A 144179-nucleotide genomic window follows, 5' to 3' on the forward strand; every position below is an offset into this window, starting at 1 on the left:
TGGGGCCCAACGTTCCCCTGACCGTGAAACCTTACTTAGCTCACAGAGGTTTTGGTTTTTCTTTACTCTATTAAATATTATTATCAAAAGATTTTACTTACATTGCTGGTTTGTTTCTTTCTTATATTCTATACCACTATTTTAACTAAACCTATTTCAGCAGTATTGCACCCAAATATCCAGCATAGCATCTGTAATAGATGTTTTTTAGATGTAAGAATATACTGACCACAGTACCATGTGCACTTTCAAAACACTTTACAGTTTGCACGTATGTGGAAATATCCAAGTGCAGTCCTCACTTCATAAGGGTGGGGTCCTCACTGCCATTTACTAGTGGGGCGACTAAGATGCTGAGAAAGCTAGGGACTTGAATGAAGCCCCCCTCCCCAACACACACAAGTCAGGGCAGAGCTGCTGTTGGGTGTTTGAGTTCTAATTTAGTAATAAACTGACATTGGGGTGAAACACAGCATTTCATTCCCAGGTTGCACTGGAGATTGAATTCTAGCAGTTCAAGTTTTTAATATACACATAAAATGACAATCTTCTTAAGGAAAAACATAAAGAATATGGTATTTTTACTCTAAAAAATCACTGTCATTAATGGTGTTCTACGAATGCGACATGTCCTCCACTTGTGAGGGAGATGTTTTCAACCTGTAGAAGATACTTCTCAAAGATCGATTTGTGATCATATTAACCTTGGCACATAGAATGAAGCAATATATATGTTGTCAATCAACACACTAGGGTTTATCCCATGTCACTTATGAGGCTTCTCCAGCTGGGAGCTGAGCAGCACCTGGTACATCATGATGGTCCCTCATCATCTGCTGCCTCTCACCAAGTGGCCTCTAAGAGTTCATTAATTTACCATGGACATCTTCATAAGCCCCACAATGTCACCTACACCACATGCCATTGGGCAAAGGAAGTCACAAGGTCAGTCCACAGTATAAAAGTTTCCTTCCCTTTTAATGTGAGGGGTGGGCAGCTCTTGCATTCAGAGATGGGGGATTGTTGGGGGTGACTTAAAGTCATTGATTATAGAGTCCATTTTTATCACATTCAATAGCTATTGAAACATTATCCACACAACAAGTGCTTAACTAATATTAATTGACTAAATGGAAAAAATTCTACAAGACTTATTGTCCCTGGAAGGGCCCAGGGACCCTTCTGTGACCCCATGACAACTGTGCTTCAGGAGTGCAATGACCCAAATGTCTGTGTTCCCCCAAATCAATATGGTGAAATTCTAACCCCTGGTGTATTGGTGTCAGGAGGTGAGGCCTTAAAGAAGTGCTGTAGTCATGCGATGGAGCTTCATGAATAGTATTAGAGCCCTTGTAAGAAGAGGCAAAAGAGCTCTCTCACCCTCTCCCTGCCATGTGAGGACACTGAAGAAGACCCTTGGAAGGACACTGGACTTCAGCCTCCAGAACTGTCAGAAATAAATGCCTGTTGTTTATGAGCATCTTTCCCCCCAATCTGTGGAACTTAGTAATAGGGTCCTGCCTTGGGAGGGAAGTCCACAGGAAACCCTCTGATTTTATCACATTCTAGCATTCCAATATTTTCTGAGGCTGTGATGCTACATAGAATATGGATACTGAAGGAGGCATTTACAGGGTCCATTATTGGTCTACTAGAAGCCCAGCGTGCAAAATCGCCCGGCCCCGCCCACTTGCCCACTGCCCCAGCCACCAGCCTGAACCTCGAGCCCTGCCCTGCTGCTGCGATCAACTTGTGGGCCAGGGGTAGGGATTGAGAGGTGCTCCATGCACCTCCTGGTGACTGGTCTTTGGGCATTACGGCATTATGGTGTTATGGCCGCTTGCTTTTTATAATATAGATATTGAGCTTCACTTTGAAGTACATTTACTTGGAGGATAATCCAGATATCTCTCCATCTTAAAGTCAGCAAACTAGCAGCTTTAATTTCACCTACAACTTTCATTTTTCTGTGTCATGTAACCTAACATATTCACATTTTTAATAGGGGACAGGTATGTATTCTACCTACCACATATTGTTTATCACAAATTGCTGCTGCTTCTTGTTTGTATCTCTGCATAGACATACTATATGCAGTGCAGTAACCATCAGTGCAATACCCATTAGTCATTCAATTGAAATTAATTAAAATATAGTAAAAACAAAAATTCAGTTTCTCCATTGCACCAGGCAGATTCTTAGAGCTCAGTGGCCACCTGGTTGGCAGCCACCATATTGCACAGCATGGATAGAGAGTATTCACATTATCACATAAAGTTCTGTTGATGACCCTGGTGACTGTTTATCCCTGAGTACAAAGAAGTGTGTAGCTGGCTTGTGGATGCCTAATGCTCAACCTGTACCAGCATCAAACTGGCAACCAATCAATATTTACTAAATGAATGGATGACAATGAATAACACATGCAGTGCTAAAGCAGAAGGTAGTATATAAACTTTGGCCTCTCCTTTGACATTTGCAGCGACCTTAATACAATGACTAAGTGCATACAGAGAATTCATTTGTAAATTATTTTAACTTGGAGACAACTGACTTTAGCTACAGATTGAAAAAGGCAATTAACGATCCAAATGGCCAAAGCAGCCAGGAATAGGCAAAATTTGCCATTTGTCAGTTGCTAATGGGCTAAACGTGGACTTAATTATTTTCCTCAAAATTAGATTTTATTCTACATCTAATTAAGATTTTTTCCTCTCTTGTATTTTGGAAACTCTGCCATGCTTCTGCTTCATAGCACTTGGAGGCATGTGTGTGCCTTCTGTGTGTGTTGGTGGTGGTGGTGGTGGGGCGAGGGATGAGACAGATAAATTTAAGCCTAAAGGATTTAATTTAAGAAGTTCCACTCTTCCAGGCATAGTAAATGTGTCTGCCATAAAAATGAGTTTCATCATTGGAAACTTAACTTCATGCTAACGCACAGTATGTTGACAACTTCAGACAATCGGCACCTGCAGCCTCACTGATATTCCTTGACTACACAACCAGGCTATCCCCTGGCTTCAACAGCTTGTGAGGGAACAGAACACGGTGACAGGGAAAGTGAGGGGAGAAAGTGTGGACAGGAGGGCCATGGGCAATTGGTATATGGGGATTTCCTCCTGTTCATGGCACAGAACTCCTACAACCTTTATACATTTCTAAGTGATAAGAGCACTAGGAGCATCTTTTTCCCCCTAATGAGATGGCTCTGGGTGGACTCCTGGATGGGAGCTTGGCACCAGAAAGACAAATCTGACATTAGAAGGTTGCAATTTGAATCTCTGCACCCACTTCTCTAGAGGGGGTAGAAGGGCGGGAAATAGAGTTAATAATCGATCATGTCCATGTAAGAAAGCCTCCATAATATCACAGTAGTACGGGACTAGGGGAGCTTCCAGGTCAGTGAACACATCCACGGAGGAGGATGGTGCACCCCAACTCCACGGGGCAGAAGCTCCTGCGCTTGTGACCCTTCTGGACCCAGCTCTGTGTATCTCTTCAGCTGGCTGTTCATCTGTATCCTTTATCATATCTTTTAATAAACTTGCAAACATAAGTAAGTGTTTCCCTGAGTTCTGTGAGCCACTCTAGCAAATTAATTAAACCCAAGAAGGGGTTTGTGGGAACCTCTGTTTTGTAGCTGAATTGGACAGAAGATGTGGATAACTTGGGGGTCAGCTAGTTGCAGTTGGCATCTGAAGTAGGGTTCATTCTGGTGAGACTGAGCCACCTTTAACCTGTGGGATCTGATGCTATGAGTTAAATTGTAGAACACCCAGCTGGTGTTGCAGGATAGCTTGGTGTGGGGGGGAAACCCACAATCTGGTGTCAGCATGTCGTGAGTGAGATAGTGTGAGAGGAAGGAGGAAAGACTGGGTGTTTTTTCTGCACAATAATGTATAAAGCGTGTTACATTAACCATTCATGAGGAAAAATAGGATCTTTTAAAATGTTTTTTAATGCAAATATACCCCCCCCTTTGTTGTCCATCTTGGTGGTGATCAGAGAAGAAACAGAATAAGTTGGCCACTTTTTAAAATTCTAGCACATTCAGCCTTTTTATAGTTTTCAGAGAATGTGAATTATGGAAAATACCTTAGATGTCCAAAATATATAAACATTCATGCATCATTTTAACCATTATTTTCTCAGAACATGATATTTCGTTATAGTCTTCAGAAAGTGTTATATCCTTTTGTTGAAAAGTTTTCTTTGATCAACTTTGTGAGAAAAAAAAAAAAACCTCAAGTGCACACCAGCAGATTGGCCTCATTTGTCCAGGCAAAACAAACCACGTGTTTTCTCACCGACAAGGAAGGTCGTTTGGAGCTGCCTTAGCAAACACTACGGCCAAGAGAAACAAAGCAAGGTCTCATAGGGAATAAAATTAATTATCTCTGTTTGCTACATATACAATATTTTATGCATTAAGTACACCATTAATATATACAAACACTCAATGTTGTACAGTATTTTATTAAATTCACTTATCTTGCCCTTTCCCTTTATTATTACATTACAGAATAAAAAGCACTACTAACTTATCTTGTGTCAGATAATTGCATTTCTTTTCTTCATTTTTTTCTTCTTCATCTCAGAAATGTAGTACACTCACAGAATATAAAAAAATATAATTTATATTTATATTCAACTAAAATTAATCAAGTAGTTACCAGGTACCAGACACAGCATCAGGAGATTTCACATCCATTACCTCATTAATGGGAAAAATATTATAAAACTCCAGTTTTGCACCAAAGCACAGCAATGTGAGGCAGCTTCCCTTATATGACACCTCAGATAAAGACTGGAATCCATGTTCCAAAGAAATGCTAACTCCAAAATAAGGATGTTGTCTTATACCCAATGTATCGCCTTCAGAGTTGGGAATTTGAAAACAATAGAGAAAATATTATCATTTACAACTCAACAACAACTGATATAAACTTTAATAGATAAACTGTGTGATATTCAGGCAATGGAATATTATTCTGCACTATAAAGAAATGAGCTATCAGTCCATGAAAATACATGGGGGAACCTTAAATGCAAATTGCTAAGTGAAAGAAGCCAATCTGAAAAGGCTACCTAATGTGTAATTCCAACTCTATGACATCCTGGAGAAGGCAAAGCTGTGGAGAGAACAAAAATCAGTAGTTGCCAGGGGTTGAGGTGGAGAGAAATAAATAAGAGAAACACGGAGGATTTTAGGAAGTGAAACTACTCTGTATGGCACAATAATGATGGATACATTTTTCCAAACCCATAGGAAGTTTAACACCAAGAGTGAACCTTAATGTAAACTCTGGACTTTGGATGACCATGATTAGTCAACATAAGTTCATTGATGTGAGAAATGTACCGGCTGGTGGGGGATGCTGTTAGTGGGGGAGGCTGTGCATGTGAGGAAAGTCTGTACTTTCCACTTGATTTTGCTGTGAACATAAAACTGCCCTTTAAATAAATCAATAGAAGATTTGAATAGACAGTTTAGCAAAAAAAAGGCCAATAAGCCCATAAAAATGCTGAACATTAGTCATCATGAAAACATAAATTAAACCACAATGAGACACCACTATCCACCTATTCGGATGTCTAAAAAAAGTGGGAGAAAAATGGACAGTAGCAACTTCTAGCAAATACGAATCAACCAAGACTCTCGTAGACTCCTCGTGGGAATGTAAAATGATGTGATCAGCTTGGGAAGCAGGCAGGCAGTTTATTAAAAAGTTAAACATGCACTTACCACACGGCCCTAGGTATTTACCAAGAGAAGTGAACATACATGCGCACAAGCACTTGGACACAAATGTTTGTGACAGCATTATTCATAAGAGTCAAAATGTGGAAACAGCCCAACCCCAATGTCCATCAACTGGGGAATGGACAAACAGAGTTTGTTCTATGCATGCAAGTCATAGTACTCAGCTAGAATAAAATCAGGAGAGCTGCGGTTCTACATACAGACACACAGTGTGGTAAATCTCAAAAGCATGATGCTAAGTGAAAGAAACCAGACACAAAGGCTACCAAGGTGACATTTATGGAAAAGGCAAACCTGTGAAGAAAGAAATTGAATCAGTAGTTGCCAGGAGTTAGGGATGGGGGCAGGAATGCCTATATAGGACATGAGGGGGCATTTTGGGTTTGATGAAAATGTTTTGTGTTGTGATTATGGTAGTGATTACACAGCTGCCAACAGTGGTCAAAACTCAGGGAAAGTTACACTTCAAGAGGTGATTTTTACTGTATATAAATTATAATCCAATAAATCTGATTTAAAAGTACATATTTAATCCAGAGAAAAATTTTCCTAATTAGATTTAATTTTTTACCACTTCTCTCTGGCATTAGACAAAGTAACACTTGCTGTGCAGAGATAAGGGGAGAAGGGACAGCCACAGGCATTCCCTGATTAGAACACAGTGCGTGTGATCAGGTGAGGACTCAGTGATGTTCTCCAGTCCACAACAAGGCTCAGGCTATTGGTCTGAATGCCATCATGGGGGACTCACAGGGAAGTGGGAAGAGGAAATGAAAACTGAGCAGAGGGTACCTCTAAGAACATAAAACGAGAGACCTCACTGAGGGCATGGGCATTGGGTGGGTGCTGAGGAAGCTATTCAAATTGCCAACTAAATGCTGTTGTCCCCATCAGAGAACTGTTTGGGGTCAGCCTACAGGTGTGTGTAACATGGGAATGTTTCATTGTGTTCAAGTAAAAAGCCATCCTTTACCCATTTCAGTTCTTTCCATTGCCATGTGTGTGCCTTCCTTCATAAGTCGATTCATTCTTAAAAATTAGTTTCCATTTGGAATACTAAAAGCTATTAAATACACAAGGGTTAAGTGACTTTCAGTTCAATTTTCCTGTATAACTCCTTGACAAATGGCCCTTGACTTGTATTTGACTATTTTTGGATATAGTATGAGAAGAGATGGCAAAAGTATGTTTAATGTAATACTAAAATTTCAAATCGGCTGCATATTGCCTGTTATATTTTTAAAATTTTAAAACCTTAGATGAATTTCAGTACTTTCTCCCTGTGTGAGATGAAAAAGTCCACTCCAGTGTGAAATAGCGCCCGACGTATTTTAGTTGACGACGACTTTATTTTCTCCTCCTTGAAGCTCTTTCCGTCCCAGGCCCACATCGCCCACCATCTGTATGTGCGCGCGCGCACACCAAATTCTTTCTTATTGCACATATATTGTCTTTTTTTGATCCTCAAATTTCTAACCTACCGCCCATGGACCACGCAGGTTACTACTGAAGCCTGTTTAAGTAAGGAAAAGTCATACTCTGTTACCCATTATCAATCAATAAAATGAGTTTTGTGTTGCTCAAGCTTTGAAAATCACACGAAGGAAGAGAAAACCCTGGGCATTTGCCGCGGAGCCCATGCAGCGGCACCGCGCACCCCATCATGCATAAACGCAGAAATGGCATTTATGAGCCCACTCCCGTGAAGCTGAAGCAGGCAGATTCATGAAATTCACCGAGATTTGGATTAAATTTAAACCATTCTATACAGCTCTACTTTTGATTAAGGCTGTGTGTGCAGTGAAAACCTCACATTTGAATAGAGCCTAGGTCTTTAAGAACTTTGAATGTGCGCAAATCTAAATTGAGCTCTGAGCTTGATCTGGGAATGTACAGCGGGTCAATTTACATTTAGTATTAAAGGTGGGGGTGAGGGAGATAAAACTCCATCCTTTTAGAATTGTAGCTTTGGATCAGAGTTTATTAATATTGGGATCAACACAGAGACGACTCACTCCATTTGCACTTATTAAATTATGAGACTTAAAGTCCTTAAACTGAGACGCCAGCAAAACAACTGAAACCAGTGAAAGAGGGGAAAAGAGATTTTCATGTGCATACACTCACACACTCATCCCAGAAAAGGAAAAGCTTACCAGGTGACACAGAGTGGCCTTTCCGGGTCCCAGAAATGAATATTTCTCTTTTTTAAAAAAGAGTACCCAAGGACACATTTTATCATAATATTTTAATAAAAGCTATTTTTGATCTGACTATGCTAACCTAGTCTTTTCCCTTTAACATAAAATTCTACATTTCTGTCTGCCGCTGTTCTCTTTTTTTCTGATTATCAGCAGATGTGGAGGGAACATCCTAAGCCTCGGAGCTTATTTTAATATCTTCAAAAGATTCTCATCTTATTCTCCAGGAGTCAAAGGATGAGAGATGAAGTCATATGGTCCGTGGTGAGGTACAGACAGCATCCAGGTGCTGAGCAATTATGGGACAAAACGGTTCAAGCGGCTTGGTTGTCGGTCCCACTTGCTGACAAAGTGAGCATGCAAGCCTGCTGGCCAGGAAGCCCCACCGAGGACCTAGGCTGCCTGACATCCCAGGAAAAAGGCCTGGTTCCAGGTTGATAATTAAGTGGATGATGAGGATAGACAGGTAGACAGGGCATTTTGTTATCAAAAGTTGACAAAACATTCCAGTTTATAACCCTGTTCCATAAACACATGTTCAGTTAACCTCTAACAAGAGTCTGAGGTCGTGAGCCACTGTCAGGGGACCAGGGCACATCGTGTCTTTTTCTTTCTGAGTTTCTAAGGGTGAAGCCTTGACTCTTGTCTGACCCTCCCTTTACCTGTCTCCATGTGAGAAAACAGGAAATGCCCAGGTGCCACTGGATTAAATGTAGAACCAAGTGAGGATCCATGTAAATGTAGGCATTTGGAGAAGTAGAAATGCTAAACTCAGCATGTGTAATTCCCAAAATACAGTTAAAGTGCTAAGTGGAGTAGTCAGACAGAGAAAGACAAATACCATATATGTGGAATCAGAAAACCAAAATAAGTGAACAAACAAAACAGAAATATATATATATATGACAAATTGATGGTCATCAGATGAGGAGGGCATTGGGAAGATGGGTGAAAAGGGTGAAAGTGATTAAGAAGTACAAATTGCCAGTTACAAAAACAGTCACAGGATGTAAAGTACAGCATAAGGGATATAGTCAATAACATTGTAATGACTATGTATGGTGCCAGGTGTATACGAGACTTATCGGGAGATTGCTTCATGAGTTATGTAAATATCTAACAGCCATGTTGTACATCTGAAACTAATGTAATATTTAATGTCAACTGTAATTGAAAAATGAAATAAAAATGTAAAAATATGGTTAAAGCAAAGTAACTAATTTGTCAAAAAGAAATTATTTGGTAATAGAGTATTGCTTTATAAATGTGAATTGGAAAGTGCAGAATGATAGCAAGATGGCCCTTACAATTTTAATCATTAGTAGATAATTCTTTCAGGCTTATTATCTTATACATAACACACAACGTTGAACTTTGTAGAATGTTTTTCTTACCGTCTACAAAAATATATATTCACAACCCACTGGTGGTAATCATTCCATCTATAGATTTTGTGGAATGGCTTGAGGCAGAGATTCCATTGGTGCTCATACTGTGAGGAATGGAGTCATTGTAAGCAGTGATTTCTGCTAACACTTGAACCCCCATGGAAGGCTTATCTTTCTCCATTTTTAGATGCTGTTGTTAATGCTCAGAGAGATCCATGCACCCACTGCGTATCTGAGTTAGAAAACCATCAGCTCTTGGCCCTGTACATCAAGGGACAGTTACAGGAATACACGTAAATATAGCTTGACAGCATGTCACCTGCGAGTCAGCTCAGAACTCAGGAACCCAAAATGCTATCCAAGAGAAAACTGGAAATCAGATCCTAGGCCAGTCTATGAAATTCCCTGGAACCCACGTTGTAACTGGATTACATGAACTATTTCCAAAATTTACTAAAGGGAAGAAGAATTCATAAAGTACAAAGATTTATGAGCAGACAGTAGTTTGAAAAGCAGTGATATGATTGGTCTTCTGGTCTGAGAGCTGACTTCTTCAGCTAATTATGGGAAGTGATTATTATGTAAATTTGCACACATATCAGTTTCCCCATTTGACAATTGAGAAGGCTGTACTAAATAATTCCTAGCAACACCTTTGAAAGTTTGTTTTCCTGATAACTCACTATATTCCAACACTCAGCTCTCTGCTTGTGATGTGAACGTAACGTTTGTTGCAATTGTGATACCTCAGTTTCACGTCTCTGCTCATTAAGTGCTCTTCCATTTTCACAATAACGTCCACAGTCATGTAAAGACTTTAATTGCTTATTCATTTTTCACACATGGACAGTGGGCTTTCCAGAGGCCACAGGACAGGGATAGCCAGCTGATTCAATATGAAGCAGAGTAATAATCCAGCTGTCTTCTATTAGATCAAACAAAAAGATTTGCAAAAATGTAAAACTATATACTACCCTTCTCACTATTTTTCTTTTTTGCTTGGAAAATATATTTTCATGGAATATGCCATGGTTTCATTTTTAAATTAATGAATAGATAATACTTTTAATTTTTAAATTTATAATATGATAACAAGTAATAGATTAAATCCACATCAACAAAAGCTATTTGGGATTGTTAATAATTTTTAAGAATATAAAAGGGTTCTGAGACCAGAGAAGTGACCATACTTTGTCTCCTCATCCCCTGGGATTGAGGATGTGGGCAGTAAGGAATGTAATAGACCTGGCTGCTCTGGTTCCCCGGGGCCTGGCTGGTGGAGGGCACTCAGAACCTTAGGTGATTGTCAGGACTCAGAACCTTGGGTGTATTATTCAGGTCTCCATGGAGCTGCTGGTACTTCTATGTATCTTACCTGTTCAAGCTCTGCCTGTTCTACCTTGCAGAAACCAAGTAGCCACTCACCTGCCTGGACACCCTTCCATAATGGGAATGGCCTTCTTTGGTTTGCATGACCCCCAAGTGTGTGTGACACCAGCAGAGAGTGACAGAGAAGAGCTATGAAATGGGGAAGCTGAAAGAAATGGGATAGGGAATAATGAAGCTCTGTGGCACATCCTCCCCCCTCTCACCCCCTCACACACACACAGATTGTGCCAAATGTATGGGGGGATGTCCATGGAGAGGCAACATTGAAAATTGAAGGACTAAGAGGAATGGAGTGTTAGGAGGAAACTGGGAGAAAGAAAACAGATTAGGTCAAATGGACAGAGAAATGCCCCACAGAGAACAAGAGGCAGGCAGGTAGCTGGACATCCAGGAACCATCCTGGCTTGGGGCCAGAGCCTGGGTCTGGACCTCGCAAGGAGGCATCAAGAGTTTGTAGGTGCAGATAACACACAGACCATCAGCATCAGAACTTTGTGGGTACAAGTCAGGAGACACTGAAATGTAAATCTGGGCTTTGTACACACCATGTGGCTAACTACTTACAGATTGCAGCCGAAGGTTCTCTTTCATTTAAATAACTGGAGTCTCTGACTGATGATGATCCACCATTGAAGGTCCAGGGGGCTCAAAACATGGGGGGAAAGCATAAAGCCAGGCTGGGTGCCCAAATCTCAGGTGAATAGCTGCATCCCTGTAGACCTTTCTTGGGAACTGCATGGTGGGGATGGCAGGGGCCTTCTCACAAAGTTCATGGACAGTAGGCTTTCCAGAGGCCACAGGACATGGATAGCACTCTGATTCAATATGAAGCAGAATAATTATCAGAGTGTGAGTGTGTTTGAGTGTGAGCAAGCTACTGTGAATTCACGTGTGTGAGTGCATGGGTGTGGATTATGGGAGTGTGTTTGAGGAAGTGTATGTAAGCATGTGTGGGTGAGTGCAAATGAGCAGATTTTTATCCCCAGGTTAGCCCTATCTCTTTTCCACAACCTTCTCTTCACTGGACTTGAAGGAGCCTGATGTCAGTGGGCCACTATAATCACATACCTTGACTATTCCTCGTTAAGCTTTAAAGAACACTTGCTTGATTCAGGATATTTTCTTCTAAAATGGTTTCCTTAAGGCTCCAGATGGTCTCTGAACATTTAATTTATATGTATATATAAGCCTAAGCAACGGCCAACCATTCAACCGTTGGACTGTTCGACCGACTGTTCGACGGGTAGCTATAATGTGTACTGACCACCAGGGGGCAGACACTCAATGCACAGGCATGGAAACATGGAACAGACTGATGAATCTCAGAGGGAAGTGGGGAGGATGGAGGGTGGGAAGAGATTAACCAAAGATCTTATATGCATACTAGAGGCCCGGTACACTAATCAGCCTGCAGGGATCATGCACAGGTGGGGTCCCTTCTGTCTGGCCTGCAGAGATCAGGCCGAAACTGGCAGTCTGACATCCCCCAAGGGGCCCCAGATTGCAAGAGGGCGCAGGTCAGGCTGAGAGACCCCACTGATGTATGAATCCATGCGTCATACCTCTAGTTTATAATAACTAGACAATATCCCCATATTAAACATGGGCCATAGGAAGAGAGGGGAAATACCAAGCCCTGACCACTTCAGCTTATGACAGATGGGGCTGAGTGAGTGTGTCTGTGGTCAAGAAGCTGGTGGGTTGAGCACACAGCTAATGTACACTTGGAGTTGAGCACCCACATGGCACTTGGAGTCAGTGGTGACCCTGGGCTGGGGACCTACGGGCTTTAGCAGCTTGGAGGCTGTAGCTCAGCATGTGGCTGCCTCTGTGCACATCCCCATCCCTACTGGACCAACCAGTATAAAATAAATTGATGGCTTGTGACCAATACTCTCAATCTGGGTCAGTGTGGTTCCTCAAAATGTTGACCCAGTAGAGCACAAAACCACAGTGCAAAAAATCTTGTTTGTGGAGACCCAAGTGCAGCCCAGAAGCTGATGTTCTGTGTTGGGAGAGCTGGGGGGAGGGTGTTGCTAACCATCTGGTGGGAGCAATTTTATTGCCAAATATTAACATCTGTTTCTTGAGCATAAATATATAGTGGTTAGAAACGTAATAAGATTCATGGTTCTGTTTTAAGTAGATTAATTTTGTAATACTTGCTTTTCACCCCTTTGCATTTAATATTCAGATTTAAACTTGGGAATTTCCTTATGAAATAACTTATACAACTTCGCCTAATATTGCCATGTAACATGCTGCCAGGCCAGATACACATTATTAGCTGCATCCTGTGGTCACTCACTCCTGTGTAGAAGCATCATATCCCCACCTGGCCAGCCTTAAGGTTGAGGGTCATCCTCTAATATCTGCCTGTGGTCAGTATTCTCTGTGGGGACAAGCATCTGTTACTGTCGATTGTTGAATCAAGGTTTCTATCAAAATAGCTTTAAGGTAAAGTATAGGTAGCTGAAATTATCTGCTGGTAACTTAAAAAAAGGTAAAATAATTCACCCTCTGCTGGGGCAGCTACAACAAAATACTAGAGACTGGGTGTCTTAAACAGTAAGCAATTTATTTTTTCAAAGTTCCAGATGCTGGAAGTCTAAGATCAAGGTGTTGGCAGGGTTGGTTTCTCCTGAGGCCTCTCTCTTTGGCTTATAGATGGCGACCTTCTCTCTGTGATCTCACACAGTCTTTCTCTGTGCATGTTTGTGTCCTAATATCCTCTTCTTAAAAGGACATTGGTCATATTGGATTAAGGCCTACCCTAGTGACCTCATTTTACCTAAATCACTTCTTTATAAGTCATATCTCCAAACACAGTCACATTTGGGAGGTCTTATGAATTAGGATGTCAACATATGAATTCGGTGACACAATTCAGCCCATAACATATTCCTAGAAGAATAAAACAGAGATTCTAATCTCTGAAGGACAACCACTAATGTGTTCCTGGATACTTCTGGACTGAGTTCCTGGACTGAGTTTTAGTTCTACTGAAAGCCACCTGCTAGGCTTAGAGGAACAAAGCTGCACTGTCATATCACTTAATATGAATAAACTGATGAATAAAATAGAACCAGAGGCACGGAAACAAGAAACAGACACAAATCTCAGAGGAAAGGGGGGCAGGGAGGGCAGGAAGAGATTAACCAAAGAACATATATGCATATATGCATTACCCATGGGCACAGGCAATAGGGTGGTGAAGACCTGGGGCAGGTTGGGATTGGGAAGAGGTGGGAAATGTCGGGGGGAGGAGGGAGAGAAGGGACAGCTGTAGTACTCTCAACAACAAAGATATTAAACTAAATATATAAAGAGTTCAAAATCAAAGAACTCAACAAGGCATTACCTTAATAGCCTACTTTTTCAAAATTTGTAGTTAAAACATCTGAGTTGGGTAGCAAAGGTGTCCCTGACAACTTGTATATCCAAAACTACAACTTCAACTGACATCTGTCCAATAGGTCAGTCATACCAAGGGTGGGTCCATCAGAATGAGCATCCTAAAGGCTCCTATGTGGTCCTTCTTTACTAAAAGAACCATTTCACCCTAAGCTACTCAGGACTTTCAGTTCAGGGATTCTTAAAACGAAAGGTAGTTGTGTTCTGCCCTTAGTTTCTGTGGAGGAGAGATAGGTGGATAAGGAAAATCTCTGTTTCAAAGGGACAATTGGTCAAATTTCCATTTGAAACTTTAGATTTTATGGGTTCTCAGTAAAGAATGAGGTGACATGTGACATCTCACCATTAAGATTTCGGAGTTTTACAGGAAAATAAAATACTGTGTCTTTGCAGTCTGACGTCTGGAGACCCAATGGAAAGCCCCCAGCCTGGACTGCAGGTGCCCCAGCCAGGGCCGCTATCTTGGTTCACCCCCTCAAAATCTGTGCAAGAATGCTTATGATTCCAAATATTTTTTTATAATTGTTTCCACGTGACAAACACAAATAGTATAAATATTCTGATGTGAATACATTTGGCCTGGGTCTTCTTTTTATTTGTTTGGCCTGCAAACGAAAGGCTGCTCTTCTGTGAAATGGAAACAGCGCATTGCCTCAGGCGAGGCGTGCGTGTGGAGTACAGTTGGCTGGTGGCAAAACGTGGGAGAGGCATTTGCTTCCCCCAAACACACATGCTATCAGTCGAGCTTATAAATTAAACTACAAAGCTGAAATGTATTCAGTGCTGAAGGTGTGTTATAAATGAGGCCCATTTGTTACCGATTTTTGTCCCTTCTGCTCCTCCAATGTGTTTGGCTTTGTCTTCAGCGATTCCTGGAATTATACAACTCAGAGCCGAGGGTGGGAAGCTAATTGTTATCTTCTCACATCTCATCCCTATGTTCACCTTCACCCTCCCATCCTTAAATGCATGTAAATGGATTCTATATTTTTTCCAGAAAGGATGCTTGCTGTACAAATGAAAGGAAGTGAACAAGAAAAAAAAATACCCCTGTAGTAGTGGTTCAGGGTATTTATAGTTGGAGAGAAGGCTGCTTTCTGTCACCATCTGAATGTATAAACTTAACTTGATCACCTTTGAAGAATTTATGAATCATGCTTAATAATCCGCTTTAGGCACTTCTGAGGGAAGAATCACATTTTGAAGCTACAAAGGTCCCCTAAATAGCTCGTGGGAAATGACCCTGCATCCCATTAAATGAAAAAATTCACCACCGTAGGACTGGATGTCAGAGCTAAAGCACTTCAGCTCCACTCACTTCAAAATGTCAGGGAGCCCTTGACTTAAACACTCCATTAATCTGCAAGAACCAGACCAGACAGCTCCTTCTCAGGAAAGGAACAAATAATGTGTTTTTAAAAAACTTTTTCTTTGCACTTAAAAAATAAAGATTCTCCTTTTCCTCCTTTCCTTCATATCCATTATTTTTCTGTCTTTAAAAAGGCTTTTATCTGACTTTGATCTCTTCCATATGCCTGTGGCAAACACCAGCATCTCCTTTCCATTTTACAAATCGGCCCAGGTACAGGCTTTATCTGACTCACACCGGCTTACTATTTTCCTATTTAAATGGTTGATGCGGAATCAAAGTCAAATGTGAAGGTCAGGAAAATGGTTTTTGGAGCATCGTGATCTAAGACACAAATAGGACTTACTTGATGGAGGAAGCAGCAGTGTAGGGGGTCTGGGCAGAAAGCCCCCACCCAAACCCCATTACAAAAAGGATTCATACCTATTGTCAACATTTACAACCCAAGTTTGGAGTGATTTGACCATTTGTTCACTTTATTTTAAGTATGTAAATAGTAATACATAGCTATTCTATTTATTATACATTATGTAAAATTTTTATTGATAATACTATTAATTTATTTTCTTCTAATCATTACTAAGTTCTAATAATCATTCAGGTAATTTGAATTTTAAAATAAACCAGGTCCCATGGAGTCTACAAAGTAGGTATCTTATTTGGAAATCATTATAGAATCTTTGCAGTTCTTACAATTATAACTGTTATTTTACAATCATAATATTTCCACAGAAGACAGATTAGTTCCTGATTACTTGTTACTTTGTTCTGGGAATTCCATTGTTCAAAGTTATCTAGACACTTAGGTAAAATGAAAATGAAGCAAGTGCCAAAATGGTATTACTCAGTTAGGGTGCTTCTTCCACACTTACCAGTTACACATCTCAGAACTCATGAGCGTCAGGTGTATCTTTGATGCTAGGCTTGCATTTGACAATTTTCAGTGAATTTCTGAGTCTTTGTTGAACTTTTTTTCATGGGGAGTCCATGTCATCTTCCTCAGGTTTGGGTGGAGGTTTCACTGTATCTTGGGAACTTCTTATACCTTTACAGATGCTGGTCCTGTTTATAAAAAGTGCACTTCAAAATTTGCTAAGAGGGTAGATTTTATGGTAAGTATTTTTACCACACCACCACCATCACCACCACCACCACCACCACCATCACCACCACCACCACCACCACAACAACAACAACAATGAAAAAAACCTACAAAGGAGACTGGGGAAGGTGATGACTATGTCTATTCCCCATGGAGATGGTGTCCAGGTGTTTGCATGCATCCAGACTCATCAACTGATACACACGAAATGTGTGTACTTCTTTCTCTACCAATTACTCCTTAATAAGCTGGGTTTTTTTTAAAAAGAAAGAATAACCTTAAAAATCCATGGTACAGGCAGTCAGGGTTTATCATTGGGTGAGCAAAAAAATAGCACTCCAGAGACTCCTTGAGATCACTTGGCCCTTGTTTTGCATCCCGAGGATGAAATCCAACTGGATGAGTGAGAGATGTGTGGTGAGGACTCTGAGATGGGTGGGTGTGAGTGATTTTGCAAGCTCATCATCACACAACAGAAACTGGATCAAGTGCTTTCAGCAAAGGGCTTTGTCCAGCCAGCAGCCTCCCATCTCTCTCTCTACACATCTCTCTAAATATCCTTCCTTAGCAAACTAGCTAGACCTCCAGAAGTTGGCCATTTGTATGTCTTCTTGGGAGAAGTGCCTATTCAGGTCCTCTACCCACTTTTTTAAATTGGATTGTTTGTTTGGTATTGAGTTATATGAGTTCTCTATATATTTTGGATATTAACCCTTTGTCAGAGATGTTGTGTGCAAATATCTTCTTCCATTCAGTTGGGAGACTTTTTGTTTTGTTGGCGGTTTCTTGACAGCTCTAGATATATCATTCAAACAGAAAGCTAATAGAGAAATAACTACCTTAAATGACACATTAGACCATAATTGACATTTACAGAGTCCTTCATCCCAGATCATCAGATAATACATTCTTCTCCAGGGCACATGGAACATTCTTAAGAATAGACCATAGGTTGGGACACAAAACTGGCCTCAACAAATGTAAGAAGTTTAAAATCATACCAAGCATATTTCTGACCCAACGCTTATAAATTAGAAAACAATTGCAACAAAGAAGTAAAAACAAAAACAAACAAACAAAATCCTCTACAAATATGTGGAGATTAAACAACATATTACTAAAAATAACTGCGTCAAAGAAGAAATAAAAGATGAGATCAAAAGATATATAGGGACAAATGAGAATGACACTATGACATAGAACTTCTGGGATATAGCATTGGTTACATCCTGCTAAGATGTAAAGAGTTTGAGGGCATCTATTTGTGGTTATGTGATTTTATTAACATGAAAAGAGATAAATCATGGTGGTGTGTGATTTATGTGGAAGTGAATGTATTATTCTTTTCTTTGGAGATTAAACAGCCTATATAAACATTATAGGGGCACTTAGGTTACACTGTGTCATTTTCTAGCTTATTAGCAACAGAACAATTAATAGAGAGATTGAACTTTCCCTTGATAAGGCACTTTTTACTCGGTGAGCATTGAAAAGGCACAATTCCAGCTTTGTGAAGTTCTAGCTTCAGTGGGGAGCTGGGAGCTCTCCTTGCCCCTGCATTAAATGGAACAGAAATGTTACCTTCATCATAAACTAGCCCATCATTTTCTCATTAACATAAATCCCCAACCTGGTTGAATTGTAATAGTAGGCTGAAGTCCAGGAAATATATTAACATTTTTTTCAACCTCCATAGGGCCTCTTTCTGGGCCATGCTCATCTGCAATCCCACAGCCATTGTCTGCCCCGCCCACTGAATGCCACTCAGGGTCCCTGCAGCTTCATGCTGTCTCCCTGAGAGCTAGCAAATAGCACCATTCTAGCATGGGAAGGCCCCTAGAGAATGAATGTACAAAAGGACAATGCCCAGACCATGGTGAAAACTGAACTCTCACCCAAGACCTCTGCAGAACTGACCAGGAACCCAATCAGCACTAAAAGCTCATGACTAGCTCTGTGACTATAGCTTCCCTTATTTTTGTCTCCCACCCCCTCCATTTCTGACTCAGGACCAACCAGAAAAAGCTAAACAAGCTCCTCTAGTCTAAACAATCAATTAGGATGCTGGCTCCTATTTCCCCGCCTCCTGACTCACTGGACCCTTCTGAGCCTATCTTTCACCACTGTGAGGCTCCCCCACTCATCCACTAACAGCAGAGCAAGCTCTGAGTAAAAGGCCTCTGCTCAGGTGGATGGTCTGGGATGACTTCTGCAGCTACCTGAGAGGCCCATTCAGAGCATGTGCACTAAGTGTTGACCCATGCCGAGCACTGCTGTAGGCTCTGGCATGCCAGACACAAAACTCAGCATTTCTGACAATTGACTGGTCCTGCACCTCTGCTCTTGGGCTTCCAGACACAGGGATTTCAAGGGCCTTCTGTGTCCATGTGGCCAGAATGTCCAGGACTCTTGGGCTCTTGTCTGTGAGATGGGTTGTGTGACCTAGTCTGAATTGCCTACCTCAACCACAGCTAAATGCCTTTGCAGAAAGATGACTTCCAGCCTCTGCTCAGTGATGGACATCCCAGGACCATAACACCTTATTTTCAAAGTCTTCACTCACTGGTCAAAACAATGCCCCAAACCTTCCCTTTCCTTCCCTTGGCCTCTGGAGTGATTCAAGAAAAAGAATTCCTTCTTCCTTCCAGAAGTCACTGCTCCCTGGAGGAAGCTGGTCTTGGCCCTACAGGGTGTCTCAAGAGCCACATGCCTCACACCTACCCTGATAGCCAGTATTCCCAGAGCAATCTGCCACCTCCTGTCAACCCTTTTACCAGCCCGGGACATTAAGTGCCCCATTAATGTGACCCAAGCAACTAGAATCTTAATGCCCTGTGACCTCATCAGGTCAAGAACTGGTTCCTCTGGCAATTTGTCCAACACTATTAACTTTTTCTTTGTCACATTGCATTGTTGACCCAAGTTATGTGAGGGGAATCAAAATCAGCAGGTCTTTTTCCATAAAGTTCAAATCAAAGTCCTTGATTTATGAATCTTGATTTGAGCTTCCTTCCTTTTTTTTTTTTTGCTGCATGCCATTTTGTGTTGAGTTCAGCTCTTCATGCCAGCCTAGGAAGCTTCCCAGGAGGAGTGAAGGGTCAAGTGATCATTGCTCATAAGGAACAACACTTGTCTCAAGGCAAGCACTACTTCCGGTCCCAGGTCCTGAGCATCACCTTCATTGCACACTAGTGCACCCTACCAGTGAGCATCCCAAACAGAGGGTCATGGGTTGGAGACCCATGAGAGATAAAATTCTAAGAGATAAAATATAAGAAATAAAATGCTAAGATTTGCTGAGAGAGAAAAGTAATGCACTCATATAATACTCAATTCAAACCAGAGAGGACAGAAAAAGAGGGAGAGAGAGAAGCAAAGAACAAATGCAACAGATAAATACAATTAACAATTTGGTAGAAATTAATTTAACCATAGCAATTGACACTTTAAATGTGAATGACCTAAATAAATGAATAAAAAATAGAGTATAAAAATGAATTTAAAAAGAAGATAAAAACCCTTTTTTTTTTTGGTCGTTCTGGCCTGTGTGGCTCAGTTGGTTGGGCATCATCCCATGCATCAAAAGGTTACAGGTTTTATTCCTGGTAGGGCACATGCCTGAATATGCCTGGATTTACAGACTTGATCTTGGGGGCATTCCGGAGACTGCCAATCGATGTTTCATTCTCATGTCAATGTTTTTTTTCCTTTCTATCTCAGACCTTCCTCTCTCTCTCTCTCTCTCTCTCTCTCTCTCTCTCAAAGTCAATAATATTTTTTTAAAAACTATATTTTGTGTCTAAAATAAATCTTTTTAAAATATAAAAATACAGAAAACTGAAAAGTAGAAGCACGAAGAAAGATAAATTGGGCTAACACTAATTAAAAGAAAGTCAAAGCTTTATTAATTTCAGACAAAAGACTTCAGAACATGAGGTTCATTAGGCATAAAGGGGTGTATTACATAATGATAAAGGTATTTGTACCCCAATAAGGTGTAGCAATCCTAAATCTGTATGCACCTAGCAGCAGGATGTCAAAATATGGGAAGCAGAAGCTGATAGAACTAAAGGGAGAAAGAGCTGTAAGCACATTCACTTGAGATTTGTCACACCTTTCTGTCAGAAATAGATCAGAGTGTAGACCAGCAAGGATCCCTATGATCTAAACAGCATTATGAATCCACTTGTCCTAATTGACATTTATGCTTCTCCAACCACAGCAAGATACATATTTTTCTCAAGCTCACATGAGTGGGAGACCGCCTATTGTCTTCACTAGCAGAGGTGTGGACAAGGAACCCAGAAGGCTGGTGATCCTTGAAGCCCTTGCAAAGGTCAGGGCTGTGCACCCATTGTTAGTCCAGACAATGGTAGCTGAAGCAATTTCCCCATTTATTATTATGTAAATCCTTGCTGATGGGCTAGTCTGCCTGTTACTGGAAATTGCCTGCCTAAGGGCTATGGGTGTATCCCAAACCAATAAAAGGTTGGCATGGCCCGAGCACCAGTGGAAGTCCTTCTCCTTGAGTTGGACTTGCCCGCCTGGTCCCCCAATATTCCCAAGTTATCTCTTGTCTCTTCTCTTTCATTTGTGTGTGGCTCCTCTTCCAGATCCTGAACCCTGAACCATGCAGGACGTGGAGGGAAACATTTACGACACACATGGATCATTCACAATGACTAACTGCAGCGTGTGTCATAAGCACACTTTAACAAACTCAGAATACTATAAATCTCAGGTCCCATTTCATCAAACTAGAAATAAATAACAGAAGAATGGTTGGAAATCAAATTGGAAAATTAAGCAATACCTATCTAAATAGCCTATGGGTCATAGGAAAAGTCTAAGAAAATTTATAACTATCAAACAAATCCCAATAGTGTTGGGGTCCAGCCCCAGCGGGTCCAGGGATCCCCAAAGGTGTGGACGGAGTCGGTGAAGAAGGAATGACACGGAGACAGCCTTCAGTTGATCAGCAGCCTAGTCAGGACCTCTAGCCAGGATCTCCAGCCAAAGTTCTGGTCGGAGTTCTGGTTAGGAACTGATCAGGATCTGATGTTTATTGTCTTGTTACATCCGTATTTATACCAGCCGATTTTAATCCTGTCAATTTCTATTACAAAGGTTAGGGCGTTTCTTATCTCCATTCCAGGGAGTAAAGATTATGTAGCTTAACTACCCGCCTGGCACTTAATTAAGGGGTTGTATCCCCTCCCTAACCTCAGGGAAAAATCCCCACCTGGGGAAAAAAACCTTTCTCGGAGAGGTGACCTTGGTTAAAACACATGGCGCTAAAGAGAGCAAACATATTAAGAACAATATGCTATATACGCCAGGTCCCTTGAAACATATGCTGTGCAGATGTTTCTTTCCTGCAGCGACTGTGTCAAGCAGCAAGGATGGACCGGCTCCCGGCACAATAGGGGGACATTCTTCAAAATATCTACCAGTGCTCCTTAAAACTGTAAGGTCATCAAAACAAACAAACAAACAAACAAACAACGAGTCCAAAAATCTGTCCAAGACAAGAGGAGCCTAAAGAGACATGGTAACTAAATATAATGTGCACCCTGGATGGAATCCTGGAACATAAAAGGAATATTAGGGAAAAACTAAGGATATCTGTATAAACTATGGACTTTAGTTCATAATAATTTATCAGTATTGGTCCTTTAATTGTGGTAAATGTAGCATGCTAAGGTAAGATGTTAAATACAGTGGAATGTGACTGTAGATATATGGAGTGATCTAAACTATCTTTGCAATTTTTCTGCAAATTAAAAGTTTTCAAATAAAATGTGTATTTTAAAAAAATCTAACTGTCGAGTCAATCTTTCTATAAAAGTTAGTAAGAGCATCTTCCCTATGAAAACATGCAATGATCATAACCATGGTTGGAACTAAGGAAATAGATTGCCTTTCAGCCACCTCCCAGAAGCTTTAATTTCATAGGCACTCTTATTTGGTTAGGATTAGCACTTGCAAATTCACAGGGATTAATTTCACTTGATGCTGATAAAGTCTCTCTGACCCTTGGTAAATTGCTGGTGTTTATGATACTGTGTCTATGTAGCAACACCAAATAAAAATAAGTCGGAACTGGGCCTCAAGATAATAGCATTTATGAGTTTGGAGCAGAGTCATAACAGAAAAAGATAACTTAACAAGAACAGTCAACTAACAGCTGGAGTATCAGAGTCCCCAGGGCTAGCTTAAATGTTCTCAGAGGGGCTGTGCCCTTCCCAATTACATGAAGAACCCGTGTAAAATAGTAACTTGTGCCAACTGAACTGTTCACCTCCCAAACATCAGTTTATTTTAACTCAATTACTTATATGAGCAGGGCCAATGGTTTCTAAAAAAGGAGCCTCTTATGGACTGTGATAAGTGTTCTGCCAAAACTCAGCATGAATTTTGTTTTCTTTAAAAACTGCCATTTCCATATAATTGGATTAACCCAGCATGTGACTATGGCCAGATGTCAGAGCTTCCTAGATTGGGTAGATCTCTCATCTGACTTTTCTCAGGCTTCTCTCATAATATTCTGGGAGTTACAATTGAGCCATTGGCTAGATGCAACCTTTAAGTGTCCTTAAGAAGTTACAACTGTTGGTTAGAAGAAAAACTACCAAGGGCTCAATAGCCATGGCCAGAGACCAAGAAACAATTCGTTTATTAATTATTTGAGGCAACCTTTGCTAATACTAAGATGGATAGGAGAAAAAGAAATTCAAGTAACTATTAAATTTATAAAACATCTAGTTATTTTAGCTCTCAAATCTGCTTTCTAAAATAATTCTACTGCTAATAATCTAGCTTATGTTTCTCCAGCATTTTCCATCTGCCTCCTCCAAAGACTCAGAACTTCAACTAAGCAAAGATATGTCAAATCCTACTATGTGCTGTCAATGGGAGGGTTATGGAAGTGTCTGCCCTCAAGGAACACACTCCAGTTTAGAAGATGTGACAGCAGACAGAAAATATAATTTGCAGAGGACAGGAACAAATTTAGGTGGAAAGACAGGGAAGTATTACTTAAGTTGGGGCAGGGGGTTTCATGTATCATTTCATGGAACAAGTGACATTTAAATTAGATTAGACTTCCAAACCTTAGGAGATCTCTTTATTTTAGAAATGGTAGGTGCCTATGGCCTTATGGCATTGGTGAGTCTCTCTGTGGCTAAGTAATTTCAAGTCTCTTGGGACTTTGAGAACTAAACTACTCTCTGAATTTCTGTTGGAAGATGAGATTATCATATTCTTGGGATTTCTTTGGGGATATCACTTCCTAATGGAGAGAAACAAGGTTCACAGATGCAGCCTCATGGGGCATCTGTAAGATCACTCATCACCTTTTGTGAGAAAGTGGTAGCTTCTTTTCTTAAATGTTCAAAACATAGCTTTGCATCACAAAGCATTTGAAACTACTCACTGGCCCTTCAGGTGGACTGCCAACTTCGATGCCCCCCAACATCTGGAAGATCCTTTCTTCCAGGGAAGTCTTGGATGACTTATCCTCTGGAGGATAACTCTCAGGTGATTGAATTGTATCTCTAATGCTTAATTACATTTTATTTAAAGTGAAATTTTTAGAAGAGCTCAAGGACAATTGAGTTTGATCCATTTGGTCAGCGGCCCCTTTTCTTGAGGCCAACTTCAAACCTGTCAATTTAGAGATATCATTTTTGCAGTCAGAGGCGGGTCATCCCAGAATTCCTTGTTCCCTTCTCTAGTAACTGACCTCTTTTCATTATCTTTTTTTAAAAAAATGTTGTCTTCATGCTGTTGAGACCAGGCTTCTCTGCTTAGCCACTATGTGATCTTGAACAGCTTATTTTATTCTCTAACCCTCAATTTCTTCTTCTGTAACATGGATGCAATATTAGCTCCAAACTCACAGGACTACATTGGAAAATCAATATCACTCTATTTTGTAAATTGCACTTTTTAAAATATAAAATGTCCTGCTAGTCTTAGTTGCAACTACATGTATGTCCATGGTGGGCCACTGTGTTAATTTTGCAGGTGCTGTTCATAGCGAATTCAGGTGATTGCCTCTTCTCAAATTCGCCTCTAATCTCTGGAATTCTGGGTTTTTTTCATGGTCATATCTGACATTAGACTTATGCTTCAGTGCAAGTGTCTCTTTTCTGCATCTCTCTCCTGAAGTGAAAGTCAGTTTCTTTCCTGATTGGGGAAACACACACACACACACACACACACACACACATTCACACATTCAAAAATGTGTCATTGTAGTGGACATATATGGCATTAAGGAAGGTTACAGGGAAAAGCATAAAGTCTATCTGTTAATAACACTACAAGACTGGAAGTGGACTGGTAAGCCGTCCTTTGGGCAGCCCAATAGGATGAAGTCCCACTGATTTCAGCTTTTGGCCTTCCTCTGGCTTACACCATCTCCTCCTCCTTCTCTCATTTTTCCCCCATTTCTGCCTTTATCACCAACTCTGCTGTGGCCAAGGTACCCACTGACTCACACACCCTGACCACAGCACCTTCTTTCCCAAGAGGTTGTTCAAACATTTCCCCAAAGACTCTTCATTTGAGATGGGGCCAGTGATTTAAAATAACAATCTCACCTGCAACACATTTAAAACAACAAAAAAGAAAACAAACAAAAATCCTTACTGTTTTACTCTCCACATCAGAACACTCTGATACCAGATGTATGTTTTCTGCTTTTTGTTTTCTCATATCAAACACTTCAACTCTCCAGACACCAACTGCATCCTACAATTAAATTCTGACACTAATTGCCCAGAGTCAGCTGAGACCCCACATGTTAAGAGGACAGTCTCAGAAGACTGCACACCCCCACCTCAGACTCAATCACAGGCCTTGCCATGTTTCTGATCAACCATCTATATACTGAGGGTTCCTCAGGTTTGGTGATTTGTGAGAATGGCTCATAGAACTCAAGAAAGCACTTTACTTACTATTACTAGCATTCATAAAGGGGGCAACTCAGGAACAGGCAGATGGAAAAGATACCAGGCACAAGGCATGGAGGAGGGGGCACTGATACAATTGAATACTACTCAGCCACAAAAAAGATGAAATATTATCATTTGGGACAACATAGATGGATCTTGACAGTATCATGGCAAATGCAATAAGCCAGATAGAAAAGCACAAAAATGTATGATTTAATTCTTATGTGGGATACAAAACAGAAAAGAACAAATAAACAAATAAGACAAACAAACAAACAAACACATTCATAGATACAGATAGCACAATAGTCGTTAACAGAGGGAAAGAGGGATGGGGGAGGAAAAAAAGGGTTAAATATATGATGGCAGAAAGAGACTAGACTTTAGGTGGCAAGTGCACAATTGAATATTTAGATGTATTATACACCTGAAATTTATATAATGTTCATAATTAATGTTACCCTAATATATTTAATTTTTAAAAGACAGGACATAGTCTGATGATATTTTTGAACTGCTGTAAGTCTTGGAGAATCTGAATTAAATTCATTTTTTGCATTTATTTTAAAGAAAAGCTTTAACAATGCCAACACCTTGGCCATGTGGCATTTGAATTACTTATCATTGATTGGACTAAAAACTATGTAAATTGAAGAAGGACAAAGTTTTCTTGAGATAATTTAGAATGGTTTTTAGCAATTTCTGCCCCAAACAAGCAAATGACAACCAAAAATGTTATAGGATCCCAGGCTATTGCAGATGCAATTATTTGAAAGTCAACATTTAAGAGAGAGGGAGAGAAAGAGAGAGAGAGAGAGAGAGAGAGAGAGAGAGAAGAGGTTGCTATTGGCTAGTTCTTCTTCACTATTTATTGAAAGGATTTATTGAAAGGCTCATCAAACAGTTCATTTCAATGTAATAAAGTGGTAGGAAGTCTGGCAGGACCAGAGTAGTTATGGGGCACTGCAGCTGAAACCCATCTAAACAGGAAGGGGCAGAAAAGGTCAGTGCGGGCAAATGTCATGGGAAGACCAGAGTGGCCAATAAGTGGAAGCTTTCAAAAGGGTAAATAAACAGTCTGGTAAGGAGACAGATTAAGAAGGACCTATCCAAATAACCACAAAAGAGGCAATGAGATGATTAGAGGAGTCGGGTAGAAAAGTGGGGGATTGCAGAGCTATTTCAACTTACAACTGTTTAATTCTGGAGGTGAAGCAAGTGTGCTGACCAGGGCACTCATTGCTTGGAGGAGGAGCAAATGGGAGGGTGAGGAAAGGCCCAGGGCTCAGAGGAGGAAGAAGGGAATTCCCTGAGGCCATGGTAGTCTTCCCAAAGACAATGGGGCAAGTCAACTAAATTGAGGAGTAACCGGCAGAATCTACATACTCTAAATGGAGAAAAGAGATAAATAATCTGATGAAATGCCACCTAAAAACAGGTACTCCAATAGAATTTAACACCGGGAAAATCATTCATTTTATTTAGACCTCAACATTTTCATTTGTAAAAACAGAGCTGGATATCTCTTCTGGTTTAAAGTATATTAAAGTTAAACTGAGATTAAGGGAACCTCACTTAATCACTGCACAGAAGAAAGTGTCACAATGTTGGAAATTGTGCTGTAGAAAATATGTTTCAAAACCAACATGTTCTTGAGAAGCAAAAACTCACAGCCACTCTGAGTTTTCTGTTCTCTTGACCCCAATACTGTTTCACTTATAAAAATCTTTAAAGTCTGAGCCAAAATAAAACCAGAAAGATAAAAAAATCACCTACATAGAACTTAATTTAGGTATTCCTGAAATATTAAGTATCTATGAATTTTTGTGAATCAAATTTTATTTTCTCATTAACCTGTTTCTTCATTTTAGTGATGCCTTTTCTTACCCTCTGATTGATCTTCAATGGACAGGGTTCTGACAGGATGGGTTATATGACCCTTGCCTCTAGGTCAACTGGTTCATTATCTGTCACTCTGTCAGCCTTAAGAAAGCTGGAATGACTTTATCAGGTGAAGGGTCCTTTACATTGTACATATCACCTACACAATTTTTCTTCTCTAATTTAGAGCCCTCAGAACTATTTTTCTTTACTTGAAGTCATTCTACCTATATACACATAGTAAAGCATCTGTAAGCTAACTAATAAGGAATTTCTCTTAGAACACTTGGTGGCAATATATGCCACAATAACAGTTGATAATTAATAAGAGATATCCAAACTCTTTCAGGGAAAGAAGTAAATGTTAAGGAAAACCATTGATCAAGTAAGCAGACAGAAATAAATGGGACAGAGTAGAAAAAGAAACTCAGCATTAATAAGGCATAACCTGCTTTTATAGCAACAACAGAAGTTAACACTCAGGTGGTGTCAGATGATGCTCCCACAGTGTTGGATGCATTAACTTATCCTTAACGCCACATAATAACCCTGTGGAGGCATACATTAACTAAATACTTCTTCCAACAACTCCACTTTACAGGTAAAGCATCAGGCATAGAGAGGTTAAGGCTGTACCCAAGGTCACACATAAGAGTTGGAGACTAGCCCGGCTGGTGTAGTTCAGTGGTTGAGTGTTAATCCATGAATCAGGAGGTCAAGGTTCAATTCCAAATCAGGGCACATGACCCAATTGCAGAGCTGGATCCCCAGTAGGGGGGCATGCAGGAGGCAGCCAATCAATGATTCTCTCTCATCATTGATGTTTCTATCACTCTTTCCCTCTTCCTCTCTCTCTAAAATCAATAAAGACATTAAAAACAAAAAAAAGTGGAGACTAGAATGATGATTATTAGGGGCTGGGGGCTGGGATACAAAATTCCTTACAAGATGAATAAGTTTTGTGGACCTAATGTACAGCATGGTGATTATTGTTAATAATATTGAATTATACACTTAGAATTTGCTAACAGAGTAAATCTTTACTGTTCTCACCACAAAAAATAAATGGTAATTATGTGCTATGTTGGAGGTGTTAGCTAACCATAATATAATATATATGAGTAGTGTATGTACTTTAAACTTACACAATGCTATATATCAATTATATATCATTAAACCTGAAAAAATAAAAGAAGTGGAGACATGTGAAATTGAAGACTCTTTAATTTAAAAATTCTTGCTCTAGGCCACTGCAGAGGAGCATTTTTTTTTCTAATCAGTTAACTGTGATAACCCCTCTCATAGCATTTTGGGCTGAATTTGTCACTCTTCCTATCTGTATATTACCCACCACCTGGAGTTATGGTTTTCCTATCTGAGAACGGGGAAGGCAGACTGCATCTTACCACATTCTGTCCCAGCATTTGTACATCTTGTCCCTGCCCCCTCCCCCAACCCACCCCCCTTAGCAGTAGTAAAAGGATGCTTCTAGAAGAACTGAATAAGTGTTAGGGTTATGATGTTCTCAGAATTGATTTGCTAGTCTAAAATCAAACACCCCCTGAGCTTGATTTCCCTTTCCACCTACTCATCTGCCTCAGTCCTGCCCTGCCAACACCGATGAGGAAACCCGCACCTTCTGGAAGCAAAAACTGCCCACACTGATGGTCTGTGGAAGCTGACATGGAAACAACTGTGCTGGCACATCTGGCATTGTTTGTGCCGACTCTTCTTTCCCTGACATTTTTAGTTGAGTTGAGCAATATTCAGATTCCAACTGAGATACCCACGGGCCAGCCCCATTCATCTTCAGATGACATCTGTTGAGAATTTTTCAATAACGTAATGGGTGTGGAGCATGTGAGGGGAGGGGGGGTGGAGGGATTATGACATAAAAATGCTAAAGCCGCGTGGGGAAACTGCTGCACATAAAGTTTTGATTTGGTAATTCAGACTAATGCAGTTTGTGGTCCTCCAGGGAGAGGCCAATAAAGGTGTAGGATATGCTCCTTCAGCCTGATGCAGAACGCTGGGCCCTGGGAGGTGCCATCGCCAGCAGGCAGGATGAGGGTGCAGGGGAAGTTCCTGGCTGTCTGTCCATTGGCTGTATGCTCACCCAGAGGTGATGGATGAAGGTGGCATTTACTGTTTGTGCTAGAGACATTTGCCTAGAGGTGGGGTTAACTAGAGGGAGCATATCTTGTTTCTTTGTTTTTCCTTGACAGTACCATTTATGACCCAGTATTTCTATTTTTTAGCTTTATAGATACATTGGGTGAAAAGGGTGCAGGAATTAAGCAAAACAAAATAAAACAAAAAAACCCTCATAAACACAGACAACAGTATGATGATTACCAGAGGGAAAGGGGCTGGGGTGGGGGAGTCAGTAGAAGAGGGTCAAGGGGGGATAATAGTGATGGAAGGAGACTTGATTTTGGATAATGAACACACAGTACAATATACAGATGTTGTATTATAGAATTGTACACCTGAAATCTATATAATTTTATTAGCCAATGTCACCCCAATTAATTCAATAATTTTTTTAAAGAAAACAAATATTTTTTAGTTATGGTTGATATACAATATTATGTTAGTTTCAGGTAAACAATATAGTGATTTGATGTTTACATAACTTATGACTGATCACCCTAATACGTCTAGCACCCACCCAGCACCATAGGTAGTTATTATTTCCAAGGTAGTACTTCTTACCTTGGAAATCATTTTGAAATATCTAATCTGTATCTCTCTGTCTACCATTATGCTAGATTTCACAATGGCTCTTTGCTGAGCCTGACCAGCAGATCCTGAGCGACGTATAAAGGATTACTCTGACACATTTGCTGTGAAAGAGAGGGCTAAGGGACTGCCTGGCTAAAGGAACCAGACAGCTTCGATCACCTGCCTCATTAGGCTTTGTTGTAACAGCAGTTTGAGATAAAGTTTATTTTTTTAGATACAATCAGTAGGGTAAGTAATCTTGGGAGGGCACGTGTGTTTGCAGTGTCCTTTAACCAAGGATACCCAAAGATTAAGCATAAGTGCCGGGAGCTGGTCCATCCTTGCTGCTTGACACAGTCGCTGCAGAGAAGAAACATCTGCACAGAATATGTTTCAAGGGACCTGGCGTATATGGCATACTGTTCTTAATATGTTTGCTCCCTTTCTTGGCTCTATGTGTACAATCACGCTTAAGCTACATAATATTTACTCCCTGGAATGGAGATAAGAAACGCCCTAACCTTTGGAATAGAAATTGATAGGATTGGAATCAACTGGTATAAATACAGATGTAACAAGACACAGAACACAGAACCTAGAGACAGGACTTGGCTGGAGATCCTAGACAGAACCTAGAGACAGAACCTAGAGACAGAACCTAGAGACAGGACTTGGCTGGAGATCCTAGACAGAACCTAGAGACAGAACCTAGAGACAGAACCTAGTGAGAGAACCTAGCGAGAGAACATGGCACCAGAACTTCGCTGGAGTTCCTAACCAGAACTTCGCTGGAGATCCTGACCAGAACTTAGCGACAGATCCTGGCTAGAGATCCTGGATAGGCTGCTGATCAACTGAATTCTGGCACCGTGTCATTCCTTCTTCGCCGACTCCGTCCACACCTTTGGGGACCCCTGGACCTGTTGGGGTTGGACCCCAGCACATAAGGATTCCAGTAAACATTCGGGGGTCTGCTCATGCACAGGCTTGTTTGGAAAGGTCAAGGAATAATTAGGGGCACTGCCTTCAGCACTCCCCTAAGTCAGAATTCCAATAAACAGGGCAGGCCGCCTTCAGCACACTTCCCTTTTCTTGAAATGTCCTCTTTACAAACTTTCCAACCAAGTCTTGTGTGTCCCCAAAAGCTATTGGCAGACAGACTCTCTCTCTGACCAACTTTAGTCAGGCTCTTCTGGGGTCTCTTCCCAACCAGGGTTGCATCTTGGCCCTGTCCTTGTCAGGCCAGTGGTTACAGGAATCCACCTAAGTCAGGTTCCTTCTAAGAATCCCCTACTGTTGATGTCTCTTCCTAGTAATTTTCCATCCACTGACCCTCATTCTACTTGATGCCTGTAAGTCTCCTCCTGTTTTCTCTGTATTCAAATTGAACCCTAGCCTCTGCTCTATTGCAATACTCCTAAATAAATTTATCTCTACTATTTTAATGTCAGGATAATTTTTTGCTTGAATAACACACTTTAAAAATTATTTATTATCTTCCTCACAGATGGCTCTGACATGTTTTTCCTCTGATAGGTACTATCACAGTGACCTCATGACCAAATCCACTGACCACACATATCTGACTTCAAGGACACAGAAATTTTCCATGTTTTTCTTCCTGTCACCACATTTACCTGTATCACAGTTTTAGCTCCTGTTGCAATTTTACTCCTACAAGGTAAAGGGGATGAGATTTTCATAGTAAGTCTCTGGCCTTTTTCTAAATCAGAGAATTCCATGAGAAATAGCAACACAAATTAAATCCTTTTCAAAATAAATACTTTGCTTTAGTTTATATAAGGAAATTATTCATAATAGAGTGGGAAGCTTTTAATTTTGATTGTTTTAAATGAACAGCATCAGGTTCTCTTTAATACTCTCAACATTTTAAAATATAGAATTAGTAATATAAAGAAAAAAACTTGGTGCTATATCTAAAAGTACATATTTGAAGCATTTATTGGAATAACTCAAAAATATTGGGAGAGGTGATATCAGTATTGCTCTTGTGAAGATTGTAGCTGAATTTTGTATTAAATTTACTCAGAGAGCTCTTAAGTAAACAGATTTTTAAATTTTTATAGATTTTTATAAATTACATTCACTAATGATTCCAATGATTGAACAAATTTGACAGCCAATGAACTGTAAATTCACATCCACACTCACAAATAGGTTATTGCCATTCTCTGTTTAATAAACTTGAATGAATGTCTGAATTACTAAACATTGGGAATTTATAGATTTCAGATATTTTAAAGACCTTAAAAAATGATACAGTCCAGTGGTTACCCAACTGTGCTTTACTCCAAAGAACAGGACCACGGTAAAAGCATGTCAAGGTGAAAAAAAGTGATAATCCCCCAGAATAGAGAGCACCCCCATAATTATTTTTATAGCAGTCTTCCACCTAGATTTCGTTTAAATAACAGGCTCCTCTGCTTTTAGAAATGTTTGAGAGCAATCATAATCTAGACCAGTACTTCTCAAACCATGTTAAAATGGTTCAGTGGGTCCCAGGTAGGGTGTATGTTCTGCATTTCTCACAAACTCCCAGGTAATGCTGCTGATATAAGAACCAAAGTCTGAGTAGCTAGGATCTAGGCCAATGCAATCAAATATAAATATAATGTAACTCCATATGCATTTTAAAACATCATAGTATATAATTACATATGCAATTTTAAACATTATAGTAGCCCCATTTTTAAAAGTAAAAAAAAATGTAAAAGGTGCAATTATTTAATAAACTCTATACAACCCAATGTAGCTAACATATTATCTATAAAACATGTAATCATTATTAAAACTATACCAGTGAGATATTTTAATTTTTTGTGTGCATCCCAAATCTTTGTAATTTGGTAAATATTTCACACTTCAGGCACATCTCAATTTGGACCAACATGTTTCATGTGTCCAATGGCCAAATGTCTGCCATATTGAAAAGTGCAGATCTAGGTCAAGTATTGAGCCAACCATCAAACAATGATGCTTTTCAACAACATTTCAATAAAGTATCCACAGCCACTTTTCAAATATTTCAAAATAATACAAAATCTACTGCCTTCTAAAGATATCAGTTTATAATATCAAATTTCTTAATTTTCTCCCCCTATCTAGGTAAAAATTCCTCTCTGTAGCTTTCATTCATTGCCTCCAATTCAAACTCTTGGAGCTGCAGAAAATTAAGCTAATTTATTTTTTACGCAAAATACTTTCAAATATTGGGGGTCATTTGTGTGTGTGTGTGTGTGTGTGTGTGTGTGTGTGTTTTCAGATATTTGCCAGCTCTTCTCTTAAGCTGCACAGTCCTAATTTATTTCTTCTGACCAGTTTTTGAGTTATTTTACCAATTCTTTTTTCTCTCATTTAAATTCAGAGCACAGGGGCAAGCACATCCTTCTAGCTATGATCTGACCAGTGCAACAGCCTTGATTTAGCTGCTGTTCTGTTAATGCAGCCTATGGGGGGCTCAACACTTCCTCAGCAATGATCCCCCAGGAGGGGCCCTCATCCCAGAGTGGAGGATCCTTCTGAGCACTACCTTCCCATGGACCATTGGGATTGTGGGGCTTCATCTCCTCCTGGCAAATGCCATTGTCTTATATTCAGCTCATTGTCAAAGCTGTGAAGATGTTTTGGATGCTAGTTCTATCATCCAGGGAAATTATTATTACTTCAAGCTATATGTCATGCAAAAAAATTGGGCAGCTTGACCTCAATGCCCACATCCAAGTGATGGCAATTTCCGGCTTGGCCTGGAGCCAGTGAACCACATCCTTGGGGAACTGTCTTTGAACTGGTGAGGAATCTAAATTTCATTAGCATGCTGACTATGCTTCTCCCTCGTGTCCAGAAGGAAAGAGCATGATATTTGCAACTGCTTTGCTGACATCTGCACTAAGCTATTGTCAGTGTTATGTTTCTCATCCAGAAATCCAGTAATCTTATCCCAAATCCAGATGAAGTTTGTCTGACTTAGGTCTGTGTGAGCCTGTGTTGACTTCAGGACAGATGCTCCTTTTCTACCTGCTCCTGGGCCATCCCTGTCCTGCTCTTTCCTAGCACCGATGTTCAGTTCTGCACTATAGTTGCCTCTGTGACTACACCTGCTCCTCTGACATCGCCCCATAACATTGGCATTACCCAGTGGTACCCTCTTTCAGTCTATTTATCTATATTTTTATCCCTGTTTCAATACTCATTTGATTTACCTCTTCTAGTCCAAAATATCTTTGACCTCAACTAAGAGTGTGGGAGCAGATTAGATACTGGGGAATCTGGTGTCTTTCAGTCATCTGTACAAAGAATGCCACTAGTAGTAAGCAGTGAGTGGAGGTTCATTTCTTTCCACTACTTTCTTGGTCCTTCTTCCTAACCCATGGATTCATTCAATAGCTACTTTATTGAGTGGCTCCTATGTGTAGGAAAATGTCATAGGCACTGTGGACTAAATGCAACAAAACCAGCAGAGTCCCTGGTCTTCAGAACTTAGATTCTAGTAGATGGCAGCACCTGAAAACTGGAGTCAACCTCTTTGGGGTGTCAGGTTCTGATGGAAGATTCTAGGGATGATTGGATAATTATTGCAGAAATCAGGAGCTTTCTTCATTAATGGGAGTCACGTGTGGAAGGAAAACATCATTATTCATGTGTCATTTTGTTTCTTTTGGTTTAATGAGATATAGTTCCTTTAGATCTAGGACCAAGATCACAGGAAATTACTAGTTTTATGATTCTAGCCTTTAACCCTTGCAACCAGTATGATAACCTTAATCATGTTTTGAATTTGACTTTTGCAGGTGGTTGTTGTGTTGGTTTTGCCAGCATTCTATGTAATGAAATCATATTTTATGAATATATTTTCAAACCACTTTGGAGATCCACAAAAATTTTGATAGAAAGTCAAAAAAACAATGTAACAGCTATCTGAATGTCTTTTGCCAGTGTGTTTTTTTTCTTCCTGATGGTTTATTTAACATTTACAGAGCACGCATCCTAAACTAGGATTGAAAGCACAGATTTTTCAAATGCCCAAAATGGCTAATTTGTCTGGATTTTTAATTAATTAAAACATTACTATTTCCTGTAAATTTTGTGACTTCATGAATTCGTATTATGTACCAGTTTGTAGTTTTATTAATTCAATGTAAAAGAACTGTTCTTTGAACTCATATAGGAGACTATTCTGGTTTATAATTTTATTAAACATAATGGCATACAATTTAAGATATCACAGAATCACTCAGTGGCTGAGATATGCCAGCATCAATCACAAAACAATAGCACTTGCTGTGTCTTTCCTTGTTTTGTACATGAGAAAACATGTTGTATATTAATATTATTATTTTTAGTATTAGGAATAAATAAAAGAGAAAGGAAAATAATAATTCTATTTACAAATAGCTCTTTTGCATTCTGTAATTGTGAAATGTTTTATTTTTAAATAAAATTTTTGCCTTTCAATTAATGCAGAACATTCCACATCATGGTTATAATGCAAAAAAGAAACATTACATAGACTATCTGCAAACATTTTAATATTTGGTTTATATAAAGTGCTGTGATCCAAAACTGAACTCAATTGCATTGTTCATTGGAAAGTGATGTCGCCACGGGGGTTCATGGAAAAGCAGTGTGCTTCCCCTGACTACCAGTGTCCCCAGCCCACCCAAGGGGGAAGTGACCAAACACAGCTGAGGTACAGGCGAAGGATAGTGTCACCCATCCTGCTTTGTGACAAGGGGCCACCAGCACCTCCTCCTTGTAGCTGCAGAAGGTGAACAAGGGGAGGAGCTGGAGAAAATGTAAAGACAAAATGCCCAAATTTAAAATGTAAGCAAATTTAGAACAAACTCATCGGTCAATGCTCAGTTAATATAAATGAGATATCATGCAAATGATTTCTACGTAATCTGTGAATACTTTAAAGTCTGTGTGTATGCGTGTGTGCACACACACGTCCGTATGTGGGTGGTGGCATTGAAGATGTAGATGACATATCATTTCCTTGTGTCCAGTATGCTTTAACATGCTTGTTTGCTGTGAGAAGCTTGATATAAAACATGTCATTCTCTCCAGAAACTAGTGTTTGTGTGGGCTGAAATAACGAATACCATGTCTGCGGAAAACAACCCAGCAGCTTGTCTGCATGACTTAAACTCTGCAAGTGCCTGCTGCATCAGTGAGAAAATATGCCCAACTCAGTGTTGCCTCTCTCAGAAAGAGAGGGAGAATGACTGGGGTTGTGGGAGGGAGTTATAAGATCCCAGTTTATAAGATAGTTATTCAACTCCAATATTCCCAGATTTCATTAAGGAGAAGAATCTAAGTCCACAGCACAGGTTTCTAGTACTAACTATCAGAAACCCAGTTTGGAGTCCTTCCTGACAGGTTGGGCATCAGTGTCCAGTGGGGCCCTGGCAGAGGTGGTGGGTGGTGAGCTGGGTATGCGTGGAGGTGCTGGGCTCCTAAAGGTCCATCTTCACCAAATGAATCACAGGGAGGCCCGAGTAGTGTGCGTTCCTGAGCACGGTTATAAATATTCTTTCGAATTTGTGGAACACGTTCAAAGGCATTTTTAATATTGCTTTCATTTACTTCTGGCACAGAGAACTGTGTCTGCAAAATAGTTTCCCCTAAATCCATGTTAGCAGCTTCTTACAAACAAGGGGTGGAGACAGGAGAAAATGTTAGTTATGCCTTTCATATTCCAAAGGAGAGCAAATACAGGTTTGCAAAGCAATGTGAAAGAGGTTTACAAAGACACACGTACCCTACACATCAGGGATCAGAGAGGCACACTTTGATGCACAATTCAATCAAATGTGCCAAAAATATAATGACTGTGTTTTGTTGTTCCTTCCTCCCTGGCCCCACCTGCTGATTGGCAGGAGCAGGGTCAACTAAATAGTGGGTAATATTTTTCAGGTCAGGCTGATTGGATGGCGTCAACAAACCCTTCACTACAGAGATCAGGCCCTGGGGAGCCAGCCCACCCATTTTTCCCCATCAGACATGGATTACTTGGGATGGTGGGTGAATTGCCATCCCCAGGAACATAAGGAACCCTGACCTCTGGTCCCAGCTCAGCCCTGGTTCATGACACCTGCTCAGCCTGCTGCAATTCAGCTCTGGGCTGTAACTCCTGACCAGGTCTGTCTGTCTCCTGGGTGCGAGAGCCCAGGGCACTGCCTTCTTGGTCACATATCTGTGAGGTACCCTCCATAGGCTGCTATGAACCATTGGGCCTGGCAGGGGCAGCAGTCTGCCCTTCCTCCTGGCTTCTCCTTACCCTGCACCAGCACCCCATCTTTCTTAGTCCACAGGGAGCTTTTTGGCTTGGGGTCCTGTCCACACCCTGCATAACCCAGGAAACTACAGCAGGTCTCAGCTAGGGGCATCCCTTCATTTCCTAGAGATGGTGGAGCTAGGTGATTGGGCAGCCTGGAGCACTCTCCTCACCGAGTTTCCAGAGGAGGGGAGCGGCTTCCTTTTCACTCTGGTTCCCCTTCACTTAAGGCTTATGATTTCCCCTTTGAGCCAAATTCCTAAGAGAGGAATCTGGGAAACCTCTCACCTTCAAGTTCACACCATCTTTCTTTCCACAGTCCTGTGGGCCTAGGGGATGAACTCACCACCCTCCCCTTGCCTGGGACCCAGATCTGAGGCTTTACCAGGCCTGGGCCTCAATGGGTAGTAGAGGGGTGACTGAGGAAGGACTTGGGGTCATCCCCTCTTCAGACAACAGCTTGATTTGCTGAACTGACTTTGGTTGCAAGAACCTCTTTTGCAACAACAGTTACCTTTTCATAGGAACTTTTCTCTGTGTTTCTTCTGTGACAAACACCAAACCCTCCCTGGACACAACCCTGTCTCCAGGAGAGGCACATGAAGCCATGTGCTCACAGTGGCCAAAGAGAAAGGTACCTTCCCAATGTGAAATATTCGTATATAGACATGCACAGAAATACAATCACATCATTCAGCAAATGTTTCTGGAGAAGCTGCCATGGGGTAAGCCTGTTAAGGTGCATGTAAATGATGAGGCTAATGAGAGTAGGGAAGTGTTTTGAATTGAAGATAATATCCACAGAAGCACATATAAACCCCTCCCCCAATTTCACATCATGAATGTACAGTAAAAGTAGCCTTTATTTCCTGTATAATGCATGATGGCCACAAATATTAAACGAAACTTTCCTAAGCTTCAAAGCCATTCAAAAACATCGCTCTAAAGAAAGTTGCAGCCCAGTGATGTGAGTAAATGAAAGGCTAGATACTGAAAATGAATGAAGGTCCCTTATATTATGGACTTTTAAAATTTAATTTAAAATAAGAAGTGAAATGAAGGCAATAATATTTGGGGATAATCATTGCTGTGGGTCTAGGAATGGCCCCAGATATGGCTCCATGCCGGTTATCAGTGGTGGACTGGATTTGAAAGCCCACGTCCACTTTCCCCTTTAGTGACATGCGATGAAGAGCAGGAGAGGTTTAGATCTCAGAAGTGACGCACCTCGAGTCATTACCCAGACATAAGAGTATGTGTGTGTGTGTTGGAGGGGGGACCATTTCCTGAAATCTCAGTCATTCCAGCTCGTGGAGCTGCAGAATCACCCCAGTGGACCAGCCTGCTTTTTGTTGATAATAAATCAATAGTCCCTAAGAGAAATCATTTGTGAGGAAAAGCTCCTCCGTGCTTTCTGTCTGCAGAGAACTCTGGTCCACTGGAGCCTTGAGGCCATTGAGCTTGCACAAGTGGATCCAGAAAGCACTGGGACTACTCTCTGCGTCTTCTGTCCCTTCAAATAGCAGAGGCCCAGCATGGAGAAATGAAGGTTGTGGGGAAAGCACTGTGATGGAAAACTATTCCCCAAGTCAGGCGGCAGGACTGTGGCCATCAAGTTCATAATTAAGCCGTAATCCCCAGAAATGCAGTCATTACCAGCAGTTAATGACGACTTTGTTGGTTAACAGCTCGACCTGAAGCTGAAGATCGTTAACACTCCATCAAACTCCTTGTTAACCGCGCTGAGTTTTATGGAAACACACTTGGATGGCAGCTGGAGAGCGGTGCGGGCATGGGGCATCCCCCAGTGGCTAATGACTGGGCTTTTTCCATCAGTCAGAACACCGGGCGCATTCCATTATGTTTATATAATAGTTGTTAACGGCTGCGGACTGGTGCCACCGCGTTCGGGGACTTGACGTGACACTGGGTTCAACTCCTTTCCCTCCCCTTGCGTCAAAGGCCCGTTTTGTTGTTGTTGTTACTGTTCTTTGTTATTGGTGTTGCCAATGTTTTCACCTCTGTAATTTATCTAAGGCTTACTTCAATTGTAAAATGTGAGATTAATCAAGAAAACTTAGGCATCACCAAGTGATTCTGGATGTGTCACCCAATTGAGGAGTGGGTTCCTCAGGTTCCCCATTGGAGCTTTGTTCTGGCACCTTCTGGAACTTCAGGGCTTTTATTTGAGGGGAGTTGGCAATCTAAGTGATTGTAATCAGAAACACAGTTTGTGGTTAATGAAGAGAGAAGGAAACTTTCACCGTTAGGATGCTGGCCTTGCCGGACCTTATCCTCCAGCGCCACTGTGGATGCTATTCTTCCTCCCCCCCTCTCCTGACGGAGAGGTATGTGTTTGAGGACTCAAATGTCCTTCCTGAGTCATGGAGGAAGGGGACTGTAGGAGTGAGTAAGGTGCAAGGAGGAGGTCAATTTCAGATGTGGGGTCAGACTTCTCCACGACCCACACACAACCACAGGGTTTCTTACTTGTTTACCATTCCCAGCGGAAAAAGTTCAAGCAACAGGACCCACTTGGAGATGCCCAGGTCAGTCACTTCTGTCCACATTGAGTCAGCAGCACTGTCTCCCTGACCTGCTAAGCTGCTATCCCAAGAACCCATCCCTTTGTTGAGTGTGTCAGAGGCATCCAGAATTCATTATCATAGTAATGTTGGAGGGCTCCCCCAGACCTCCGAGTTCTGTCTGTGCGGGGGGCTTCCTGGGGCGCTGGAGGAGGAGCGCAGCCTTTGGAACAGGCGGCATTCAGAGCATCCGTGCAGATGGGCCGAGGCCCTTTGTTCCGCTCGCCCGGGAGGCTGTTATGGGAAGCAGCCAACCTGCCTCTGTCACGGCGAACATGGTCGCGCCATTGTGCGCTTTTAATTGTTACTATGTCCATGGAATCCGAGAGGTCGCTCTGGGTATTGAGAACAAGTGCACGGAGCCCTTGGCCAGACCAAACAGATGTCCTGTGGCGTTCCCACATTCAGCCCCCGTCACCTTTTGCTCAAGGAAGGATCTTTCTGACAGAGCAATTAAAAAGTATGATTTATTTACAAAGCAGTCTATAAAGAAGTCCCAGAATGATCTGTCTCTGGCACTTTCCCATGTGGCTGTCTTAACAGGTTCTTTGACAATGAAGCAATTATTTCTGCCCCGGTGATATTAAGGCGGGTGGACCACTAATTAAAAAACTGACCACTGCACCACATGAAAATAGAGAGCAAGGCCAAATTGCATGTCTGTCCTATGTTTAAGCATCATTTCCCTGCTACGTGTGTCAGCATATGTTTTACCACCACCTCTTGCTATATCTAATTCAGGGGTATTTTGTGTGATGACTGCCACACTGTTGAAAGTCAAAGAGTCTGCATTTGCTAGTCTATTTTTATGACTTCATTGACTACATGGATTATTTGTTTGTTAAGTTTAGGCAGAGGTACATTTTTACTTTGCATTTAAATAAACTTTAATGGTTTATTTAATTTTTTAAAGAGTTTGTTTTTAAAGTAAATGTTTTTTCAGTCAACCAGGATCAAGACCTGGGTTGGTCTTAGGTTCAAGGTGAAGACCCACTCTGAGGCCCATCCTTCACACCCACCTAACAGGTAGGTACCTTTCCCTCCCTGTCCTATTTGCGCTGCTCTTATGTGCACCCCAGAAAATCCCAAAGTAATTTCTCTGTCATTCATACCTGAGGGCCTTCTAGACAACTGAGGTTTGATCCTCATGAAGAATCCCATCTGACTCATCAAGCTGCCTCCTATCCCTCACTTCATGGCTGACTCCTCCATTCTTGGAGGTCAGGTGTGTCACAGCACTAAGAATTCGCTTTGCTACCTGGGTTTCTCCATGGAAATCTACATCCTTTTTAGAAAGCACTCAGTGAAAGAAAGAATATCTCCCCATATCTGTAGTCCTCACAGCATCAGCTTTGACTTACTGTCAGCACACATCTATATAACCAGTCATGAGTGAATGTTCGGCACACCTTTCCTTCAATCAGCCTGGGCATTATCTGGAATTGCTTTGCTTCTAAGACCCTTAGACCTGAAATCTCTCTCTCTCTCTCTCTCTCTCTCTCTCTCTCTCTCTCTCTTTCTCTCTCTCTCGACATATCCTCATGTTTTCATAATGTCTTTGCAAGTAAAAGACATGGACATAGACATTTTTTCTCCACTTTCCAGATGTGGTCTATTGACTATCAGACAAGAAAATGTATTTGAAATGTTCTTAGACTCAAACCTGGTCCAGAGCTTTATGTTTTGTTTTTCATTTCAGTTTTCTTTGAATCTGTGTTCTGTTACCGCAGTCCCCTGATGAACCTCTGAAGTCACAGTCCTCAGAGAGCTCACCGTTTAGCAGGACAAACCGAAATTGCTGCATCCGTAATTGATGATTTCTTGGAGGAATATCTGTCTTTGCTACAGCTACAGCCAAATCCACATGCCCATGCTCTGGTGACCTTCCCTCCTCCCCCTGAGTCACCCAGTTTCCCCTTCCCCTGACTACATGTCACACTCTCTGCCATACTGCTCCTCTCATCTGCAACCTCTGGGACAGTATCATGTATTTCTTGGCATTCTTTAGTGGGTAGGCATTTGGAATTACCCTCAGTGAGTACTCCTGATGTTGGCTTCTGTCTTCCTCCTTCACCAAGCCACTTGCCTGGAGCATCCCCAGGGTGAAAATCTATGTCCCTCCTTGTCTTCTAGTCCAACCTTTTGAAATGGACTGACCAGGACTGCCCAACCTCCTGTTATGTTTTCAAATTAAGGGTGTTCACCAAAGGGCGCTTTTTTATTTCTACATAGTTTATAGTGGGAGGACAGCCCTGTGAAAGGATCCCTTCCATCCTCACACCTCCTGACTCTGAGGCACCTTTCTCTATTCTTGCAACGTCTTCTTCCTCTCCATCCAAGTTAATCCTGGGTTCAACTTTCTTCTCCTCTTTTCCCACAGTGTCCCTTGGGATCTCATCCTTTCTCACTTTCTGCCACCACCTCTATGTGAAGGAATTCCAGGTGACCAACTCTTCTCCCAAGCCACAAGCATGGATCCCCAAATTTCTAAGGAAAAGATCTGGTGACTCAACATACAAATGTCTCCAGCCAGAACTTAATAGTTTGGGAAGTATACATTAATTTTGTACACACATAGATTAATGTTATCCATGCACATCATACTATTAAAACATCATTGTCCTTCCTGGTTTTCAGTTTGCAGGTGACAATGTCTCCCATCTATCCAGTCTCTCTGTGAAAGAGGAAGCTATGTCTACACATCCATTATAGTTGTATGTTGTCAACTTCCTTCCTTTCCTTGGTTTTGTGCTCACTTATTCAGCCTCTGTGAGTTAGTCTCTATGCATCATCAAGCTGTTTTATCAAAAACAGAGGATGTCTTCAGTGGGCAGAATATTTCAATTAAAAGTGTGAGTTCAAGAAAACATGCAAACTTTCATGGGTCCCTGAGCTAGACTAGCACAGCTTGGAGTAGGTTGCATAGTCAGCTCATCATTCAGAGAAAGTTTGTAGGCAACAGTTATTTGCACAACCCACACACTTGAAAGATCTAGTACAGTGCTGTGTTCATGGTCACAGCAAAACACCTGCTTGAAGCTGAAACATAAAGCCATGCTGGAGAGAGTTCAAAGGAGCAGGGCGATAATCACACAGTGTGGAACAAGATGACAGTGACTGCCCCCTTTTGTCCATGGCTGCTTCATTGGCAAAGAGCCTGGCCAGGCTCCACTCTTTCAGATATTTCTCATGGTGCTTGACCTTTTCTGTAGAATCAAGACCAAATCATAACAAGTTGAAAAGATGTGTCAGGTCCAATTCAGACAGTTTCAACCATATAGTCAGAGCCAAAAAACATAAAAGGTGTCATTGCCTGGGGACAATCCAATTGACCTATTTTTCATAGTTTTTCTTTGTTTCTGCCCTTGCCCAGAGGCATCTCCACAGTCCTGCTATACCAGGGTTCCTGGAAGAGAGAAATGCCTCCCGGGGCTTGCCCAGGGTGTTTCTGGGCACCGTGATGGAGGAATTCTTTTTTGCAAAATGCTCTATGAAGGTCCAGGATTCAAACTTTTTGTAGTATAGTCCTACTCAGAATTGTGTGGGAGCTCTGTGATAGCTATGGCCGAGAGTTACTAATGTTCATAGAAAAAAATAAACACACACCTTGTAATGAAAGTACGTTTATAATGGAGAGGGAACACCAGGGAGCAAAAAAAAGATGAAGAGGTAGGAGATAGTCCTACAAGACAGAAAATATCAGGGAGACTCCATGGCTTTTGTAATTTTTCCTGTGTTGGCCCTCTCCCTTTCCCTGTGGAGACAAGCCTTCACTTCTGATCTGGTCTCTGGGAGAAAGACAGGTGGATAGATGTTGAGCTGAGTCTCCTTGGTGCACCATTCAAAAAGTCTGGAAAGGGTGTGTATTTGGGTTCTGTAGAGAAACAGAACCAATAGGTGGTATAGAAAGAGATTTATGATGAGGAACTGGCTCTAATGATTATGAAGTTGGCAAATCTCAAGATCTTCCAGGTGAGTGAGCCAGCTGGAGCACCAGGAGAACCAATGGTGTAGGTCCCATATGAAGGCAGAAACAGACGGATGCCCCAACTCAGCAGTCAGGAAGGCAGAACCCCCTCTCACTCCAGGGACCAGGTTGGTCTTGTTGTTCTATTCAATGGATTGGATGTGGTCTACCCACATTATCAAGAAGGACAATCTACTTGACTTAGTCTCATCCCAAAGCACTCTCACAGACACACCCAGAATAATGATTAGCTAAATCCCTGGGTATGGTCCCACTGGCGTGGCTCAGTGGTTGAGCGTCATCCTATGAACCAGGACATCATGGTTCAATTCCTGGTCAGGGCACATACACTGGTTGTGAGCTTGGCCCCCAGTAGGAGGCATGTAGGAGGCAGCCAATCAATGACTCTCTCTCATCATTGATGTTTCTCTCTCCCTCTCTTTCTCCCTTCCTCTCTGAAATCAATCAATAAATATAAACAAACAAACAAATCATTCAATCAATCAGGCAATCAATCAATCCCTGAGTATGCATGGCCTGACCAAGTTGACACATTAACTTCACCATCACAGGATGCAAAGGGAGGTGTAAGAGAGGTTATGCAAGGCATGTTGCTGCCAAACACTTTCTCCACCATTGCACATATGAAGTCCAGCCAGAGAGGTCTTGTAAGTGTCTCAGGGGGAGAAGGGAAGATCTGCCCTTGCAGCTGAGGCAGGAGCCCATGCAGAGAAAGAATGAATGAATCTTCCAGAAAACCATAGGTGAAGACATTAGCCATTATATTGCTTAGGGCCTTAATCTAAGGAATCAAATGACAATTTTCTTTAAGAATTAAAATTTTAAAAATCTCCCTTGATGAACAGGCATGTGCTCCCTCTATCAAAGAGTGGGAAGTCATAAATATATTTCTTTCTTTTCCATTGTTGCCAGGAAATGTAGAATAAAATTGTAACTAAAGTGCAACAGATATTTTTAATAATAATTTTTTCTTCCTTTCTATATTTTAAAGTGACTTTTAATTTTTACTTACATATGTTATTATGCATTTCTCTAATTTTTTGCAAATACCATCACACCATTGAAAAAAATAAGGTTATGAATTATAAAAATTCTCAACATTTTTATGCATATCTGTATGAAACTTGTGTTCTTGTTTACATGTCCATTGGTATCTTCATAAGACAACTTGGAAGGGCACGAGTCAGAGTGGAATTTTTCTCTGGCCTGAGCTGCAGTTTTGTTCTGTGTCAGATCATGGATATAAAGTTATCAAGGTTGCCCTAACTGGTTTGGCTTCGTGGATAGAGCATTGGCCTGTGAACTGAAGGGTCCCAGGTTTGATTCTGGTCAAGGGCATGTACCTTGGTTGTGGATGCATCCCCAGTGAGGGGTGTGCATGAGGCAGCTGGTCGATGTTTCTCTCTCATCGATGTTTGTAACTGTCTATCCTTCTCCCTTCTTTTCTGTAAAAAAATCAATAAAATATATTTAAAAAATAAAAAAAATAAAAAAATAAAGTTATCAGGGTTTAGAGGATCTTTAATAAAGGGTCCAATATCAAGCACTCTTCCCACTATCACCTTTGTTCTTTATTACACATAAATGTATTTTGCATGTTTTTTTGCAAGTTTTGGTTCAATTTTCCAAGCTTTCTGTTGGCCTCCTTCTGAGCCACCTATTAACACTGTCTCCGTTTTTGCAGAACAAAGGCACCAATGAGTTACACAGGGCTCAGAACATTCTCAACATTGTGCCTGGACTGTTGCAGTGCTGGAGCCAGGCCAGCAAGAGGGGACTGCTTTGCACAGGGAAGCCTGGGCCCTCATGCTGCTCTGCGTTGACCCTCAGCCCCTTGAACTTGGAAAGTCCCCTGACATTGTGACACCTTTGTCTCCTCATCTATAAGTGAGGGGTTTGAAGTAAATCATTCTCTGTCCTTTTTACACCTTTAGCATAATTTAAAATTCAATGACATTTGAGCAAAGAAACTGAAAATCAGACAACTTAATTGCAAAAAAAAAATATGTAGAGATTCTGATTTAAGAAATCCATTCAATGTTGGTGGCAAAAGCTATAAAACCAAAGCGAGCATCATTTTTGGCAGGTGCACCCATCTGCCAGGTTCACCCATCTGCGGAGGAGGCCCCTGTGCCTGGAGACACCAGGGTGCCCACGGATCAGAACATTCCCTCCTCCACCACTCGGCTTTGGCCTGTCATCTGAACAGCACGTCTTTGCTTAAAATTCTGACAGCTCTCAAAATGCAAATATCCCTGGGGTAGGATTGTGGCATCTTAGCAAAAATGAGCAATCTATTAAGTTTAATAAAGGCCAGTGTGAAGGTGAGGGTGGAAGTGGAACGTGGGCATAAGCGCCCTATCTCCTGACAAAGGAGGATGAAGAGCAGGACTGGAGATTGTAGAGGACCAAATCCCACCTCCTCTGCCCACTGCAATATGTTACAAGGAAAGAAATCTGCTGGCCACTAGATCTTTCTAGTTATCGCTAGTCTAACAGGTACAATGCAGTAGTTTTAAAATAAATTATGTTTTTCCTCAACGAATGTGTGATCCTTGCATGCCTAAATATTTTGTCAATTCATTTGGCAACAAATGGTTGCATATTAAGCCAATTTGTTCCTCTCCTTGAAAATAAATTCTGGATTCAGACCATTAGAGCTGCTCCTGAGAGAATATGATAATATAGGTTTCTGCTAGTGAAAAAAAAACTCTCCCCCTATAACATCGAGACATGAGTTGTAGAAAACATTGCTTTATTTTCATACTAGATACCTTGTATTCATATTCATGTTTTTCTGTGTAAGCATTTTTTTTATTTTAAAAAGTGATAAAACAAGGGCTCCAACAGTCATATCTTTCCTTCCTGGATATAAAGAAACAGGCATACTAAGAGCAAACTGAAAACAAGGGAATCATATGATTATTTCAAATTACAGAGTTTTAAAGACAAAACAGCAGTATTCTCCCATAGAGCTTTCTGAGAAAGGAAATTAATTTTTTGTCTTAAGACATATTTGTGTTTTTGAAAATTATTTTTTAAACAATTTTTTTAAAATTTGTTTTTTTTATTGTTGAAAGTATCACAGATGCCCCATGTTTTTCCCCTCATTGATTCCTTCTACCCCGTACCCAGGTCTTCACCACACTATTGTCTATGCCCATGGGTTATGCATATATGCATATAAATTCCCTGGTTAATTTCTCCCCACTCACCACCCATCCACACCTTCCTTCTGAGATTGGCCAGTCTATTCCATGCTTCTATGTCTCTGGATCTATTTTGTTCATTAGATTCCACATATGAGTCAAATCATGTGACATGCAACTTTCTGTTTTATTTTAAAATTTCCAAGGACAAAATACTGTAGATACTTTTGTCTAAGAATTAAACAGGAGACCATTTTTCCCAGTCTGACAAAGACAGAGACCTGCCACCTGTTCTTTGAGAAACATCCAGAGACACCTGCTCCACATTTTCTTAAGGAAAGTCCCTGATGTGATGGGTGGTGGGGCGAAAGGCATGGTTGGGAACCCATCAAAGTGGGTTGTCATCCCAGAGCAGTGACTTATTAGTTATGGAAAGTCATGAAATGATGTCACTTCTCCTGCCACAATGTCCTCATCTACAGCATGATGGCCCCTAACAGAGAACACGGAAAGAATTTCATGTTCCATGAGAAGTTTAGTGCCAATCTGGACAACATGAATCACGTTAGGCAGCCAGTCTCCTGGAGGGCTCTGGAGGGGTGGGAGAAGAGACAGTACATTTTTAACTTGATGTCTGCATCTATTTTCTCTAAGTAGGAAGAGAAAGAAGATAAGAGCCACCTGGAGCCAAGAGGAGAAACAATACTAAAGACCTCCTCTCACTCTGGTGGACAGATGAGATTCAGAACGGGACCTGATGTTCAGACAGAGTCATATTATCACATGACATTTTGGTTAAAGTAATGAGATGTATTTCAGTTCCTAGAGGGGCAGAGCTACATGATAGAAAGAGGAAACTGGAATGCCAAAACTTTAAAATAATGCAAATATAGGTTCAAACATTGACAACATTTCTGAAAGTCAATCTCTTTTAAAATGGGTATGGTGTCATGTTTCTTTAAGGGTTTTAATAGAAATTAATTAAAACTATGAATGTATGAAAAACTATCCAGTACTCTATATGGTCTTAATAAATGGTAATTATGACACTGAAGATAGGGTACTGTTTATCTATGGTGTAACAAACATCCCCAAACTCAAGGACTTTAAACATAAGCATTTATTATTATTCAGATGCCTATGGGCTGGTTGGCCTGACTCATGGCTCTATGATCAGCTATGGGCTGGCTAAGGGTTGGCCAGTCTAGGTGGTCTTTACTCAGAGGGCTGGGATGGAGGGCTTCTCTCTAGGTGCCTTTCATCTCCAGCAGCTTAGTCTGGGCTTGCTCTTATGCCACTGCAATGTGGCTCCAAGGAAGAGAGAAAGCACTCATAGCTGTTTGAGGCTCAGAACTAGCACAACATCACATCCTCCACTTTCTATTGGCCAAAGCAAGTCATGAGGTCAGCTTGATTCAAAGGGAGGGGAAATAGATACAGTACCACCTTTTCATACAAGGGAAGCCAAGACACATGGCAAAGGCCACGGGCACCGAAGAGGTAAGAATGGAGTCATGTTGAAATTAATGCACCCCATTCATTGATCATAATGCCCAACTCTCCTGAATTGTACTTGCTGATAGGTCAAGTAAGTGCCTCCAGCTGGTGCTCATGAAAAGAGGAGTTCTAGGATTTTGAATGTGCAGCTTGTTGGGAGCCTCAAAATGGGAACGTCTCTCACTTTCAAACATGATAGGACTGTACATATACAATAACAGTGTTTTTAACCTATCAACTGATGCTTCATGGTGGTTTCACAGCAAAAGCTAATGATATTGGAAGTCATGTCAGACAACATGGAGATCTTGCCCTAAAAATCACTTTATCACAAACCACACAGACATATGGATGTGCTGATTTGCGTTTTATTATATTGTTACTTTTTTGCTATTTAGGGTGACTTTTTGTAGAGGAAGAGAAAAATATGATAGAATATTTACCATGATTTAGGTCTGAGTGGTAGTTTCTTCAAGATTAGCTATGATATATTTTTATTAAATTTTCTGTGTTTTACAGTTCAGTAAAGGATCAAACCATTATTGGAAACAATCCCACAATCACACCTAATACAAAGACAAAAGATGAGTCCAGATAAGTCGGGAGACCAGTTGTTCCTGCCTTTACAGTGGTGTGGCTGTACCTTACCTGACTACCTGGGAAGGAACGGTGTGAATGGTGTGGATGCTGCTGGAACCACAGTGGACTGTCTGCATGGCCTCTGCTCTGGGCATCTAACGCTGCTCTCAAAAGCTCTCCCTCAGCTTGGAGCCTGGCAGTGAACTGTTTCACAACACATTTAAATTGTGCTTTGTTTTCTAGGCCCTTAAAATGTGGAGACAATATTTTGAAGAGGTATTGGAGATCAGATTCTGAAACTTCAGAACCTGCAGACAATGGAGCATACACAGTAGTTTCAGATATCTTCAGAAATAATTTACCTCTCTTGTCAGCGCTGACTGACAGCTCTAATCAATTCCTACATTTTAAGCAGACTTACATTTCACATGCACTTGCTCTCCTCTCCTGAGCAGACTGGAACATCTATTGTCAAATGCAAAAAATAACATTAGAAATGCAAACTTGATGTAGCCAATGGTAATGTGTTATTTAGAACTTATGAACCCAAATGAGGGCTTATTTTCTCCAAATTGAAATTTATAGTTTCATTTTAGAAGGCTAAGCTGAATATTGATGGGGCTTAGGTATGCTATTATAAAATGGCAATGGAAAACAAAGCAGGTAAGTGCCGGGCATGGAGGAGTGATTATGGAAATGCAGGGGCCTTGTATGAAAAATCGGATCCCGTTACCTGTTCCGATGGCTACAAACTTAGACCAGATTTTGTGCAGGAGATATGCAGCCCTGGGTCTATTAGCATTTCATTTGCTTTCACACCTTGTGATTTAAATGCCAAACAAACAAACAAACGGGGAATTATTGGTCACTGTCCTTCACATCTTCCAGATCATTTAACAGGTGATAAAAACCATAAGCATAATTTTTGAAATTTGATCTCCCCTCTATTAGTTCAGTTTGTGATTGATAGCTTTGCCTGTCACCTCAGCCAAATTATTACAATTTCATATTTTACTGCAGTTTAAATTGTCAGTGCATCTATGGAACATTAAAGGTCAGAGATGCAAATCAAACAGAAGAAGCTGTCCTCAAGGGGCCTGCAATCCAGGTCGGGATGTGGCTTTACCGTGTGCACCCTTTCAGGTGATGCAGTATAACACATGCAACACTCTTTAAGATAAAACAATATAAATAGAATAAAACACAAAACAAAAATAAAATAGATAATAAATAAAAATAACAAGCAAAATCAATGAAATAATGAAAGTATATAATGATTGCTCTCCTAAAAGAGTAGGAAACAATACAATATAATTAAATTAAATTTGGTAGATGAATAATTTAGGATTACCTGAGTATTTCAAAATCATTAACCCCTATCTTCTAAAGAAGCATCCCCCTCCCCGTGCTGCCCCCACCGCCTGTCCATCCCTCGGATGTGGAAAGAAATCCCTGACATCACTGTTTGGGTGAGACACCCTTTGTGGTCTCTACACTGCCTCCGAGCTTGTTGTGCAAGTTGCGGTAACTCCTGGGTCAGTGTTTCCTCTGTGTAGTTTCTCATGCTTCTTGGATTGACTTGGATTCCAGCCTGCTCTTGGCCTTGGCAGAGGGGATGCTAGATGAGGCGTCTCACTCTGGGATCAGTGACCCCCTGGCCCTTCGCTCCCTCTGTCATGGTGGGAGGTGCAGTGGGGCCCAGTGAGCAGCAGTGTGACTCCATGAGGGAGGAGTAGCAGGGCTCGATGGGGAACAGGAAAGAGATGAGGACAGAAACTGACAGCAAGCAGCAGTGGCTCTGGGAATGCATTCTTTCCAAGTGATGGCAACAGACTATCAGAATCAGAAAACCCCAACCTCATGTTACTCACATGGAACAGCATGAGTTCAAAGATACGGCCCAGTAGTATCCAGGGGGTTTCTGCTGTGACCACAGTGGGTATAGCTGGTTTCAGGTCCCAATGCTGATACATGGGTGGCTTCCTGAATCCCTCCTGAGAGAAATTCCTCCCATCAGAATGAAGTAACACAATGGAATTGCAATCAGGGAATCATGATTATCATCCTGGCCTGTCATGTGGGGTCCATGTGTCTGCCCTCTGGAGTATCAGAGCCCAGTTTCCTCTTTAATGTTGTGCTTGACTTATAGAAAACATAGCAAATGCAGTAATTAATGGCCTATGCTTAAGACTATTTAGCCAAATTGCCACAAAGGCATAAGAGAACTGACACGTGCTTATTAAAAAATCAAGATGCTTGGGGGTCATGGCGATGTGTTGATCAGCATGGCGATGTGTTGATCAGCGATGTGTTGATCAGTTCCCCATTCACTCACTTCTACCGGGGGAGTTGGGTGGCCAGACAAGGTCCCTAGCCCACTGGCTTCTTCCTTCTCCCATTAATTCATGTTCTTTCTTTTTCTCTGCTGAACCAAGACCCACCTGCTGCATGATGCAATAGCATGTGATTACCTCAATACAGTATACACTTACCTGAGGGCCTCTGAGCAGTCCAGGAGGCACGAGTCTCCCAGCCAGCCAGTGTCAGCACTGGGACCTGGGTCTGGCCTGACCCTCTTTCATGACTTAGGGAACACAAGACATCAAATATCCACGGCACTGGACTCTGCTTCCTCCTGTCTCTTATTTATGCACTAGAGGCCTGATGCACAAAATTTGTGCAAGGGGCTCAGCCCTCACAGCCCCAGCCGGCCCTCACAGCACTGGCTTCATCGGGAAGGTTGTACGGAAGGATGTCCAGAAGGTCGTTCGGCTGTTCAGTCTAATTAGCATATTAGCTTTTTATTATATAAGATAACCGTATACACAACAAGATTTTTTTCCAGGTCTCTCTTTCTTCTCCACTGTCTTACAGTATTCTTCTCTAGGTTAATTAATGTTGCCAAATGTGAAGATAACTTTGGGAATTTACAAATGTGATACAAGTTAGAACCCTCTGCACTTATTATAGCAAAATAAATGCTCTAAAAATACCTGAAGTTAAGTTAAACACACACACACACACACACACACAGTTTAATTCCCCAAATTCTCCATAAGAGAGCATTAAATAGCTTTGTGATTTAGGCAAGTTTCTTAATTTTGACATGTCATGATATATTTTGCTTTTTAGCCATAAAATGGTAATAAAAATATAATTTGCTACATATCTCATTTTGTGCTTAAAAACTGTTGAGTGTGATTATTAAAAGTATAAATATTTGTATTAGTATTTGGTAAAATTTCTAAAATAAGTCAGTAAATAATAAAAAACATATGTAGTCATAGAAAGACAAATAGCATATGATTTAATTTATATGTGGAATCTAGTGAACAAAATAAATTAACAAACAAAATAGAAACACACTCATAGGTACAGAGAACATACTGACAGCTGTCAGAGGGGAGGGGAGTTGGAGGACTGGATGAAAAAGGTGAAGAGATTAAGCACAAACAAAGTAAGAAACAAACAAAACAAAAAAACAGACACAGACAACAGAATTGTGACTGCCAGAGGGGAAGGGGGAGGTAGAAGAAGAGGTAGTTTATGGTGATGGAAGGAGACTTGACTTGTGGTGGTGAAGACACAATACAATATGCAGATGAGGGTTAGAGAATTGTATACTTGAAACCTATATAATTGTATTAACCAATGTCACCCCAATAAATTCAATAAAAATAAAAAACACACATTTTATTTAATGCCATAAACATTTTTAGCCAGAATTTAAACCTACATTAGAATAGAGAATCATATAATTTCTTGGTGTTATGGTTTTTAAGAGTGCATATAATGCTCTCATTTGGATCACTATCCTCTATAGTGCCTTTTGATTTAAAAAGTACATTTTCAACATCAAATGCATAAAATGTCATTATAACAAAATATCTCAGTTAAAATCTTTCCAATAAGTTATGTATTCTTATCTGTTCCATTAAAACTATAAATTCTTTTACAAATCCTTGCTTATCACTTTTATACTTACATGAATCGTAAGAAATATTTATGTTGGACTATAAAAATTTGCCTTTATGTCAGCAATGGTCAAATAATAGCAATTTCATATAGGTTTACCTAATGTTTAATTTATGAAATTAATCACAGATACAGATTTGTTTAAAAATTCTATAATCTAAATGTCCAAAATTCATATTTAACAGACAGTTTAAAAGTTAGTATGATCTGAATGAACTGCGAACAATCCCACCGTATATGCATCATCATGGAGTAGCTGCCTCATTTAGAGCTGAATGAAATATTTATGGTGGACCAAATAAAGAAGCAATGTAATGGCAAATTCCTATATCTGGGGACATCACTGTCACTGTGGGCACCAGTGAAATAGCTTTGGCCTAATTTCATCTGACTTTGGATGTGTGCAAATAACAGGGAAATGTGAACTGACTACAGACTGAGAAAATCAGCAAAGACAGAAAATCATTGCAAATCAGAACCTTATCAATATTTTACTAGGCGAAGACTAAACATCTTATTCCTTCAGAAAGAAATAAAAAAATCTCTTTTCTTAAAACCTTAATACTGGGATTAAAAATTTCATCACAATACTGTTAAATGTGAAGGATTTAATTTAGACTTCAGAATCCATCCACTGTATGTCACACGAAATTAAAATGGGCATGCTTACAGTCAGTGTTTTTGGGTAATGGACATATTTTTATGATTAATTTTAATTAGTAAACCATGCAGTCCATGCACCAACCCTTACCTATGATATACTAACAGAGTTAGTTGGGATACACACTTATTCTTTCTTACTAGAGTAACCATAATCTAGAACCCAACCAACAATGCCATGATATCTTTCTCATCTTTTCTAATTCCAGGAGGAAAACAGTGTGTTTATCGGGGCTGCTTCTATGTTCTTCCTAACATCCCTATTGTGACAGCTTGAAAGTTCAGGATTTTAAAAATGTATCATTCACTTAAAAAGAAGACACAAAAACAGAAAGAGACCTTAAATTTAACTTCTTAAATTTCAATCTAGACCTAAACAGAGTGAATTCCCAATTTGATCAGATTGTGGTTTTCACCAAGAAATACATTCAACTGCATAAAGCTTTAGAGATCTCATTCTTTGTTCTGTGATAAATTTCCCTTGAATGGAGGCAAATAAACCAAGAAAAATAAACCAAACACACCAATTAAGGTTCAACTTAATACTTCACATAAACTGAGCATACATTGATAAATTTACCCATTCACTGCATTTAGAAGGCTTATGTTTTGCTTTGTCATTTGAGTTTTTGCCTTAAGGAAGAAAAAAACGCCAATGTTTATGAAAGGAGGAAAATGTCTGAGAAAAGTCAGAAGTTTGTTAAAATTAAAATGTTCTGGGCAGAAAAGGGTGGTCAATTTAGAGCACTTAAAATGTAAAAAAGAAAAAATCATGATCACCTACAAGACTGGAACAGACACACACACACACACACACACACACACACACACACACACACGAGTGAAATGGCTTCTTACTCTCAGTCTCAGAGCATACCAAAATGCCCCCTATTCTAAAAATCTACCCCTTGTCTCCAATACTACCTACCAGCCAACTGCTCCCTTGTCACCTCTCCCTATTTAAGCCTCTCCCAGGGTGCATTCAGGGTCCTTGTCTCTGCTCCCTCAGTTCAGTTCATTCCTGAGCTCCACTGAGGCCACCACTCAAGTGGAATGGCTCAAGCTGAGAGTATTTTTCCCCCTTCTCTTTCTTAAATTTAAAGGTCACATTTTAGTCCTCATCTCAGTAACTACCCCACCACCATTCCATGCCTTTCATTGTCCTCTTTTTTCTGAACTGCTCAACCCCCTTGCCTCCCATGTGCTCACAATTCTGGCCCCTCTGCACACCACATCTTTGGTGTCTGGGGGCTTCCTGTCTTCCATCGCCATGTCTGTCTTCACACATACCCTCTGCCTTCCCTTTTGCACACTCTCCATCACCCACGTTCAGGGCTCCTCCCATCACATACAGACTCATGATTTGCCAGTCTGTCTTTGTAGCCCCCATCTGCTCTCTGTGGATTCTGAGTTGCATATCTAGACATATAATGGTTAGCATGGAAGACATAGATTCTACCATGAGCACATGTTTCCAAGTTTTTGCACCCATCTCTGTGCCCAGCAGGCAGAAGAGATGCTCATCCATAACACGGGCTGGGAGACAGGCTTGGTACAACAGTGATCCACAGGTACATCTGCTGGTGCTCTCCAGCTGTCTTGTCATTAAGTGGACAAGTACAGCAACTGTGGCCTAAGAAGGGCAGGTGACAGGCAGAGAAATTGGATGGTTCACAGTTTAGGGCCAGAATCCTATTATTCTCCTGGATCCTGTCTACTTCATAACTGGATAGTCATTAGGGCATTTTGGTTATCCTGGCATTTGGAAGCACCTACTATGTTATCAGTGATGACATGTATTATGTCACTTAATAAAATCCTACCCATAACTATTGAGGAAGACATAGTTATCTTTTTACAGATGATATGTGGTGCCCAAGGTTGGCATCATTAAATGGAAGCCTTGGCATTTAATCTCTTCTTAAACATGACTCTCAATTGAGATTTTCATGCAATGTGGATTTCCATTGGTTTCAAATTGATTTTTAAGACTATTATATGCTTATTTATTTTACCTTCTTGGTTCTATTTGCAACAACTTAAAAATTACAGCATCCTTTTGGCAAATGTAAATGACATGTATACTTTACCTTCTACTCTCCCTGTATGTTATATCAATTTCCTCTACATAGAAGCAGATTCTAGTCTTTCCCACCTAATTTTAATGGTCCCAAAGAAACACAATGAAATATATTTACTTTAACAAATTGTAATTAATGATATTTTTATTGGCTTTTAACTAATAAAATTAAAAAATGGGAGCTCAGCGAATGAAACATTTCAGTTGAAAGATTAGCAAAGCAAATACTCCATAAAGAGAGGTCATGTTGGAGGCATTTCCACGTTTTGTCCAGCTTCACTCTTCTGAGCTGCCCGCGTGAAATGTGCTGTCAAAGTTTAGAAATGGTCTCTGCAAAAGAAAAGAAAAACCCTCTGTGTCTGCTTTGCTTCTACAACTCGTTCTGTTTTTCCTAAATTGCTGCTCTCTTTGGCGCTCTCTCTGTGTTCCATGTTGATTTGTTCAGCTTACACTGCCTGCATTTCCTAATAAAGACAGACCACAGATGGGCGCTCTTAATAACACCCTTGATAGTGATCTAGCCCACGTTGGTGAGAAGTGGACCCACGGGTGCACAACTTAGAGGGCTGTGCACTGAGATTGAGGGGGCTGATTGTGAGCATGTCTATTTCTGGGTTATCTTTGAAAGCTTTAGTTATTTATTTATTTTTAAAAGTGCATATATAAATAAAACAGGCAAAAAAAAAATCCGCCAGCAGGCAAAGCGGGGAAAAACCATAGTGGTGTTGAGTTCTGTAATCACAGCAGGGCCGCCTGGGTCCGTGGCTAATGTAAGGGTTATGGGATAGCATAATCCCTTCACTGAGCGCCTTTGCTGCAGCCATGATGACTAAATTTCTAGTGTCTTATCACACTGTCACAGGCTGGAACCAGGAGAAGGGGCTCTGAAGAAAACACAGCATGAAAACGAGAAAGACGATGATCAGATTACCAGCCCCTGGATCTGTGAGCCATCCCAATCTGACCAGAGCAGGCTTGATTCGAGACCCACAGGGACTTACACCCCCAACCTCGCCCCTTCAGCCCAGTGCACCACTAGTTTTAAAGAATCCCCACCTCTTTCCAATTAAAATAATGCTGTTTTCTTTTTTTCTCTCTTGTCTATCCATTATAATTTTCCAGTGAGAGAGCGCAATACTTCTGGAACTTCACAGGTGGGAAGTCAGATGGATTGAAGGATAGCAGGTTAGAAATTCTCCCAAGAAGATTGAATGTCCAAAGAGGTGGAGAAGTGGACATCAAAGCTCTATGCTCCGGCAAGGAATGTGTGTCTCACACAGGTTTGTTTGTCTTGGGTTTGTTTGTTTTTTTTCAGCTACAGTAGGGTTCTTAAGACACAGACTATCCTCTCATTGCTTCCAAGAGCCTGAATGATCACAGTCATCCAAAACCAGACCCAGGTATCTGCTCAGTTTCTCTCTGCTCCTTAGCATTTTGAAGAAAGATTTATTTTGCTTATTGAGGTGTGGAAAAAAATTGCCTGATTCTCATTGTACTTATATGTGCAATGGTGAAACTTATTTTCAATAAGATATATGCATCTGCATTATCTTTTATGATCTAGGGTAGTGCCAGGAAGGGGGATGGGAAGTGTTAAAGGTACCTGCTTTCTGTGTCATGGAGAAACAAGATAAAACACTCCCTACCTGCTATATCTCTAATCCAGGTACTGCCACTTTAAGCCAAGCTTACATGTGCTTGGGGAAGGTGTAAGATGATGCATGAAGGTGATGAATGCCTGTTCCCTGATCATATGGCTTTTACCACAATTGATCCATCACAAGAGGTTACTCAAAAGGGTAAGCATGTGCAAGGGCTAGAAAACCAGGGCACCGAGGGAGAAATCATGCACAGAACAAGTTAGTTAGCTGAGCTGCAGAAATAAATAAGAATTGAAATGTTCTGGGGGAGAACCTTGAAAAAGGAGTAATGATGCTAAAAATTTATCTCAAAAAATGGTCACCCAGTCTGTAAAGAAAAAAGATGAGTGAAAATGAAAGTGATGCTGTAGTACAAGTCTTGGAAGCAGTGTTGGTATGAAAGGAGGGTTCTATCAGGAAGACAGGAGAAGACTCTGCTTGGGAGAAAGATAAAGGTGAGGGATGCCACTGGGAAGCATGAGGAGGTTTTGGCTGTGTAAACCACACAGTGGGGACACACCTGTGCAGATGAAGAGGATAAATCTGAATTGGGGTCACTGTTTGCTTCTTTGTTTAAATTTCTTTATTGATTAAGGTATTACATATGTGTCCTCACCCCCCCATTACACCCCCAACCCCCCCACATGTTTGCTTCTTGAGAATCAGTTTTACCCTGCTGAGTTTTCAAGGTGAGAAGAGAAAACCAATGAGGACTGAACAACTTTCTAAAATCCATAGGAAAAGCTGCAAGAGAGAAATGATGGAGTGGGTGCTTGACAAGTGAAGAATCAAAAAAGGTAACAAAAATGTATTTTAAAGTTTTAAGGACCAGATCTTATAGATGATGATGAATTTATCTAGGAACATTCTGATTCATTTTAAAAGAACTAGAATCTACTTTAAAGGAAAGTGATTCTCCTCCCAGAAAATTTTACTGGTAGGTGAAATTACAATAATTTTAGTAATATGATCCAAATAATATATATTAAAATTATAAATTTGGAGGAACTGATTATCATTTATTTTATTAATCATGAACATTGTCTTTGAAATAATGTACAGATTAGCGCTGTATAAAGAATACCATCTCACACCTGTCAGAATGGCTATCATCAACAAAGAAACAAATGACAAGTGCTGGCAAGGATGTGGAGAAAAAGGAACCCTCGTGCACTGCTGGTGTGAATGCAGACTGGTGTAGCCACTGTGGAGAACAGTGTGGAGTTTCCTCAAAAAACTAAAAATGGAACTCCCATTTGACCCAGTAATCCCACTTCTAGGAATATATCCCAAGAAACTAGAAACAACAATCAGAAAGGATATATGCACCACTATATTCATAGCAGCAAAATTTACCATAGCTAAGATTTGGAAACAGCCTAAGTGCCCATCAGCAGATGAGTGGATTAAAAAAGCTGTAGTACATCTACACAATGGAATACTATGCTGTGGTAAAAAAGAAGGAATTCTTACCATTTGCAACAGCATGGATGGAACTGGAGAGCATTATGCTATGCTAAATAAGTCAGTCAGAGAAAGATAAATATTACATGATCTCACTTATTTGTGGAATATAATGAACAACATAAACTGATGAACAAAAACAGATCCAGAGACAGAGAAGCATCGATTAGACGGTCAAACCTCAGAGGGAAGGTAGGGGAGGGTGGGGGTTAGGGGGAGAGATCAACCAAAGGACTTGTATGCATGCATATAAGCCTAACCAATGGACACAGGCACCAGGGGGGTGAGGGCATGAGTGAGGGTTTGGGAGGGCAATAGGGGGATAAAGACACACATGTAATACCTTACTAAATAAAAAAAATTGTAAAAAAAGAGAATAACTTACATGGTCAAGTATAAATCATTAGTACTTGGTAAAATAGCAAACCCCATGTATCTGGTAGTTGCCAAACTGACCTAGAGAAACTTTGGAAAATGTCATACTGTAAAACACTTTTAAAAAAATACATCCTTGAAAGAGAATTTAAAAAAATGAATGAACTGTCAGATTTGCAAACCTAGGGAAAAGCTATGAAGCTAGGGGAAAGAGAAAAAGAAGAACATGTATGCAAATATAAAATGTTGGTAAATGGTACAAAAATATACCAAATTTCGTGTGTGTGTGTGTGTGTGTGTGTGTGTGTGTGTGTGTGGTGATGGTATTAAAGAACACTTTGTAGTATGCACACAATAATTGCTCTTTCACTGGAGTTGTATTTCCTTGGAACTGCAGATTTGAAGGGTTGTGTGAGAACTATTTGCATGCTGTTGGTTTTTCAAGACAAAATGGTTCTATTAGTGCTTTGCATTTGTGCACAACTAGGTTTCTCCATCTCAGCACTACTGCCATTTTGGACCAGCACCTGTTGTGGGGGGCTGTCGTGTGCATTGCAAGATGTTTAGTAGCATCACTGGCCTCTCACTCTTTACCCCACCTCTGTCATTACTATCAAAGATGTTGCCAGACTTTGCCAGTGGGGCAAAATGGCCCCCAGTTGAGAAGCACTGCCATGAACACTCAGAAAAAACTAGGGGAGGCTGAGGAAAAAACATTGTAATGCTTCAGTGGTCAGTACTTAACCGTAAGCATGCAAACACGTTGGCTCAGAGAACACTCACTTTGTTCTGTGTCCACTGCAGAACAGATCCTGTGGTGCAGTGCAGTGCGCTAGGCATTTTGGTCCTTACCTGTCTTCATGCACCAAAGGTAGATGGGGACATGCACAGTGGCATCCTGACAAGCTGGTGTCAGGCACCAACCTTCTGTTTTGAAGTGAAACAAATACATAACTGGACTGTCTTAAGCAACACAGAGACTGGTAATAGGGTGTTTCTCTAGGGATAAATGGTGTGTTCTCTAAATAAAGGTTAGGTCGCATGTGAGGCTTTCTGAATCTCTAGGAGGAAGTGGAAGAAGAGGCACATTCTTAGTGGGGTGCAGTGACACCTGTTCTTTCATTCATCATTTTGAATAATGATGATGATGAATGTGAGCCTCTTTGCTGGTTCCTGGAGCCACCAGACTGTAAATGGCACCAAGACTTTAAGAAAATTGGTCATGACTCCTAACTTTTTCAAATACTCAAGGACCAACTGCATGCTTTGGAACACTGAATGACATTTTAATGAGTTTGATAGCCACCTTCTGTGAGTTTATTGCTCCACAGCACAGACTTTAGTGCACAACACAGTCAACTATGTGACATGCGTAAAACGGTTAGAATCTTAGAGCTGAGAAATTTCCTGCACCGGTTTCAAAATTATAAAAACATTTTTTAAAAGTTAGATTGTATGCACAATACAAATTATACTATAAAGTGATTTAAGTTCAAAGTAATCTTTAAAAAAAGAAAATAGCTAAATGGCAAAGAAAACGCTTTTTGAGCTTGATGGGTACAATTTTCTCTAATGAGCTAGTCTAATGCTTATGCTAATATTTTAGCTCTGATCATAGTAAAGATGAAAATGTAAACCTGTTCTATATTATTTGCTCAGTAATAGAACAAAATGAGGAAACTCTAACTCAGAACATTTAAAACAACAGTGGATTCAGTTTGTAATGAAGCCTTCAAGATATTCAATTAAATGATTTAGGAGGAGATGTTTACTTCTCAATTATATCAGAATGTCAAAAAACAGAAGCAAATGTTTTGAATAACAATATATTCTTTCACTCAGTGTTGTATATTCAGAGAAATATTTTTTTTTATTTGAACAATTTGGTATTCATATTTCTAAGTAATATCTGTTAAAAACAATTTCTTAAAAAACAAAACTTGCTGGAAGCTCTGTGTATTTGCTAATGAATACAATAAAACATTTTATGTTCCTTTTATATTAATAAACTTTACATTTTTTTCTTTATTGATTAAGGTATTACATATGTGTCCTTATCCCACCCCCCATTTCCCCCTGAGGTTTGACGGTCTGATTGATGCTTCTCTGTCTCTGGATTTGTTTTTTGCTCATCAGTTTATGTTGTTCATTATATTCCACAAATGAGTGAGACCATGTGATATTTATCTTTCTCTGACTGGCTTATTTTGCTTAGCATATGCTCTCCAGTTCCATCCATGCTGTTGCAAATGGTAAGAATTCCTTCTTTTTTACTGCAGCATAGTATTCCATTGTGTAGATGTACTACAGATTTTTAATCCACTTATCTGCTGATGAGCACTTAGACTGTTTCCAAATCTTAGCTATGGTAAATTGTGCTGCTATGAACATAGGGGTGCATATATCCTTTCTGATTGTTGTTTCTAGTTTCTTGGGATACATTTCTAGAAGTGGGATCACTGGGTCAAATGGGAGTTTCCATTTTTAGTTTTTTGAGGAAATTCCATACTGTTCTCCACAGTGGCTGCACCAGTCTGCATTCCCATCAGCAGTGCATGGGGGTTCCTCTTTCTCCATATCCTCATCAGCACTTGTCATTTGTTGATGATAGCCATTCTGACAGGTGTGAGATGGTACCGTATTGTCATTTTGATTTGCATCTCTTGGATGATTAGTGACTTCGAGCCTGTTTTCATGTGTCTCTTAGCCTCCTTTATGTCCTCTTTCGAAAAGTATCTATTTAGATCCATTGCCCATTTTTTGATTGGGTTGTTTAATCTTCCTTTTGTTAAGTTGTATGAGTTCCCTGTGAATGTTGGAGATTAAACGCTTATCGGTGATAACATTGGAAAATATGTTCACCTATGCAGTGGGCTTTCTTGTTGTTTTATATAATCCTATTTATAATTGTGCTTTAAAACTAATTTCTAAATTGATTATAAAATGACTCATTTTGTTATAAATTTGAAAAAGACTAATTTTACTTTTGAGTTTATGATTTTGAATATCAATTTATTTTCAATTTGTTTCTTTAATAATAAAAAAAGAGCTAATGTTTAAAGAGTGCTTGAGTCATCTTGTGTATTACATTCTTTGCTTACATTATCTCATTTAACATAAACAGTGATTCTCTGAGGTGGATATTTTTGATAAGCTATCATAGGAATGTATGTTTCTACATACTTATTGACATTCTTATAATATATGAACAAATTTATACCTTGCATTTTAAATTTAATGTTAGATGCAGACTATTTCAAATATTTTTATTTTATTTAGAATTGTATTTAGTTTTATTATTCTAGTGTTTGAATGGACTTTCTTTATAGCTACTCTTTACCACAGGACATTTATATTTTTACCAGTTCTCCAAAATAGATAGTAGGTCATTGGGTGGGCTTAACAGGACATTGGAGTCTACATAAGAGTCATGAATTTGAATCTAAGTTAATATAGTTTTTCTAATTTGAGACTAGAGAAAAATATTGAAAAGAAATAAACAGATCCTCAGTTACATGTGGAAAATATCTATCCTATATAATAAAAGCCTAGGTGGTGTCACGCCCTCACGCGACGCACTCGCATGATATCATTACAAGATGGCTACCACAAGATAGCCGCCATAAGATGGCCACATGCACAGTGAAGGCGGGGCCCAGCGGCTGCTCAGTGTGGTGAGGCCTGGGGGTCTTGCAGCTCTGCACGGTGTGGAGGAGGCTGTTCCCAGTGTCTCTGCCACCTCGCGCAAAGGAGGCGGGTCATGGCAGGGGAGGGCAGTTGTGGGCAATCAGTCCAGCAGGAGAGGGCAGTAGTTGGGAGCCATCAGGCAGGCACAGGAGGGAAATTGGGGGCGATCAGGCCAGTAGGGGAGCAGTTAGGCATCAATCAGGCCAGCAGGGGAGCAGTTAGGGGGGGATCAGGCAGATAGCAGAGTGGTTAGGGGTGATCAGGCAGGCAGGCGAGCAGTTAGGAGCCAGCAGTCCCAAATTGGAGAGGGTGCAGGCTGGTCTAAGAGACACCCTGCCCCATGCATGAATTTCATGCACCAGGCCTCTGGTAGTTAATAATTTCAATCCTATTTATTCAAGAGAAACACAAATATATATATATATATCCCTAATATGCAAATAGACCAAACAGCGGAACAACCAAACAACTGGTCACTATGACGTGCACTGACCACCAGGGGATGTGTGCGGAACATGGTGGGCATCGGCAGCAGGTGACAGAGAGTAGAACATGGCAGGCATTGGCCGCGGTGGGATGTTGGAGCAGGTGAGTCGGGGTGCTGGTCTCTGTCATCGGGGTGAGCCTCTGATGGTTACTAAAAATTCTTTGCTCCCGTGTGCTGTGGTCCCACTGGGTACTCACACCTGCTGCTGGCGCCAGCCCCACTCACACCTGCTGCCAGCACCCAGTGCCAGCCCCAATCACCCCTCAGGGCTTCCCCACCTCCCCCTGCTCCTGAGGGGTGATCAGGGCTGGCAGTTGCCTCTTGCACCCACTGCTGGCAATGACCTTGTTAGCACCCACTACTGGTGCCAGAGCCACCATTCACACCCACTGCCAGTGCCCAGCACTGGTCCCGATCACTCTGTGCCATCAGTGGGTGTGAGCAGTGGCTGCCTGCCTTGATTGCCCCTGAGGGCTTCTCCACTTCCCCCTGCTCCTGAGGGGCGATCAGGGCAGCAGCCGCCCCTTGCACCCACTGATGACACCGGTCCCACTTGCACCCGCTGCTGGTGCCAGCCCCAATCACTCTGCGCCATCAGTGGGTGCAAGCAGGGCCTGCACTGTCAGTGGCAGTGGCAGGAGTGGAGCTGCCAGCAGACAGGGGAATGGGGGGCCATGGCAAGAGGGGTCAGGTGGTGGCGTGGAGGATGGGCCAAGATCTGCCCCTGTGCCCACCGCAGCCCACGACCCACAATTCCTTTCAAGGTGCACAAATTTGTGCACTGGGCCCCTAGTATATATATAAAAGCCTAAGCAACCAATACAAATGAATGACTGGTTGACCAGTCGTTATGATGCACACTGACCACCATGGGGCAGACGCTCAATGCAGGAGTTGCACCCTGGTGGTCAGTGCGCTCCCACATTCAACCTACTGTGGTGGGCCAACCTTCTGCAGTCCCTCCCCCGGCTGGCTGGCCCCAATTGGCCCCTCCCCCCGGTCAGCCGGCCCTGATTGCCCCACTATGGACTGGGCAAGATGGCCCAGTTCGGTCCCGATCCCCGGCCAGGCTGAGGAAGTTCACCTGTGCATGAATTCATGCACCGGGCCTCCAGTATTTTCATAATATGAATAATTTTATATCCAGAGGGAGACAAGACAGAAATTGGAACAAAAACAGATAAAAAATCAATGACCAAAAATTTTCCAAATTTGGAAGAAAATATCAACTGGGACAACCAAGCAATATATGAACCCTAGAAGGGATAAATACAAATGGAACTGAACCTGGGCACAAAATATTCAAATTACACCTGTGTACCAAAGACAAAGTGACCAGCTAAAGCTCGGCCAGAGGAAAGAAAACACATTATCTTCAGGGGAACAATAAAACTAAAATGGCTGACTTGTCATCAAAAGAATTATACAATAAATGTTTAAAGTACTGAAAGAAAAACAAATCCAGTCAAAATCTCATTCACAAGTAGAAGGAAAAGAAAAGTTTTTCACATAAGCAATAGCTGAGAGATTATGTCACCAACAGATCTTCACTACAAAGATTGCCTACGGAAATACTTCATGCTAAGGGAGAATGAAAACAGATGGAGTAGAGCACAATCAATGGTCATTTTATGAGTGAACATAAAACACCATCTTTTAAAAATATTTGAAGACCTTTTTTTTATTAAAGTGTAGTTGACATACAATGTTATATTAGTTTCAGGTGTATAACATGGTGATTCTACATGTATATACCTTACAGTGTGATCACCAGAATATGTAACCATCTGTCACAGAATAGTTATTATTATTGAGAATATTCCCTGTGCTGTACATTATATCCTTGTGACTTATTTATTTTATAACTGGAAGTTTGTGCCTCTTATTTCCATTCATGTTCACCCACTCCTCACCTCTCTGCCCTTTGTCAATCACTAGTTTGTTTTCTGTGTTTATGAGTCTATTTCTGTTGTTTTTTTTCTTGTTTTGTGTGCTTTTTTATTTAAATTTTACATATAAGTGAAATCATACAGTATTTGTCTTTGTCTGACTTATTTCACTTAGCATAATGTCCTCTAATTTCTCTAATTTCATCCATGTTGTTGCAAATGGCAAGATAATTCTTATTTTATATTGCAGACAATATTCCTGCATATATATACACCAGAGGCCCGATGCACAGAATTCATGCAAGGGACTCAGCCCCTGTCTGCCACGGTGGCTGTGGGCCTCTGCCTCAGTCCCTGCCCACTGCAGCTTCATCTGGAAGAAAGGACATCTGGTGTAATTAGCATATTAGGATTTTATTATTATAGATATCACATCTTCTTCATCAAATCATCTATTGATGAATACCTAGGTTGCTTCCATATCCTAGGCTGGTGACTGTAAATAATGCCTCAATGAACAAAGAAGCACATTCAGGACATTTTCCTTTGTTGATCACACCTTCTCACTTCTCCACTACTTAATTTTCATTGATGCCATATTAGAATGAGTTATTTTAATCACCATGTTACATTTACATTTTCATTATTATTTTTAAGCTTTTTAGTGTGTGTAAATAATAGTTTGAATAGGATACCATTCTGCTGTTGGAGAACTTAGAATCTAAGCCTGCCTATCCCAACATCTCCATTTAGGAGAAAGTGATTAAATTAATAATACAGGTGCTGTCAATCCCACAGCTTAAACATGTTAGGTATTAAATTTATTTCTTAAATTGTATCAGATGACTTGAATAGCAGTTAAATAATTCAAATTGTATGCTTGTTTCATTTTAGGAGAAAAAATGTACTTAAAGAAGTCACCTATTACCCCGGCCCGCCCCCCCCCCCAAATAGTTTTGTTGTCCAGAAATTCAGGCTATCTATATACCAGGTAGCCAAATGAAAGTGCAGTGCAAGTGGTTGATATACCCAATGTATCTCCTTCTACTGATTGTGCATGCACTCCCAGGCACACAGCAATCCTATCACCACCACCTATGTTCACTGAAAAATCTCCAGCTATAACTTTTATTTGCAATTCTGAAAGAAACATCCTACATCAATAAGTAGAAGTGAAAAGGTATTACATAGGGCATTCATATGGGAGAGGAGAAGTGGACTATTGTACACAAAAATTAATAGCAAAAAAAAATCCCCCCAAATTTATGGAATTTCAAAGACAAATTTGAGAATGAACATCTGCTCTGCTTGTTTGGGCTAATGGCTTCTCAGGAGCCAGAAATAGGTTTTTTAGGGGGTCTTAATTCTGTTTGTTTTCATTCCACGTGGATGTTCTAGTGGTTGGTTACTCCAAAGAATGGTACTGTTTTCGTGTATTTCTTATACAGAGAAGAAATCCAGCTAATTGCATCCTGGTCTTTGTGCTCCTTTCTTTTCTTTGGTGAGATAGAAGTGAGGAGAAGTGATTCTGGGTTTTCTAGAAAAGAAATTACATATAAATTATATGTTTGTTAACACAGCTAATACACTTAATGTATTCTTGTCTGTAAATCAACTAAATTACTAAGTATATATCATTAATAAAGACATATGAAACCTTTCACATTATGTCAAATTACTAGAATTAAGAAGCTTGAGAGAGGGAGAGTAAGCCAATAAAATTTAAATATGCTAAGCGAACATTAGAGCTGGGTGTGATAATTGAAATTTGCTTTGCAGTAATATTATTAAAAATTCATAACTATGCTGGCTTTCCCTCTCTCTCCTTGTGCTAGTGAGGAGTTAAGCCATGCCAGTAAAGGATGCTTAGGATGTGCACATTCCTTTAACAACAGTGCTGAAAACAAGAGACAAATGACAGATGTGAGGGAAAGATGTAATATATACTAGCTAAAATGCTTTAGGTGGATCTGGAGTTTTGGTAATTTTCCTAGGTCCTACCACTCAGTTTTAAACTCCCAGAGAATATATATATAAAATTTATAATTTCATAATGTCTTATCTAGTGTTTTGCACTATTGAATACTTGGCAATTACCCTGGAAAGATTAATTTACAAACTATTTAATCTCTTAGGATGATATATTCCATCATATGTTAAGTTATTATTTTAAAAAATCTATGTCAGAGAAAAATAATTGCCATTAATGTCTTCTCTCACAAATTGTTCCTGAGAAATTTGAGAAATAGAGATACTATATATAAATATACAGTATATGTCAATTGATACAGAGGTGCTAAGGCATATTCTTTTAGAAAACTGTCTAATGTCATCTCATGATCTTCATGGATTCATAAGTACATTTCCTGAAACTTTGGATGTTGAGTGTTAAAAATTAGTTATTGTTTGAATTTTTCAAAATTACATAGTTTGTGTTAGGATGAGTCTGTCAAATTTAAAATACGTTTTGCTGAATATATTTTTCTTAAAAAAAAGTTATGTGAAGTTTTAAGGACATTTTAGCCATGTGTTTTTAATTCATTTAAGGATAGCTTACTAGAATGTTTATTTATAAGTTCTCTTAGAAGTTAACAGAGCCTTAAGTATTTGATTTACCGGCCATTTAAAATGTTTATCTCAAAAAAAGATATCTCTATTTGCTAAGAGCAAACCAATTAGCATCTCTCATAGTTGGGTTTTCCATAAATCTTGAATTTCAAAATGTTTTGATACATTCTAAAATTTCTTATTTTTTGTGGTCTTTCTCACTTTAAGTGTTTAAAAGCTAGATTGTAGATTTCATAGTTGTATAATATACTAAACACTAATCTATTCAAACCATCCAACATAGTTTATCTAATGACACTGATGAATTAAAGGAGCAACCTTATCTATATCTATATATATAAAAACCCAGTGGCCATTATGGCGGAACAACCGGAACGACCAGAACGACCGGTCACTATGACATGCACTGACCATCAGGGGGCAGACGCTCAATGCAGGAGCTGCCCCTGGTGGTCAGTGTGCTCCTACAGTAGGAGTGCCGCTCAGCCAGAAGCTGGGCTCACAGCTGGAGAGTGCAGTGTCAGTGGCAGGAGCGATGAGCCAAGTGGTAAGGAACGAGCAGGTGGGCAGTAAGGAGCAGCGAGCCAATAGGTAAGGAGCGAGCAGCCAGGCGATAAGAAGCAAGGATGTGGGTGGTTAGGAGCAAGCAGGTGGGCTGTTAGGAATGAGCAGGTGGGTGGTAAAGAGTGAGCAGGAGGGCAGTTAGGAGCAAGGGGTTCTGAATTTCGTGCATCGGGCCTCTAGTAATCACATATCATGGAAGGCTGAGTTGCATTCATTTATAAATTCCTTAAATGGCATTTAAAATGTTAAAGCCTAGAATTTGCCAGGTTGATACTATTTATAAAATATTAGCTCATATGGCTGGTTACCCTATTTAGCAAAGACTAAACAATAATTTATTTGGCTTACGCTTAGATTCTACTAATTTGCTTTTGGCTTAAAAATATGTACTGGCACAAAGGGTTTCTAGAATAATTGATATTAAAGGGACCTACTAAATAAGAGGTGGATATTTTTATTAAATTTTGCCACTGATTTTGCTTCCTAAACAAACATCAATATCTAATAAAATGATTTTAGAAATTTTCAATAAGTTGGAGCAAAAAATGTCTAGTACTCACTAAGCAAGAAGTTAACATGGGTGTCTTACATTGTTTATTTGGGTTATTTTATTTTGTTAATACCTATAACTTTATAGTCACTAATCATCAGAGAGATGCAAATTAAAATGACAATGAAGTATCACCTCAAACCTGTCAGAATGGTTTACATTAACAAGTCTGTGGGAATGCAAATTGGTGCAGCCACTATGGAAAACTGTATTGAGTTTCCTGCCATTTGACCGTGTCCCACTTGCAGGAATATATCCTAAGAATCTGAAAACACCAATTAGAAAGAATATATGCACCCCTATGTTCATAACAGCACTACTTACAATAGCTAATATCTGGAAACAGACCAAGTGCCAATCAGTAGATTAGTGGATAAAAAAGATGTGGAACATTTACACAATGGAATATTATGCATCTGTAAAAAAGAAAGATTTCTTACCCTTTGAAACAGCATGGAGGGACCTGGAGAGTATTATGCTAAGCAAAATAAGCCAGTCAGAGAAAGACAAGTTTCACATAATCTCACTCATATGTAGAATCTAACTGACAAACAAAATAGATCCAGAGACATTGAAGTATGCAACAGACTGACATATTTCAGAGGGAAAGGAAAGATTAGTCAATAAAGTTATTTGAATACTAGAGGCCTAGTGCACAAATTCATGCACATTGAAAGGAAATTAATTAGAAGAAATATTTTAATACCGCTATTCACCCTTTCTCTATAATAGAAGTGTCAGCCAAATTCACGACCGACAATGACACGTGGAAACACATGCATGCGATTAGTGCCAGTGAAAGCTATATATTTATAGACTAGAGGCCCAGTGCATGAAATTTGTGCACTCAGGGGTTCCCTCAGTCTGGCCTGCACCCTCTTGCAGTCCAGGAGCCCGTGGGGGATGTCTGACTGATGGCTTAGGCCTGCTCCCCCGGGGAGTGGGCGTAAGCCATCAGTCAGACATCCTTAGCACTGCTGCGGAGGCGATAGAGGCTCCTGCCACCACTGCTGCGCTCTCCAGCCTTGAGCCCGGCTCAGAGCTTCTGGCTGAGTGGTACTCCCCCTGTGGAAGCGTACTGACCACCAGGGACAACTCCTGGTTGTTCTGCCGTTCCGTCGATTTGCATATTAGCCTTTTATTATATAGGATAAACTTGCTTAATTAGACCTGCTTTCTGGTATAGCTAAACTTTTACCAGCCCAGTGAAGCACCCTGACTTCTCTTTCAGGTAATTGTCAGCAACAAAGCAGTAAATATCAACACGAAGCACATTATTATTGTAGATCACCCAGGGAGAACAAAGGGTGAAATATTTAACTGTAGCAGTGTTTGATATATTTTGCACAGTGACAAAACTTGAAGTCATTTTCAAGTTCCACCATTTCTTACTTCTTTTCAGTTGGGTCAAGTTTCTAAACTTTCTAAATATCCATTTTCTGGCTAATTAAAAGAAAATAGGATTCTACTGAGTCTCCTATCTACCTACTCCAGGACTTCTGTGAGGATCAAATTAGATGAGGCATGTGAAAATGCTTCATAGACATTTGTTTAAAGTGTAAAATGTTTGCACCTGGCTATAAAGCAAGTTGTGTTCCTGGGCTGAAGGTCCAAGGAGGTTAGTCACTAGGGAGAGGAAGCCGGGTGTTGCTACATGACATCATTACCCGGCACCCACAGCCACCGTTTCCAGGTGAGGCTAGGCTGTGGACTGCATTTTGAGCCATGAGGTCTCGGCAATGTTGGCTGCGATTTGATGGGGTGTCACTCTAGGTTGGTGGCGGGGCATGTGTTCCACTTGGAGGAAACCAAGTGTTGCTTTGTGGGTGCCAGATCCATGGTGCCATTTCTCTGTAAATGGCCAGTGTGCGTCATGGCAGCTCCTGAGTTGAGCGTCTGCCCCCTGGTGGTGAGTGCATGTCAAAACGACTGGTTGGACAGTCAGATACTTAGCATATTAGCCTTTTATATATATAGATATGCATAGCCCATGGACAGACAATAGTTCGGGGAAGGCTGGGGAGAGGGTGGGAGTGGGCTGGAGGAGGTCAATTGGGAAAAAAGGGGGGCATCTTTAATACTTTCAACAATAAAGGTAAATTCAGAAAAATATTTGCTCACAGTTATTTTAATACACACTAATTGTTTCTACAGAAGTAGATTAATTTTGTGGAAGAATTTTACTAGTAAATAGTATGTAAAATAAGCAAGCACACACAAAATTGTGTGTATCTCTCTATCACTTGTCTCTACCATAAAGCCACCTCAAAGTTATCCCTTGAGAGGAGGTGAGGGAAAAGACTCCATAGGAGGACCTGTGCATCCTGGTCTTTCAGGACACGGGACATGGATTCATGGAGACTTATGCTGAGTCCTCTGGATCTGAGTAAGTAGGAAATGTCTCTACATTTGTTATCTCAGATAAAAAATGTGAGTAATGTCTGTCCTATGAAAGCGTGCTGTGAAGGCTAAATCTAATAACCACATGGGGTAACAGTTAGTAACCCTGCTCCTAGGCATGGTCAGCAAATGGTGGATATTATATTTTTAATGATTTTATTGATTTTTAGAGAGAGAGGGAGGGAGAGGGAGAAAGAGAGAGAGAGAGAGAGAGAGAGAGAGAGAGAGAGAGAGCTGAGAGCAGAACATTGATCAGTGGCCTCTTAACAACCCCCCACCCCCCCCCCCGTCAGTGATCATACCCACAACCCAGGCATGTACCCTGACTGGGACTCCAACTGGCAACCTTTTGATGCACAGGATGACAACCAACCAACTAAGTCACAGTGGCCAGGGCTAGTGACTATTATTAATAAGCAATCTCATTATCTGTTTTCTGATGTTCCTTGGATCTGGTTGGTGCAAAAAGTCCTAGAAAGAGTTATTTGAATGTTTCCAATACAAAATATTATATATTTCAATTGTTTGTCAGTTTGGACAGATACAACCTGTATCTTAAGTCTTTATATTTATTAAAAACACTTTAACTATATTTTATTGAACCTATGAGAGTTATATAATCATTTTTAAATCATCCATCTTTCTTAGTTTTTCATATATACTATCCAAATACATTGACTTTACTTTTTATTTACTTAAAATTTTAAATAAAATTGTATTTTTTTAAGATACACAACATGGTGATTATATATATATATATATATATATATATATATATATATATATCTCCCATAGATTTATGGGATATATATATATCCCATAGATTTTAGAAAATACCTGTCTGGGCAATTCTTAATTAACATCTTAAAACTCCATCAATATTCTTATAATATAGTAATAAAAGTGTTTCTTGTAGACAAAGTTGAAAATGATTAGAGTTTATGTCAGAATTTAAAAACTAAATGGGTTCTAATTTTGACATAACTGATTCTTTGTCTATAATTTTTTGATTGAATGGATGATGAGACAGATCTCTGGAGCTTCCTGTTAGAAAAAGCCACATGCCTCAAAGGAAAGACTGAGCTATCAGCTCTCTCGGGCTTATTTTCCATTCACTTATAGATGCCTGGTTTTCTAAATTGTTTGCACACTTTTTAAAGGTCAGTCCTTTCTGTTGGTGTTGCGTGGCCCTTATTTTCATTGGTGTTGTTCTTGAAATTTGCTTTTATTTTTCCCTCTTTCTTTACATTATTTTTACATCCTTTTATAACTGGCTTACTGTCAGTGGTGCTCCCTGTTTCTGCAAAAGGAGAATATTATTTTTGAGTAATTGTTTGGGAAGCTGTTATCTGACTTCACTCATTTAAAATAAGCACAAATGGGAATTTCGTGGTGCAGGAGTCACAGAGAGGAGGCCCTTCATATGAGCTACTGATGCAAAACTACTGCCTCAGTGCCAACATGCAGCAAACCCAAAGGAGATAAGCAGCCTTACTGCTAAATGGAAAAGAAAGAACTCCTTTTCAAGTGGTTGCATTTTAGGATACTAAACCAATTTACAGGGGCATCTGGCATAAGAACAATTGTCATTCTGAGAGAGAGACCAGGAGCAGAGAAAGGGTGGAGGTAGAGAGAGGAACTGTAGAAATAAAAACAAAATTTCTTGGCAGAGTATATTAGTTTAGGTTATGTAAAGTTTAGAGATGTTAATAATTCATGAGTTGGGGTCATGTATCTCAAGAACATTAATTAAATAAAATTAAATACAAAAGGAAAATGTATTGAAGAACACTGGATTTGGATGTAAACACTGATTTAAAACTGAGCCCTGGGACGGTGTCACCAGCACACAGGCTCCCCTTGGAGGCAGCTCTCAGATGCTGGGAGCGGCATGAGCACAGGCTTCAGGATGGAAGGTCAGCAGGTGTTGTTCAGATGATTGGAAGATGAACTTGAGGAAGTAATTGTTGCTCAGGCAGGCGATCTTTACAACTGCACTTACATCAGTGAACAATGATAAAACTGCCCCTTTGGGTCAATGAAGTCATGCCCCTCCATAGGACAGCTCTGTTCGGTGGGGTCCCTGGCTCTTATGGTACTTTATATATGGGACATGTTTCAGGCTATATGCAGGATATGTCATGTCCCCAGGAAGAGAAGTTATAGACCTTTTAGAGTCTCCAGTTTGCAAGAAACTACCATTGGTAGCTTCCATGCATATGATGTCATATAAGTTTCTACAAAATTATAATGGGTGTCCTAAATCCTGATATTTCTACCAATGTAAAATCTTCTATGTACACAGCCCAAATAGTTTTGAGTACATTCTCTGCACTATTGAATAAAAAATTCCTATTTTGGGGCGCTCAGGTAGATGTTGATATTAGAGACATAATTATGAAATAGAAAAGGAGAGGAGGGGTATCTATCTAATTCAAAACACATGATTCTATTCTGCTGAATATTTCAATCTTTCTCCCTCTCTCTCCTTGGAAACACCAACAATGACCCCCAGGGCTTCTACAAGGCCTCCACTGTAATAAAAGCATGGTCTTGGAGCAGTGGTCTCTTAGGCATTTCACCCTGACTTACATCTTTGGCAGGCACTGGGCAAAACTTTTGTTCTTTTACCCACAGAACCTCTGTTTTTACTTAATTATTATTTTTTTTTAAATTCTCTCATTGCTGAACATAAGCGAATTAGAAACAATTTCAACTCCCAAGGATATTGTGAAAATGAAATTACAGGTCACATTAAAACACTTAGGAGGCAGATATGGGCAGGGAAGTCCAACTGGATAAAGAATTGGGGCTGATCTGTTGGGTATCTTCAGCATCAAACTGGGACATTTGAGCTGTAAATGATCAAATAAGGGGCATCTGTAATATTGTCAACAATAAAAAATAAACTAAAATAAAAAGAATCTAGTACAGTACCTGGCACAAAACAAATACTCACTAATTTTAATTCTTACTGTTTTCTTTATCTTGCCTGTGTAGTTTTCTTATCGCCAGATACCCTAATAAAAGTATTGCCTTTAACATAGCTGCTAGATAAGGAAATAAATTGTAATCATATCTTCAAACACAGAACAAAACATAAAAACAGAATTTCAATAGGCAATGTTTTTCTTACATCTATTCAAAAGCTTTTTATTTAATGTTAAATGTCCCTTTAGGAGATAAAAAAAAAGTTCCTGTTTTAAAATAATGTTTTCACTATGGGAAATATTTTTCAAACCTGGCACTTACTGTTTCTTTACTATTGAAAAACCTACTGTGTTTCACCAATTATACCTGGTTATTAAAATTTATTGGAAAATACTAATGTAATGTCTACTATTTCAACTGTACCATATTGATGTAGTTATTATCTTATTTTTTGTACATTTACATTGTATTGAAAAGATTTCTAGATTAAAATCATTGCATATAAATGTTTTATTGATTATTTCCATTGGATATGGATTTCTGTAAGTGGATTTATGGATTCCATTTAATATCTAAACATTTTTAATATGTATAAAACTTTTGATACATTATACTAAATTGTTTTTTATGAAATAGTGTACCCAGTTTTTATTCACACCAACAATTTCTAAAAGAGGCTAAATTACCAAACTCTTTCAGTATTGAATATTATCATGTTCATGCTTTATTAACTTGATATGTTGAAAGATATTTTATTTTTTTTACTAGCTGTATTATTAGTGATATTGAACTATTTTTATGGTTATTACCATTTTCACTTTTTTTTCCTGTAATATATATTTATTTTATTTTGCCCATTTTATGTTGTGGTTTTAGTTATGATCATATAGGTACCTAAAAGCTCTAGCATATCAAAGATGTGTCTTATGTTCATATTTATTACAGAGATAACTCCATAGTTGGTTTTTTCTTTTTAATTTTGTTACCACATAGGTGTTACAAATATAATTTTTTTTTATTCTCTGAGACATATTACTGGTTTTCTCCCTTAGAGAATGTTTTCTCATCAAGAGATCAGATAATTATTTGACTCTGTTCATTTAGCTTGTATGATTTAATTTTTACACATGTTTTTATAATTTAAAATTTCCTTGGATTTTCATAAGAGGCAAAGGTCTATTTTAGTTAAAATGAAAAAAATAAATCCAACAAATACTTCCATATATATTTGATATCTCACTCAAGTGAAGAGTCAGCATCGCTCTTTAAAGTTATAACTGCTGTGTTACACTCTATGCTCTGGTTAGCTAATTATAAACTGGGTGTCATAAGTTGTTATTCATTGTAGACCTGCACAACTATTTGAAAATCAGCATGTTAGGTTGTTTCCTCAAGTTTCCAATGCATTTACCAGGAAAGTGCCCCTAAATGAAAATATATTAATTACAATTTGACTCCAAAGCACTTCGCCCACTGGTCTCTTGAAGGCTGTTTCCTGTAATCCAGAAATCTGCCCTCAGATGTGGCCTCTGAATAAAATGTACCTTCTCAGCACAAGCTGTGTGGTCAATAAATAAATGGCATGAATCGATGAGCAAGACCTGGAAGAGATCTTAATTAAAGAGGCCACCACTGATACAAATTATTTTTCAGGTGTAGAGACAGGGCAAAGAGGTGAGCAGGACTCAGTGGGCAGTCACTCCATCAGGACCTGAGTTCCTCCAGTCCTTCCTGGTGTGTGTTCCCAAACAGATATGAGAATCTAAAGTGATCAAGATGAGCTCAGACACACATCTCTTCAATAAACACATGATTTTGTCCCCATTTTTTCCCCCTTCAAGTGTTGGTCAATGACTAAAATTCTCTCACTTCTTTTTAAAACATAGATATTTTTTAGATTTTCTAATCTAGGAAAATGAATTATAAAGTAAACCTGCAATATGACTTGCAACATATTTTATTTCTGTTATTATTATGTGATAATGGTTTTCCTAATGAGCCAGACAAATGTATCATCAAGAATAAGATTCATCAGTCTTTGCTATTCATGGGAGATTTAAAGTTGCACCTGCACATCCAAGTGAGATCATTCATGCATCTTAAGGGAAAGAAGATTTAAAATTTGACAAGGTATAAAAAAATTAAAAAGGAATGAGGATGGAATAGAGGGGAAATGGGAGAAATAAGGAGCACAGAAGGGGAAATGAGAGAAGGAAAGGAAGAGAAGTGAGTGGAGACAGAAAGCCCTCTGTCCTCTGGCAGTACATCCAGCCATTTCAAGTCTGCAGCCAGGGTCCCCAAGTGGTTTACTCTGAGATGTGCTTTAAAGAGACATACGTCTGTGATGTCAGCAGTCTCCAGCATCTAGCTAATGAACCTTCAAAGATCAATATGAAAACTCACCCATTGTAATGTCTGAAAGCCTATTCCTTCCTTCAATAGACTCTGCAAGCCAGAAGGAGCAGATGATGGTAAATAACCCATTTCTAATCCCCACTCAGAAAGAAACAGATGCTATAGTGATAGAGATGGTTCTCTTCCCCTTGGCCCTTTAATTCTGGGGAAAGATGCTCTTTCTGAGAAAGCTGGGGAGAAATCAGCAGTGCAGCTCCAAGGTCACCATGCCCTGCTTTCTATCTTATTTCCATATCAGGGTTTTAACAAAGTCAGCTGTGTAGGGGGGAGAGCTGGGACTTTTGCAACCACTGTGAAGTACCACTATTGTTTGGGCAAGGGAGTTCAGAACCCTCTAAATAGAAAACGGTTTTAGAAATTATTTTTTTATTTTTTATTTTTTAAAATATATTTTATTGATTTTTTACAGAGAGGAAGGGAGATAGAGAGTTAGAAACATCGATGAGAGAGAAACATCGATCAGCTGCCTCCTGCACATCTCCTACTGGGGATGTGCCCGCAACCCAGGTACATGTCCTTGACCGGAATCGAACCTGGGACCTTTCAGTCCGCAGGCCGACGCTCTATCCACTGAGCCAAACTGGTTTCGGCAGAAATTATTTTTTTAAATAATAGTTTATAGCAAAGTCACAGTAGCTTACAAGATATTAATAAGAGTATAGTTATGATTGTTAATTAAATCTTATCACTTTAGAGGAGGGACAGCGGTAGAAATTTATGATTGGTTCATGTGGCATTACACTGTATTAAATGTGTGCATTTAGGTACCTCATTAATGATTATTCCCAAATGCCTAAGTGGCCTTTCTTGTAAAAATATTATAAGAACCTGATCTGTCTCCATGTCCATTCACAGACTGGTAAGGAGGGAATGGGGGTGTGACACCGTATTCATATTTTATCTTCTCTTCTTCATTGAGGAATTAAAGAAAAATGAATCTGAGGTTAGAAGTATAGAAAATTTTTACATATTTTTCTGTTAATTCAAAGATGGACTGAAGTTTACTTTTATTTGATATCAAAATAGAGGGGCTTCTGGGCATTCTCTCCATGTCTTTCTCATTCCATCGCATGCTATTAGTTTACTTGCTGATCTCTACTTGAAAATCCATGTGTACAGCAGAGCACATCTCCATGTAGGCTTAGAATTGGAGGGTAAACTCTACCTGCATGGTATGCAAAAAGGAGAAAGTTGTTTTCTTAGGGGAAAAGCATATTCTGTTTGTACACATAGATGCTTATTAGCACCCAACTCAGCAAGACAGGCCACTGTTTGCAATCTACAAAATGATATAAACACAACACATGAAAATTCAGTCTAAAGTCATTGCCAGCTGAGGGTACCATGTGCCTGGACTTTGCATGCACATTTGAATACTCACTTACCTGCAATCTATCAGCAGGAGGAATTGGTTGACTGTTTGAAAATGAAGATTTGGGATCCATTGGGTCAACTCATGTCTCTTTATTACTCCACTGCTCCTTGCATGAATATATAAATTGTGATCTGTTAGGCTCAGAAGTGAGGCAGGAGGATGAGTTTGATAAATATGCTATGTCTCTGTGATAGTTCCCTATGCCATATTACTCCAATAAATCATGGGGATTGAAGGCCACGACATCTGAAAACCTCTTTGCTTCTCCCCAGCTCTTTTTCCTCACCTCGGCTGGTAATGACCTTAGAAGTTAATGGATATGCTCAGCACAGGCCTGGTGATGATGCAGACATACCCCCCAAGAGGGATGCCTCCATCCCTTCCTCATTAACCCACTAACCATAGACACCCCCAGCCCAGAAGGAGGGGCCTGTAAAGAGCACAAAGTATTGGGGGGTTAAACTGCTTAAAGTGTCAACTGCTCTCTAATTACACCTCAAACTCATGTCCAGACTTTAAGTTTAGAAATGTCCCTTTATGGGTCAAAGCTGGAGGAGGAGGGGGCTTTCAGTACATAGCATGCTTTCCACTGCCTCCAAAATTCCGTTTGCAGAGCATCTGGAAAGAGGAAACATTCACAGAAGAAAGAAATGTCCATTGATCCTTAAGAGCAACTTATCTCTGTGAGTTAGGAGTTGGTAGGATGACCTCTTATATGAGGCCTCCACTATTCCTGGGTAGTTCAGGAAAACACAGAAACATACCGAAATTTTTATTCTTTGTCAAATCTACAACAGTTATGGAGCAAGATTAACTGCCAGAATGTGAGTCAGTCAGTGAAACTTACCTGATCAAGGAGGTCTCTAGAGTTCAGAGTAACTGAGGCCCTGGACAGTGAAACCTGAACCCTGTTTTCATTTTCAGTTCTGCCATAAACATGGAATGTGGATTTGGGCAAATCATTATTTTTCAGAACCTAGGAATTCCACCATGTAAAATGCAAATAATGTTAATAATTGCTATCAACACGTTCCATAAAGAAAATGTATTTACTCTTATATTAATTCAGAATTAATAGCTCTAATTTATGTGTGTATATGCATAAATGCACATATTAGGTGGAGGTCTTCATAAGAAGCATATCATTTAAATGCAAATTTCTATTATGGTTTTGTAAATAATTCCAGACTGAGTAATGGTTGCCATAGGAAAAAATATATATCTCCCTTATGCATTTTGTTACTTGCCATAATTAAGGTGTGTATATAATTTGTGTTTATGTTGGATGATTCCCTTTCTTATGATTTCTGTTATTAAATATAAACTGTAATTTGGAATGGGTTAATTGGATGATGAGTTATTTCAGACCACTTGAGTCCTAAAAGTGCTGTTAAGAGACCAGCTGTAGGCTCTAGAAGAAACAGGGACTTAGTAGAATTCTGCACAGATATGTGTGAGTGCTGCCTACAATTTAGCTCCCCTGTGGAGGAGGCCATTTGTTAGGAGAAGTAATGGGTACTTTTTCCAAAATTCAACTTTTTGAGACAATCCTGCCTGGGGTGACTTCTCTGTGGCTTTGTGTTCAATATAGAGCCAATTCTAGTTTGGGAGTCTGAACCTGTCTCCATTACTGAAGGACAGATACACATATCAGGACTAGAGTTGCCACCGATCAATGAATCAATAACCAATCAATTAACAAGTAAACACAAGAGAAACTTGTCATTAACTTCATTTACGTAAAGCCATTGACTAGCCATGTAACTAGTCAATACTCACCCATGGCAGAAATAGATAAATAGAATTCATACTAAAGTGGCTCTATTGTCCAGGTGGCTTAATTCTTATGAAAACTCAGCTGAAAACCCAAGTAGGCGAGTTACAGAATTGGTCCTTATTAATCAAACATTTTTCTCTCAATGACAGCTTGATGGGCCATGGTCCACGCTGAATTCACAGATAAGAGGAAAAGGCATCATTGTGTTCCTCTGTTCAATGACATGTATGTTGTAACCTTATTCTTCTTTCCATAAGAAGACCACATCCCTGGGCAGAGTTCTCAGGGACAGGGACAAGCCCATTTTTAAGGGGAGTATCAGCATCTCTGGAAGATCAAAGGATTGTTCTCCAGTGACGCACACACAGTCACACACACCTCAGAGATTCAGAGATGCCCTCAGGATACCCCATGTCACCCATGAGAGCCATGGCCTCTCACGCACTCATTTACTAAAGGGATCATCATATGCATGGGAGTTCCAACCCCAATACTTAGGGGTTTATATGTTATCATGAAAGTGGTCATGGATCTTGGCCTCCTGGGCACAAGACAGGGGCACAAGTTTTGGATGTCGTGATGTGGTATGAGGATTTAGTTTTAAGTACCAACTCAGAAACAATGCAGCCAACACAAGCTTTGACTCAAAAAGACAGACCTCTTCAACATGAATCAGACTCTGGTTATATAGCCAGCCACATGCAGATGATTGAAATATAAATTCAAAACAAAAAAAAATATGTTTCATGAGAATACTGTTTTTCTTTTCATTCTCTGTGAGGTTTATACGGCCTCTGCCTACAACTAGATGGTGCACTTCTATGGTCCAGACTTTTGATCACCACTGTTTAACCCTTGGTTCATTTTTGCCTGCTGGCCTCCACAGGGCTTGCTTGGCAGGGTGTGATCAACAACAGAGAGAAAGGGTGGGGAGCTATGTACTCTGATCTGGAGTCAGATGGACAGGGGTCCCATTGTCTCATCTTTTTGTGTTAACCAAGTCAGCAACATTGGATGATTGGCTTCTACTCACACACAGTCTGTTTCTTTTTCTAAGGACACCCCATAGGTGATGGGGAGTGCCCAGGTGGTCCTGTAGGTGAGGTCCCAAGGTTGACGGTTTTTAAAGTTATGGCACGAACAAGTCCTGTGTGTCCCTTTCACGAATCACTATTACCTCCCTCACAATCAGCAGCCACCTCTGACAAATCGGATGTAATCAAATGCTCAGTGTAATCCTGATAAAACACCAAGGAGAGAACTTCTGGCAATGTCTGGATAGAATTTTTTTTTCAGACAGTCAAATCATTCAAAATTATGGCAATCAAACACTGGTGAGGAAGAAAAATGGTGATACGCTTAACAGAAACCACTTAAATGCCACACATCTCGATAATGTAATATCTCCACAACTGTTTCTGTTTAAAGCTAATAAAAGTAAACATAAGACATCCCCGTCCTTTCCTATCAAATTTATTACTTTGAGCGACAAAATGACAAAATGATTAGCAGTTAATAAGGCCTTGGCTTAAAAGATTGACTGACATTGCATTACTCATTTAATTTCCGTTTCTCTGAGCTTTTTTCCCTCTTCCTTCCAGCACGGAGGGAATTAATATTATCACATCAAAGGCTTTCCTTTAAATGGGGAGAAAAATCATTTAAAAGGACACAGGCTGTGATTATTCAAACTAGGTTATTTGCACCTTGTATATATAACAATATCATGGTACAACTTAATTTCACTCAAAGTGCCGTCAGTCACTAATAGAAGAAATTTGCTACCCTTTTATCAGCAGCATTGTATGGTGTCCATGGGGGAGGGGCATGCAATGCGAGATCTGATAAGAAGCATATGAACAGAGAGCAAGGACTGAGCCACGTGATGGGAGAGCGATTTCCAGACTAATGCTCAGTATGTAAATTCTCCTGCTCCCATCTCTTTTCCTTTTGCTTCTTTCTACTCTTTGTTTCTCTTCCATTCCCCAGTTTTTCTTAAAGAACTGTACTCCCAGAGAGGTAAGTGCCAACCTCCATGGAATCCAGGATGTAATTATATGATGCAGCTTAAGTATTTTACTTCCTTTCATTCTGAGCTTTGGCAAATTCAACTAGAGCTGATTTAATGGCTAAAGAGGTGTGTTATATTTCCATAGAATGGTGGCATCTGTGGGTGAAAGTAGTTGCTTGCCCCAAGTACTAGCCAATGACCTATTAGCATTTAGGTCTTGACAGAATTGCTGCCCTCTCTGGCTACAAGTGCATTACAGCTTGCATGACAAAGAATTTGCGTGTCAAATATTTATTCTATTTTCCAATGAAATGAGGAGGGGGGACATGCTGACCAGTGGGTGGAGGGGTTCAATAGAAGTAGGGAAACACTAACACCTACATGAAAGATGAAACATCCATTACAAAGGTCAGGAGGCAGAACCTGGTCACCAAAGCTGCAGGTGGATTAAAGCCTGGCATCCTGGGGAAGTGTAGAGGCCAGCCATCTAGTAAAACTGGAACAGAGTGCCTCCATGTGGGAAAGTTGGAAGACAAGCCTTGTTAATTCAGGAAACTGCAGAGTGAAATTAGTCCAGGCCCTGGTGAAAAGCAGTGCTGCATATTGTGCCAGTGAGATAAATTTCCCCTGGCTGGCTCCCACACACCAGCCACTGACAGGACACTGCTGTGCCTGGTTCATTAAAATGTCCAACTCATAGGGAATTTTAAAAATTTATAATGCTTCCCATGGATGGTGGGGTCAAGTTCAATGGGCAGGAAAAAAACAGTCAAATAGCTCAGGGAATTATTCACATATTACTATTTCAACAAGTTAGCATTTTTTCACAAAAATTAAGACTGTCTTAATGTCTTTAGAAATATAATTTTAAATCACAGAAACAGACAAAACCATTTTTTTGTGTGCTTGATACACACACAGTGTGTTGATAAGATGATGTGTCTTGGGTCAACAGTATTTTTTAAATCATACTCTAGTCAATAATACCTGGGAATGCATCCTAACGTCTGGCCATTACTAAGATGACAAGATGTGCCTTTTAGGTTGTTCTGGAGTCTCAAATTAAAAGTAGAGAGAATTGTGGTTTAATTATATATTAATGTTACAATAGAATTTTCCTAGTTTCTTCTGATTCACTAACACTGCCCCAGAGTAAATATATATATATTGCATTCCCTGGGAACATGCATTTTCCTTGGTAGATTTCCCTTCTTTAGACACTTTTCCCAGATGTAAAAACTCTAACTAATTATGCTTGGTCAAGTAGCACAGTAGAACATTTTGTCTAAATGTTCAATCAGCATATCTTGATTTAGTGTCTTCTAGTCATTGTTGAGCAGAGGTGATCAACAAAACTTCATTAGTCCATCTAGTTTGAGAATATAGACAGCCATCAGGACTGCAGGAGTCACACAAGAAGGGGAAGTCTCATCTCATAAACATTCTGTTCCTGAAGCCTTGCCTTGGGTTAATATCCAAAATATGCAAAACACAGAGTTTATTTTGATATTATTATTTATTAATTAGTGTATTATTTTCTATACAAACAACTGTAAATCTGCTTTTGCCCCACCCTGTATAATAAATGTCTATAGTGCGATAGAAAAAAGTAACCCAATTACAAAATGGGAAAAGGACTTGAATAGACATTTCTCCAAAGAATACATACAAATGGCCAAAAGTATATGAAAAGGTGTTCAACATCAGTAATAACCTGTGCAATACAGGTCAAAACCCAATGATATACCATTTTACTCCTGTTAAAAAAAGATAATAAGAGTTGGATGGATGTGGAGAAAAGGGAACCTTTATGCACTGTTGATGAGAGTGTAAAGTGGTGCAGTCACTCTGGAAAACAGTATTGAGATTCCCCCCAAAATTAACAATAGAATTAGTATATGATCCAGCATATCTAGTGGGATATAAACCATGCCCCACTTCTGGATGTTTATCCAAAATAATTAAAATCAGGCTTTTAAAGAGATATCTGCACTCCCATGTTCACTGCAGTATTATTCATAATACAGAAACAACCAAAATGTCCATGCATGAATAAATAGATGAAGAAAATATGGTGTGTGCATATACAATGAAATATTATTCAACCTTAAACAAGAAGGAAGTCTTGACACGTGTAACAACATGGATGGACCTAGAGGACATTTGCTAAGTAAGATAAGCCAATCATAGGAGGACAAATAATGCATAATTCCACTCATATGATGAATATAAAATAGTGAAATTGAGAAGCAGAAACAAGAATGGTGGTTGCCAAAGGCTGGGGAGGGAAAATGGGAGATGTTGTTCACTGGGTCTAAAATTTCAGTTACATAGAAGCAATAAATTCTATTAAAGATCTGCTCTAAGCATAATGCCAATCTATATACATAAAAGGCTAATATATGAAGAGTCCCCTCAGGAGTTTGATTGCTCGATATGATGTGTGCTGACCACCAGGGGATGGCGCAGAATGAAGGAAGGCCCCAGCCGGCAGCCAGAAGGCCCTGATCGGCCCTGATCACCAGCCAGGCCTAGGGATCCTACCGGTGCGTGAATTTTGTGCACCAGGTAACTAGTAGGTAATAAATACTGTATTATATCCTTAAATTTTGTTAAGAGGATAGATCTCATGTTAAGTCTTTTGTTATCTAAATATTTTGAATAAGTGTTGTGCTAGTCAATCTGAAGCCAAGACCAAATGAAAATGTGCACTTGATCAGAATGATCAGATAGAAACTGGACCTCTGTGAGCCCTCAGAAAGAAAAGAAGTGTCTGTTACCATTTGCAATCTGCCATCCAAAATTAGCTTGATTGATAAATTTCTATAAAACACAAGTCAATTAAATAATCAAGTTTCTTAGAAAAGAAGAAAAAATGTAAAAAAAATTGCATTAATGTTTTGAATAAAAGAGAGTGAAACCTCCCCAAATAGTGATGTTTGGAAAGACTGCTCATTGGTCCAGTCACCTGACTAGGGTTGTGCATTCCTGACTCCTCCCTCCCATGCTGTGCTGCTCATAGGACAATTGGGCCTGCAGATAAATGCCAGTTTGGGTTCCCTTAGGATCAGGGCTGCCGCACAAGTGACATAAATAGAGAGAAGAGAGAACTGCAAGGGGGTGCCTTTATGAAGTTGCCCTAGAATCAGATTATAAAGAAGGAAAGTGAAGCAAGAAATGGGCCATGTAGAGGAGGGGGAGTATTTCCAGAAGCCTGGAGGTCTTCCAGCAGTCAGTTTGACCTTAGGTGCCCTTATCAGATCTGCTGGAAGGGCAAAACATTATGGTCAGAGGATGGAGGATGGAGGATGGAGAATCTGAGGGGAGAAGTTATCCTATATAACAAAAGGGTAACATGCAAATCGACCAAACAGCAGAACGACCAGTTGCTATGACACACACTGACCACCAGGGGGCAGATGCTCAGCCAGAAGCCAGGATCACGGCTGGTGAGTGCAGTGGTGGTGGCGGGAGCCACTCCCACCTTTGTGATAGTGCTAAGGATGTCAAACTGAGGGCTTAGGCCCGCTTCCCGCTAAGCCATCAATTAGACATCCCCCGAGGGCTCCGATACTGAGAAAGGACACAGGCTGGGCTGGGAGATCCCACCTACCCCCAGTGCACAAATGTTGTGCACCGGGCCTCTAGTCATTAAATAATACAATACCAAGTGTGATAAATAACACAGTAAAAATCCTTTATTTAGCATTCAAAATATTGATTAAGTAAATTGTGTTTGTAGCTGTCACGTCAAATCTTTTTCAAAGGATAGGTGGCAGCATATTAGATAAACAAAAACAAAAGCATGGACATATAAAGAAAGTAGATAGTGAGAAAGGACATTAATACACAGAGCAGTGGTGTCTCAAGTTTTCTGTATATTCTGTGTCCTAGAAACTGACACCTACTGACCCTAAAGACCACCATCCCTAGTAACTGTAGTCATGATAATGGCACTAGACACCAGGCCACAGCTGCTGAGCAAGTGGAAAATACTCCAGAAATGTTTTGTGGCCAATTAAACACATCCTATATTTTAAGAATCACCAGAAACAGAGCTGAAAACAGTGGAGGGTTCCCGTGGCCTAGATATGTTCACTGGGAGTTTCACAAAAGTGTTGATCAAAGATCTTTTTTTCCTTTATTAAATTCCACAAAATTCGCTTCGCCTTGTTCCATTAGCTAATTTGCTCTCTCTCGCCTGCCTTCCCAGGAATGCAAATCGCCTTCCCCCAGCCAGGAAGGGCACAGGCACACCGATTTCTCTTGCAGACTCCTGTTCCCACTGGACCACCGGGCATTTCTCAGACTTTTAAGCTGTCATGTGTGGTCCCTGGGTATCCCATCTGTAAAATGAATTAGCCGTCTATTGTTCTGACTTGGAGCTGTATGACCTGCCCGCCCAGCTTGGCATTTTCTACCATCCACAGGTCCCCATCCATTACCCGGTGTGCAGCCCGGGTCCTTGTGCTGTAAATCATCCAGGGACCTGGGCTGCCCTTTTTCCTTTGGCAGAGCTGGGCGCCCTGCTCAGAGCATTCACTGCAGTTACATCAGTTCAGCCACAGAGAGCCTTGTTTGAGGATCCACGTGGTGTTTGGCTCTAATTGAATTAAAGACCCATTTCCTATTCTCCGAGTCTACCACAGACCTAGAAACAGCTGTGACATTTCAAATAAAAGTGCAAAACCTATAACTGTCTAATTATGACACCTCAGATCAGTCAGGAATACATTTATGCTCAACACACGTGAGTGAGGTGGGCAAAAGAGATATGAAAGACAAAAAAAGAGAGAGAGAGAGAGAAAACACTGATATTATGATGTCCCTTGCAGCATACTGAACTGGGCCTTCCTCCTGTCCCCTCCTACAGACGCTCCAGGATTTTGTCATTTTCACCTCGACTTGGGCCTTCACCTGGTTGCATTCCTCATGCCCTCCCATAGGCAAAGGTTGAAAGATCTTCTAAGTATAAGCCCCTTTGTGAGGGCTCATTCTGGGCCAGTCTCTGCTCCAGGAATGTGACATGCTGTGGTTTGCTGATGGCTCATTTCCCTTTATGAGGCTGGCAATATGGCAGTGCAGACTTTACAGCCAGCAACACTGAGGCTGCGAGAGACGGGCACCCTCCCATTAGGGCTGGGTGAAGCTTCATTCGGTAGTCAGTTCCAGAAGCTGTGCTCTAAACCACAGTTTACATAGATCTGCTTCCAGAAAAGAAGCCAGAATGAGGCACACCTTGAGATAGCAGGACTCTAGTCCTTCTGCCCTAACCCAAAGTCAATTGGCTGGTGCACTGGTGCTATTTACTAGTATCTCTTCCCTGCCTGTAACTTGATTCAGGCCCCAAACACTGTGATTTTAATCGGACTAGTTCACATCAAAATGCCTTTTCATTTGGTATTGATTCATCCAATTACCATGTCTTAATTGACAATGGTGTTTCAATTGAGAATACAGAATGGGGCGGTGGGGGGGAGATGCTATTACAATTGTATAATTCCCACCCCACCTGTAGCATGGTATGCTATGAAGTAATTGTTGCAGGATGGTCAGCAGGGAGGTGGGTCCCCTGCGTAGCTGCAGAAAGCTCACTCAGAGCAGCAGGTGAAAGGATGTCTCTGGAGAAGTGAGCTGGGGGAAAAGAGGAGAAAGAACAGAGCAGAGTCCAGAAAGAAAGTAACTCACTGAGGCGGGATTCTGATGCAGACTCTGTGAGACATGATGCTTGTAGATTCTTTAAGACACATATACATTTTGACCCAAAAAAGCCCATGGAAGGGGCTCTAAAGGTCACACATCTTTAACTTCCAGGTCCACTGGCCAGGAGCTGCTCTGCAAGTCAGCAGTGGTGACAGCTGCTGATAACGGGTGAGGAGTGCCAAATGGCTGTGTTTGCCAGGACGGGGAGCATGGACTCAGGCTGGTAGTGATAGGGGACCACTGAGATGTTCAAATTGGGCTGGATGTCATCATGTTTGCTTTCTAGAAAGATTTCTCTGGTAGTTCTATAGAGGAGCCCAGTAAGATTGGAGGCAGGTCACACATATAACATACACATGCACACACATGCACCAACTGTGGGCACACACAACTCACATATGTGTGTGTACACATGCATGTGCATGCTATATCATTGACTCACATGTGTGTGCACACTGCACACATATGCATATACAATATGCATGTACACACACATGCTCACATGGGCTGGTCACAGTAATGCAGAAGGAAAATTATGAAAGTCATTGCAAAACAGAGTTTCTGTGCTTTTCAAGTACAGGAAGTTTTAAAATTTCTTCCCTGGGATATGTGCAAGAGAAAGTAGTTTAGGAAATAAAGGGAAGAAAGTAGGCAGTGCCCACTGTCCCAACTGGGCTGCTTCCAGGTGCTCCTTGTTGCTTTTTGTTGCTTCATTTTGGGAGCAGATGCTCATTTTTGTGGATGATTCACCAACCTGAGAAACACCAAGTGTCAGCTTCCAAACAACTGCAATTGCTTTCTTTTTTTGTCCACATGAAATTATCATCAAACTTAAGGTATTCAGAGTATATAAGCCCTAAAGTAATTCTGTGTGTGTGTGCCAAAGTAATAAACTCCTGTAAATCGAAAGAAGAAATGCCATTTCAAACTCACTCCTGGAATTGCTTCTGTAATGCTGTGGTTCCGTAATTGTACCTTGTTTTAAATTCATATGTATTCATTTCATAAAAATAGTCTATATTTTATACTGATAAATTTATCAATAGAAAAAAGATACCACACAAAGATATAAAAAATTACCTGCCAAAATAATGATTTATGCTGGTTTTGAAGCTTCCTCTCTATTATTCATGTGCATAAATGTTTTTTTTTCATTTTGACATTTACTTCACATTATAAAAATGTGTTCCTCTGTGCCAATGTCTTCATTTGAATAACAGGTAGGGAGGGATGGACCCAAAGCAGCCCTGCCAGGCTCTGTGCTTGCCGACATGATAGATCAGAGGGGTCAGGCGGGCCTACAGCCACCAGGTGAGGCAACAGGTCAGACAGAGCTCAGACTTGTGGTAGAGATCAGTATGTGAATACCTACCTTTCCCAATGAATGGCAGTAAACAGGGTTCTTTTTTTGTTTGTTTGTTTGTTTGTTTGATTGTTTGACTAACATCATATTTATTTGACAGATCAAAGGCAACATATTGTCATTAATGTTAAATTGGAAAAACCAATGATTGTAGCATTGACACATGAGCTGGGAAGAGGATGGCAGGCAAAGCAGAACTTGAGGAGACAGTATCTCTTCCTCACTTCTGTTTTCCTACGTGAATCTTCAGTGGTAGCTCTGAATTCAAGGAGGTGGGAAGTACATAGAGTGCTGGAAATGCTGACCTAGGCAGCAGTGGGGATGAAGGATAGCTGGTCCTCTGGGAGCAAGAGAGGCACGGGGAGGGGTGGGTGGGAGGGATGGGAGTCACTGGTGAGAAGGAGAAGTCTGGATCTTTAACCCAGAGAGTTCCTGTTCATTCCAGGTCTGGAAGCTCAGGTTGGAATCGCTGATGGAGCTTTTCTTGGGACCACACAGTATGTCCATCCCTTCCATATGGAACACAATCAGAGCATCTGTTTTTCTTACCAAAGCCCCATCACCAGGACCCAGCCACAGAGAATCTGCTGGAGAGGGCACACGATGGCAACCTGCACAGACTGAGGTATTTCTCCCCAAACAACATTCTAGGAAGCAGATGACTGAGAACAAGATTACCTCCAAACCCTAGGTCTATGTGACCCCAAACAGACACAAAATGAGGGTGGTGCTATCTGATACACATTTCTGTTTCTGACACCCCAGGGAAAAAGATTCAGGATAGAAATTAGAGGGGTTTGTAGCTAAAGTCTGTTTTCTTCACACTGGAGTCCATGGATTGAGATTTATCCTCACACTACATACAAAAGCATGCAAGGTAGTGTTAGAGATTTCATATGTGATTGGGTGTTTGAAGAGGGCAGGTGATGGGGCTTTGGTAAAAAGATAAATAGACACATAGATCAGATAGATAATAGATAGTTTCATACCAAGACAACTTCGATCTTCGGTACTTGTTGAATTTGGTGTCACTGGAGATTTCCATTCTCATAAGCATCTAGGCTCATTTTTACTATTTTTTTTAAATTACAAGGTATATTTCTTTGAAAACAATCATTTGACATGTTGATGCACATTGAGTTGATTACAAAAGCACCATGCCCTCTAGTATTAAAGATGTCTGAAGCCAGAACCAGTCCTCCCACCTTCTTTCATCCCACCTTCTGTCAAGGAAGAATCAGTCTCAGTCTGTACATTTTTAAACCTTTGAACAAAGACACACAAATGCACAATGCTATAATATTCAAATACTTTTTCAGCACAAGCTTGCAAATCTATTTTCAGTGTGATCTGATATTTGACTTCTTGAAAGAAATATATAAATAACAAATTGACTAGGCATAGATATTTATCTTTTGTCTTGACATATGCAAAGCAATATTTTTTAAAGTAATAAAAGGCCAGACTGAAAGTTAAACTATGAAGATGTGACATTTGAAAAAAGATGCCCAAATAGTGGGTGACCATAAAAAATAAACTGTGTTTTCCAAACACTAGGAGGGCTTGCTTTGAGAGACCACCAGGCGTGCGTGTGTGTGTGTGTGTGTGTGTGTGTGTGTGTGTGTATGTGTGTGAATTGATGCTACAGGTCCAAAGGTTGACATTCATTTAGCAATCCTGGCCATCTGACTTGTATAATTGATCACAAATCTAAACTAAGGCAGGAAGGCTTTCAAATTGCCAATCAGACCCCTGTCAAGCAGGGGTGTTTCTCTGTGTGCACAAAGCTATATTCCACTATGTCGTCTCCCAGGGATGGATAGAGTCCTGTTTTTCCCACAAGAAAAAAAAGTAAAGGAAATGCTCTTCCCAAGATAACTGAGAAATAGGCTTTACAGGTAAAAATTTAGCCCCGTCCCTGAGAGAGTGGTCCTTCATTCACTGAGAAGTACTGACCTTTAGCCAACAGCATTCTGTCAAGGCTGGCCTTTGAGCCCCACAAGGCTAGGCTTTGGGGAGGTCGCCACAGTAGAAATCCACACATTCAGGTGGCTTTCCCTATCAGAAGCCAACAGATCCCCCATTCAATGGCATTCAGAAGCCAGGGGAGCATGTCTGTGTGCAGCCTCCACTGAGATGGCATCAGATTGAAATTCCTTAACCATCAGTACCCCTTGGTCTCTGGCAGACTTTCCATCAGCCTTCATGGGAATGCCAGAAGGGATCAGTTCCAGAAAAAATAATTCATTTTTTTTCTATTAAGACTCCAGTCATCAAATAATCTTTACATTCCTTACTGTTAACTTGCTTGGATGCAAAACTCCCTGAGTTTTATTATCTGTGTTTCAAAGTCCAGGGAGCCTGGAGAGGCAAAGCAAGGAATGATCATGGTCATCCAACAAGGGGTGCTCAAGGTGATAGCCAGCTGCCACCATCTGCATGTGGACTCCCAGCAGCATCTTCACACCAAACAGGGCTTCCCATGCCAAATTCATCTCTGCATTGACAGCCTCGAGGAAGCCATACTGATTTTAAATATCTTGGCAAAGAAGAGATAACCAAGCAATTGTTTCCATGGTTCAGCCAACAAACTGCCTCTGATGATTTTTTTTAACTTTATCTAGCAATCCTGCCACAGAGATGAGATTACAGGCAGAAGTATCTGTAAAACTTTTGTAAATATTTAAAAATTGAAAAGGAACCCTCGTGCACTGCTGATGGGAATGCAGTCTGGTGCACCCACTGTGGAAAACAGTATGGGGTTTCTTCAAAAAATTAAAAATGGATCTCCCATTTGACTCATTAATCCCACTTCTAGGAATATATCCCAAGAAATCAGATACACCAATCAGAAAGGACATATGCACCCCTATGTTCATAGCAGCACAATTTACCATAGCTAAGATTTTGAAACAGCCTAAGTGCTCATTAGCAGATGAGTGGATTAAAAAGATGTGGTATATCTACACAATGGAATACTATGCTGCTGTAAAAAAGAAAGAACTTTTACCATTCACAAAAGCATAGATGGACCTGGAGAGCATTATATGAAGTGAAATAAGCCAGTTGGAGAAAGAGAAATATCACATGATCTCACTTATTTGTGGAATATAATGAACAACATAAACTTATGAACAAAAATAGATCCAGAGACACAGAAGCATCAAAAAGGCTGTCAAACCTTAGAGGGAAGGCAGGGGAGGGGGGTAAGAAATCAACCAAAGGACTTGTATGCATGCATATATGCATAACCAATGGACACAGACAGTTGCGGGGTGAGGGCATGTGCTGGGGGGTGAGAGTGGCCAGGGAGAGGTCAATGGGAGAAAAGGAAGACATATGTAATACTTTAAATAATAAAGGATTTAAATTAAAAAATTAAGAATAAATAAAAAAATGAATGTCATTATTATTGTCTTATTGAAAAATACCAATTGCCAGTATAGTGGGCCCTCTTATACTGGTGCTTTTACTGCCCTGCAGTTGTACTTACTGCTGTAACTGCTTTTAAGTACTGGCACACTATCTAAACTTCCTAATAAGTGTATGTTTGGCCAATAAAGGAAGGAATTAGGTCCCTAGACTTCTGTCTCCTGGGTGTGCCCTATTGCTGTTGAACACTCAGTGGTTCGGTCTGGATGGCTTCTTCCTCCATTCCGAAGAGTCAGAGGCTGTAATTTAATGTGACCTCTACGCAAGCTGGCACACAAGGACCTTCATTGACAGCCTGTTGGGTCCAGCCCTGGCTGGTGGAGGTGTCAGTCACATAGAGAAGAGAACTGACACTTCCGCACAAGGCCAGGGTGACAACCAGGTGGCTACCTGGTACAGCAAAGAGGACCAAGGCTGCAGGAGGCTGGATGAAAGGTGAGCTCTCTAAAGTCCAGGTGGAAATGCCTTTACCTGCAGGAGGTTCTGAGGTGTGCCATGCACACCTTTTTGCTCCATTTTGTGCACTTCTAGATAGGGGTATTAAAGGGATCTTCAGCTATTGGCAAATATAAAACAGCTCATTAGTAAGAGAAAGAGCTACATGGTTAGGAGAAAAGATCCCTAGGAAACTCAGTGCCAACTCCATCTGGGTTTTACCCCATCATGGAGTTACACAGGCAATTTCCAGAAGATAAATCAAAGCTACCAGGCAAGTTTAAATTAAATTTAACATCCAAGCAGAATATTAAATAAACATTTTTGTGTATCTATAAGATGCCTGGCCATGGATGACCTAGAATTACCCACCAACCCTGTTCTCCAGAATTGATTGTCTGGAGGGAAGCACATGGTATATTTTAGGCAGATTTCTATCCAAATGCCTAGCAATTAAAAAAAAATTACACAATGGGGGTAAACTTCCATTGAACCTAAATGATTCATTTCCAAATGACATAACCAGGGGATGTTTCTATGAATCTCTTACAAAGATCTCCAGCTTCACATTTTCCTAGAAAGGGCTTCTTGCTTTTATTCTGAATCCCTTTCTTTTATTTTTAAAATTTAAAAGGGAGAGGAGGATACTTTATAATGAATCAAAAAATGATTTCACTATTGATTCATACTCAAAATCATGTGCTGCTGACTTAAATAGAGGAGCAACAAAGGAGGAATAGAGAGAATGTCCTTCGCAGCAGGCATGTGCTGCCAGTGGCCTTTTTTTGTGAGAAGACACCAGCGATTAGCCCAGGATCCTTCACTCCTCTTCCTCTCTCCCACTTGAAGGTCACTGCTGTATGACAAAGACAAAAAGAATAGCCCCCCCCTCCTGCCAAGGTCCCTGTCCCCTCAGCCCTGCGGTGCCCCCCACTCCTGAAGTCCCCACGGGCCATCCTATCACTTCCCACCACCAACAGGGTCACCTCAATGCCTGGCTGTCTCCTGAGGCCTGCTGTTCAGGATGAAGGAGAAATTCAGAGCTGTTGAATGATGATAGGGGCAGTGAATTAAAAAATAATAATAATAAGTGCCAGAGACAACAACAAAATAAAAGGTGGGGCTGCTGTGGGAGAAAATGGTTCCTGAAGAATGTGAGAAAGATAAATAGGGCCCCTACTTTGTTTCATTGTCAGGATCACTCTGGGGTTATTTGAAGCTCTTATTTATGCTCTGTAAGCAGAACAATACGGGAGAAGAAATGATTAAATACCAGCTCTGTGAGCAGCAGACATCTCATTGTGGCATTGGGCTCACCACTGGGTGGTTTTGATAAAGGCAATATGAGTTGATAACTGATACAGTTTGCCAGGGAGTCATCTGGGGCTGCTGACAGCTCCAGTGCTTTAATAAAATCATTAGAATGTAAATGTTTTTATTGCAGAATAAAGAGCCTCCAGCGAAGTTGACACTGCTCTCTCTCTGCTGAATGGGGGTGCCGATTAGCATTCAAATGATATCATGATAGGCTGGTTATCTTTATTAAAATTTTTCAAATCGAGTCTTCATTTTGCATGATTGAGTTTTAAACAAATGCAATATCCAGTCGGCTGGCGAGCTGGCCTGAACACTCCTGAAATAATTAAAGTGTTCCTTTTATTTTTTTTAAACATGTGTTTCATAAGAAATGAATTGGATTTGCTATTTTAATATGACAATATCTAGTTAGCTTTGCATAAAAACAGGGATGTTATAGCATAATTATTGAAAGTGTACAGCTTTTAAACATATGTTTCATAAAGCTGAATTCAATTTTCTGAAATATGACAATACCAGTCACTTGGTGAAGATGGCTTGATAATTGATTGAGATCAATCCTGGAAGTCTTTGTAATTGATGATTGCTCACGGTGTTCATTCCAGGTATTTCCAAAGGAAGGAAGTCTTTTTCCCCTGAACATTTCACACCTATTCCAACTCTCCTGGTATAAATGGCTCAGTACATCCTTTGATTGCAGGCACTTGTCCACAGAGGCATTTGTTACCCAGAACAAGATAAACCATCATTAAAAGCCAAGAGTCTTGGGTGGATATGGGCAAAACCACATTGTCTTGTGGAGGACTCAGTTAATATATAAAGGGCTGGTGGGGTCCGTTTCTCTTGAAAGCTCTAGTCATTCCTTTCCCTGAGTCTGGGTATCCTTTCTCTTCATGGACCATTCTTAAAAGTCACATTGTGCTACAAACTCAAGATTGTTGGCAAGATTAACAAGGGAGGTTCTTGGTTATAAAGAGTTGAGGAAATCCGGAATAAATATTACTTTAAAAAAGATGTTCCTGAATGACGATTGTATTGATTCCAAAAGGGAGATGGCTGTGGAGCTGACTTAATTTAAGGGGTGACATTGGAGGCCTGGCAAAGCCTGGTCTGTTTGCTTTGTAGAGAGGAAAAGGGGTCTGACTTGCCTCCTTGTACCTGAGTTTCTTTTGCCCTATTTTTGTTTTTGCTGAGATAAAGATTTTGAAAAAAATGACAGCATATTTTGTTAACTTATAGTAGCAGACTCTTATTTTGTAATGATATTCTCTAGCCAGAGTATAAATTATCATTCAAATGGGTTTAATTGATAGGCAAACATCATATTGGTTAGTGTGATTAACAGAGCTAAAGTCAATATGGATATGATATATTTAGAGTTTAGAAACTTTGACATTAGATTCTGAATTGGCATAGATACCACACTTCAATTTTTCTAAGTCATAATTTTAATTATGCATACAGTATAATGTTAAACTTTCAGGGAAAATTGAAACAAACATTTTTATCATTGAGTCACTCTAATAGATATGTGATGTTGGTGATCAATGCAGAAAAATAATTCTTTCACAAGATACTCAAAATGATAGGTTAGCATTTTGGAACTGTAGTCGTTATAGAACAGTTCTGACTATTATTGCAAAGGTCAGAACCATGTGCCCACAGAAACAACTTGTAACCCTGCCTGTAAGAACAGCTAGCATGGCCAGTTTGATGCATCAGCCTTGGAGAGAAAACAAGGGCTAGATAGCAAAGGAGTCACAGAAAAGTCTGGGTTGAGAAAGGCCTCTGTGGCCACCCCTCCAAGAGAGCACTCCAACATACGAGCAACTCAAATGTAGACTGAGAAACAAAGCTCTGATGTGAGAAAGTAGAAAATGACCCTATTTCTAAAAGTTTGTAATGAAGGAACTGGAAATTGAAACATAAACCACAACTTTCTAAAATAGGCTGAGTATAACTTGCAAAACAGATAATCTGCAGTAAAACAATATAACACCTGTTACAGATCACCTGAGCTAACGTTCCTAACACCAGCGTGTGAACCCCAGTGTTCTGTGTATACTTATGTTTTCTAAAGTAATATCAGTGATGTTCTAGCAATACCTAGTGCCTTGCCAAGATGCCCTATGATTGACTCCACTTATTTAAACCTTCTAAGGTTTGTATGTAATCTTTCCTAATAAGCCTCATCTGAGACACTCCACATGTCCTGTGGTGTCCGATGTCCCTTGCTGCAGCAAGAGGTATACCTAACTCACCTAATTCACTATCGGTGGCTTTTGACGGATGGTCAGTGGTGCAAATCCTATTTTTGGTAACCTTAATTCTTCCCATTTCTTAGATCTTTAGGGAAGGGAAGATCCACAAATAAACTGAAATTTAAAAGGCGTCCTCTGACACATGGGAGAAGAGAATTACCCTGAGGCATGTCAGGCTGCTGTGGTCAAATTGTCCCCTGACTGAGTGGCAACAAGCACTGGTACACTCTAGGTGGGTGGATAAGTGGTGGGCTGTCTTCATTTACTGTGGGTGGGAGTTATTTCTCCATAAGTGTTCTCAGCTCCTGACAGAACCCTGTTAATTCTTGATGGAGCCCCTTTTAAGAGCTGAGTACTCAACTGTGTTGTAGAAGATGCCCAGTACGTGAAGAGCTCCCTGCCTTCAAGGTCACAGAGGAAATAACTAGAGGCCAGTTCTTGGTGCCCATAATGCCTGTAGGTGCAGTATGGATGAGAAGACCAGGTTAGCCTAGATTTTAGCCTACAGGTCATAAAATAACTCACCTCACCAATAATTGAATAAAAAAAAGAGGGAGAAAGAAAAGATGTCTCATGTTGTGAAATGGATTAACTTAGTTATTGGTAATTTCTTTACCAGACTGTGTACCCACATGGTACATTTAATAGGTGTCTACCTGATTGATACTATACTATCCCCATCACCTGGTTTACCAAATCAGGCTCTCAAATGTATACCTATAGTTTTTGGTTCTAATAGCTGTGTCTTTTCTTCTTCTTTTTCCAATCAGTTGACTTTTATTTGGTCAACTTTTGAGAGCTGAATTTTATGGCCCTTTTTATTAATATTGACCACCTGCTTAGTTAATAGCAGTTCATATTTAAATTAGGGGGTTTTGTCACAAATGTTTTGGGGTGACTTACTTTAAAGTGGCTATTTTATACTTTTTGAATCTTTGTATCAGTAATTTTATTTTTTAAGTAAATAAAGAATTGAATGAAAACATCAGGAAATATTCCATGTGTCTCTTACCTGCATCAGAGTTTTATGTTTTCTATATTTGGAATTTCTCAGTGTGAAAATTTATGGTAACTGCATGATCTTTACCAATGCAAATTTTTTTTCCAGTTTTCTTAGATTGTGATACCTTAAATTGTTCTTTTTCAGAATACAATTAAATATTAGATGAAAACATGTTGTTGCCAGAGAATAAAATAAAGTAAAATGAGCATTACATGGCCCACTACTGATCATGTCCATAATTTGAAGAGCAGAGGAACTCCGCTCTGACCCCTGGTGTAATGAGAAAGTGAAAATGAGAGAGACAGAGAGAGGAAGGAAGACTCCCAGAGTCAAGAACCTCTCTTCAACAGAGAAGCTGACTATTCCCTTCAGAGCATTTTATTTGCACAAAGGCCAAGCGATCACAAAATGACCCACTATATTTAACTTGACCACAAAGATTTGAACTCTCAGCATCATCCACTGATAAGAGTTGATGTAATATCTTTCTCCTACAATGGCGTGGCTATGGGATACCCTACTAGGACAAAAAGCCCACGCCAGAGCTCCCTTATCAATAGGTGCTAGATGAATTGGTGCATAGGTGGGTGAGTTGGGCTAGAAAGACCATTACTTTTCTGTCAACTCTTAGAATCCATAGTGATATTGAATGGATGGTGATATTAAATATGAGCTGAAAATGTTGCTCATCTCACGTTTTATTTTAGCTAATGTGGTGATTTGGTCCTGCTCTTTTAACCCCAGGTTGGAAGAAGTTAGAAGTCACACAGCTGTGCACCTGGCCTTTGAAGGTGAAAATTGAAGGCAAGGGAAGTTTATGTGCTTCCCTATTTTAAGGAAATGCACCCCGTAACTCATTGCAATCTCTATTTTTTTCTGTTAACACACATGATTACCATATATTTGAGTTTAAAATCAGGATGTATAGCCATGTGCACACTGTACATGTCCTGCCCCATTTTTAGGTCTTGCGAGAAAGACTCTAATGTGAAAAGCCCAGGCCTCCTACCTGAGCCCCGTGCCCACTGCAAACAAGTATCAGATTTTCCATATTGATATTATCAAACTTTGGGAGTCTTAGTAGTGACAGCACCATACAAATTGTCAAGGGAAGGAGGAAGTGTTTGGTTTTTCTTTTCCTCTCTAGCAGCTGGACTTAGAAAAGAAGACAGGCATGAAATTTGTGGGTAGATCTGTTTCAACAATAGCAAGAACTACCGATTGTGTAATCTGATTTCAACAGGGGATTTCTCTTTATCTTAATAACTAGTGAAATGGGTGGACCTCAAATTTCATTTCAGTTTGGAAACACGCCCAACATTTTGGAGATGTTTATTCCAAACTCGGCCAACTATATAAACCTCTCCAGGCTCTAAAATCTTTCTGGGAATTGCACCAAAGGATATATATTTTTTTTGGTGAGATTTCTAATACTTCCGGCTTCTGGAACAGCCTCCATTTAAATCCTTCAGTAATTCAGCATCTAATCCAGACCACAAGAAAGAGCACAGGCAATTCTGGAAAAGAAAAATAATGAACCTGTGAGAACTTATGTCTAAATTTCAGATAAAGTTTCAAGGAAGCCCTAACTGTATTCAAATCTCTTTTTTACAAATTTAGTGAGGCTCTTTTCTTGGGTTTTGTGTATTTTAATCTTTAAACATAGTATGTTTCAACATGGCCAGGTTCTTCACAATAAGGAAGGTCACGGGTAGGTAGAAATGGTAACATTCAGGTTGTTTTTTTACAAAGTGTTTCTTCATCTTCTGCAGTCTTCCTCCAATTCCAGAGATAAGCAATTCTATCACGCTTTCTCCATTCCCCAGGAAGCTCACTTTGTCATGTGGGAAGAAATATTAAGGAAGTACCCTGCATGTGAGTCACTTTCCATGAAAGCCAATCTCATAATTGTATCCAAAGATGTGAGAATGTTGAAAGTGTGAAGCTGCACAAGCACCAATGAAGATAGAGTTTGCGTCACTGGAAGTAGCAAGGAAAAAAACATGTTGCATAAGGCAGCAATGAATCACTGGAACACAACCTGAAAAACTAGACTTGATCTTGAAGCATGTGAAGAATATGGGGCTATGCAATCCATGGGAATTAGCAAGAGAGAGAAATTCTAGATGAAGTAGGGGTGTGGAGAGAGAGTGGGCAACCCTGAGAGCCACTGCTCAGCTTCTAGAAAGTTCCAGGGAGACTGGCCTCGTGGGGATCTCTGAGCTGAGGGACTGCAGAGGATTATTCAACTATTGTTGCTTCTACCCAGCTCAAGGACTGATAGACTCTGCCCAGCATCAAAGTGGGTAGAGAGTATAGATTCAAAAGCTTGTCCTGGGAGCTGCCTATGACCCTGGGGAAATCAGCAGGGTGTCTCAATGTAGATGAAGCAGGAGAAACTTGGGAAAAGACACCCAAAGAGTGCACATATACAAGGAAAGGAAAAGAAGGCTTCACCTCAATATTTCTGAACCAATTGACACTGTGATGATAATGCAATCCAGAAACTAACTTAATATCTTCGTAGTCACTTTGGACTTGGAAAAAATACAGTGTGCTGCACATTCACAAACATAGACTCAGAAAAGCCTTTGATTCATCTGTGTTTAAGAAGAAATGTCTATAAATTTTAAGTCTGGAATTTCAGTTCAGGTAATATAAATAGAATAGTTAATTTATACATTTCTTTAGTCAGCCATAAACATTTCTGAGAGCCTCTTCTTCCACCTGCAGGTCATCAGGCTAGGGCAAGAACAGAAAATAAAGGCGAATAATTAACACCGCTGTTCCTGAAGAACAGAGAGGAGAGAGACAAGTAAATGCAAGACAGAGTCACAGGGGTCTCCAATATCCTGTAAAGATCTTCAAGGGGTGTTGTCCCAGCTGTGAGGGGGAAGAGGAGCATCTGGTTGAAGATTATCCACTAGCCTAGTATATAAGGATACATGATTTCCCCTGTACTCTAATCACTTGTGAATTCTGTTTATTCCCCCAACATGCTACAAGGTAGAGAAGATAATATTACCTTTATGGCCACCCAGATATCATAGATGGTAATAACTTTCCTTATTTGCTTTTAGATTTCCCTTTATATTGTAGTCAAATATATTCAACATAAAATTAGCACACAATCTATATTGTCCAGTTTTTCACAAGATTCAATAAACAAGTTTCTATTAAAAAATGAGAGAAAAAAAGAAACACTAGGATTTTAGCAAAATCTAGTGGAGAGTTGATGTTTAATGTCTGTGAATTGTGCCTATAATTACTTTAGTTTTTATTTTATATCTACTCAAGTACCTTACTTGGTATCAGAGACACAATGAACTTGATCAAGAGCTCCACATTGGTCACAGACCCTTTTAAAAGGAAAGATATTGGGCAGCAGGATGTACAGACATCCTTTTTTAACTCATGCAATTTTAGCTGTAATCACAGATCTGAGGCTTAATTCTATGGGGCTTTATTTCTTCCATCTGATGCCTGGGTGTCAATGGAGCTGTTATCTATTTGGTCCAGCAGTTCTCAACCTGTGGGTCGTGACCCCTTTGGGGGTCGAACGACACTTTCACAGGGGTCGCCTAAGACCATCAGAAAACACATATATAATTACATATTGTTTTTGTGATTAATCACTATGCTTTAATTATGTTCAATTTGTAACAATGAAAATGCATCCTGCATATCACATATTTACATTATGATTCATAACAGTAGCAAAATTACAGTTATTAAGTAGCAACGAAAATAATTTTATGGTTGGGGGTCACCACAACATGAGGAACTGTATTAAAGGGTCGCAGCATTAGGAAGTTTGAGAACCACTGATCTAGTCACTGGGACCAGGCTAGTAGCATTGGCTATTTCCATCATGTGACCTTGACTATAGGTATGCAAGAGGCAGAAGGGAGAACACGCTGGAACAATTGTATGGGAGAATTGGGGCTGGAAGAAGCTTGTGCTGCCTTCTTCCACATGTGGATGGTCAATACCCAAGCTGAAGGTCAAAGCTAAACTCTGGGGCCTGGGTGAATGAGGAGGGTGAGAGGTGGGTGTGCTTCAGTCTATCTAGCCTGCGCTTGGAGGAAGGGGGTGGATTTTGGGGAGCAGTGAATGCCTGTTCACATTCACTTCACCTGCCATAATCCCATTCTTCACCCCACTGCCCAGAGCTCTGGGGAAATCACTAGGACACAGGACTGCTCCCACATAGGAAGAGAGCCAATATTAAAATGGAACTGAGGATAGAAAGTACACAATTAGGAAGCCTCTGGGCCTCAAAGAACACCTGTGCTTTGCACAATAACCAAGTAGGTATACATTTCTCCAGATTAGCCCTCTCTTTGCTGTATCTAATGTTTTCACTCGCTTCCTCCTCCCTATTGGACGCCTTGGTTTCCATCCTCCTTAGTTATTTTTTCTTTCTGCTCTCTTTTTTCCTCTTTAACTCTCTGGGTTCTGTAAGGTCCACAGGTAATAGATGGGTAAGGTAAGCTCCCTGTGGCCCTTTCTTTGCTTGTTTTAGGCCAAATTCCACAGGAAATGTCACACAAACATGGCTCCCCACAGCTCACCCCACTGGAGGACACTGGTTGCCTGAGAACCACAGGAGCTCATGGTCCAAAGTTCACTGCCAAGACCAAGCCTACACAGTCACAGTTGTATAAATATGACCTACGCCTGGGACTGTGGGTCAGCTCCAGGCGGAGATTGCTCTGCAGGGTCCCCATGTGAAGAGGTCCTTTGACGTCCCAAATTTTTGATTCCCAGAAGTCTGTTCTGCCACTCAAGCTTTCTGGCTGCCAGCATCAACCACAGCAACTCATGAGCAAAAAAAAAAAAAAAAGAGAGAGAAAAGTTTTCTGTTTCATTTTTAAAAAGTATAAATATTATATTATTGATTCAGAAAGGAAATGTGCTGAGCGGGAACTCAAAGTGCACTGAAGTGAACCCCAGGGATGGCTTAGGGGATGGGATATAAGAACAGTTTTAGAATGAAAACAGATGTTGTTCTGCACGAAGAAAAAAAGAAAAGTTTGCATTTTTGTTAAAGTAGCAGCAGGCTAACACCTGGACAAAAGATTTCAAAATGAAAATGTGCAATTGTGTCTATTCTTGAGAATTGTGCAGAGGGAGGTAAAAGGTAGCTCCCATTGTGCAAAGTAACAGGATCCACGTGGAGCCTGGCCTGGCTGTGAGAGGAAGAAGGCGCACATGCAGCCCTCATTTCGTCTGATGATTGGAAGACAAATGGAAATGAGCGGACCATTGGAGGAGCAGCTGGGGCATCCATTTCATTTCTAGGCATGCGGCTCCTTAGGCTAAAACACACATCCTGCCTCTCCTCTCTTGCATATTTAAACTCTCCCGTGCTTATGTCAAGTCAACGAGGCAATTTTTTTTTAAGTTTGAAAGATTCTTTGCCTTCACTCATCTGTCACTGCTGTCATCAGTACTTAGAGTATTTCACCTGTGACTTGCAATGTGCTTACTCAGGTCTTTTATCTTAACCACGTCAAATAGTTTTTGATACCGAGTGTAATTTTGCAAAGAAAAGGATCCCAGGGCAGAGCTTTGGGAGATGGCTCTGTTTTTAACCCTGCTTCCAGAGTGAGATGCAAACACTTCCACATAACTCATTTGTTTCTCAAGTGAAAGGATCGCTTCTGCTGTCTGAACATGATACAAAGGAACACTTTAAGAGATGAATTGGAGAATCACCACTTGGCTACCAGACGCTTGGGCTCTACTGACCAGATGGTGCCCAGATTTAAGCAATCTTAGAGTCTCTTGGCCAATGACTAAATTTCCTGTGCATATTTGCTGCCCATTAGCGTACAGAATTCATACTAGAGCCGTGGCTCAACACATAGGAGCCAAGTTGGCGGCTTTTCAGAGTCCCTATTCCGTCTGGGTAAGGCATGTCCATCATTTGCTTGCAAAGCTAGGCTTGGTGTTGGGGTGGCTGCTTTGTTTTGTGGAATGAGTTTCACTGCTTTCTATGAAATAAACAAGGTGAACAAAACAGGAAAAAATCAGTCATTTGTCTCAGTCTTGCCCTTCACATCAAAGAGGGACTAGCTGAAGAACACAGGTCTCTCAGCTGTGAGAAGACTGTTCTTCCTAATCTCTCCTCTGCAGTCCTTGCCAACACCCATCCCAAAGGTACCCACTGTCACTGTGGAAAGGAAAGGCCTAGCAACCTCCTCTGTCATATGAACCCACAACTCCTACAGGACTAATGTGGTTCTCTACCCCAGATCCAACCTACAGCCGGGTCAGCATCTGAGACCCTTACACACCCAAGGGGTTGGAAACCCTGATATCTCCCCAAAATTCAGGGATCAAGCCTTGATATTTTGTAACATAAAATAAAAAAAGGTTTAAGATAACAGGACTCTAAGTTCTTATTTCTTCAGCTCCTGCAAATCCCAACTTATAATATATGCCTGGCTTTCCAATGGAAGTCTATTTGACTTAATAACCTTCTGTTTCATTGGCTTTGCTGATACAATACTGTGTTAATTATTATTCCCAGCTTCTCTCCCTCTTCCCCTCAAGTGAGGATGCCTGAATAGTGCCAGACTGGTGTAGGGTTCTTTTAACTTCAGCAAAAGCAAGAAGTAACAGTGGGCATTCAAGGAGGCTTGGGGGCTGCTCCGGAAGTTCACTAAAGATTAACGAGCTTCATCAACCCCATGGAAATAAAGAGGCCCATGGATTTCAATGGGCGTTTTGTGGGTATGGCTCACAAAGGTGCAGGCACAGAAAGGATCTGAGCCCTACCGGGTCCACGGGTAGGTGGGCACGGCCCACATTCGGCAGCGAGTGACCTTTGGGGAAGTGCTCATTTGACCCAACTTCAGAAGTGACCACAATAACCTAACACAAAGAGGAACGTAAATTGGCAGAAAAACACAGTGTAATAGACCCACTCACACTGTGCTCAAGGGGACTCCGGGGACCAGCCAATCCATGTGAGAAGAATAGTACAAGCTAGACGGGCGCCACAAGATTAATCACCACCGCGATGCAGATTTAGCGCGTTAGGTGAAAAGATAAATGTGTAAAAAGCTGTGTCAAAACCCATGGTGTGGCCCACATGGCATTTCAGGGTCAGTAATTGAACTTCACTCTAATTATCCTGGGGAGATAATATTAACTTAGAGTCGAGTGAGAGCCGGCGAGTCCATAACTCATCACTCGATGGGCTGCTCATCGCATTGTGTTATTGAAATATGATGGCTCCATTTTTATCCTGTCATAATGACAACTGATGTGCTTATTTTCTTTCTCTGCGCCTCTAGGGGATGATGAAATAGTAAGCAAACATTCTTTCTGGTGAAAGAGCAGCACTTTATCACGCTGGCTGCAGCTCTGAAACAGCACTGCGAACTCAGGCACCATTTCCCGGAGCAGAGCCGACCCGTTGCTGTGCCGGCCAGGGTGGTGGAAGGCTGGCCAGCAGCGGGGCCCTGGTCCTGCAAGCCTTGCTCTTCCCAATGACTCAAGACCCCTCCTGGCTCAAAGGCATGGTTCTGTTACTCATTTCTTGGGACTCTGAAGCATCCAGGCCTCTTTGATTTACGTTCTTTGCAGGGTGGAGTACTAGGGAACGAATAGAGATTTATTAAAAACTTAACTCTCAGTTTATTGCCATGTTTACTGAGCAGGCTCCAGAACTCACCATGTCCCACTTCCTGCAAAGGGCTGGCGTTGCAGCTGTGCCTTTAGAATGGAGATTCCCAGCAGCCAAGGTTCATTTCCACCACTTTTATTCGCTTCCCTGGTGATACTTTTGTTTTCTTCACAGATTTGTATTTGCATCATCAGAAACATTCTTAATACATTCTAGACAGATGCTGGGATGAAGGCCTCTGCTTCATAACTTTAAGATAAAGTCTCATGAAATTTAAAATAAACAGTTCTGGTTATTTGAAATGAAGCTAAAGAGCATATTTCCATGAGTTGGAAAGAGAGTTGGTTCTGAAATACAGAAGAAGGGGTGAGGAATGACATGGAAAAAAACAGAGGCTCCCTTTAGGGCAGCAGGAAAATTTAAGGGTCGCTATGGGGACCCTGAGCACTGACTCCCCCAAACCCCCCCGAAGAGAAGTGTGAAGACAAATTCAACTTCAATTAAGAAATACAAGCCAGTGGGGTGCAAGTGCTTTTTATGAAAAGGCTGATGAAAGGATGAGAACCAGGATGGAACAATGAAGACAGCCCAGCCCCTCCCCAAAGCCTCTCATGACTGGGAAATTAATGGAGATTTTTCTTCTCAGGGACATGATGGTAAATAAAGGCATTCAGAAGTCCCCTGCCCTCCCTCTGGGGAAGTTTATACACAATTTGACAGTTTGCTATTTCAATTGAGAACAGAAAGCCAGTGCAGAATTCAAGATCTCAGGAAAAAGAGGAAGTTTGTCTAAAGTCATCTTCATTTGATCTTTAACCTGGAAGTACCCAAGCATGGCCCCAAGGGCAGCAGTGTCTGCTCTACTGTGGGATGGGCAGAAGTGAGATGGCCTCCTGGAGGGATGCCCCTCTCAGTTACACATTAGCTTTCATTGTTTGGTCTTCAAAAGAGGCTCCAAGAAAGCCTTCCATGTGAGAGGAAAATCGTTTCATGCTGATTGCCGTGCCCAAGAATAAGGCTCTGAATCACCTGGTTCCTGCTTTCCTGGGCCTTGCCAGGGCACTCAATGAAATACAGAGCTGAGGTCACATTTTTAGGGCAATTCATGGGACAGACTGAGCCTGACTGACACTGTCTATGCATTTGGAGTTGCTGGGAAGACAGAGTACACATGGACTCATTACAATCTGCTTAGACCTTCGAAGGTGACAATCAAAGGTCAAGGTCACTGTAGTTTCTCTTCTCAAGTTACCTTGATTCCTGGACTAGATAATCAGAAGGATCTCACTCATTCAAGTCGCAGGCACAGGCTTTTTAATGGGGAAATCATAAGAATTTCCATCTTTGGGGGTTTTCTGGTCAGTAGGTCACCACCTTAACATAGGAATAAGCACACAGAGCAAAGCACCTGGGAATTGGAGATAATAACCCCTCCACCTCCCACTCCACCACCCCCCCCACCCTAGAGAGTTTGGCTTTATTATGGAAAACAAAAAAATGTACTGGTAGTAACATGAACAACCAGTTCAAATCAGCAAGGTCCACATGGATACCAAAGAGGATGGTCTTTCTGGGAAGGAACAGAGGATTGGGGATTATAAGGTTTTCATTATATGTATCCACGGTGTCTCCCCCCCTCCCCCAACCAGATTGCAGGACTTTTCAGTGTTATCCTGGACATCTGAGTATCAACATGAAGAGATTAGAGGTTGAAAGTAAACAAATACACTCACACAAACTGCCTATCCCAAACAGAGCAGCCTAAAACCATTTTCAAAAGTCTGTTGACTCAAATTCCTTTTCACAGGTTTCTAAATATAATTTTAAAGCATTTACTTTCTTTAAAGATGTCCCAGTCAGCTGGGAAGACAAAACAACACCTTAAAAAGACATTATGTTCATATGTACATGAAAGATCATGACAGCCTGGTAAAGCATTACTGTCTATAAAGTATTATACATTTTAAGGGTCCTCATAATTTATGTTTTAAATTTTTCTTCCTACACATTTGCAGTATATAATGGAAGGTTCCTATGACATTTATAAAAGAACAGCTATGATCTTCTAGCTAAATGGTATGCAACATTCTATAAATTATAGTCTGAAATTTGCTCCAATGTTCAAGTATTTCTGTGACAGATTTTTCTCCAAGAAAAATCGGAAGGAAATGTGCAAAGGAGTAGTCCATTATAACTGTGTTAAAGGTGTGACTAGAACATTACTCTCAAAGTACTTGGGATAGGAAATGGGAGGATATTTATTTGGTGGTTTATTCTACTAAGTCTAGAAAAAATTTTTTTAATTTATAAAGACTTTAGTCAACAACTATTGGTGTCTTAATAGATAATATCACACAATATTCTTCAATTTTTCTTCAAGATAACTTGGATTTGTTAACTTAAACCACATCCCTGCCTCATATAATTGCTTCTCTCTAAGAAGCCCTAGTTTTAACTGGGGTCAGGCCACCTGGATTAAGGAAATGTCTCAGTTCCTTGAAACTGAATATGACCACATGACTAAGCTTTGGTAAGCAATGTAAGTGTTGTGTGGAAGCTTAGGGGGGGAAATCTTGGGTAAGAGATGGCATATATTCTTGGCATCTTCTTACCTCTTGCTTCCAGCTTCCCTTGATTTGATGACTACCATGCCTCCTGGACACATGGTGGGCCCACTCCCAGGGATGGAAGTGTAGAGCAGCTGAGTCCCCGATGCCTGCTTCAGATTGCCACCATCCAAACTGTGACGTAAGACAGGAATGGGAAAACTATCTGTAAAGAGCCAGAGAGTTGATATTTAGTCAATTCATTAAGCAGTGGGTATGGCTTTGTTCCAATAATACTTTATTTACAAAAACGGGAACAGGAAGGAGACTAGCCTTGCCCCATAGGCCATAGTTTGCTCACTCTATATTAAAGAAATAAAAAAATAATTCTCAAAGCTCAATCAGGAGGGACCCCCTCCATACAAAGTTCCATGTATCCAAAATGTCCATCTGTTCTTTGGCACTTTACAAACCTTCCCTATGCCCTCTTGCAGAGACAGGCTGCTATGCCTGTATAGAGTATGTGTGAATGACAGACAAGTTTATCCAGCTACAAAGACAAATCAAATAGAAATTCCTCCAGACTGGGCATTGGAAAGCTGAATTAGCTTCTTCTTGTCACTTCCTGGCTGTACACCAAGACAATCCCTTTGACCTCTTCAAGTTTCAGTGTTCTCAGTCATAAAGTTGGGACTTAGAACCCCATTTGTCCAGGGTTCTTGCTAACACTAAGTGGCTTTATGTCTTCTCAAACTCCAAACAATTTACCACAACTCTCAGCCAGTACAGCTTCTCAAGAAAAGAGAAGCTATAATTGGGTTTTCCTGACATTGGGTTTCCTCCAGTCAACAGTGAAGAGTCCTGAGGTAGGTGGGATTTCAATTTATGACTCTCAAGAAGATAGTTCCAACCCCAGACAAGGAGACATACCTTCTGTCCTTTCCCATAGATTTTCCATATACAATTTTCCTCCCAGGTCCTCCAATTGTTGTAAAATATAATTGAGGATCAGTCTTTCATAGCTTGTCTCAATCTTATATTCACTAAAACCAAAACCATGAGAGAAATATATATGTGAAATAGCATCTTATTCATGATCCAGAAAATGTCTTTTACCCCATTTAAGAATAATGTTGTAACTTAAATGTTTCTTTCTGCAATTACAAAATTTTACTTATTTTTCTATGTAGATATTGTATAACATTTGAAGGCTAGTTCTACATCAAATATTCATGTAATATAAAAATTCTAGTTTCTTAGGAACTACATCAATCTCCGCTTTCATATTGCTTGAATCATTCAGACTTTATGGTTAAACAATCCAAAATGCAAACAGATCATTGCAGATTTTTTTAAAATGACACATTATTTTTAGACACGTTTTATTTCACACATTTGAATGAATATGATAATTAAAGACACTGATATAGATCAAGAAAGAAAGTAACAGAAAACCTAGTATACAACACCTGGCTAATCGAAGTTTGGCAAGCCTAGGGATGGAGAGGACATTATTTGAAGCAGAGTGGAAGCACTAACATTTATCACATCTTTGTCATCTAATTACTCTGGCATATTTGTGATAGGAAATATTCCAATAACAATTTAAATTAAAATGATGTATTATGTAAAATTTTGGATGAATTACTGACTTAGTCCATATGTTAGTAATTACTGGCTACATAGTCCCTTGCAGGGATAAATTGCTGGTGCATTACCTACACCTTTGTTGTTTGTGACTTTTCAAATCATTTCACATGCATAAAGGAATTTGACTATGTTCAGTGAATTGAGCTGCTTTTCACTCTGTACTCACATTAGCCACATCCGTTTTATCTCTTTAGGGGAAAGCAGCTCCATTTACATTTACTGACTAGTATGTATAAAAGCCTGATGTCAAGAAATCCATTTGCTCTTTAATAAAAGTTATCATAATGTCTGAAATGCCTGATTTATGGAGAGCCTGCAGTCACCTCGACGGCCTGCCACTTTCCTCTTGCAGTTAGAAACTCAAGACAGGTCATGCCACTTACACTAGGCCAGAATAATAATGCCATTCAGATCATGCTCCTTGACAACACCCCATTTGTCTCATTTAAATAATGAACATGATTGGTGGAAATTGCAGGCTGTAACCCTAACACACAAAGGAAATGACAAACACACTGCAATGAATAATAAGGCAAAAATTGACAGGTAGCATGACCTGCTTGCTGCAAATGGCTGGTCTTCTATTTACTTACTTAACCTTCACAAAGCAAATTTGATAAAAGTCCAGATGGTTAAGAGACAGAAAAATGAAAATGTTTTGCTAAACGTGTTCTGATAAGGAAACCTGCTTCTCAGTGGTGGCGGTGCCCCTGATCAGGGGTTGTTCTCCAAGGCCCACCAAATGTCAGCACTACTCCCCATGCAGGAGGGCAATATATCATGCCGAGATCACCTTCACTTTACAACTTGCAAAACTCCAAAGGCAGCTAAACCGCACTGCTGTATGTGGATGGCATTCCATCACCCCCAACCAAAGGCTCCTGCTAACTGCTGACAGGAGTTAGGTCACCTGATGACTGACATTGAGCAGGGTCAGCTCACTCCAGGCAACATTTGGTGAGGGGGTTGAGAATGTGTTTGGGGTTAGGAAGGCTCTGTGAAGGGATGAGGAGGGAAAAGTTGCAGGATACATGCATGAAGAATGCAGAAATGGGACTCCCATTTTGGATGAATTGATTGAGATACTAAACAATGAAACTCACTAGCAGAGTGGGCATAGTGACCAGCTGGCCCCAAGAAGCAGAGATGGGCCAAAGGAAATCTGCACTGGGCATCAGCCACATAGCTGGGAGGATGCTGATCCCTTCAAGCAAAGCAGAAACAACGGAGACAGGATTTTTATTTTTATTTTTTTAGGTAGATAAATATAATGGCCTAACACATATTAGACATTTTGGGTCTTAGGAGTAAGTGGGATAACCAAGAAAAACAATTCAGGAAAGTGAATAAATGAATAGGCAGACCATGGATAAAAGCTCCAAGCTGGAGATGAGCTTCCTGAGATGATAACTGAGGTGAGAAAAGAAGATGGAGCCAGAAGACCCAGCAGAAAAAGGGGGGAAAGGTCAGCGACACAGCCTGACCTACAGTGTGAGTTGCTCAGCCCACAGCCTGAAGGCCATTGTGGTCCATTTTTTATGTCTTCTGCTTTGCCTTGGACACTGCAGCCAGAGTTAATGTTTCTAAAAGCCATTAAATTTGAACTCCTTTGTTCCTTATGTATCTCAAAGATAGCTTTTTTATCCACAATCTAACAAGCTCAGATCCTCATCTGCCTTCATTGTTTTCTGGAGTTGAATATCAACTTCCCTCCAGCCTCATCTGCCCTACCAGGATGGAATGTTTTTGACTCTAAAGCATTTGTCACACCCTGTTTCCTGCAGAAGTTTCTTTATGTGGGTCTGGAGCCCCATCTTGGGGTTCTGAGCACTGCCTAGAATCCTGCCTTACACATAATGGGAGCCTAAAAAATACTAATGGGTGGGAAGGAAGACAGGAGCAACGCAATGGACCAAGCTGAAGTAACTGCTTCTGCAGGAGGCTCTTCAAGCATGTTCATGTCCTACAAAGGGTTGAGCTCTGAGGAGGACTATGTCATGCCTACCACACTGCATTACCACTATCCAGGGCTTTCTTCCTATTCTTCTACTAGCCAGAAACACACTTAAGGTGCCCCTCCTTTGTCTCAGCAGGTAAACCTTAAGAATCTGGGCTCATTGACCCTGTTCTGTGCCTCATTTGATTCAACTGTATTAGCCTAAAGGCCCAGTATCAATTAATATCACCTATGACACACTGAGGGCTCAGTATTGGTAAATATTATCTGTGTCACATGCAGGGTTGGCGTTGGTTAGCATTATCTGCCTCACACTCTAGAGTCACTATTGATCAGTATCATCTCCCTCACACTGCATGGTCATTATTATTTTGCATCCACAGCTGTCTGTGGTCCAATGACAAGAACTTGTCTTATTCCTGGTGCCATCCTGCTTGCAACCCTGAGGAGACAATTTACATAACTATAAAAACTGAAATGAACTATACTTAGAATCCAGAGGTGTACAGTGGTTAATAAAATTCCCTCACCCATTAAGAACTGGAATGAATTTGGAGTTCACTTCGACCTGCCAGTGGAAAGTGAGCTGAAATGACCAAAGATTAAAAAAAAAATTAAAACAGAAAAAGAGAGATTTAGATCTTAAATAAAAGTGTTACCTTGTCTGCCAGGGGTGAACAAAGAGTTACCTCCAGTAGAATTCTTGGCCAGGAGATTCTCAAGTCCACAGGAGCTCCTGGCCTGCGGCAGCCAACACTAATTCCAGCTCACGCTGCAGAAAAGCTCTATCATGAGACCAGCCATTGGGTCTGATTTTTCCCTGCATGTAATTAGCTCTTTGGTAGCCCTTGATATATTGTTTTATTTCTAATCAGTTACCCTTAATAGGAATGGAACCTACATGCTTAGTGAATGCTGACTGCATTAGTGTTAAATCACTTTGGTATTATTGATAATTCTAATATCTATGGGACTAAGGACATTTCATCATATTCTCCATCCACCTGGTTTTTAAGTATTATAGAATTTATATAATTATTTTGCTCTTCCATAAACCGTAAGATCATTAAGCAAAGAATAGTGTTATAAAATATGGCTAATTACTATGCAGTTCTCCAAATATGTTTAATCACATGTCTTAGTCACATGCTACTCACCTTGCAAAATAACTGCAAGTTGACCCATCTGCTGTAGCATGATAATGTGAGAGAAGGCAGCATAAATTTAATCATGGCCCACAGGGGTGTTGTCTGGATCAGGTGAGCAACTTAGCTTGCCAAAGTTTCAATTGGGTCATCTAGATAATGGGGTGCTCCAACAGTTAACTGTAGGGTGTATAATACAATACACAGAAAGCCTGCAAACTCCATCTAAGATAACAGGAAAAAGCACTCAGTAAATGGTGGCTATTATTATGAGACACTGTGTGCTACTCTTGTACCTGACATATGATCAAGAGCAATGGTGAAGTTTAGTGGTGTTAAATAACACAATGCAGTCGTTTCCCTGATATAACATGCTGACATCTGCTAAAACTGCACCTTGCAACCCGTGGACCACCCACACATGATTTTTGAGGCTTTATCAATGCTTGCTAAAGGTTGAATAAATGGATGAACAAATAAGTGGCATTTTTAATAGGTTGGCATTTGAGATATCCCCTTCCAACATTTTATAACTGAAATTTCCTCCATCACAGTAACATCTTCTAAGTTTCATTTTGTTCTAGATCTTAGAAAATTATTGCTATTGTCTTACCTAATATTTCCAGTTTCTTATTTTTTTTTCTCAAATAATATGATAGGAGCGAATAATTGAAAATAGTGATGTCATATCATGTTGGTTACTAGGCATATTAGACCCTACCCTTTTAACTTGAAAAATGACTCAGAAGAGCAAAAAGAAAAATGTTGGGATTAATCTAACCATTTTCCCCCATTCCATTGTAATTTTTGAAAAGTTTTTGGCAGTATCCTTAAAAAATTTACATACATTCTGACCACTTGTCTGACAAATACTAGTAACCCAACATGATTGAGAATGGCCAGGATATTAAACATGAAATATCAGGGTTAATTATGGGAAATCTGACAAAGTCCTAAACTGTGTGGAGAGGGGAGGATAGACAGTCTTTTTTGACATTCTAATGGCTCAGAAGCCTTTACTCTGTCAATCAAGAAACTCTGGATGACCTGGAATTCACTTACCATTAGTAACGGTTGTGGGAAGCAGCAAGAGGACAAGCTGTTTTTAAATGTAAATATCCTTGGCATTTCAAAAAAAAACGTTGTAGACTTTGTTTTCCATATTAATGTATCAAACCCCACCAAAATCTGCTGTTGCAATAGGTTCTATCAACTGGTTTTGTTAGGGCTGTGATCATGGTAAAATAATGAAGGTTTTATAAGAATGTGCATTGCATTTGTGACTGATATATGCAGGAAATTAGCATATGCCAAATATGTCATGGCCTTGCTTGCTGTCAGGGTGCCTGGCCTTGAGTCTCCCTTAATGCTAGCTGATGATACATATTGACTGAGTCACTCTGCCATGAATTTTATTTCTAAAAATATCTCAGCATTGTACAGTCTAGCAATGAGACTTCTCAGGATTGCTTTGCAAAATAAATGGCTATTTTTTTTAAACTGCCAATCAATGGGACAGCTACTGACCCAATCTTACTAACCAGTGCTCTCTAGAAATGAGACTGCCTTGGAATTTTTTTTCAGTAAATACACACATACAACTGGAAATTATGTGTATTTCTTAAAGCAGTTTATAACTTACAAGTTATAAATAAACCTCCCGCAATGTATGTCCTTATGTTTAACATTTATCCTTATGACCATTAATGGACTTACTTTCAGGAGTGGCTTATTTATCTCTGATAATAAAATACCTTTAGTAATAAGCTTCACAAATGGCCACTTTGAGGGATTCAAGAGAAAGGTATAGTAGTCATTTCCTGGGTATCCTAGGAGTCATCTGTAATCACTACAGCAAAGAGGTGAATAATAATAATAAAAAAATAATCCAAGCTGGCTTTTCAAAGCACTTCATGTAAATGTGATTAGGACGTGTGCCTATTTTAAAGTGAGGGAGGGCATCTGTGTAATGAAAAATCATCTTGCATCCAAATTAGTTAAAGTGTTCCACAATGTGTTACCTTAGTGTTACCGGATAGGGTACCTCACCCCTGAGGGGCTTGCTTAGGGACAACTGGTAGTGTGAAGGTTCTTGACTTGGTGCTGGAAAAATTTCTCAATAGGAGTCCAGGTGAATTTTAGAGGACATTTATTAAAATTGTGGACAGTGAAATATGGAAAGGCCTAGGATAACAGGAGAGGGAGTAGGTGGAAAAATGAGCCTAGGCTGGGCTGCTTGGGCTCACTAAGAAGTCAGAGAAAAGGGGGCCTTGTGGACCGGTTCAGGGGAGTTGCCAAGGATGAACTATCACTGCCTATTGCTGCCCTGGGCGCCAGCCTCGTGGGAAGATAGGATTTACTAGATGTCTGCACACGGCTTGGCATCCATTTGTTCTAGATGACTGCCAATTGTCTAACTGTGCCTTAGTTTCCCTCTGCCACTTGTCCTGGCTTACTAGCCTGTCTCATTAGCAACTCATGTCTTGCTGGGTAAAGTTGATGACATAGAATCCACTCCTCAAACTTCTAAAGGGACACTGGATGAGGCACTGTGTATCACCACAGCTGACACGCTGTTGGGACAGTAACAGGAATATTCCCAAGTACAGGCCTCCACCAGGGCGGCGAGGCTCTGTGGAGATGGAACCCAGTGGGTCCCTCTGTCTTCTGTGTGCTGGGAGAGGCAGAGGCCTGCTGCACAGCCTCGTAGTTAGGCTGCCTCTGATTCTGTCCCTTCCCTTCCTGCTCTTCAGTTTCCTTGCGCCTTCTCATTGTGAACTGATCTATGGCAGATGAAGGAAATAAAAATTAAAAGTGAATACATCTTCACCACTGCCATTTAATTTATTCTCATTTTATACGTCGTGGATCCTGATTAGCCCACTTCCATAAAAAGGGATTGGTATGGCTTATGAGATGGGGGGAGGAGGGGAACGGAAATGGCTTCAGACACCTGCTGAAGACATACTGTGGGCACAACTGTATTGAAGAAGCTTCTCTGAGGGAGTGTTGAAGACACTCATCATTAATGTTCCAATCAATCATTTGAAAATCAACCACAGAAAACCCTGGAACCTGAATTTGAAAGAGGGGTATAATTAGGAGCAAGTGAGACACTATTCAAGCCAGCTAATATTTGGAAGTCTGTCCCTTCCCTTCCTGCTCTTCCACACATGATCTTCCCTCCTTCCACAAATTGGTTCCCTTGTTTTTTTATGAAGTGAGGTGAAATAAGACTCTGACTGCAGCAGCAAGTCCCCATGCCTACCCGGATCCTTGAGACCTGCCATTAGTATCACTCAAGTTATGTCACCTTAGGTCAGGTCTCTGGTGATAGGGAGGTTTAAACTGTCCTTTCCAAACAAATGCCATAATATGAAATAAAAACAGTTACTTCATTTTGTATAAAGCTTTTACACTTGTGGGCTGGGGAATGTGTTTTATTAGCTTATTACCCACCTGTCACTCCAGACTGTAACACTTAATGCTGGAGAGCGCAATTAAACTGGAAATTCTCCGAGGATCACTTTAAGAAATGAATGTTCAAATGCAGGGAAGTGAAGGGGATGTAAATAAATGTTACATGTATATGGCTGTGTGTGTGTTTCTGTTTTTTGGGTTTTTTTAATGCAGAGATGTGCAGATTTATACACAGTTGCATTTTAAAATGAAGTGACTTCAAGCTCTTGACATCGATATGCAGCTTTCACTCTGTTAACTACTAAGGCAAATGTAACAATGCATTTTTGTGGCTTATACTGTGGGGATGATTTATTTGTCTCTGTATAAAGACTTTGCTAATCGTGTGCTTTATTCTAGTGTGCCATGTACTGTTAGTGAGTTTCAGATCACAGAGGGGAGCTGGCCCTGCTTCGGGAAGTGTTTCTTGTTAACCTGGAGAAGCAATCCCAGGCTGTCAACAAGGAGAAGATGGAGGGGGACACCTATGAGACCCACTTACAGTGTCTCACAAGCTAAAAATCCTTCAGATGTCTAGGATTTCTCTGCAGTTCCATGCTGCCGCCTCCCCTCCCCAGTCTGAAAGTATAGCATTCCTGTGAAACCTGTTGTAAGCCCAAATGGGGTAAAGCAAAGAAGCAATTACCATTAATTTATATGGAAACATTTTTAGCATTCCCGACCCCCCAAATAACCTATCAAATCATACCAAATAACACATAAAACCTAAAATTACACTCACCTACAGTTAAAACAGTGCCTCTTTCCTCGCTCGGTGTGCTGCTTTTATAAATGCTCACTGAAAAGCAAACGCTAAACACTATTTTCACTTCTTTTCTTAAAAGTGAAAAATCCTTGTCAGATTTCTTTGGGTTAGGGGAAACAGGTACTAAGGTAGGTCTCTCTGAAAAGCCAAGTTGTATAATATGAACTTTTGAAAAAACGTGAAAGTAGAATTTTCAGAGAAAAGAAAACTGATTTACTATGTGCCATAATTGGGCCCAGCTTTCAACCCATTACGCCTTCTGAGTAATGACTAGCCTGTATTCTTCCCAGTGAGATTGAGGATAGAACCCAGGCCTTCTGAAACACTAGCTCCTCCCTCTACCTGAACTGAAGTTCACCTCTCTCCGCCAGGCTATTATCACAGAAAAGAGCTTTGATCAAACAGTTTAATACCAGATTGACCCACTCAGTCCCAGAGCCGTTTCTAATAATAGTTGAACATCTATGAACAACACTGCTCTACTGAATTAGATGTTGTTGTTGTTGTTTTGTTTGTTTGTTTGTTTTACACAAAAGATATTACTATGGAACAATGCCAAAACAAAAGTAATTCTGTGTCTTTTAATGCATTTTTCCCCTTAGCCTTTTGTAACAAATAATTTTGTGTTTTTTAATCATTTCCTACCTCAGACTATCTCAATAAATCAGCTATCTTTCAAAATCCAATTTGTTAATATTGGAATTTTATTTGTTTTACACAGCTAAAATGAATTGTGTTTATTTATATACTTGGAGGTATTTTATTTTATAGAAACCAAAGTATTCAAAACAATTATCCCCAACTATGTTTCTGAATATTATTTTATTAACAAATCTTGTCTAATGATTATTTAACTTTCTATAGCTACAGGTAACTTTTGGAGAATTTTTGGAGTAGCTATTATTAGCAATGACAAAAATTGGAAATTAGGTGGGACACCGTTTCCGAGAATTTCTATATAAAATGTGGACATATCTCTATGAATCAATTTAGGTGAAACTTTGACTGATTAAATGGAAGAAGACTTTTTAAATTTTCATTTAATGAGGGGTAGATTTTTATCTATTGCTTTTGATGAGAGAGAGAGAAGAAGGAGGAGGAGGAGGACCAGGAGGACGAGGAGGAGGACGAGGAGGAGCAGGTGGAAATACAGAAGGAAAAAGAGAAGGTAAAGAAGGAGGAGGAAGAGAAGGAGAAGGAGGAAGAGGGAAGGGAGGGGAAGGAAAAGGAAGAGAGTGATATATAGGTGGAAAACAACTGATGAATTGTTAGTTGAATAGCTTTGCTTTTTGGTCCTTCACAATCACAACCACATGTTGCAGGTGGTAAATGGTTTGGGTTGCAGTTACCCAAAATATTCATCATCTCATTTAAAGAATTTGAAGAAAGAGTTAACTAGTTTTCAGAAATTTTTCACAGATGCAAATTGCTTGAGCAAAGTAATTTTGCTCTAGCTATGAGATATGAAGGCCTGCAAATGTGTGAAAGTGTAATTTCATGGAAAGCACATATGAATCCAAATAAAATGGCTCATGGGTCTTTAGCCCCTCCCACAATGCCAAGGTACATGTTAATAGAAGAAGCACTGATTTGCCTTGACTCAGTTAGGTCATGGCCTTTCTGCAAACATCGTGTCTTCTCGCGATGAAAAATGCCTTCTGCTAAAACATTCAGATCCTTGCTGTGCACCTACCTGAAGGTACTGAAGGGCAGAACTAGTGGTGGAATCATTGCTGAGGCAAGAAACCCCTCAGATGGGAGGGTGTATGAAAAATGTTTATAAATCTCCTCCTCCTCCTCCTCCTCTTCTTTCTCCTCTTTCTTCTCCTTCTCTAGTTATTCAAACATGAATTGGAAAAAAAAGAAAATCATATGTTAGAATGAATAATGTAAATCAAACTCCATTTTTCCATCTGCTAGGTGGAAGCTTGGTGTGGTTCCTGCTTCCTCATCATTCTAGGTCCTGTTGTACTTTCTCTTAAAGACATATCAAATGTATCTTGCCACTGATTTCCAAATTGGAGTCCTAGCCAAGGCACAATGAGAACCTACAGATCACCTGATGGATAGTAAGCAATGGATTGATAGATACAATGGATTCATCTGCCTCAGTCCTAGCCAGACATATGCTACAGTTTAGCAAAACAAACCCAAAGCCACTTTTTAACTATCCACAAATCAGATATTAAAATATTTTATTTGTATAACCCTATAAATTATTATCTATTATAATCATAACAAATTAAGTGGTAAACTACAGTTAATATTTAATATTTAGATATCAATGTAAATTAAAATGTGTGGAGAACGGCTACAGCATTTGGACAGGATCAAAACTCGGACTTACGAGAGGGCACAGTCCTTTTGTGGCAAAGCCACATACAAGTCCTAGCTTGGAGGGCAAAGTCCTCCCAGCACAAGTATAGCCAAAGGCTATGGCTGTATGTAAGCTTGACCTTATAGTCCAACCTTGTAGTCCTAGGTAGCTGAGGGATGTGGGCTGTGGGAGGTACAGCAAGTGCTGCCAAAACAAAGCTTTATAGAATTCAGAGAATTGCAATAAGAAGCAGATTTGAAACTTGCAAGAACATTGTAAACATCTTGACCACTCCCTTGTTTTGCTTTGTGGGATCTGATTATAAAATAAAGATTTGGCTTATAGGCGGTGTCACTGTGTCCTCATCCCAGCACAGTGATCCACCTGGCCCCAACTATAGTCTCTTGTGTGTTTTCTTTAATCCTTTACCGCCCCTCCTCAGGTTCACCACTGGCATGCTGGATGCGGTTCAAAAATGCAATACTCAATTGAAATGTCATACATTTTATTTAATAATAGACTGCTAAACCAATGATTTCAGCAGGGAGAACAGTGAAGATATCAGTATTTGTTTGTTTATATAATTTACAATCAGTATTCCATAGATTTTATAATATGTTCTAAGCTCTATTCTTCCAATTAAAAATTATCTACATAAGTATTTTTTTATTTTAAAATATATCTTTATTGATTTTAGAGAGGAAGCGAGAGTGAGATACAGATAGAAACATCAATGATGAGAGAGAATCATTGGTTAGCTGCCTCCTGCACAATCAGGGATTGAGCCCACAACACAGGCATATGCCCTGACCAGGAATCAAACTGTGACCTCCTCATTATGGGTTGACACTTAACCACTGAGCCGCTGTGGCTGGGCTACATAATTATTTTTTTAAATACATGGATAGAAATGAGTAGAATCAATTTGTCTTATTTAGAGGAGAAATTAAGTGGAATGTGGTCTTGGTGTAGAATACCTTAGTGTAGAATACGTGCCTCTCTACACAGCATAAAAAAAAAAGGATGCAGACTTTGAACATGAAAGAAAAAATTCCATATGTTCTTTGCCCAGACAGGGTTTGTTCACTGCAAGTAAGTGTCTTGTTGAATTTTACTTACTCATTTCATTTAGGAAATGTTCTTCCCATAGAGTTCACTTAACATTTAATCAAACAAACTTTATCTTTTTTAAAAAAAAATTTTGTAGGTGACAATGGCTAGTTTTTAGAACAGGAATAATCTATGGACACAAGATGGAGGAGAGGTTGTGTGGAGCCCTGAGCCAAGGTTCCAGGGGACCCTTCCCCAGAAACTGAGTGAGGGAAGCAATTTACTTTTGATGACCACGCAGGAGAAATAGAGGAATCTGGGGAGATGTGCATCAAGCAGCTCAGGTATATAGAAGAGCATCAGGAAAAGTGAGCTTTTAGCAGCTTGAGGAACAAGGTGTGAGAAAATATGTGACAGATCTAGACAGAGCAGACATTCCCATGTGCTCTCACAAGTCACTGCAGGTATCAGCTCACAGTGAATGTTTATTTAGTGAAATTGTGATTCAGTCCTGGAAAAAAAAAGGTGTGTTCATAGTCTTTCTTTAGTTCTTTCTTTCTTTCTTTCTTTCTTTATTTATTAAATTTGTATGTTTTTATTTTTATTTTTTTATTGTCTAAAGTTTTACATATGTCTCCTTTTTCCCCAATTGACCACTCCCCCCACCCCCCATTCTTTCTTTCTAAAATTGGTATGTTTTTATTTTTATTTTTTTATTGTCTAAAGTTTTACATAGGTCTCCTTTTTCCCCAATTGACCACTCCCCCCCACCCCCAGGCCTATTCCCAATGCGGGCAACCTTCCTCCCCCCCCCCCCCCAGTGTCTGTTACTTTTTTTATTATTAGGTTTTTTTTTTAATCTTCACCTGAGGATATTTTTTCCATTGATTTTTAGAGAGAGTGGAAGGGAGAGGGAGAGCCAGAGAGCAACACCAATGTGAGAGAGACACATCCATTTGTTGCCTCCAACATGCCCCCGACTAGGACTGGGAGCCTGCAATTGAGGTATGTGCCCTTGAATGGAATCAAACCAGGGACCCCTCAGTCCACAGACCAATGCTCTATCCACGGAGCCAAACCAGCTAGGGCCTTAGTCCTTAATTTATTAACACAGCATCTTAAAAACCCTAAGTTAGACAAAGATGATAACATACTACAGCTCCCTGCCAACTTATTCACATCTCCATCTTGTTGCCTTCTTTTAATGCCCAGGGATTTTAACCCCAGCTCAATTTTATTTAAAATGTTATTATCTTCATCTTGTGTATCTTTTTTCAAGAATCATAACATTTGTTTTCTTTTCTATAACTGTAATTGCCACAATAATTGAGACACAATTTTATGGGTAAATGTATTTAAGCCTCAATATTAACTTTGATTATAAATTTAACTTGTCCATGCTGCCTGACACAAAGTAAAGCCCAAACAGACATTGGCTAAAAGTCTTCTAAAGAAGTAGTTGAGGTTAAAGGAGGGTGGGCCCTTGATCTCATAGGATTGGTGTCCTTGTAAGAAAAGAAAAAAAAGATCTCTGTCTCTCCAGGCATGCACTGAGGAAGGGCCATGTGTGGACTCAGCAAAAAAAAAAAAAAAAAAGCACGATTGGAAAATCAGGAAGGGGTCCCTCATTAGAAACCAAACTCTGCTGAACCTTGATCTTGGATGTCTAGCCTCTACCGCTGTGAGAAAATAAATTTCTGTTTTTAAGCCATTCCATCTTTTGTTATGGTGGTCCAAGCTGACTAAAAATTAAAGAACAGATTGCTCTTTCATTTTTTTTGTTTCCTACACATCTTCCCAGTTAGAATGTAAGAGCTATGTGGCAGGGGTTCCTGTCATATTTATGAATTCATGTGTCCCTAGTGTCAAGAACATAGCTTGCTCTTGAATGATACTCCATAAGTACCTGTTGAATGAATGACTGTCCCTGGACTACAGTGTGACCCTGCTCAAATGTGCTCACTGGGGTCCTCTCCTACCTCTGACGGTCTATCTCCCAGCCAGTGTCACAAATTTTGGTTCTATCTTTACTAGACATCATTTCTTAGCTTTCCTCACTGCATTGCTACTCCATGTAATTTAAAATTTTACTTCTATTATATTATTACCAGAGGCCCAGTGCACAAAAAAACTCCCAGTACCTGTGGGTCCCTAATTTGTGCACTTGGGGGGGGCGTTCCTCAGCCTGGCCTGTGCCCTCTCGCAGTCTGGGACCCTCGGGGGATGACCACCTGCTGGCTTAGGCCCGCTCCTCGGGGGATTGGGCCTAAGCTGGCAATCAGACATCCCTCTGGCAGCCCGGGAGCCCTCGGGGGATGTCCACTTGCCAGCGAGGAGCAGGCCTAAGCTGCAGTTGGACATCCTTAGCGCTGCTGAGGAGGCGGGAGAGGCTCCAACCACCACCGCTGTACTGGCAGCCATCAGCCTGGCTTGTGGCTGAGCAGAGCTCCCCGCTGTGAGAGCGACTGACCACCAGAAGGCAGCTCCTGCATTGAGCGTCTGCCCCCTGGTGGTCAATGTGTGTCATAGTGACCAGTCATTCCCAGTCCTTCTGCTGTTAGGGTCAGTTTGCATATTACCCTTTTATTATATAGGATAGAGGCCTGGTGCATGGGTGTGGGCCAGCTGGTTTGCCCTGAAGGGTGTCCCAGATCAGGGTGGGGGTCCCGCTGGGGTGCCTGGCCAGCCTGGGTGAGGGGCTGATGGGTGTTTGCAGGCTGGTCACACCCCCTTCAGGGTGGGGGTCCCCACTGGGGTGCCTGGCCAGTTTGGGTGAGGGGCTGATGGCTGTTTTCAGGCTGGCCACACTCCCTTTAGGGTGGGGGGTCCCCACTGGGTTGCCTAGCCAGTCTGGGTGAGGGAATGAGGGCTATTTTCAGGCTGTCCAAGCCCCCCACAGCAACAGAAGCTCCCAGCCTCTTTTTTTATTCTGAGATTTATTTACCTTCTATAATTGAAACTTTGTAGCCTTGAGTAGAGCTCAGAGCCAGCTTCCTCCATCTCCAGGGGCAACCCAAGCCTCCTGCTTGCTCCAGCTCTGTGGCCACGGCTGGCTGAAAGCAGGTATCTGGGGTTTATTTATCTTCTATAATTGAAACTTTGTTGCCTTGAGTGGAGCTCAGAGCCAGCTGAGGCAGGCGGGAAGCTTGGCTTCCTCCATCACTGGAGCAACCAAGCCTCCTGCTCGCTCCAGCTCCGTGGCTGCCGGCCGCCATCTTGGTTGGGTTAATTTGCATATAGTCACTCTGATTGGCTGGTGGGCGTGGCTTAAGGTGTAGCAAACGTGTGGTCAATTTGCATATTTGTCTTTTATTAGATTAGACTAGAGGCCTGTTGCACAAATTCATGCACATTGAAAGGAAATTAATTAGAAAAAATATTTTATAGGCCGGGGAGGGGCCATGGGAGATTGGCTCCAGGGTATGTTCGAGTCCCGATCGGCTGGACCCCAGCAGCAAGGTAACCTACTGGTTGGAACATCTGCCCCCTGGTGGTCAGTGCCCATCATAGTGACTGGTCAAGCCATTGACTGAATGGTCAACCGATCTGTCAGACACTTAGCATATTAGCCATATATATATATATATGGCTATATATATATATATATATATATATATATAGAGAGAGAGAGAGAGAGAGAAAGAGAGAGAGAGAGTCTAATGTCTCTTTGTCATTATCATTGAATTTCACCTATGATTGAGTTAATTACTCTCAAAGATTAGAGCTTTCCTGTCACATCATGGGTCTCCCAGTTAAAAGGCATGCCCATGTCCACAGCCTGGCCCTATGTGTGCACAGCAAGCTGTAGCTCCTGGAATGTCACTTTCTATAAGTTTCACCCTCGCTCCCCACCATTTCTATGTCTTCTCTAAAGAAGCCACATATCCCAATAGCCAATTTGAACCTTAATAAATTGGGTACTTTTGGATATAACTTGGCTAGCAATTTAGGCACAAAATGTGTTATTGCCTTGAATGTATTACTACACCTTCAAAAATTAAATAGCACCAGCAAGTAATTCATAAATGGGAAAAAATTACCAAATCATAAATATGAAGTAATGGCACTTTTTTTATACACAGAAAACACTTGGCTTGTGGGAGGCACTGTGCTGAGAGCATGGATGCACAATAAAACAAAGACAAAGCACAGCTCCCACAGAGAATACCAAGTATGAGAATGAATGGGATAATATATTTCTTTTGCATTTATATTTTTAATTTCTCAATCATGATCTTTAAAAGAAGCCACTCTGCTACTAAGAGCTATATAATTGTCAGAACAGAACGTCAAAGAAAATGAGATAGTTGAGATAGTAAATATTCATTATTCTTAATTATTTTTGCTTTCAAAATAAATGTTTGTGATTCCCCCATGAGAGAAGCATGGACAGATTAGGAAAAAGAGATGATCAGAGGGACATGCCCACCTGCTCCAGTCTCACCAAAGTTCCCCCAGGTAACCAAGAAAAGCATGTGGAGAGCAGAGGGGAAGAGAGGTTGTGGACCACTCCAGTGAGTATACCCTTGGCACCTATTCTAGCAGGTCAAGGAGCTGCTCTTCCTGACACAAAGGCAGAGTGGTGTGGAAGTGGCACTTTAGCACCTGTTCAGGTCTCAGGAAGACTGCACAGATGTGAACCTGACCGTTTACAATTGCACCTATAGGCAGCAATCTATCATCATATGAAGTAAAAAAAATAAAAAAATAAAAAAAAAAGGAAAGGCAGTGGCAGCAGGCCAAACACTGAAATGTACACTGCTGAGTCCCTAGGATAAAAAACTCTGGAAGAGTTTTTCCCATATTCTCAACCCAACTCTTATACAGCAATTGGAACATTACAAAGATGTATCCAAACCTATGCAAGAGACAGCAGTCACCATCACAATTCCCTGTAGCAAGGAGTGGGCAAAAATTCAAGTCAGTTTTGCTTTTCTACTATAAAAATTATCTCTTTGCACCAGCAACAGTCATTTCTCTAGGTAACCTCATGTGGTTTGTGTCCTGAGGGCATGTCAGTGTTCATTACGTGAATTAATATAGTCATGGTCATTCAAGCGCCTGATCTACCAGAATGGTCTTTTGGTTGCCATAGTTTAGCAGCCATCAATTTCTTTGGGTAGATTGTGGAGAGACGTACACCGTGTAAAATATGTTTAACTGGCTTCATACACATGTGTTATTGTATTATATTTGGCAATGAGTTAGCAGTTCAGGTCAGGCACACACAGAAGTTGCCCTTATAAATGTGGAAAAAACTCAAGAACTATGGCCAAAACCAGTGAAAGTGCAAAGTGTGGTGTCAGCACTGTGCATGGCGCAGGGACCATGGCGTAGAGACCATGGCTTGGAGATCTCAAAAGCTGATGTAGGCACATTGCGTATGTGAACCCTGAGATTGAAAAAATAAATAAATAAAGACACCTATTAAGAAGAGCTCCTGGTGGCTAACTGGGCTCAAATTTTAAACAACAGAGCCTAGCAGCCATTTCTGCACAGGGGCCTCTTAGGCAAACTGCTCTTCACTGAGAAGCCTTTGGACTGAACTACATACATCTGCCTTCTGAGCAGGCTTCTTATAAAGGAGTTCCCGGAGTCCTATTTCAACCAATAGTACTGTACTGAAGATTTCCCCATTTAATTGAGCTGCCCAGCTCTAACCAATCAGCACAGCTCTATTCTGACCAATCAGGGACCAGAGGCGTGAGGACTGTCTAAATAAGCCAGCCCTGCTCTGGCTCAGGGAGTGCACTTTTTCAGGAGAGTGGAGACAGTGTTTCCCTGGCTGGGGATGTTCTGGAACACATCAGTATGGAGGAGACCTGCTGGAAGGGGGACAGAGCAGAGGAGCAGACCATCCCTGAGCTGAGCTGCCTCATGTGGGGCTATTTTCACAGATGTGCTGTAGCACTCTCTAGCTCAGTGGTTCTCAACCTTCCTAATGCTGCGACCCTTTAATACAGTTCCTCATGTTGTGGTGACCCCCAACCATAAAATTATTTTCGTTGCTACTTCATAACTTTAATTTTGCTACTGTTATGAATCATGATGTAAATATCTGATATGCCGGATATATTTTCATTGTTATAAATTGAACATAATTAAAGCATAGCGATTAATCACAAAACAATATGTAATTATATATATGTTTTTCGATGGTCTTAGGTGACCCCTGTGAAAGGGTCATTCGACCCCCAAAGGGGTCGCGACCCACAGGTTGAGAACTGCTGCTCTAGCTGTTTAATGGTCCAGCTGTTTTCACAGCTTTACTGTATTATTGGTGAGCTGTTTGCAGTAAATGAAGTGTCCTTCTTCACTGCGCCCCAAAAGGGGGATTCTTGTTGATGTTGAATTGGCCCCAATGACCAATTTGACCATCGTTGAAGCCTACGATAAAGTGAGGGACCAGATTCAGTGGGCAACATTTTCATTGAACAGCCAACATAAGGTCCCTATCGTTTGATTCTTCAGCATCCATTGTGGTGGCTTTGAGGCTAGACTTCCTGCAGATGTCACACTCACCTGAAAGTATTGACGTTTTGGAGTTTGTTTCATATTGCCTTAAGACACACACACAGATAGTAATAGTAACAAGAAACATTGCTCATCCTTATTGTAATATTTTTAGTTACTCTCTCATGTATAGTTATTGTCCAGTTGTTCAGATGAAGAAACTAAAGTAATTGGTGTTGGATGCAGATCCAAAGTGCTCTAGTTCTCCCCATCCTGTATCAGAGCAGAGGGCTGGCATTGCCCTTGTGCCCCTGGAGAAAAACAAGCTAGTGGCAACACTGAACCCAAAGCAGTGGAGTGGGGAGGCAGGAGTGTTGTGACAACATTTCCCCATTTGGCTCTTCCACACTGTGGTCTTGAATTGCCCCTATTGTGGACTTGGCCACCTTATTGGAAAATGAAACAGTTTAAAGAGAGGAGACTAATTTTACCATGTGAGGGAGAATCTCTACATAGGTGGAAGTTAGGACTGGAGTCCTTGTATATCAGTGTGGTCCATTGTGTTGGACCTTGTTGGAAAGACTAAAATGAACTTAAAAGAGCATTCTTGATAATTTCCGGTTTCATCCACAATTATGGCACTCAGAATTTTTAAAACTTGGTTAGGGAAAAGTTTTAAACATATTTTACTTGACATAAAAAAAATACCACGAGTGAGAGAGATGCTACCCATCTCTGGAAAACCACAATGCAAATACATGGAAACACACATAATCCAAAATAAGGTCAAGGAAACAGACAAACAAGCAGTCATTTGAGACTGTGAACGGGCTTGAAGACCTATGGTGAAATCAGTTCACTTCTCTAGTGGTTTACACTCTACTTGAAGAAATAAACCAAATCTGACTGTGAGTATAAAAAGGAGGGGGGTTGCTGAAAGTATCAGAAGGCCAACCCTATGCCCTCAGCTCTAAATGTGCGAGAAACCTGCTGTCAGAAGAACACTAAGCAATGAGCTGAAGAATGTATTCCTGGTGGGCCTGGGCAGGTTCTTTCAATGGCTGTTGATTTACTTGTAGACAGCATGGCTATCCTGGTGGAGATTTAGAATCATTTGGGGGTGCAGCAGAATGTTTCTGTTCAAGATGTGAGTGAGGCCAGCGAGGACAACTCTTTGAAAGAGTCATTACTGCAGCGGGGCCCACGCCTCACATTTGATGCGCCAGCACAGTTACTGACAAGAAAAGTTGTTTTGACAAGTTCAAGATCCTTCACATCCAGTCTCTCTCCTTGTCTGAGGCATTTGCTATCAGAAGTGGGATAGGGACCCTGACATGGCCAAGATAACATAAAGCAGTTCCTTTCCTGGGACATAAATCTCAATGAGAAGTTGGGAGAGTGGACACGTTCACTGGATTTCATCATAGTGCTGCTGCTATTTTTTTTTAAATCCCCTGTTACTTGTATGATTAAGGTACTTTTGCCTGACCTGGGGACCTGTCAGTATGCTGCCTTAAAATGATTTCAGCTTCAAAACATTTGACCTATGAATATGCTCATCATGTAACCTATTATACAAAGACTATTCTAATTTTATGACACATTACTCTTGGGCCACCTTCTAGGACATACTCTCAATATATAGAGGAAGAGAAAACTGAAAGTCTGGTGACATTAGATGTAATCACTGTGAAATATATATTATTGACCTACATTTCATAATAAAGACAAAGGTATGATTGATTACAAAACCAGGATGTGAAAATATTTAATATTCACAAATAAGTAAGATTTGAGTGCATTAAAATATCTACTCTGTAGATGCATATCACTCTGCTTTCCACAAGATATTGTTTAAAACACTACTAGCTGGCATGTAATAGACACTCAACAAATATGTACTGGGTTTGAATAATTGATCATGCATAACACTGAATTATTTTTGGATCAACTTTCCAGCAAACAAAAATGTATTTTTAATTTTAGTATCTTGCTGCTGAAAACTTTAAATAGTTTTTCATTAACAGGACACTATTTATTAGCTTTATTATATAAAACAAATTCTCTGCATTGTAGCTTTAAAGTTCATTATTATTTACTGATGGCCCTATATATGCAATTATTTCCAGGCTAAGGGGAGGGACAATTATGCCATTGACAATTTATAAGCCTTAACAGATTTTCTGAACTTGTTCTTTGTTTTCTTCAGGAGGATGTGTTCACATGTAAATCAGCTTGTTAAGTTAATGCATTTCCTCAGCAGACCACTGGGTCCTTCACAAGATCATGACCCTGCGGCAAAGCCAGGCGGTTGGAGGACCCAGAGGGGTAAGAAGATCTGTTGTCATTATCGAGGGCTTTGGGAGAAAAATGGATGAGTTGGTTTCTTGAAGGGTGAAGGCTAAGGAAACCTATCAGCTCTGTGGGAAAATAAGAATTTGAGAAGTCAACTCCCCTTGGGGAGGTGATTTAAGAAACAAGTCAGCCTGCAATGGCAGAAAACAAATCACAAGGAAGAAAATGGCATTGAAAGGTCATTGGAATATAAACAAGGAAGGAACTTTTTTGGAAGTGGCTTAAATTTTTTTTTGAATGATCAATTTGAGAATATTGCCAAATACCAAATCAAAGCCACTGTATTTTTCTAAGACATGCTGTGTAATCACTGTGAATATTGACTATCTATAATTCCATTTCCTGACCTTCACCATTTGCTTTTTTATGATCTTTTTTTTATCATCAACGGTAGCAAAAATGAAAATGTGCAGGGACAGCTTTAAGTTATATTTTCCTCGAATATCACACAAGATCGCTGTGATAACTTGTGAAGCTGAGATTGAAAACTGATTGAAAAAATATTATGAAAAATACCACATCTGCACAAAACCCTTTAAGATGCCAGACATTTCCCTAAGACCCTATAATTGAAAAATAAAGTTAAAAAGTCATCCGTCATGATGTTTTGAAAAGGAAAATATTTGCAACCCTGTTGCTACCAGTGTCTGTGGCTGTTTTTTCTCCATCAGCAGCTAGGGGAGGCAGCATACTTGTTTATATTAATGGAATTCAGCATTTTTAGAACCATTTTCTCCTGGTTCATTAAATTCACCACCCACCCTTACATTTTCAGTGTTTTGAGAGCAGGGCAGCTACAGTCAGGAGAATCCTTAAAGAACCCCCAGCCTGGATTGAAAAAGCAGAAATTGTAACAGATGAACACAGGAGTTCCTTCAAAATCCATTTCAGACAGAGATGAAACACAAACTGAGTATTAGGTAAAGATTCACTACAGAGAGAAAGCTGGGAGACAGTGTCAGGGTCTCAGCTGTCCTGAGCCTTTCCTTCCACCCTGACTCACCCCAGGATGATCATCATATATTAATCAAGTCCCAGGCTCCTTGCCTCTTAGGTGTTTATTGGGGAAGAAAACAGTCCAACTGGAGTATCACAGTGCTCTTCAAACAAAGTCTCCTGGTTATCTCGTGTTCCCATTCCTTCTTTGAATTTTTAGGTTGCCCTTTCAAAGGGACCAGTGATCTGTCTGGGACCATAGCCCACTGTTATGTTTTGAATTGTTTCTCCCAAAGGTATGTTGACCTCCTAACTCCCAGTACCTGTGGATATGACCTTTTTTGGAAATAGTCTTTACAGATATTCAAGTTAAAATGAGGTCATTAAGGTGGGTCCCTAATCTAATATGTCTTGTGTCCTTATAAAAATGGGAAATTTGGACATAGGCAAATGCCATATGAAGACCAGACTTATGCATTCACAAGGCAAGAGACACCAAAGATTGCCAGTAAACAAAAAGAATGTAAAAGAGAGAGGCTGGAACAGATCCTCCCCTGGAGCCTTCATGGGGCAGGACCCTGTTAATACCTCAATATTGGACTTCTGGCCTCTAGGTCTGTGAAAGAACACATTTCTTCTGTTTTAAGCCAGCCAGTTGGTGGTACTTTGCTACAGCAGCTCTAGCAAACTAATACACACTATATGAGGAAATTCACTTTTAAGTATTGAAGACTCATTCCTGTGAGAAGTGTGCATGGCCAGAGGGAGGAGAGACATGAAAACATGATTCCTGGCTAGGACTTGATCTCAGGGAACTTTGTGAAAATCTCTAATTTCCTACCCAAATCTGTGTTGGACATAAACTTTCACCACATTTATCCTTCTTATATGGAAAATGTTCCTAAAGCCCTTGCCACCTTTTATCTCCCATAGGGAGGGGTGACACATAAAAGGAGCCCAGTGAGGCTGAGGCACATGCCTGTGACTAGCCTCATGAGAAACTCAATTCCAGCTGTTAAATTCTAACAAAATTATCACTTAAACCTGCCAAAATATAGCTTCTAGTTTATTAAAGTTCATTGTCTCTCAGTCATCGTCGACATGTGATTGAGCTCTAAAACACACACTACAGTATGTGTATGTGACTGGGATCTTTGACAGATGAACAACTGCATTGTGTTTTGTTCGCTGTTGTGTTTTCTTAAGGTGCAGGCTACACACATTCCTCCTCTCCCCAGAACTTGTCACAGAGGCACATGACAGGGGAACTGGAGGTCTCACCTCATTTATCACTGAGGATTACCTGATGGTAAAGTCATGCTTCAAAGTATACATTTTCAGACTTACACATAAGAAACTGAGTGTCCAGATATGAAGCCTTTAGTGTGTAGTTCCTGAGCACTGTCCCCATCCAGGGCCATGCATGAAACATTGTGATAAGTTGGATACAAGGATATTGATTTACAGGAACGTTGGGGATGCCTTGGTGACCTGGAACAGGTAATCAGGATCCTAATTCTGATGAGGTTGTAGGGTTAGAGCTAACATAAATACATCCCAGTACTTTCTGTGTAAGAACAGTTAATATTTTGTAAAAAGAAATCATCTATGAAAGCACATTACTAGCCTCCAACCATTTGCAAGTACTCTACTTGTCATGCCAGTGTAGAAGCAGCTAAAGAGACGTACTGGCAGGGCAGTTTAGATGAAAAATTGACCTCATTGATTGCTTTTGCAGTTACCTAATCAAAATAACTAAATTCAATTTTCTTAAAATGCACCGTGTGGGGTTGATCACCTCTCATATTTTGAAAATGTTCATGAACTCAAACACTGCATTAAAGCAAATTTGATCTGACACGACCTAAGGTTGCCTGAAAAACTACACTGAAAACATTTCTCCTTCCCCAGCTGTTAGGTGAAACCTTGATAACAAATGATAATGGCTGTGGGGTAATGGATCACCTCCAGGGGCCCGGGGTCCTGCCAGCTTGCCGCCAAGCTCACTCTGCTTGCTGCAGTTTCTCTCTCCTCCCCTATCTGTTATTTGTCCCATCCAATATATCTTCCTAGATGATCTCCATGATGCAGGAACACCTGGTCAATTCCAGGGATGCTAGCAGAGGAGGGAAGGCATCCCAACGACGTCCAGCTGGTTGTTTTGGCATTGTCTAGTTTCAGTTCTAAAATGTGCTGGGTGACGTGTTTGTCATTCCTGTGGGCTTCCTCCATCACACCTGCCATTGTGTAGCTTGCATTCTACTTCCTAGCCACACCTTGTGTCGATCTGGAACCCTGGCTGTTTGTTGCTCAGAGAAGCAAACAAGCATGGTCAAACAAAAAACCCACCTCCTAAAAGGGGTGCAGCCTTCCCAGGAAGAGTGCCGGCCACAGTACAAAGGTATTGCGTGTGTATTCCATGTCCATAAGATGGTGCATATGTGAATACACAAGTACGTAAGCATCTAAGAGTTAGGCTGACATGCTTCTCTATTTTCAAAACATTTAATTAATTGTGCTTGATGTTTTCATTTTTAATGAATAAAATCATACCGTGTTAATTAGTATTTATAAATAGCTGTCACTTGCTCATCTCTTACTGGAGCTCAGTTAAGTTTTTAAACTGGTAAGTTCTTTGCCAATTTTATTTTATTTATGTTAATCTTTTAAAAAGTCTTTATTGTTGAAAGTATTACATATGTCCCCTTTTCCCTCCCATTGATCTCTTCTAACCTGTCTCCATACCCCACCCCACCCCAGGACCCAAGCCTTCACCATCCTATTATCTGTGTCCATGGGGTATGCATAAATGTATACAAGTTCTTTGGTTGATCTCTTCCCACCCACCTGCACCTTCCCTCTGAGATTCCACAGTCTGTTCCATGCTTCTATGTCTCTAGATCTATTTTGTTCAACAGTTTATTTTGTTCATTAGTTTCCACATATGAATGAGATCATGTGATACTTGTCTTTATCTGACTGGCTTATACGGCTTAGCATAATGCTCTTCAGATCCCTCCAGTCATCTCAAAGGATAAGATATCCTTCTTTTTTACTGCTACATAGTATTCCATGGTGACACTTTTATTTTAAAACTGCATTCATATTTAACATTTTTATAATAGTGCATACATGGAAAAAGTGTAATTTTTGTCTCTTATTTACCCTCTCCCTTCCCTTTCATGTATATTAATCAATCTTCCCTAATATCAAACTAATGTACCTGTATTCATTTCCAATGCTGCATAACAAGTGACCACAAACTTTTATTTATTAATTATGTTACAACATCTGCAGGTCAGAAGCCCAGGCACAACTCTGCTAAGTTTTCCCAAGATTGGGATCCAGGTGTCTCGGCTGCATTCTTATCTAGACTCTTGACTGGGGAAGGATCTTCTTCAGTATCCTCGGATTGTTGGCAGAATCCATTTTCGTTTGGCTGTAGAATTCATGGCAGCTTGCTTCTTCAAAGCTAGCAAAGAAGAGAGTCTCTATGGCATCAAATCTTTCACTTCCAGGCTTGCCTGATTAGATCACCTTTTGATTAACTTAAAGTGTACAGGTTAGAGAGCTTAATTATATTGGCCATATAATGTAACATAGTTAGGAGTTTAAGTCCATCACCTTTGTCATATTATATTGATTAGAAGCAAGTGACAAGACCCATACTCACTCAGAAGATAGAGATTCCACAAAGGCATGGACATTCCTGCCACAATGTCCTTCTACCTGGTCACCTGGTCATATGTATGATAGAGTCATTCTTTTAGTGTTTAAACATATTGGCTCCCACACTGACAGCACCCCGGGCAATCATGATTGCTGTCCCCATGGACAAAAGCTACTAAAACACCCATAAACCTTTGCCTGAAGACTTTTGCCCATGCAGGCAGGCTGACATGAGGGGACTTAGTATTCCCCAGCAGGGCCTTGGGTTGTAGACACATCACCCTGATCTCTGCCTTTATCTTCACATGGCATTTGACCTGTGTATCTGTGTACAAATATCCCCTTTATTCTAAGGACAAAGTAACTTTTCAATATTAAATTGAAAAATAAAATTTTAAAATATGGCATTTTCTTTCTCTAGCCCTGATAAAGGAACTGGTGCCAGTCCAGCAAAAGAATAGAAAATAAGACAACATATTCAGGTCTCCTTTCTGCCAAAGAATAACCCCACTTCTCAATGTCACCAAAGTAGTTAATCTTTGGTTTCTTCAAACATAGGCTCACAACCATCCCAGAAGAACAAGCCCAACAGTACCACAACAATAGGAATATTAAAACGTTTAAATATTTTTTTTCAGTTTTTGCATGCAGAGTCATATTGCCATGTTTTATAATATTTCAGTATTATCTTTTGTTGTTATGCTACCAACTTCATACAGAGTTTGGTTTATACCTTTCATTTTGCTCTTGATTTTTAGGGATTGCTTTGTAATTTTATGAAATATTTTCATGGTTGCAAAGTTAAACCTACAAAGAAGTGTGTTCTTGTCTTCTCCACATTTCTTCACTCATTTAAAAATAACCCTGTTGCCCAACTGGTGTGGCTCAGTGGTTGAACATCAAGGTCTCAGTTCTATTCCCAGTCAGTGCACCTGCCCAGGTTGCAGGCTCAATTCCCACTGGGGGCCATGCTGGAGGCAGCTGATCAATGATTCTCTCTCATCATTGATATTTCTATCTCTCTCTCTCTCTCCTTTCCTCTCTGAAATCAATAGAAATATATTTTTAAAATAACCCTATTTACATGTTACACTTTGTCTATTATTTATTTCTAAGCAGATACATTAATGTGAGTATATTATATATGTGTGTACATATTTATATTTTTACCATTCTATGTCTATCATCTTCCTATCTAATCTATCACCAATCATCTATCCATCCACCCATCCATCCTCATCTATCAATCTATCTATCTATCTATCTATCTATCTATCTATCTATCTACCATATATCATTTATCTTTCTTTTTTTTCTATCTATCACCTATGTATTTATCATCTCTCAATCATTTATGTATCTATGTATTTATCATTCTGTCATCTGTTTATGAAACACTATTGTTAGACATTGGGCAACACACAGTAAAGGATGATAATCCCTGAGAAAATAGAAACAAATGAGGTGGAATTTTCTTTTAGGAGACCTATTTCAGGTGCTGATGTAAAATCAGAACACAAATTATACACAGCAGTCTCACTGAGATGAAGTGAGAGAAACTAGAGTCTAGGAAGGGTGGGGTGTTTGGGATTTGAGGGCAGAACATAGAAAAGGGGAGCAGCCAGAGCCCTAGAGGTAAACATGGGGTCCTTTTGGGTGTTTGGATAAATGCCAACCTACAAGCTGTGTGTCCCAAAGCTGCAATGCTAGGCTGGTAAACAACAGCTGGTGGAGCACTGTGGGGCCATGAATGGGACTCAGGCATTGGATCCTCAACCAACCAAAGTGGAGAGACTGATATCTAGGATGCTGGGTCAAATGCTGATGGAATGTTGCTGGATGATGCCTGATTATTTTTTATAGGAGCCATATTGTTGTCCTTTTACCAGCAATAAATGAAAGTACCTGTTTCATTAGCTGAGCTTGTTGTCAAACTTTCGTATATTCATTCATGTTTCCAATCTGGTAGAAGTGAGAAAAGATTTCCATCACAGTTTTCATTTATGTTTTACTAATTATGAGAGAAATTAATGTCTTTTCATATGATTAAACACTACCTGCATTTTTTACTATAATCTGTCTATGTATGTTTAGTCCATTCTCCATAGGATTTTTTTTTACTTTTAGACCTTTATGTATTAGAGATATTAAGTTTTTGTCATGACTACAAAGATTTTTATAGCTTTTTATTTACCTTTTTATCCTGCTTATGGTTTTTTTACAAAAATATTTTTGCAAACTTTTTTTATGTCATCAAATATATCAATCATCCACTTTCAAGTTTTATAAGAATTCACTCCTGTTTCCTTTTACTACTCATATGGTTTCATTTTTCATCATAAACCTCTGACAAGTTTAGAATCTATCATGGTGTATGATGTGATAAAGTTGATTCAACCTGACCTCTTTTTGGCTGATGAGCAGTTCCATTACTCTAACACTACTTATTAAAATGTTTACTTTTTCCTACTGATTTAGATGCCACCTTTATTGTGTAGTTTCCACAAACAGTAGTATCCATTGTGAGTATTCTATTCAGTTTCACTCCTGTGTGTGTGTGTGTGTGTGTGTGTGTGTGTGTGTGTGTGTGTGAGCAGCACCACTACATTTTCATGAGTAGAACTTCTACAGTAAATAGCACTATATTTGAACACTATCTCTCCTCTTCATTAGTGTTTTGTATATTCTTCTTTGTTTCTTCTTCCACATGAACTTTAAAATCAACCTGTCTATTTGTAGAAAAAAAGGAAATGATGGAATTATAGTTGAAATGACAATAAATTTACAAATTCAGTTCTCGTTTTGTTGTTATTGTTTTGTTTTCAATCTAGTCATGTCAATTTTCAATGTATAAGACAGAATGATCATTTCTCTGCTCAGAACCACCCAATAATGAATGCTTTATATAACTCAGAGTAATAGCCAAACCCTCCCAACTGCTCCAAGGCCTACTAGTTCATCTGGTCCCTCTATGAGTTCTTGGTGTAATTTTCTCTTCTCTCTCACTCTCTCAGTCCCTTGCTCGCCTACATGTTCCCACGTTCAAGCTTGGGTTTACAATATCATCTGCTTAGAATAATTATTCACAGATATGTATTCACCTCTTATAAGCCTTGCTAAAATGCTGTCTTCTCACTGAGGTTTCCTTTACCATATATTTAAAAGGGAAGATCTTTATCTCTGAGCTGGCTACCTTCCTTCCATGCTTTATTATTTTCTATAACTTTGATGTTACAAATCCATAACTTTTCAACTTATTGATGTGCTAATGATTTATGTTGAATTAAATTTGTTCTCATTGGTGACACCCAAACTTCATAGCAATGCCTGACACATAGTAGGTGTTCAGCAAATATTAGCCAAACAATTGAGTAAATGGTAAACACTGAAGATAGCAACTCTCTATTCAATTAAGCTGTTTTTGAAAAATCTGTTGGAAACACAAAAAGGCTGGTGGAGCTACTTGATGGAAATGACATGATGACTGATTGCGAGGAGAGAGCAGCCTTGTATGTGACTTCTGCTTTCTCCCTCATTCCCTGCCTCTCCCTGTCCTGGTTGTAGATATTTATTGCAGGTTTAGAGAAGATTAGCATTTCTAAGTCGTTACATGAAGAAATTCCTGCCCTTTTGTCCCAGGCCAGTCTGTCACTGAAAAGTGTCACAGTTTAATCTGATAAATGGCAACACATTCTGCAAATAAATCCAGAGCTAGCCATAATAATCAGACCTTTGAGGTGAATTAAAACTATTTTATTGCTAAGGAAGGCCACTTCATTCACCCTGAAGTTTAATTTCTTTTTGTACCGTGAAAAGTCCATCTACACCTCCTCTCCACTCACACACAGGCATGCACACACACTACACATACATGTACACCACACACTTGCACATACATCACATACATACATACTCACACATGCACACACACAAATTACACATGCATGCCCACAACCATGAACACACCTGCATACACAGACTCTCCTCAGGCTGACTTAAGCATTCCGCATGTAGGGCATTTTTTCTATTTGTTTATCTCACCTCATCTTCCTCTTTGCTTTGAAAAAAATATGCTATTTATTTAAAGAAATAACCTTGATTGAACCAGTTATTTAGAATTTAACATATTTTAGCATCATCTGAGTCTGTGATTTTAAAAATTAATTTCCAGAATATAAGTAACTTGTCAATTTTATGGACACCATTAGCTAAAGAGAAAATAAATAGAGCAAGTATACTCAAACAATAGAAAAAATTCAGATTTATAAAGTCACTGATTTTCTTAAAGAATATCACAGAAGTTGAGAGATAAAATTTGAAATTGAAGAGGTTGGAAAAGTTGAAATTAAAGAGGTCAGTGTGTTGAGGTTTAATTTTTGTCCATGGCAGTTGAGAATGGATGAGAGCGTTGTGCATTGGTTCAATTTACTTAACACAAGCTTGGTTGGTTGAAATGATCACATTGATTCACTTCAAAGACCTAGACCCTGTCTTCATAACAAAAACCAGAGGCCGAAATTCACATAGGAAACGATATACTTTTCTTATCATAAATTTTTATTATGGGGTATAAAAGACTACAAAGTACAATATGTTTGACCTCTTAATAATCTATGTCTCACTGACAACTAAAATTTCTCATGAATTATCCTAAAAGATGGTCCCTAGATCATAGACATCTCTTGTCTGTTTTTTTCCAATAGTGTATCTGTTTCCTTCAGGTGGGAAAAATTTGGAGGCAGCAGGCTGAAGGGAAGACAACCTTTTATTTTGTTTTTTCTCTCTGTCTATTCTCAGCTCTCTCCTTGAGACCTTTTGAAATAGGGTTTACAAAACGCACTATATAATCCATGTGTTGTCATTTTGTATATTGCTATCTGTGTATTTAATTCTGGCTGCAGAAACCCTTTTCTTAACTAGTACAACCTTGTAAGTTGGTCACATTTTAGAGCCACAAGAGTATTTCCAGAAACTCTACCCATTATGATATAATATATACTTTTATCTTCTGCTGCATTCTTCTATCAAAGACAAAAAAACAACAACTCCAATCCACTCTCTGATTGCCTTGTACTTAAGAAAGCAACTGGCATTTAAGACTTTGAATAAATGATTAATCCTCAAGAGAAAGTATTTGCATAGGATACCATGATGAAGGTAATTGGTCAGCATTCAGTTAAAATCAGAAGCTAGAAAATGGTAGAAATATAAATATCTTTAAGGCAATTGTCTTTTTTTTCTCTTATGAAAACAAAAATAAGAGAAACATTCAAATTACCTCATGGCTATAGAACTAAAATTTCTGGATGATACAGTTGATCACAAACAGACATACACACATGCCCCCCCCCCACACACACACACAAAATTGAGTGCCTAGATCAACAGCACTTACTATTCTTATTACTCTTTTTTATTTTTTAGAATAAATTTTCCATCTGTGAAGTGAGCTCCTTGGATCTGATGTTCTTTGTTAGAGGCAAAGATGTCTCATGGCTCCTCTTAGTTCTGAGCCAACAGCCCTGCTGCAAGTCAGGGATGACAGAGCTTCTGTGGAAGCACCATCAGGCTCCCTTCTAACATCCCCTGGAATACAGAGCTCAAAGGCTGCTTGCAAGGAAGGAGACAATGTTTCAGGGGCCAAGGAGCTCCATGGAAAGACAGGGACTGAAGCCCTAAATCCCTGCTGCTGTGGTTCAGAGACCTACTGGTAGGCTATGAAGGTGCTGACTGGCGTTACATTGTGTAAAGGGCCTCTAGCCCCTAGGGCAGTGCCTTGTGGATCTGAACATGTGAGGAGACTCACTATTCAAATGGATTGTGGGGAAGTGGGTTTCACAGGCTGGATGACACTCCATCCTCTCTGCTCATGTTTTCCTGACAGTAGACAGGGTGAGTACTGAATGGCTCTGATCTGGAGACAGAGTGTGGGGACCCCTGAGGCCCTTTCCAGGGTCCTGAAAACCTGGATGGCATGAGCCAGAATCCAGCAGAGGTCCACGAGGTGGGGTCAGTAGGAAGGTCAGGGAGAATATGCCCTGCAGGCAAACCTTCCCACTCTGGGCACATTCTCCCCAAAATATTTTGAGGAAGCTGTCCCTTTAGGCTAAGTAAATTCTCAGAGCTTCACTCACTCTGGGACAGGATGTGGCTCCTAGCTAGAGAGGGCCCACCACTCATCTGAACATGTCTTTGCCTTTATCCCGTGGAGTGGCACAAGAGCATCCAGTTTCAGTCCGTTTGCCTGAATGGCTAGCAAGATTCTCAGGCCTCCTTACACTGCATGTCGACCTGTCCTGGTGGTTTTTTGAGTTCATAATGGGAATCATGTTTTGTATAACACCTTCAAATGTTCCTTCTTGCTTTTATATAAACTGGTCTTAGCACCATATGTCTCCCATTTTCCACTTTGCATTTTCTGACAGATGTCCTTTTTGATGTGCTCTGAGGCCTCTATGCAAGGCACACAGGTGACCGAGGTAACCCACATGCCTGTGAAGCCAATGTGAGCTTTCTGAACCCTGATAAATGCTCAACTTTCTCATGAGTGAGGGCTTCAACTGAGTAGTTTTAATTGAGCCTTTTGCCCAATACCATACCTATATTTACTTAACAAATTAGTCTTAGGAATCTAACATGGATTCAATATATTTATCACCCCCTAATGGGAAATGAAAACCCAGCAATTCCATATTGCTCAAACCTGGCACATGCACACTTTGACTTTGACATGTTTCTCACAAACACATGGTTTCATGAAGGAATGAGTGTAATACAGAACAGGTCGCTGGTGTGGGGAGTGGTCTGTTCTCCCTGCTTGTGAACACGTGTCTCCTGCTCCAAGGTCAGACCACTTCAGATGAAGGACACATTTCAGTGCAGACACATTCATCTTTTAAAGGGCTATCTTTAATGAGGTTATTTGGCTTTTAAAAAATGGAATCCTTTCTAGAGTTAAGATAGAGATGACTTTATCATTCCCTTATGAAGATCAGTCAATGCCATCAACTCACTGGACTTCTCTTGGGATAAAAGATCAAAAGATTCTGCAGTCTGTGGTATTTAATGCTCTCCTGCCTCTGTGGGCAGTAAGTCTTGGACTTCTTTGTATTTTCTTATAGAACATGATTACTGTGTGTCTAAAGGTCATGGTTCAGGAGGTAAGTGTCAATTAGATGGTAGTATGGTGAAGGCCAGAAGGGGCAGGTCTGGGGTGGAGGGGGGTCAAATGGGAAAAAAGAGAGATGAATGTAATATTAACAACAATAAAGATAAATGTGATTAACCTTTTATCACATATTAAAATAGCACAAATAAAGTTTTGAGTCTTCCTTAGTGAAAGTTAAATTATTTTAGAGTATTAATTCTACTAAGCCACTGGTAATTATTTCTGAAAGACATATAAAAACAATTAACTTTCCTGTTTGCTTTTGTTTTGCTTTATTTTTGCTCACAAAGGGTAATTGTTAATTTTAATATACCTTGATTGAGCATCAAGACTCCTAGACATCATCAACCAACACAAGGAAATGAAGCCCAGAAAACCTGAAATTATTTGCTAGAATGAGGACTGAAGCTCAACTCTCTAGATCCCGTTCTTTCTTGATCTCTTTGGGAAAATTATTCATCTTCTAAGCATTATTTTTCATGTTTTCAATTTATCAGTATTTTCTAGTGCTATTGAAGATTACATATATAAAAAATATACACCATCCTTGGTAATTAGGATTCTGCAAAACAGATGCTGAGAAATCTTAAGCTACAAATAGATGAGAAGAGATGTTGGCAAAACCTGGACCTGGCTTCTTAATGCACTTTGGCCAATTTCATGGTCACCCACATATCTAATTTATTTCATGATACAAAGACTATCTCATGGAGGTTACCTGATGCCCATTTACAGAGGGAATCAAGAGCTTTCATGAAATTCTGTCCCTCCTACAAACCACACCTCTTCCCCCTTTGACCTTTTGCCTTTTTTTCTGACTGTTCTTCCTATTTAATCAATTTACTCCCTCCCCCCACCTTCTATATTTCCTATTTCCTCTCTCTCTCTCTCTCCCTCTCTCTCTCTCTCTCTCTCTCTCTCTCTCTCTCTCTCTCTCTCTTGGCACTCTAACCAAAGCAGGATATGTTGGCTCCCTTGAATAATGCTTAGGCTTTTTGTTGAAGTAAAGGCCAAAAGTATTAGCTTAACTCAAATACAAGTACAAATATTTTGGGCAGAGAGTGAAATATATTAAACAATATATACTTAAAAATGTACAGGTCATGTAAATTCATAAATAAATTTAATCTTCCTTCTTAGATTAATATTTCCTCAGAAATTACAGTTTACAGAAAGCATAGGAGAAGAAAAGAAACAGATTATTTGCCTTTATTTTGTGTAAATATATATTTTTCAACCTCCAAGGACCGATCAACCTAGAGAAATGAAGACTATAGCATGGGCTGGCCACCAACACCACACCAAGCATCCAGGAGAAAGCAGGTTCTAGGCCTGGTAAGGGGAGGGTAAGGCCAGGTGTGTGTGTATATGGTATTTGCAACTATGTGTTTGTTCACTACCTGACTACCCTTTAATTACCTATACAATTGTTAAACCCCTAAAATATCACAAACGTTTTGCTCACTGAACTCAGGAGACACAAAGTTAAAATGATCAGAAACTTGACTTCAAGGATCAACTGGAATAAGAGCCAGACCAAAAACTGGCAGTAAAGAACACATTACCAGTATGTTTCTTTTAAGCTAAGGTCAGTAAATATAAATTTACTCACTGTGTCCATTATTGTCATTTAAATATGTGCAAGGTCACTGCATTCTTGTGCTTTGACATTCTGTCTCTATTGTTGCATTTTTAGTGAACAGGAAAACCTGATCTTACTTTGAGTGTTTTCAGTTACTTATATTGCACAACAACTGCTTCTGCTATTGTGCATGCTTGAAAAACTAACTTCAAACAGTTTGGAAGACTGCTATTAAAATAATTTAATAGCCTCAAATAAAATCAATAGAGATCTTCTGGCAACATTGGTTGTGAACATGCAATGGAATCCCTTTGCTTCTTGCAGTAGGTAGAAGGTATGTTAGGGATGGGCATGTGGTTTGAATTCCAGTGTTCACTGTACCCTGTGATATTGGGTGAGTCATTATATTACTTAGTTTCTCTGTCTTGTTGTGTTAATGGTGTGTCACAAGTTCATTGTAAATCTTTAAATGAAAGAAATGCATGTAAAATATCAGATGATGGAAAATATCAGACTCTTCCTTTCCTTTTCTAAAAAAAATATTCTTCAATTATAGTACACAGTCAATATTATTGTGTATTATTTTCAGGTGTACAGCATAGTGGTTCCTATTTTCCTCTTTGCTGACCTTGAACATCACATACTTATCTAGATTTCTGATATTTTGTGGGGAAATGTCAGACCATCTTCTCTCTAATTTCTTGAGAAAAGATCACATAAACTTAAAGCAAATCAAGACTTTATTCCCCTTTCTCTCTTCATGCTAACACTTGCCTGACTTTCTAGAACTCTCTGTAGTCTTATGTAGCTAAGACGTTTTTCCTATTCTTCTATTCAAAATTACATCTAGAATCTCTTTACTTTAGAGCTGAGTCAGGATCCAGAAACAACTGAATTCTTAGTTTACCTTAAAGATAAATGATAGCCATGGTAACCTATCATGTATAATTACATTAGATGGAACACAAGACAACACAGTTATAGTTATACTATTTACCACCTCTGTGCAAAGCTTTCAGGCCAAACACAAGGGACTGCATCTGAGACACCGCTCCAGGCAGAATGAGCAGAGACACAAAATGCCTGTGAGGGGTCTGCTATTTTAACATTTGAATCGATCTGATTACAGAAATTGGGAAAGAAAAATGTCTGTATTTTTAAAAGATCACTTGACAGTAAATAAATCAGCAAATATCTAGTAAATTGAAATAATTGATAAGATATCTCAGGAATCAGTACCATTTACAATGGCAAAAAGAGGGAACATCACCACATTCACCCCAACTCCATTTTGCTGGTTTGATCCTCAGTCTTTCCCACCAGCTCAATGAAACACTGATCAGAGGCCCAGGTTTTGATTTCTCTTATATTAAAGAGACAGAAAGCTCCCCTGTAGGGATCCCACCTGGAGAACTTGACTTAGGAAGGAGTGCCAGCAAAGCGTTGTCAACAGAACTCTAATTATTCCTTAATCTCACAAAATATGCAACATGATGTGGCCATTTGCTTTTCAGGCAACAGAGCTATAAGCAATAAAGGTCTCGGTGTCATTTTTCTGGGAAACATACAAAGATAAGCTGACAAGTTATCTGTGGAGTTAAGATGTCCTTGAGCTCTACACATCAAATGGGTGGCATTTTCTTCCTTATTCTGGATGTGCGTTTGTCATTAGAAAGACAGACATACACAGACAGACAGAAAAACCTAAAGCACCTCATCTTGCTATAAATCAAGATTTTTGTCTTTAAATTTAGTGGCCAACCTGTGACAAACTGGACATTGACAGATCTCACATCTGTGTAAACATGGGGCAGGATCAAGATGGCTCATCATAAATT

Source organism: Myotis lucifugus, unplaced genomic scaffold (genome assembly GCF_000147115.1).
Source record: "Myotis lucifugus unplaced genomic scaffold, Myoluc2.0 scaffold_0, whole genome shotgun sequence".
Classification (NCBI taxonomy): Eukaryota; Metazoa; Chordata; class Mammalia; order Chiroptera; family Vespertilionidae; genus Myotis; species Myotis lucifugus.